The 144179-nt window shown below is 34.2% G+C and overlaps 5 protein-coding genes across 9 annotated transcripts; 3 read left to right on the forward strand and 2 right to left on the reverse strand.

Annotated features, from left to right (window-relative positions):
* Positions 1-5409: 5409 nt before the first annotated feature.
* LOC104882505 (uncharacterized) lies at positions 5410-6066 on the forward strand. Its single transcript, XM_010666146.1, has one exon. The coding sequence runs from the start codon at positions 5410-5412 to the stop codon at positions 6064-6066; it is 657 nt and encodes a 218-aa protein (XP_010664448.1).
* A 7054-nt stretch (positions 6067-13120) lies between these two features.
* On the forward strand, positions 13121-14945 carry LOC100243705 (E3 ubiquitin-protein ligase Os04g0590900). Its single transcript, XM_002277860.5, has one exon. It carries the CDS (start codon positions 13580-13582, stop codon positions 14705-14707), a length of 1128 nt encoding a protein of 375 aa, XP_002277896.1. The 5' UTR covers positions 13121-13579; the 3' UTR covers positions 14708-14945.
* Positions 14946-18400: 3455 nt separating this feature from the next.
* LOC100248894 (transcription factor bHLH71) lies at positions 18401-21316 on the reverse strand. The gene is made up of 3 exons (XM_002278788.5): positions 20458-21316; positions 19161-19616; positions 18401-18873 (listed from the first exon to the last, which is right to left on the reverse strand). The coding sequence occupies exons 1-3, from the start codon at positions 20848-20850 to the stop codon at positions 18775-18777; spliced, it is 948 nt and encodes a 315-aa protein (XP_002278824.1). The 5' UTR covers positions 20851-21316; the 3' UTR covers positions 18401-18774.
* Positions 21317-23783: 2467 nt separating this feature from the next.
* Positions 23784-74281, reverse strand: LOC100253932 (uncharacterized protein At4g17910). The gene is made up of 16 exons (XM_010665123.3): positions 73727-74281; positions 73577-73640; positions 73436-73481; positions 68817-68950; positions 68390-68463; positions 68130-68208; positions 67933-68022; positions 59905-59978; positions 33197-33284; positions 31731-31857; positions 31533-31637; positions 28748-28877; positions 28582-28633; positions 28447-28491; positions 24220-24318; positions 23784-24115 (listed from the first exon to the last, which is right to left on the reverse strand). The coding sequence occupies exons 1-16, from the start codon at positions 73774-73776 to the stop codon at positions 23963-23965; spliced, it is 1410 nt and encodes a 469-aa protein (XP_010663425.1). The 5' UTR covers positions 73777-74281; the 3' UTR covers positions 23784-23962.
* A 7456-nt stretch (positions 74282-81737) lies between these two features.
* Positions 81738-91564, forward strand: LOC104882319 (replication factor C subunit 3). Of its 5 annotated transcripts, XM_059734367.1 has the most exons (17): positions 81738-82148; positions 82250-82282; positions 82381-82446; positions 82556-82718; positions 83687-83817; positions 84404-86490; positions 87229-87938; positions 88347-88457; positions 88547-88579; positions 88915-89095; positions 89196-89374; positions 89459-89595; positions 89803-89898; positions 90430-90499; positions 90584-90652; positions 90771-90837; positions 91108-91564. In XM_059734367.1, the coding sequence occupies exons 7-17, from the start codon at positions 87252-87254 to the stop codon at positions 91149-91151; spliced, it is 1674 nt and encodes a 557-aa protein (XP_059590350.1). In that variant the 5' UTR covers positions 81738-82148; positions 82250-82282; positions 82381-82446; positions 82556-82718; positions 83687-83817; positions 84404-86490; positions 87229-87251; the 3' UTR covers positions 91152-91564. The 5 variants fall into 5 exon arrangements, with proteins under 5 accessions (XP_059590350.1, XP_059590342.1, XP_059590347.1 ...); XM_059734359.1 differs by having other exon boundaries at positions 84452-87938; XM_059734364.1 differs by lacking the exon at positions 83687-83817 and having other exon boundaries at positions 84404-87938.
* Positions 91565-144179: the final 52615 nt, after the last annotated feature.

Genomic DNA, 144179 nt, shown 5'->3' on the forward strand with positions numbered 1-144179 from the left:
TAACTCAACTATGAAGTCGAATATATGGTAGTTTCAAAAGTTGTAAAGGAAGTCATTTGACTTAGAATGTTCTTTATAGAACCGAGGATAGCTTCCATGGTCATATCACCCATGATGTTGTATTGTGCCAATAGTGGAGCAGTAGCACAATCAAAAGAACCAAGAAACCACTTGAAAGGAGAATACACTGAAAGAAAATATCATTTGATTTGTGAGATAGTATAGTGAGGGGATGTCATAGTTAAGAAGATTGCATCTATAGATAACTTAGCGGATCTTTTAACCAAGACCTTCTCAGCTAGAGTATTTGATACTCAGAGAGATTGCAAAAGAGTGACACGTATTGTAAGTTTGTTTTAGGGCTAGTGGGAGATTGCTAGAGTTAGCCTTATAAAGCAAGGTTATTTTGAAGTATTTATCATTATTAATAAAGTATGATTTTTCTTTACACACTATTATTTGGATGTTTGCTTATTTTAAACATTGTCATTATGAGCATTCTACCCAATCAAGTTGCATTGTGCATGGTTTAAGTGTATGAGTGGTTACATAAAAGATACAAACCATGACTTCCTTATAACTTGATAAGTAGTTCACAACTATTCATGAATTTGGGCTATTTAATAGAAGCTATAGTATATCACCTTCTTAATAGGAGGAATGACTTGTCTTGGTTATAAGAATTGGATTTTGAAGTGGATGCGTGATATCCCACATCAGATAAGGAAAAAAGTTTCTAGTTCTATATATGTATGGACTCCTCTTAACCACGTAGACATGTTTTAAAGTCATGAGGGCCTTTTGGGCTCAAAGCAGATAATATTTACATGATTGTGAGTGGGTTATTGCAAATGGTATCAAAGCTAGTCTGTGCACCCAATGTGGGAGTTTGTTTGACCTCGTAAGGGGTGTTTGTATGTTATGCTCTACAATCTCATGGGACACAATGAGGGTGATGTGCCTTGTTATATTTGCATGAAAGGGGGCATGGGTTGATTGTATAGACTCTTCGTAACCATGTAAACACATTTTAAAGCCATGAGGGTCATGTGGGCCTAGAGCATACAATATCTACACAGTTGGGAGTGGGTTGTTTTATATTAAACAAGACCTATGAAGATTCATGTTATGGAAGTAATCAAAGGTGTATATATGTATATTTCAAGCTATTATGCTGTATGTATTCTTAATATTTAAAAGATGATGCACTGATATTTGAATTAATAATTGTTTTTATATAAGTTAGATCCTAAAGTGATTATATATTATTATCAATTTAGACGGTTATTAATTCAATGGTTGGTTATAGACATATTCAATATAAAACACTATGATATCTCTATATTGAGATGATTGTAACCTCTTAATTAATCCAAAGATTAATGATCATAGTTAATCCATGGATATAGAAATATAAAATGATAATAGAAAAAATGGATTTGTAACATAAGGAGTTAAGATGTAATCTAATAGGTTAATAACAATTTCCAATTTCGATTATGGATATTAGTTCATGGGGAACATTATATAATGGTTAGAATACTAAGGTGTAGTTAATCTTCTCTAGTGGAATGAAGATTAATAAAACTTTTTAAATTCTATGGGACACTTTATTCTATGGGTCACAATGGTCCTCACTTGAATTACCTTTTTATGTTTGCAATATGTAACTATAGCATTTTGGAAGACTAAGGTGCATTATAGGGGTGACCATGGTTGTCTTTTTGCCCTAACCTGGGCTTTTTTATAATCACCCTAGTGCTTCAATGTAAAGTGAAAATGTGAATCTCAATAATGGACTACACCTAGACGGGGGGGTTGAATAGGTGTTGTAGAACAATTTAAAAAATCTCCCAACAAAGATTACCTAACCTTAGACTATCTCAATGTCAAGAAACTTTTCTTCCAACAATTTTTCAACAAAGCATAACATCCACAAGTAAGAATGTATGCATCAACACTCTCCCAACAATTTATCAATGCAAAACACATGCAAATGCTTCAACACTCCTCAAAAATAAATCAAAAGAACAATCATCTCCTCAACTCATAACAATTGACTCCATGATATCATTAAACAAAGTGAACAGAAGAATTATTAAAGACATTCAATGGATCATCACACTTAAATCACTTCATATTTCTTCCATTCAACAAGTATGCCCAAGTAATTAATGATATAAAAAGCAGAAAATAAATCAAAGTGTAGAGTGAGAGAAAGAGACAATGAACATCGGATTTTTAACATGGAAAACCTCCGAAGAGATCAAAAACCACGGCCCTATCGGGAGATGAAGTACTAATAAGGATAGAAAATGGCTTTTAACCAAAAACCAAGGGGTGGAAGAAGATGGTTTGCTGTGGAGCCCAAATCTTTTGAACTTTTGATTGATGAAGTAGGAGGTAAGTTGAGAGGGTGCATTTGGGAGAGATGTAAAGGGATAACATCTTGGATCAGATTTGGGGATGCAAGCCTTAGTAGTTTGTTGGCTGGAGTTGAGTCTTGCTGTAGAGGTAGAGATGATAGAAGTTGGTCTCTCGTTTGGGACGAGGAGGGAAGGAAGTATAGGATGGAGCGTCGTTCAAATGAGGCGGGAAGATTTCTCCTTTGCTCTGTTTGCGATTTAGAGGCAAAAAGATTTTGCTTAATTTTTCCAGAGGAGAAGGGGTTATCTGGAGGGTGGAATATTTTGGCAGAGAAGCTGAGAGAGGTTGGCGTAGCTCCCTTTGGAGGATTAAAGGACCCTCTTTCCTTTGAGGTGCTAAAGAAGGAAAAGGACCTAGAACCAAGGACCTTTGTGGATGTAGCAAAATCGAAAATGGGTAGATTAGGGGATAAGGTTTGGTTGGAGGTGGGAAGGAGGGTGACGCCTGGAAGACTAGAGCAGTTGGGTCGCTATTTAGTGGGTAGATGGGAAAAGGTGGAGACCCATCCCCCTGAGTTGGATTATCTGAAAAATTGGGCTGGTCATGCCTAGCTCCTCAAAGGAAAGTTGGACATAGCTGTACTAGGAAGTGGGCTATTGCTCTTTGAGTTTGAATTGTTAAGTGAGGCCGAGCGCGTTCTTGCAAGAGGGAAGAGAAGGGTTTTAGGTAGTGTTTTATTTTTGGAAAAATGGCACTCGGAGGTAGGGTGTTTTTGCAATGGAGCCTTTTCTAACGAGGCTTGGGTGAGAGTGGTGGGTCTTCCTCTTCACTTATGGAACCGCGAGGTGTTTAAGTTGATAGGAGATGGGTGTGGTGGGTTCATTGTAGTGGATGATAAGATGGATTCAATGATAGAATTGCAATGGGCTAGATTGTTGGTGAAGATGGTTGGTAGGGACTTACCTACCTCCGTCCAGATTGTGGCTGGGTCGGGGTGCTTCTCATTCTAGCTGTGGTGGGAAACCCCGCCTTGGTTTTCTTAGGTGGTGTAGGCGGGAAGTCTTCTCGGGAAGGGGGCTATAGTGGACGAAGTGGAAACATGGAGTGGTTCACGTGCTGTGTGCAGAGGAAGTGTGTTGGAAAAGGATGTTCAGCCAAAGGAGCAGGTTGGAGTACAAGTTGAGCCGCCCTGTGGAAGCTTTTCAAAAGGGGCTACAGGCTTTTCCTCTGAGTCCGCTGAAAAGGGGCCTGGTGTGGAGGCGATTGATGGAGAAGATAGCCTAGGGAATAGAAGTCAAGACGCAGGGAAAGTAGTAAGAGAGGGAGGCCTTGGCTTTGGGCTTGAAGCTTTTGAATATGGGCATTAGCGTTGGGAGGCCCAGTTCAGTAGCGGGCTTGGGGAGGTTAGTCACAAGACTGCCTTTGAGAAAGCCCAGAAGCATGGGCCGATTAGTGAGCCAAGGCCCATCACGTTAAAAGGGTGGGTGTTGGGTTGCGAGGAGAGGCCTTTCTACATTAAGGGCTCGTTTGTGGGTTGTGAGGGTATGGCCGGAATGGGTTTCGAGCCTGGGCTTGGGGGGATAAAAGGAGTTAGGGCTCATTCCCATGCCGAGGTCAGGGAGATGGAAGTTAGGGCTACGAAGGAAGCTTCGCGTGTTCAAGTTAGGGAGGATGTGGGGGTCGCTTGCTTTCTCAGAGGGGATTGGAGGGATTCAGAGGCTTTCTCAGTGAAAGCTAGAGCGCTAATGACTGACGAAGCATTGACAGCCGAGGCATCCAGGTACGAGTTCTTTCTCGCTGTCTTTGGGGGGGGGGGGGGGGGGGTCAAGTCTTCTTCTCTTCTTCTCCTTCTTCTGGGTGTGATCGGGCTCTGGTGGTGGGGGGTGTTTCTAGAACGGAAGACACTGTTGAAGGAGTTGGATTTTAGGCTCCGCTGCGCGTTGTGCTGACTGATGGCAGTCTGTGGGTGACGGGTATAGAGGGGGAAAAGTATATGGGTAATAGGCTGTAGGTGAATGAGGATTTGCAGGAAAGGGAGGACCCGGGTAGCAGTTGGGATGAAAGTAGCTTGGCAAAGTTCAGTAAGTCTTTGGGGTTCACGACAGAAGGTGTTGAAGGGGAAATTCTTAAATTGCTTCTAAGATTGAAAACCAGAAGAGATCAAGGCAAGAAGAAGGGAATTCCAAGAATGTCTAGGTTTGATCGGGAAGTAAAAAAATTGGAATGTTCGATTAATTATGATGGAGAGAGTAGAAAGAAAGGTTCAGATAGAAGAAGTGGGGATAGAGCTTTGTGTTTTAAATGAAGATTAAGATTATCTTGGAATGTCCAGGGGGTAAATGATAGAAATAAGAGGAAATTAATTAAGGCCTTAATTAGTTCCCAAAAAGTGGACTTGGTCTGCTTGCAGGAGACTAAAATGACAGAGATGTCTTTAGGGGTGATGCGAAGCCTAGGAGTGGGGAGATTTTTAGAATGGGGAGCTCTGAATGCTAGGGGTGCAGTTGGAGGGGTGGTAGTTTTCTGGGATAACAGAGTGTTGGAGCTGGTAGGGATGGAGGTGGGTCTCTTCTCCATTTCCTGTCGGTTCAAGAATTGCGAAGATGGTTTCAGATGGATTTTCTCAGGAGTGTATGGCCCTACTATGAAAAAATATAGAGAACTGTTTTGGGAAGAGTTAGGGGCCATCCGTGGGCTTCGGAATGACTCATGGTGTATCGGCGGAGATTTCAATATGATCAGATTTTCGAATGAGAGTAGAAGAGGAGGGAGGGTGTCTCCTTCAATGAGAAGATTTTCGGAAGTGATTGATGACCTAGACTTGAGGGATCTCCCTTTACAAGGGGGTCCATTCACCTAGAGCGGAGGGTTGAACAGTCAAGCTATGTCCAGACTAGATCGCTTCTTGGTGTCGGAGGACTGGGAGGGCCACTTTAATGGGGTAGTGCAGTATACTTTTCCTAGGCGAGTGTCCGATCACTTTCCTATCCTATTGGATGGGGGAGGGGTTAGAAGGGGTCTGTCCCCTTCCGGTTTGAAAACATGTGGCTAAAGGAGAAGGGTTTTAGGGATCTGCTGAAGGGGTGGTGGCAAAGTCTAAGATTCAATGGATCCTTTAGTTTCATTCTTGTAGAGAAATTGAAGGCTTTGAAGGCTATCTTAAAGTCTTGGAACAAGGATGTTTTTGGAAAGGTGGGAGTGAATAAGAAATTGGCCTTGGACAAAGTGGCTTTTTGGGATGCTCAGGAGAAGTTGCGTCCATTATCAATGGAGGAACTAGAAGCTAGAAAGGAAGCAAAGAGGGATTTCGAGAAATGGGCTCTAATGGAGGAGGTTTCTTGGAGACAAAAATCAAGAGAAGTGTGGTTGAGGGAGGGTGACAGAAACACAGGCTTCTTTCATAAGATGGCCAATTCCCATAGAAGGAGAAACTGTTTGTCTAAGATTAAAATAAATGGAACTTGGTTAACTGAGGAGCAGGAAATTAAGGGGGGTGTGGTTGGAGCTTTTAAGGACCTTCTGACTGATCTGGGTGATTGGCACCCATCTATGGAAGGTTTGGACTTTAATAGGATTGATGTTGAGGAAGCAGCTAGACTGGAGGAGGTATTTTCAGAGGAAGAGGTTTTCTCTGCACTCTCAGATCTGAATGGGGACAAGGCTCTTGGTCCAGATGGTTTCCCCCTTAGTTTTTGGTAGTTTTGTTGGGATTTTGTCAAAGAAGAGGTTATGGGTTTTTTGAAAGAATTCCACGAGCATGGCAGATTTGTAAGGAGCCTGAATTCAATCTTCTTGGTCCTAATCCCAAAAAAAGCAGGCGCCGAGGACCTTAGAGACTTCAGACCGATCAGTTTGGTGGGAGGATTGTATAAATTGTTGGTAAAAGTGTTAACTAACAGACTTAAGAAGGTAGTGGGAAAGATGGTGTCTTCAGCTCAAAATGCCTTTGTTGAAGGAAGATAGATTCTCGATGCTGCCCTTATTGCCAATGAGGCAATAGATTCCTTGTTGAAACGAAATGAGAGTGGGGTGTTATGCAAGCTGGATTTAGAGAAGGCATACGATCATTTAAATTGGAATTTTTTACTATTTGTAATGCAAAGTATGGGTTTTGGGGAGAAGTGGACCGGGTGGATTTCCTGGTGCATCTTCACAGCATCGTTTTCTGTCTTGGTCAATGGCACTCCGGCAGGTTTCTTCAACAGTTCAAGGGGGCTGCGTCAGGGGAACCCCCTTTCTCCCTATCTTTTTGTGATCGAGATGGAGGCTCTTAGTAGGCTCATCCTTAGAGCAGTGAGGGGGGGGGGTTCCTTCAGGGTATAGAGTAAATGGAAGAAGTGGAGATGGGGCTTTGGTCTCTCATTTGCTGTTCGCCAACAATACCTTAGTGTTTTGTGAAGCTTCCGAAGATCAGATGGTTTACTTAAGCTAGTTGTTGATGTGGTTTGAAGCCATATCAGGTTTGAGAATCAATTTGGACAAAAGTGAAATTTTACCGGTTGGAAGAGTGGAGAATCTGGAGGCTTTGGCTCTCAAGGTTGGATGTAAAGTGGGAAGGCTGCCATCTTCTTACTTGGGGATCCCTTTGGGGGTGAATCATAAGTCCGTGGCCGTTTGGGATGGGGTGGAAGAGAGATTTCGGAAAAGGGTTGCCATGTGGAAAAGGCAATTTATATCCAAAGGAGGGAGAATCACTCTAATTCGTAGTACATTGTCAAGTATGCCCATATACTTGATGTCTTTACTTCGAATGCCAAGAGTGGTTAGTTTAAGGTTGGAAAAAATTCAAAGGGATTTTTTATGGGGAGGAGGAGCTTTGGAGAGGAAGCCTCATCTAGTTAATTGGGATATCGTTTGTTTGGACAAAAGGAAGGGTGGCTTGGGAGTTAGACGTCTGTCTACTCTCAATAGGGCCCTTTTATGTAAGTGGAACTGGCGCTTTGCGAATGAAAGGGAGAATCTTTGGAGGCATGTCATTAGTAGGAAGTTCGGGGAGGAAGAAGGGGGTTGGTATACTAGAGAAGTTAGGGAGGGTTTTGGAGTAGGCTTTTGGATGGAAATAAGGAAGGAAGGTGCTCTTTTGCAAAACAAAGTTGTTTTTTCTGTGGAGAATGGTAGAAGTGTGAAATTTTGGAAAGATAATTGGTGTGAGAACTTCGCCCTTTGTAATTCTTTTCCCTCCTTGTATGCTTTTGCTTCCTTTAAAGAGGCTTGGGTAGTGGAGTTATGGGATCCTTCAGGAGAGGAAAGGGTCTGGAGCCCTAGTTTCTCTAGGCCCTTCAACGATTGGGAGGTGGAGGAGGTGGAGAGATTACTTTTGACAATCCGGGGAAGGAGACTTAATCCTCTTTTGGAAGATAGAATGCTGTGGAAAGAGACTACGAATGGAATTTTCTCAGTTAAATCTCTTTATAATGTTCTAGCTTCAAGAAGAGTTGATCAATTCCCTAATAGTATGATCTGGAGTCCTTGTGTGCCTACTAAAGTGAGCTTTTTCGCTTGAGAGGCATCTTGGGGTGCTTACTCTGGATCAGCTTAAAAAGAGGGGCCAGATTCTTGCTAATAGATGCTTCCTTTGCTGTGAGGAAGAAGAGTCAATTGATCATATTCTTATTCATTGCACCAGGGCAAGAGTTATATGGGAGTTATTGTTTGCTCTTTTTGGAGTTACTTGGGTCCTTCCTTTTTCGGTTAGAGATACCCTTATTGGATGGTGTGGCTTTAACTTGGGCAAGAAGCGTAGAAAAGTGTGGAAGGCAGCCCCTTTGTGTCCTTTTTGGGCGGTTTGGAAGGAAAGAAATAGGATTGCTTTTGATTTGAAATTGTTTCAAGTTCCCTTCAACTGATGGTTTATTTTGTTAAACATGTTCTAATGTATATTTGATGAGTGGACATTATGATAAAGGCATTGATTATCCTAAAAAATGTAATATGTACAATATAAATTTAATATTTCACCTAATAAGATCAAATATGATTTAACCCAAGTTTGGGTTAAAACTCCTTGAACCTGAGACAGGCTTGGGTTGGGTTGTGGGCAACCTCTTCAACCCTGAGGCCTGTATTGGTTTTAACTTGATACAACTTTACTGAGTTTCTGTCTAGAAATTATAGAACTAGGATGAATAACATGGATGGTAACTTGTCTTGAGAATGTTATTTTTTGTAGCATAAATTCTGAAAGCCATCATGTGTCCATGATTGTATCCTTGAGGAAATACTTGGGGTAATCTCTACAGTATCAAAAGTTTTTGAAAAGCCACTTAACCTGGTCTCCAAACCTAGGTTATACTGCCTTATATACTTGTATTTTGATCATCGGTCCAATTACCAGCATCTGAAATGAGCTGAAAAGGTATTCATTATTATTATTTTTTTTTCCTTTTACCTTTCTCTCTCTCTCTCTCTCTCTCTCTTTTTTAATCTGGTTGTTACTGTAATGCCCTCATTGTTAAGATGCTATCAAACTTCATGCTAGAGTGGAGGAGCTCGATAATAAAAGTCCTAAAAGCTCATGAGTACATTGTTTAACATGGTCAGACCACAACAAGTATCAGCTCTCTCATCTTTTGTCCCATTGTTTACCATATCTTTTCTCAACTATTTGACAAAGGTGATGTACATCATGTGGTTCAATTCATTCATTAGGTACTATTTCGCCACTGATGATGGAAAGCATATTAAATCTACTCTGGTTTTTCTCTGTGATGAAAATTGCCATTCAACAGTATTGTCTTTGCTTTTTCTGCTCAATGTCTTTCCTTATGTGTTATTATTGACAAACACTTTGGTGGTTGCTGAAGGTTACTTCTCAACTGCAACATTAATGATGCAGTTGGAAAGATATTGGTTTTTATTCATTTTCCGGATTCTAAGATGTGAACAAGATTTTTTTTTTTTTTGTCACCAAAAGATTCCCTTTCAATTGGACAAGCCTGTCTATCACCAGAATAGTCCATTTCCCTTAATTAGATCAGTGATTGGGAACCAACCTTTTCATAGCTGTATTTGATCTCATCCCAATTATACAAATTGATGGATGGATGGTGGAGATTAATCATTCATTTTGTGGAATGTGGATGTCCATATAGAGTGAAATTTCCTCAATTGTTTTCTTGTTCTTATTCTTTCTTTTTTTCTTGGGTAGAATCATTTAATTGGATTTTGCACTGCACTAGTTTCCCTAGCATTTCTACTTCTTTTAAGATCAATCTTTGGGCAAATGATTATTGTTTTTGGGAATGACTGAATCTTTCTTTCACATCCAATTGATTTAAGGGGTGGATTGTGCACCAAGAAACCCTGTAAACCCAAATACACAAAAAGGACACATGTTGATGGGGACGTCCAGACATCTCTTAGTCCAATGGGTGAGTGTCCCTCCTCTGTATTTGTTTCTTTAGTAGATGATAATTTTTCTGTTGTACAAAATCGAGTAAAAACTACTAGGGGTTTTAGAAGTAATCATCTATAGTGGTCACTAATAGAGATGGTACTAGAAAGGGGTGGCAAAGTTGGGGTGCAGAAGCTGGAGGAATAAACTTCCAAAATAGGACAACCCAGAATAGGAGGAGCTGAGTTGGATTAGTGTGATATCATATAAATATGTTTGTCAATAATGAGACTTGCTCATCTTACTTTTCTGATTTGGCCGTAGTAGGAAGGGAATGTTTTCCATCCTATCCTATTATGAGCTGTAAAATGAAGAAAACCTTCTACTTTGTAAGTTAACTCAACAGTATCCTCATTGGACTCTGTTACTTGTCTGCTCAGTAAAATGGGTGGAAGCTTTCCACTTTTATATATCTCCTTTTTGTGTCGTAAACAGTGAAAGAATCAAGAAGTGCAAGTTTCAAATCCCTCGTAATGGCTCATTATTTAATAAACTTCTGCTTTCTCCTTGAATAGAAAAGTGGCACCGGCACACTCTTGGGCCAATTCTCTTTTCTCTGTCTTTCTTTTTGTCCCTCTCTCAGGTGCAGATATTTGAAACTGTAACAACTCCAGCTGGTATTTAAAAATAATATGGTATTCAGAAAGCTAAATAACATGATAGTTTAATTGATAGGTTGGCATATTTCCTTTTAATATCTCTCAATGTTGGGATTTTGGTATCTCTTTGTTGTCAGGTATACTTGAGTTTGATGCTTTTCAAGTGTGGCTTAGTGACGGTGTTCTGTGAAAATGAACTAGAAGTCCCTGAGTTAGAACCTCCCCTGTTTTTGAGGGGTCTAAAGCAAAGGGGTGAGCTCATGTCATACCCGACTTTACTTGCTTTTACTTTAAGCAAATTCTCCTTTCTATGTCAAGTTTAGATATTAGGGTTATGGAAAATGGATTACCCAAGTTCCTCCTCATCTTAATTTGGCAGATATTTTGCAGTCATCATGGGGTTGTCTTTATTTGCATATAAGATATGATATGTAATTTTGTAGCATATAATCATGTATTGAAATACAGAAACTACAAGGATGAATAATTATTGAGTCCCACTTCATCATGCACAATGATGATAATCATGATTTTAATCATGGTGATGATCATATGTATCATGATAATGATGAAATTTTCCCTACTGTTGGAATCTTTTGGCAATCTTGTTCTGGCCGTGTATACCTACCATTTAAACTCTTGACACACCCATATAATGGGATTATGGGGGACCCTTTTCAATATTCTATTAGTGAAAAGCTGGTGAAAAATGTAGTGGATCAAATAATTTCTCATATGGGATGAGGGAAAATGTGATGGAAACTGCTATAGATTATCTTTTAAAGCAGATATATTTTGTTGAAAACATATGTATAAAGAATCTCCTGGAAAGCCCATTGTGAGTTATATGCTTTAGAGATTTGAAAAATATGTTGGTGTTTTAAGTTTTGCCATTGTAGTCTGAAGGTTAAACCCTCTTCTTCTTCTTGTTTTTTTTTCTTTCTTTTTTTTGCCTTTTTTTTTCTTTTTCATCATTGTCGGCTTCTCAACTGTCATGTGTGGGTGCATGCGAGGCTACCCTGTACCAAAGATTCTGATCAACTAAAGATAAAAGCTAAAACCTAACAAGCTACCAAGCAACTTTTATATAATGTATATCTGCCATAACACATTTCTATGCTTTTCCCTCTTTTTGACACCCTTGTCTATGTGCTGTCTTTTCCATATTTACCTTAGGTCGGATTGATATTTCTCAATTTAATTATACTTACAACAGCTCCAACTTACCACAAATCTGACCCAAAACCACCCTGCTTTCCATCTCTAATCTCACCCAGTTAGCAGATATCTTGTCTAGGGTAGGGGAGTTGGATACTATGGGTGTTTGAGCAATTCTTTTGGAATCATAGGTTCTGAAAGAGGACTAGTCATCTTCATGTTATTAGACAAAGCACATGAAAAGGGGCAAAAGAAAATGGCTCACATCCCACTGCTCTAGTGACCAAACCGTCCCATATGCATTTCCAAATTACTGAACTGTCTTACAGATTTTCACAATTAGCAGGGGAGATCGCTTCTGATTCCAGTCTGTACAGGGGCATCATGGGAAGATCATACAAGGGCATTATGGGAATTCAAACACAAAACTGCAAGGTTGGTGTGGGAAATTAAGAATTTATCATTATATCAAACTATATTTTATGATTGGCGTGGCTTTGGCGATGGGGAGACCAACGAGAAAGTGAAAATGAAAAGCAAAGAAAAGCAAAGCCATAAGTTTCAAGGTGGGTGTTGAGAAAAAGAGAGAAAGATTTCTTGCTTGTAACACTTATGATTCAAGAAAGCTACATCATTGACCCAAGTCGCCCCAATTCAGTGTCTTATCATTTGGTTTTTTTTACCTCAATTCAAGTCTGTCAAAAGTGCTTTGATGATGCCATGGACTCAGGCTGGAGAAATAGTTGGGTGTCATTAGTTGAAAAAGAGCCTATATCTTCTGGCTCTCCTTGAATCCTGGCACCATGATTGTATACTTCTCATTCCAGAGGTGCATAGAGCTGAGTGTAATCAACCTTGAGTCCTCTCGGCATTAGGTAAACGTCTAGTTCTGCAATGTCTAAAGAGGGTGTGGAAATGATGTTGAATCATGGGAGCATAGATGCCCCTCAAGTGGCATCTACATGACATTTACCGTAGGCCCACTGACAGTACTTTTGATGCACTTGGGGAGTAAAAACAGTTGAGCATTACATTTCCATGAATAATTAATTGTCTGAGTGTTCCCACATATATTCTTCCCTTTTCATTTGTCATTTTGTTTGTTAAACATATCATTTGTTCTCTCTTTATCTTCTATATGTGCCATACAAATATTCCTCCTCTTGTTACATGCACTCAATTGAATTTTGTAAAAGGTTGTAGGATCAAGGCTATATGAAGAGGCTAGAAAAGAGGGGCGAACATAAAAAAAACCTAGCAAAAATGCCTTTGAAGATTGGTACACCTAGGTTGGATTTAGTGAACTTATATTTGGAGGGTTAGATAAGTCAACTTAACCACCCTATTTAAAAAGAGACAGTATCCCATGCAGTATACTTACTTCACCTGCAACTGGCTTCAACAATAATAAAAGCATTTATTACTTTGATGAATTCCCAACCAACCTGTCCACCTTAGTCAACAAACCATTATCTCCTAGAAAGAAAGCTAAAGAAAAGAAAAAGATAAACCAAGAAAAGAAAAGAAAGGAAAGAATGTCGATCAACACCCTATCCTTCTTGTCTTTGCTTGGCTTTCCATCTAAGCCCCCTCTGCCTCCTTTTCCGCCCCAACTTGTCCCTTCAAGAAACCTCTCTCTCCATCACCACAACCCTCTCCTGCCCTTGCTCTTCTTGCCTTCCAAGTTCTCATTTCATCCAATATCCATCTACTTATACATAATTCTGGTTCTTAGATGCTTCTAATTATCGTTAAGAGAAAAACCTCCATGCCATCCAATCCAAATACAGTTCTCAGGTGAAGTTTTTGTTCAGACCCTTTTGTTGTCACAGTTGTATAGCATCATCTTTGCACAACTCTTATATATACATTTTTTTTCTCTTTTGGAGCTTCTGGTTTAGTTATTTGAAACTCTAATGCAGATGATCTTGATTGTTTGTTCCACCTTGCCAAGTTTTCATTTCTGTTCACTGACAATCTTCTTTCTTGGTGGGAAGAAAGAAAGAAATATCATGTTATAAAGTTTTAAGTAGGATTAGTCCCATAGTCTCTTAAATTTGCCATGGGGTCTCTTGGCAGCCCAAAAATTTGGGTGCCATATATTAGCACCAAGGACTGTTCTCAGGGTTTCTGTAGCTTATACTGCCCACAGTGGTGCTACATCCCCGCCCCTCCTCCACCTTATTTTGAATTTCCTGACGAAAATTCAGGTCCAAATTTCTCCCCTCTTGTTATCGCGATCATCGGCATTTTGGCAAGTGCTTTTCTTCTTGTTAGTTACTATACCATAATTTCTAAATATTGTGGGAACATGGAGAGGGAGAGAAGAGAAAATCAGGACATAAACGAGGAATTGGAGGACAATCACAATCCGGCACTCCATGAGCCATGGCATGTTGCTACCACTGGCTTGGACGAGGCTCTGATCAAGTCCATCACTCTCTGTAAGTACAAGAAGGGAGATGGGTTGGTTGAAGGGACAGATTGCTCGGTTTGTCTCAGTGAGTTTGAAGAAGAAGAGAGCTTAAGGCTCTTGCCCAAGTGCAGTCATGCTTTCCATGTCCAGTGCATTGATACATGGCTTAAATCTCACTCCAATTGCCCTCTGTGTCGAGCTAATATTGTTCCTACTACTGTTTCACCGACTCAACTCCCTCCACCAGTGATGGAAAGTCCACTAAATAATGAACCTTCGCAGCAAAGCCAACTTGAGCATGAAAATGTAGCTGTAGGAGAAGATTTGGAAAGGGTTGCGGAAGAAGAGGAAATAATGCGCAATGAGGTAATCCCAAAGACCCCATCACGGGTTTTTAGCGATTTGGGGAATTCAGAGGAGAGAGATACCATAATTGAGATTAGAGATGAAGGAGAGCAACAGATACGGAGATCAATTTCCTTGGATTATTCATGTCAGACCCGTCTTTCAGTAGCCGACATTTTGCTCATGAACGAAGATGAAGATCCTCAGATGGGTGATTGCGATTGCCAGTTTCCAGGTCATGTTGGATCATCAAAAGTAGCAGTAGGAGAAATCAGCAAGTACAGCCATAGAAACAGGGTGTTGCACTGTGTGATGAGTCCTGTCTCAATGAAGAGATCATTCTCAAGCGGGAGATTGTTGTTCACTAGGCATGCCAGAGGACGGGATGGGATAATTCCCACATTCGAGAGAAGATTAGATTACTCATGAACCAAAAAAACAAGAGGGAGGGGTCTTGGTGTGAAGACTTGTACTGTTTTACTACTAATCTTATTTAGATGTTAGTGTGAGAATTCTCTTCCACAAAATGATGAAGAAAATTTCTCCCTGTTTTCCATGACTCGTGTTTTGCTTCCATCTTGGTTTCTCTGCCTACATTGTTTGTGGTTCAGTAAAGATCATATGCTTTGGCTTCAATTTCTTATATAAGAAGTTCCCAATTCTTAAATCTCTTTTTTCCATTCTAGTTTGTTTTCCTTTTCCTCTTCTTGTTTCTCTGAGTTTTCTCTGATTTGAGTGACTGTGCTTGCAATTATACTAGCACCTCTGTTTTGGTGCCTGTGCTTTCCCTATGCAGTACTCCTAGTGCCCCTGCCACCACCATATGGTGACATGTTGACAGAGACAAAGGAAAGAGTGGGATAGAAATTCTCTTGCTTTCAGCATGGTGACCCTGCAAATGGGCTAAATAAGTAATAATAGCTCCAGTGGTCATAATTGCGTCGAGCCCAGGCAGCGTGGGTACAATTTCTTTCCACTGTAATGGATCTATCCACAATGTCCTGTGCCCATTCAAGGACACATCTGTCTGGCTTCTAAAAGCAAGAGAGAAAGACATGGTTAATGAAAAATACCACAAAGATCTTCTTGTTGGCATTTCAGCCAGAAGTATCAATACGAATAATTATGTCGACTACAATTTTGATATTTGAATGCACCTCTGTGAAATAGAGCCATTTGAGGGTCCAATAATTGGGTGATGGCTCCATAACCTGTCCTGGTTGGAAGTTGCAGCAGGGTTCTTCCAGCCTCATGGTATTATGATGAATATGAATACTCCAAAAAGAGATCAATCGATGTGTAAAAGCATTGATATTCTCAAATGGGATTTGAAAATGAAATTGCCTTGGTCCGGATTCATTGCATGGACAATATTCAAATGGGTGTGTTCAGAATTTAGCACAAAATTTTGGCCCCTGACCAGTCCTTGGGCTGGCTGAAACTGAAGAGGAAAAAGGGACATGTAAAAATGGATGGAATTCCAATACAAGCACCACAGCCCATCACTGTAGGCTGCTATCTAAACAAAATCAGGTTGAAACATATGGTTGTGTTTCGGAACTGGTCTCAATAACAGTTTTTTTTTGGTTTTGAGAATAGAAAAGATGAAAACATGTTTCATTATCAGTTGCTCCTAAAACAGATTTTTGAAAATTATTATGAAAACAAGGTGTTTTTTGAAAACGTATTTTAATTATTTTCTAGGATATTTTTTTTAAATAATTATGAAGCCTACAGTGTTCTCATACAAACTTTTGTTCTAAAACATATGAAGGAACTGTTTTGAAAAACTGTTTTAAAAAACGTTTCCAAACAGTACATTCAAACAATGCATAAATTCTACTTCATGTTATGGGCAAACAAACATTTCCATTCAGGGCTGTCTATAGGTGTAGCCCAGTTGTTCTTTATGCCTGGGCTGGGGTATGGGCCAAGAGCCTGGGCTGAGAATAGCAGTCGTGAAGCTGACTCCTTGGGCGTTTAGGCTGTAGGCGTGATCTGTGGAATTCTGGGCAAAGCTAAACCGCATGGTGACTCCTAATCATCTTTATGCAATGTTAAATCTTAGTAATCAACTTTGATCTATTACAGAAACTGATGAATTCACCAATTTTAACCAAACCAAATGTGGGTTTGAGAAAGTTACTTAGTCTTGCGCACTCACCGATCCCAGCATGTTTGGTTAAAATCAAGCTTGATCAGGCTAGTTGATTAGTCTATTCAGACATTCATATGCTGATTAGAGGCTTTTCAATGATGCTTCCTCTTTTTGAGGCCTAGAAACAACTTGCAATACAATCATAATCCAGCTGGGCCTTGAGCTCTTTCTGTTCTTTAGTTACCTACCATCACACTACACTAGAAAACAAGGACACGCACATCATTGATTAACAAAGTGCAGCAACTGAGTCACTAGATTATGGTTGCCTAAACAGAACCACATGATATGATTAGTCGCATTGGAGGAGATTAGATGTCAACACCGACAAATCAACGCTGATTAGTCGCATGTAATTGAGCCTAAATTGATTCTCCATCTGACCAAGATTGGATACAACTCAGTATTAGCTAATTAAGTTGATATATATACTATGAATGGTAAAGAAGGAAAATAAAAATAAAGTGTGAAAGGATGGGAGTAGAGTAGCGCCTAACAATGATTGAGTTAAAGACACAAAAGAACAAGAAAAACACAAGGAGGTCCACATAATATGATAAGAAAACTGAATGGTGGCAGTGGTAACACTAGAATTTTCTTTGAGGGGTGGTCAACTCCTCACGCAGAAAAGGCTCATACAAAGAAAATGGAAATAGAAGTGAATTATTTTTAAGTACACATGAAAAGAAAAAAAAAAAAAAAAGGATGATTATGGAGAGGAGAAGGACATTTATAAATGCAGAAATTGGCATGACTCAAAGGCACAATAGGGAAGGGGTCCTGGATGTCCCTGTCTGGTGTGCACAAGAGGACAGAGGGCCTTAAATGAGGATACAGAGAAACCCACACAAGAAACAAAAGTGAAGGCAGATAGAAATACATCGATCCCACAAAAGCCTTCAGCAACAGCCTTTTCTTAAAAACTACAAAATATACATTGTGTTCCCTTGAACTCACGGCACCTTCATGTCGGTGATACCAACAAATGTCATCCCTTCCTTCTTTCCAATTTTATCACCAACCATCAACCCCGTGTACCTCATCTACACTGTCGTCCCGGTCTCCCCAACTTTAGAGTCCGCTCTCGTGATTTTCCTATTTATTTTTCTGGTTTTTCAACTCCATTGCTACCATATACAATAGACTAGGGAATGGAACAAGATTTCGGGGAAAATAAAAAAAATAAAAAATAAAAAATAAAAAGAAGAAGAAGGAGAAGAAGAAGAACCCTTGGATAATCTAACATGTAATATATTTGTGGAAGATTAATTAAGATAATATATAAAAATTAAATTAATTTATTTTCACATATGTGTATAAAAGCATACTTTTCCCTTTTCTTTGGTATCATAAGGTGTATGACTAAACTATACAAAAGTGTAAAAAATATGACTTTGAGTATGAAAAAGTGAGAACATTGTTAAGAAAAAAAAAATGATATCTATATATGTATAGATATGATTTTGATTGGTTGTGGGTTTTGGTGTTACTTAACTTTCAGGTACCACATGATCAAAATTTAGAAAAAAACAAGGAAAATTAAATAAAGGGTGACATATTGATGGCTTTCGTTTAAGGTATAATTTTGTACTACTTTTCCTTATGGGAACATTGATTAAGTCACTAAAGTGACAAGAATGATTAATTTAGTAATTAGTTTTGGTTAAGCAAATTGAATAGAAAGTATACAAATCATACTTTGATTCCTACGGTGGAATTAGTGTTTTAAGTCAAACACATCATCAAACTGTGAAATTTAAATTTTAATATTAAGAAGTAAGAGAAGCCCACATGATTTAAAATGGGCCGACCAGAAACAACCTGTCGCACTCACACAAAATAAATCCAAATCTATCTTTTCCCATCCACAGAGGTGTAGATTGATGTGAGAAGAATCTTGGAGCACAAGTTTGATGAGTTAAAGCAAGTTTTGGCCCTCTGTCTACCAAATTTACATTAGGTTGTTTTCTCCAAGCTTGAGACCTGCCATTCAAAATAAGAATAATGTGAACCCATGTGTCTACATTCCACTCTCCCAAACAACCCTCAAACAAAAGGTAGCTCAAGCACAACCTGTAACTCATCAATTACAGAGCCACGCTCTTGAGAAGAGCATAAGTGGTAGTACCATATATCAAGGCTTGTTTGGAAAGTTCCTAGTTCACTACACTAAAAAGTTGAGGCTAAAGAGAAACCCAAAGACAGCTATGAGAATCTAATTGCTAGACAGAAGTAGAAAGAGAGTTTTTGAAGGATGAAATGTAAAAGAGGTAGCTAGTTGGGGGTGGCAATGCAGTGATAGCACCCTCAGCTCCAAGGGTAGTTTTGGGCATGGAGATCAACATAAGACAGCAGCTTCCTCCTCAATTATTCTAAGCATGTGGTGAACTGCCCCTGCTATGTCATCTACTGATGTGAGCTGGCATCCTTCCTCGACCTGCAATAAGAATATTCAATTTTTAACTCAAAATTCTTTGCATTCCTATAATTGAAACCATAGACATTCATCCCTTTACTTAGAAACCATCCCATATGTTGGAAAACAACACCCCTTTCCCTTGCCCATTTCTCACTTTTGTGGCAAGAGATTGAATATCATCATCACTAGAAAAATGGCTAAAGCACACCCCCATTAAATATTTATTTTATTCCAAATATATATGTACATTGTGATTCTTATTATCTTATATAAACAAATGAATGAGCAATGATACATATACATACCTTGGCACTAATGGAGTAGAGGACTAGTGGGTCCACGGTGGTGACATTGAGATGAAGAATGGTGAGGTAAAGAGTCTGAAAACCGGTGACCATCTTGGAGAGCAGTCTAGGGCTTTTATGAGAGAGAATTCGAAGATTTGCATGGGTTTCAATCAAAGTGACCTCAATATCTGCTACTGCTGCCTTACTCTTGGAAGTATACTTGTTAGGCATTTGAGACCAGGTGTACTGAGGGTACACGAAAAATTGCGAGAAAGGAGGTGGCATGAATTTGTTGGCGGTGATGCCGGTGCCGGTGCCGGTGCCGGTGCTGCTACTGCTGCTGCTGCTGCTGTCATCAACGTTTTCTCTTACTCCTTGCACCATTTTGTGCTTTCGAGCTTCAAGGGACTGCAATAGGTGCTCAAGTTCTTTCACAAATTCTATGGCACCACCTACTATAGAGGCCTGGTCACCCTACACAAATAATTTCTTTTGCATTAAAGTTTGTTCTATTGTTATTATTTATAGGCATTACAAGCAAGAGAAGTAAAATGATGTTAAGACTTCAAAAGAAAATGATATCAAAGGTTTGATTATGATGAGGATGATGGGAAATTTCCCTAAAGTGTTTCTATCTAAATAAGTTAATTAGAACCGGGGAGAAGTACCAAACCTTTCAGTGTTCTTGCAGAACACTTGTTTTGCGGTTTGAGCTAGACCCCTTTATCTTCAGTTGCCATTCCCACATGATAAATGAGAAACAACAGTACTCAAAGTGAACAAAAAGATGTAAGAGTGAAAGACTGGTTTTAGCCAAAATTAGGGGAACTTCAACCATGGAGGTTTATGACCTACTTTTTTCTGAATCACTCAAGTTAAGACTAAAATTTGGAAAGAATATATGCTTTTCGAATTTATCCTATTCCCCCAAATGTTTGCCTTCTACACAAACTACTTTTTCCCAAAAAATATGATTCTTAATATGCATATTAGGTATTATGATAGTGGATTACTTGAAAAATCATCTGTTAGTTGAACCACAGGAAAGCCAATAGTATGAGTACCCATATCCCTAACCACTGAGGCTCCTTCAAGTAAAGTCAAGTTTCCCTTCATTGCAATGGCTCTACAGGGAAAATAGTATTCTCTTTCCCTATGAGAGGTACCCAATTCCTCAAAGGTAAGGTGTTCTCTGGGTTTCACCATGGAAGCTCAGTTTCTTTTCTGTTATTTAAATCACAGATGGCAAGAGCATAGAAGACAAAAGGAAATGATACAACCTACAATATGAAGGAAGAAGTGATAGAAGACAGACCCTTTGGACGTAAGATTCCGGCATGAGGGAGCGTAAGATGGCGAGATGCTCATTCATCTGTCTCCGGCGATTCCTCTCAACAGCAATGTGTGTCATTCTTTGTGTTTCAGCTTCTTCTTTGTTCTTACAAACCCTTGCCCTTCTCCTCCTCTTTTTTCGCCCTTGCACCGCCAAATTTTGTTTCCTGTTGGAAGTTTCCGGTCCCATGGAGCATCGCGGGTCCATCACTGTAGAAGGCGTATCCAGAGCACCACCAAGATCTTGAGGCTTCAAAGGGTTTTCCAATGAGAAACCAGCCTCTAGGGGGGCATGGCAGGTATATGGGGTTGCTGAGATAGTCTCATAGATGATGAAGTTCAAGAGATCATTAGAAGAAAGAGCTTCGAGTGCCATTTCTCCACTGTTAGTAAGGTATATTGACTTACAAAAATGAGACTCCAATCAACCAATACTGTTAAGTGCTTGTTCCAAACCAGAGAGAGAGAGAGAGAGAGGTAGAAGTAGAGGAGTTTTTGTGTGTGTGTTGAAAGAAAAGGGAGTTAAAGGGTAATGGAATGAAGGATATGGTGCACGTGAGAGGGCAGTAAAAGGAGTTGTGCTTTTCTGCTCCAGAAAGTGATGGGGGGAGAGAGAGAGGCTCTTCCTCACACCCTTTGTTTCGTTTTCCTTCCCAGCTCCTTCTCACACCCTTTGTTTCGTTTTCTTTCCCAGTTTCATAGATGCTGTCAACACTGAAACAATTTCTGAAATGAAGAGAGTGGGGGACCCAAATCTATATAGAAATATGCATAAAAACAACAGAACAACCTGTGCAAAAGCTACTCCTCACATTCAAATTTGAGTTGGGTTTTGCAAGAAATGACTGGCTGCCTCCTGTACCCTAGATTCTTATATATACACTCATTTTGCATCAAAAGTATATATGGACTAGTCACATGTGCCTTGATGACAACCCATTGTGATTATACTCATCAAAGTCCATCAATGCCTTTCATGCATGCATGCTGCGTCATTATGAACCACTCATCAATCCAACAATGTATGTGAATGATTGTATGAGGACAAGTCACACATCATGGCTCCACCATTCCATGAAATCCCATCATCCCTTCCCTTCCCTTGTGCTTGCATTTAACATATTAATTTAATTAGTCTGTGTTTTTGTTTAGCACTTCCATGTTCAGAAGCAAAAACACACAGTAAGACTCCATGTGATGTCCACTGTCAGCCCTGTTTGTGAAAATGAGAAATCATGGAAAATGGGAAGACTGAAACTTATTCAGATTAACAATAAGATTTCACTACTATTCAAAAGATATATAATACAGTATTGAGAGACATAGTCAATAAGACACAGGCATGGGCAACCTTAGATGATGCCCCATTGCTTCTTTTTCTGGGTATAGCTTTCTAGACATGAAAACACTTGTTTTGAACAAGTGTGTCTACCAAAACAAACCCCTTATGGTGATTTGATTTGGGTCATTTAGTATATGCTTATCTGCCTCTTCCCCAATTGCAAGGTACTTGTATTAATTGTATGTAGGGTTAAGATCAGGATACACTATCCGTCCAAATATCATTGCTTGACTATTTGGAAGAGTATTTAAGATGAGGAGACAGCATAGAACAATCGCCTTATGTCATCAAAGGCATAGCGGAATTAACAATAATATTGTCTTCTTTTGAGTACAAAATGGATCTTGTTTATCAAATGCAGTATAATAGTTACAGTGAAAACTAATAATCATAAGAAAGGTGTAGCAGTGAAAATAATTAGGGATGACAATTCATATTGATGAGTCGTATTCATATCATGTCAAAACCTAGGTATTTTATCACATAGTTCAACCCAAACCCAACATAAATAATAATTGTGTTAAAAATATAAATTCAAATATTATTTAATTATTAAATAGGTAACACGTAGTGTAACCTAATTAAACCATTTAATAATCAGGTTAAATCATATTTTGTATATATTAAACATATTTATAATTCAATTGACATATTTATTTAAAAATAAATTTAAAATGAATTAAATAATTTAAAAATATAATTAGATTTACAGCGAGAGTATTAAATGGATCCATTCGAAACCATGACAGGAGCAATTCTATGAAAGAAAAACGTGAAAAGGAAATAAAATAATAGCATTATAGATGGAGCAAAGGATGAGGAAAGAAGATATTAAAATACAATATGGAGCACTGCATGCTGACATGTTAAAATAGAACATTCACTTGATATACCATACACGTAAGCATATCCGAAGCCGGTTTATTTTTCTATAAGAAGTTTTAGTATGTTTGCTTTTTAAATTAAATTTTATTTTTAAATGTTTTATTTAATTTGGATATACTTTTTTTTGGTTAATTTGAAATAATTTAATTGATTTTAAGAATGGTACGCATTCTTCCCTTGGAGGGAGAAATGAGATTTGTGGGCTAAGAGCTAGAAGGAAAAAAAGAAAAAAAGAAAAAAAAGAAAAAGAGGATGGATAAACAGTAACGCAGCAGTGGGAACATCACAGAGCCGCACTAATGAATGGCCGAAAATGGTGGGGTAATGTAAAAATTTCAACGCATATGCGACAATCCAACAGTGCACAGCCTTGTTTCATATGGTTGGGATTCGATGCTTCAAATTATACATGACACGTCACTCATCAAATATAGGTAAATCACACCGCCATCAAGCAGAAAGGCTATCCTTTCCAAGCAATTAAAAAAAGGAGGAAAAGAAATTATATATATACGATGCACACACATTGACGCATACAAGTGATTGCAAACACTGGAAACTGTTGCCTTATCTGGTGATGAAGACGGATGAAGGGTGGGAAGGTGGTAGACCTTGGACCATGGTCCAAGCTGTCAGAGGCTCTGAGGGGATTCCATGTGACCAGTGACCTCTAGCTTCCCCTCGAAAAGTACATTTGGGCAATCATCCACAGTCAAATCGCAGCTCCATTTTCTACCTTTTTCCCCAAATACCATTTGGGCAATAGCTTTAAGCTTTCTTTTTCATCCGCTACTGTTGTTTTCTACAGTTGCAAGCCACCCTATCTATGCCTTCTATGCACGAAAACGATCGCACATGGGCTTTGTTCACTTTCAAAGTATGACAATTTGCAATGCTTTTCAGAATTTCATTGGGCATGTGGGAGTGGGACTAAGTTACTAATCAGTATATAAAATGCATATCAATGTCAATGGTTGGTTTTGATGCTTTCCATGACCAAGAAGCTTCAGGATCAAACCGTGATCTTAATGGATTGTATCATTTGCCAGGAATATCTTATTGCACCATATACAAAATCTAGGTAATCCAAAGAACCGCTCATAGTAATATATCAATTCTGTTTAGGTGCCTTAGAGTTCTGGGCTGCCAATTTCCAAAAACACTGCTGCTGATTCCATGAATACAAAAATCAGCAATTGAGTTTGATTTGTCAGTAAAAATAATAGATTATGGTTGTATACAGTGAAGCAGGGCCCAGTCTCTACCAAAACTTCAACCTAATGCCATACAAATCCATGAGTCCAGTGACAGCAGATAAAGTGAATGAATAGATCACCAAGATAACTAGAGCTCTGGCTGATGAGGCAAACAGGGTATCCGCATACAAGTTTACCAGCCCAGTGAGGATGTTTGCCTACATCAATAAAACAACAAAACGAAAATGTTTTATTAAGTTGAGCTCAATAGGGGGGAGAAGGATCTTAATAAGTGAATGAATCTAAAAAATATGTTATTCACCAGAAGAAATGACCCCAGTAAATTTCGATCAAATGCTTTTTCAAGTACTGAAGTTTCACTTGCGGGGATGTAATCGGAGAGCATTAATATTCCCAAGACCTGCAAACATGTGAAATTTAGCTGGGAAGTCGACTAGAAGTTCAAAATCGTAAATTAAACTCCATCGTGATTATAGTAGAATAGTTGCTACACTAGAAAACACATGGAGCATACACGCTGCGACAATTTCCAATAATTTTTTTTAAAAAAAAAATGATCAACGACAAGCAACCTCTACAGTAATCAATCAACAATTTGTGAATATTTTCCAGTAATGAATGTTATAAAATATATGAGATGACAATATCTGTTTCCCAACCACCTTGCTAAGAAAATAAAAGAGAAACATCCATTACCTTCTCAATTGGAAAGAATAGGAGAGTTCTTATATCTTATAAAATATATGAGATGACAATATATGTTTCCCAACCACCTTGCTAAGAAAATAAAAGAGAAACATCCATTACCTTCTCAATTGGAAAGAATAGGAGCTCTTAAGCATTTTACTTTTCCTTTTGAAGCTGTAAGATAATGGATTTTACGAATGGTCAAGGAGAGGCAAATACCATACAATCAGGGTCAAGATGTTAAAGTCTTTCTTGCAGCTAATTTGAAGCATGTCTCAAGTAAAGCCACAGTATTCTAAACATCCAAGGCACTTTTGGCTGCACTTTTTGGCAGCCATTTTACCAATCTGATAACATAATAAATGAGTCAGAAATACCTTTGGACCTAGATGAATGGGATCTCCAAGCACTAAGTCACTACTAGTCACTGTCTTAAATTTGGAGGTCTTTAATAATGGTACAACAGAAGCACTCTAGTGCATGGGGCCAAAACCCACCAGTAACTTAAGCCAGATTAAGAGAAACTTCACTTTCGCATGTGAAAAATAACCCCTCAATATTATCACGTTTCCAAACATTTCCCACACCCAAATTCTTGGTTCATTTGTTTCAAATTTTCTTAATTTGTCCTTACCATTGGCTTCAATTCATTTTCATATGTCCCTTGTATACCCAATCCCTACATAGTCTGGGTGACAAATAATTCATATATACCGAGTGGTCATGATGCTGATGGGATAGATGCGATTGGGACCATGTTGATGCTGGTATCTCAATCCATCTCTACAAATTGCATTGATACCTTTATCCAAAATCCCAATGTTTTGTCACTAATTTCTTACCTTTTTTCTGAAATTAATAATAACATCCATTGATGTCTTCAGACTTTCAGAATCTTGATATGATGGTTGGTATCAATATTTTGTTCCTTCAACGTGAAAAAAGTGCTTCAGGAACTTCAAACAAGTAGTGGACTGTGTCAAACCAAGTAACCAAATGACAAATGTAGCTCATTTCATTAACTAAAGCTTCCTAATAACCTATAGTATTCTGGTCCTATTCAAAGTTCCATAATTTGTCTTAGATGTACATTGTGGGGCTACACACAGAAGAGATTCGTAAATACATACTGCTCTTAAGGTAAAAGGCATAATAAATGTCTGATACATAATTACGGGCAGAATCTATTGGCCATGCATGCCTGCTTGTATATATGTAGATATATGCTTTAACTGAATGTCTCATCCTCACTTCAGATTAATACATATTTAACATAGACAAGCTGAACTTACAAACAGAGGTTCAAAACCTAAAAAACACTTAACACCAGCATAAAAGCAAACAAATTTAATCCTCCGAAAAATTTAATGATAAAAATCCCTCAAAACCATTTACCAGTGAATTGCAATGTACCACATTATGTGTGCAACAACCTCCTTAAGAGCCCAAAAAGTGAACTCAGACCATCCTACAAAGGTTAGTACACTTCTTATGCAATACGTCACCCTGGAGTAACTGCAGAAGGAAGCACCTAACTTCTCTTCTTGCTTGGAACTACTGTCTTACCAGAAGTGTTTATTCTGGAATCTCAATGACAATGAAGCTCTCTTTTGGAACAGCATGAGAATCAGCATCCCAGTTCTTTTAATAACTTTTACATCCCTCAACTAAATCACCTTATTTTCTGTCCATTAAAAAGCATCCTGAAGTTTTGAACATGCTTTTGAGACTCTTGAATGGTTTTAAACTGAACACCTAACGTAGTAGGTTTTCTTCCCTGACAACTGGTCTGGACCAAGGCTCATTATAAAGCCTTCTGCTGACACGGACTAGCTTCCTAGTAATTTGGCATCCAACCATAGAAGTTTGATATGAGGTTGAGAGCCAATCATAGAATAATCTCAAACTTCAATTCACCAGACCAACGTCACATATTTGAGACAAACCATACTAGTCTTGATTCTTACTAGTGTGCGTTTGTGTGTGTGTGTGTGTTACACAAAGTCTTTGATTTTCAATTATTAGGTTTTGATCCTTTAAATTTGACTTGATATTTCCTTACCGAGTCTCAAATCCACTACAAAAGAAGGAAATAAGTAGTTTCCAGTTTGCATAAATCAAGTGGGAACAAAAGTGCCCAACCCATGTCAGAGCACTAGACCACTATTCAAATTTGTCAAAAATAATCTTCAACAAATTTAAAACGTCAAAAATACTTTCTAAAAATATTTAAACATATTGTGAAAAAAAAAAGGCCAGAGTCTTATTCAAGCTCATGGAACCAGAGAGCAACCGAAACCCATCTTAACCAAATCAGTTAGCAGGTTCTGCTTGGATTGTTCTTTTTGTAAAAAATAAATAAAAATAAAAATCTTTCTTTTTTTTTTTTCAATTAAAAAAAATGGCTTGGGTACGAATTCAGATTTTAATTCTTGAACACATAGGCAATTTTTTTAGGGGCCTAAATTCAACTTCCCTTAAAATATTTGGATGACTTTGCTTAGAACTCTAACAATTTTATTCAAATTAATGGGACACATTGACCCAAACATCAAGGATTCCATATGATCCAACACTCAACTTGGGTACCTATCTGGACCAGGTCTAGCCTACAAATTGCATGGATTATATAGCACATCATACATGAATCCTAATCGGGATCTGAATCTGGACTGCTGTATCACAATCTAATGCACATCTAGTATAATCATGGATCCTTATACTGTTAAAGTCTCTTTATAGGCTTTTCTTGCAGTAGAAAAGAATAAATATATTTAAATTCACTACCTTGCTGTTAATTTCTGAATCATGAGTTTTGATGTTACCTTCTTTGAGGGTGCATCCTTTTTCTCCTCACAAGCAATCTAGACTTTTGAGGAGAGGACAAAACACATGGAAGTGAATTCTCATTTTATAAGATGGAAATTGTAATAATCACATCCTACCTCTAGTCTAGAAACCAAAGCAGCCCTCATCAAATTTTATTTTGAAGGTCACTAATCATTACAAGTTAACCATAATGTTTTAGATAAATCAACCAAAAAAATATACTGATAGCTCACATATGAATTATTAGTAATTATATACATATACAGAGTATACTTTCCACTGATATATCCCTGAAGTATCCATGTCCTACTTCTTTAGGATTTTCCAAGTGGGTGTCCCTGTATTAAGTCATGTCTCTGTCTTGTGTCCAGGTCTATGTTATGTAGTTTTTCTTTTGGTTGGTTTCATAAGTAGAATAGCAAACTTGAATGACATCATCATCTCTTGTACAAGTCAAGCTCACATCAAATATATCCTGACAAGCACCCAACTTCTGCCTAGTGGTGAATAACCATGTCAATATAACAGAAATTAATCCTTCACGATACCATTGGACATAAATTGTTCCTACAAATTGCAATTTTATTAACATCTTCATCAAAGTTCCATTTTAGACTTCTCTTAATTAAAGTTTACTTTTTGAACCCTCAATTGTTAGGTATTTAGGGTTTAGGGTTTAGGGTTTAGGGTTTAGGGTTTAAGGTCTAACTCCTATGATTCTATGTTGCATTTACTACCCTCCAGAGTTTTCTTAATTTATGATATGCTGTTAGAAACCAAGTTACACCATCTGCCTTCTCTTCTGTACTGAGATGGATAAGCCAACCATTCTACAGCCAGCCCCACTCCGCCCTCCAACTCACTCCACACCAAAAAGATAAACAACTAACCCATCCCTAGCATTGCTGCTCAAATTCAAAATAGCAATTACTCACTTCCATCATTATTGGCATGAAAAGAATATATGGATGATTAAATGCATGCAACTTTGTTTCTGAAAAATGAGACTAACCTGTAGGTTTTGTGCCAACACCAAAGTAACATAAGCCAAGTTGCACTGCAGAAAAAGTAGTTGATTATCTTTTTCAGATTACAGTTACTAGAACACTTCCGAGAATTAGATAATGCGCAGGCCAAGATGTCATACCATTCTACGGGAAACTCTTTCAACATGCCTGTCAAGAAACACAGTCAATAACCTGCAACAGGCATTAAAAGAGAGTTAAAAAATCACTTCCATAACAACCAAATCAATCAAAACAGATGGGAGGAAATATTGAGATGACAAATTGCATTGCAGTAAGAAAGGGTACCAGAATAGAAGAGAAAGAATCCAGACTCTAGTCCTTGCCCATTTGTTGCTTCTCCACATAGTAGTGGAATGATTTCCAAAGAAAAGATAGTTTCCCAATTGGACTCCAGTCAGATATATACCCCAATATCCTGGGAAGAAAAACAATCCATTAACAAAAATTTTGTACCCAGAGCAGTAAAAAGTAAGAACTGATGACACAAGCTTATCTATTTGAATGACAAGAGTAACATGTATTATATATATTTATTTTTCATATTAGAAAGCCAAAATCAGACATAGTAGTTGATACGATACAAGGACCCTCCAACCTTATGCAGCTTTGAATAATCAAGGCAACCACCCATACAGCAAACTTTTGAATTGTCTTAAATTAAGTATCCATACATTTAGCCACTTCATGTTTTCAATGTATCTAATTACATACTCTCAACAGTCCATCAGGGCCATCAGTACTGCAACTGATACTGATGCTTTAATAGATACATATTTAATTTTAAAAACTAAAATCCATTCTCAAGACTCCTAAATTCTAATCCAAAGAATCTTAAGACCCCCCGATTTCTTGAAGGATGCCATGAGTACAAGGGAAAAAAATGTAACTATGGTATACTTTAGAAGTACAAAAATATAAGAACAAAATGTTCCCCAAGATTAAGTAAGATATTTTGTCTAGGTCATGATTAAATTGGATGAAGTGCACTGAATAATAGAATCAAATCATATTGCAAATTAACCCCCTTGTGAGGGATGTGATCCAGCTACACCTTCAAGTTTAGCACATGGCTAGCACATGAATTAAAAATAAATATGCCAAATTAAAAATCTATCTACTTAGACTAGACATAACGAAGCAAAGAACAGAAAAGAAACAAGCAAAGAACACAAAATGGGCCACAAAGGCATTCTTTCCCACCTTTCTGTAGCTAGCCTTATGCAGCCCATCTTGGCTATAAAATCAACTATAATCAGTGTTGAAAATGTCGAGATATGTTGGTGATTCTGCACAGAAAAATCGCATATCGAAGGCTGCCAAAACAACAAAGCATGGAGATATCTCGGAAGACTGATCTTTCCAAATAATTGGCAAGTTTTCACTGATAAATCAGCATTATACCAACATCTGAGGAAATTTTGGAAAGAAACCCATTAGTTCTGCCATTATTTCACAACATATTGGCAATTTTTTGCTGATAATTTTGCTCTACCAGCAGATAAAACAGGTGCTGCTCCCCCATTTTCCATTTCAAAATTCAAATACTTCACCTTTTGCTTGAAATAGGAGCATTCGTTCATTAAATACCTCAATCATTCTTCCTCCATTTTCCATTTCAAAATTCAAAGATAATTATATTGTTAAACTACCAATTTTCCAACATGTAGTGATAAGGTTCAAACACTTGACCTCCCACCAAATGAGGCTCAATTATCATATTAGCAACCAATTGTCCTTAAAGTTTAAGCTTAAAAGATTTGAACTCACAATGTATATCATGCACTCTAACACTCCCTCACGTGTAATCTCTATTTTTTGGGCTTACACATAGGCTTAATAAATTGGGTGAATATATATATATATATATATGTGTGTGTGTGTGTGTGTGTGTGTGTGTTGTATTATGTCTTATCTATAATAATTAAATATAAGACTATAAGTTATAAAAAAAAAAGCATCAACATTTTTAAATCAAAATAATACTTAACATATATCATCATTTTTTTATTCCTTAAATACATCCAAACTAAATACATTATTTTAGTATTAATGTACTTTCAAATTCCACATGTTACTACTGAATGTCACACATTATATCATATATTGATTTTTTCAATAAAACAACTTTAATATGTGTATTATTGCTTCTTTTATCATTTTTTTTTATGAGTGTTCACTAATATTTCTTAGTTTTGATCAATTTTTGTCTTACCGATATTCTTTGTTTAAATTTTTATCATTTTTTTTTTATATTTTCATAAAATCAGTATATCCATTAAATCCTACATTTTTATCCTTGACTATAATTAGTCTTGTACCAGGAGGTTATTGAGGATGGAGCAAGGAAGAAAAGGTTCAATGGTATAGGACTAAATAAAAACTCTTAAGAATGTCTTAATGCCTAATGCTCACCCATCAATATTTTAATTTTAGGTAGCTGGTATCCAACACCTACAAGCTTTTTTGCTCTTGCCACCAATGATGATTGAAGTTTTTATACCTTTGAATAATATTAGAATTATGAGAAAACTCTCAAATCAAATCTTGAAATAACTTGAATAGGTTCTATAAATTGTAGTCTACTATTTTTCCACACAGAGACACATACACATTAGTGTTTTATGTCCATCCTCTTGGTTCACACATTTGTTGTCCCAATTATCATTGGTTTTATACCCTTGTTGGCAACCAATTTTAGCTTGTAGTCTCACTCATTCCAAATTGCCCTTTCTTTAAAAAAATATTCTTTTCTCATGGAAGTTACAATGCCTATCTTGTTCTCTTCCAACCCTCTCTTTTCATTATATCTTTCATCTATTTTATTCATATAGCTTCCATTTGAATTCCTATTTTTCTCTTCTATCCCCTCTTCTCTTATCATCGAATTCTTTTCTTTTTAAATTTTCACAAAAGAAGAAAAAAGAGAATTTCTTTTCCTCATCATGTACAACAATTCCACCAAAGAGAATTCGACAAAAGAAAACAAAGTAATCGATGGTTCCTATCAGAGAAATTAAAAATAAAATTAAAAAATAAAGAGTTTAAATCAACAAGCCATCAAATATATTACCAAATATGCTAAAAAATCCCTCCTTATTTTGGCTAATGAAGTCCAATCCCCTTTTGTCTGAAAGTAGATACATGTTTAATCCATTCATCAAGCAACTCTGGTGTCCTGAATGAAGCAAAATTTTCTTAAGGAAAATCATACAATCTTTCCAAAGGCATAATATGCAGGTAAAAATTAAAGAATCAATTGAAAGCATACCTATTAGAATTAAGGATCCTAGAATTCCACAATATTGTGGGGGAAGATTAACTATGGGTGTTAGAATTGACACAGCAGCAAGTGTGAAAAAGAAATTCCATTGCACTCCATATTCCCCCACATGAACCTACAAGTAAAATAGAAAAGACTAGCGTAATGTATAAGCAGCCCAGTAAGGTATAAGTTAAACCATTAAGCCCTAACAAAGACATGAATACAACATGAAACTTCAAATTTACAACATAATGGCTGAGGAGAATAATTATGAAGTAATCTCATTACTCATGCCCTACCAGAAGGTTACTTTTCAAAAAGTGATAGAACTCACAAAAGCACAATATGCTGCTTTTGCACCAACAATGACGAGAATTGACTAAATCTGTACAACATATAAACACATTTATAGGGGAATGCTACATTTTCTGCTTTGCTTTGATTAAAATGATTAGAATTGAAGTATGGAAATCTCACTAAGTTTTTATATCACATTCGAATGAAATGGTCAAATTTGTACAGTATATAGCAGTTTGTTTATCATACTGGTATGTTTGCACCTAATACCCCCAATCTCCTCTAAAGGAATTCCTTACACTCAGCAGGTTCTTTATCTTAGTACTATTGGCCCATATCATACCGAAAAAATAAAATAAAAAACAAAACCCAATCTACACTAAAAAACTGTCTGATTTACTATCTAATCAAGTGGTCACTGTTGGGTTCCTCATGCCCAAACCAAAGAAAAACCCTTCAAATTTCTCATTTTTCAAAAAGCCACAACCAACCAATTACCAATTTCACACCCAATCCCCCATATCGTAGGAAGGTCACTTGAAAGACACTAACACTAGAAAGATAACTATCACAAAAATCAGTCTTAAAGATCTGATATGGTCCCAAAGAGTCTAGTTATGGTCAATAGATAGGAAAGGAAAAAAGGATCGTATCCTCTACAAAAATTCCAAATTTCATCCTCACATTCATTACTCGTTTTTACAAGCAAAGAAAGAATTAATTGAAAAGCGACTAGGAAAACATGGGGGCACACCCCAAGTACAATGGGGGTTTACAAAGGGCCCCAATAGGCTGAGAGAAGAGAAAAAGAAAAGAAAAAAAAAACCCAACAACTACTCCAACTGACAGCCATCCACTATTTAGTATTTACAACCAACAATCTACAAAATCTAGAGCAGAAAAATGACATATTCAAGAGGCAGATAAGACAAATGGAGAAGAGTGCAAATAGAGAAACAAGACAATCAGGTTGGCAGGTCCAAGCACAATACCAAACCTACTCATCTATAAATGGGTAGATTTACTCAAAGCCGACAAGTTCAGCAGAACACCCAATCGAAATAGTTTATTCTATCAGCGGAGGTTGGTGTGTTCAGATTTTGTTAGTTCAAAGTCAAAGAGCCATCAGAAAAATATATAATTAGACGGAGGAAAACTGAAGAAATATACTCTACCTGATAGTCCACACCTGCGGTAAAAACCAGACGACCAAACCCCAGAAGGATTAGTGGACTAGTAGACTTAAGTGCAGTCTTCCATTTCCTGAGGGAGCATGGACAAGCAAACAAGAAAGCCACTAACATCAATATTGATGCACAACTAAAGGAGTTAAACCTCAATCTGCTTATGTATTTCAATGACTTCAACATCAAATCAAGTGTATCCAAATGCATTAATTATGATTCTGGAATACTGTAAAAAAATAAATTAATTAATTAAGCAAAACACCCACAATTACACAATTAATTGCAACTGCCAGGTGAAAATACAAATATAACATTTTGGAGTTAAATAGCAAAGAACAATATGTACCTCAGAAACAAGCGAATGAACTATATTAATTCATTTGACAGGAAAATAATAATATAGGAACAGGTGCCTAATATAAGGGATGCAACCCAAGTACGTATAGCACCTAACAAGCAAACTACAAAAGAGAGGAAGAAAAAAGGGAAAAGTATATTTCCATACACTCATGTGAAAAAAAACTACAAAATAGGAACCCATGTTAATAAAATACAAATTTCAAGCAGTTATTTAAAAATAATTAGCATTTCATACACTTTTTAATCAAAGGTACTACCTTTGATCAGTGAGTGCATGAAACTTGAATTATTTTTAAAGAATTCCTATTTTATGATTATTTTGTATGAGTGCATGGAAACTCACTTTTGCCAAGGAAAAAAGGGAAACCACACAAGCCTTCAACACAACCCAAGAAATCAATGAAATCAGGAAAAGATAACTTCCAATTCGGCATTCCCTAGATATCTTCCTAACCACACAAACAGGAAGTATAGAATACTTTTCAGCTACATGTCATGGACTTAGTCGTTTACTAAGCTCGTGCGGCACTTAAAGAAGTCAAGATGCTTGATCTTGCTAAGTCAGCCTTACTTCCAATGCTTAGCTTGCTAGGCTAAGACGCTCACGACTCGGAAGTTGTAGAAGGCATAGTAGGCAACTCTTAAAGAATAGAAGCTCTTATTACTCAAGGAAGGCTTTACAAGTGCTTTGAGGACTCACTTGCTTGGTTAGGAAGTGATTTGGGTAGTGTCTTGGCCAAATGAGGCCCTCACCTATTTATAGGCACCAATAGAACTCTCTGGAACCTTGGAGGGTTCCTTACAAATCAAGAAGATTCTAGAATACCCTACACAATTCTATATACAACCCTATGTACAAGAGATCTCTAGAATTCTCTAGAAAGCCTTGGACTCCTCTCATGCCTTCCACCATAGTGTAGAGATGTGCGAACATCTCTAGGCATCTCTAGAACTTTCCACACTCTTCCCTCCAATGGCTTAGTGTAGATGGCTCCAGGAGTCTCCAAAAGCTTCCTAGGCTCTATATAAACCCATGAGGATGCTCATTTGAAGCATCCTATGACATACAGCCCCAAATGCTCCAAACCATAGAAGATTCCTCAATTTCTTTTCTTCCATAAATAACAAAATAAGCAAAGAAAGGCCAAAGTCTACACTTTCCTCTTACCATTTCAAATAAGCTTTCCATGTCAATTAGCCTACGTGTCATTAACTGGCAAGGGCAGCACCCAGGAAACATCAAAGGAAATCAGTCATACTGTCTCCACATCTCTAAAACCACTTTTAGAAATTCCATAGCCAACAATAATACTCATGATCAACCTCCACATTTGTGAAGCTGCTTCCAGAAATGCGATAAAAGATAGAATGGAATAGCTCCACATAATAGCATTATATGTATAGATTAATTAGTTTAAGACAAAATTAAGGAATCCTGAAATGAAGAGAGATGATGCAAGAGAGTGTAAACAGAATAGGAAATGAATATATTTTTTGTATTTTTATTCTATATTCAAAACTGTATACACAGCTTCCTCTTTATAGAGGATTTTGTCAACACTAAAATAGAAAACAACTTAACAACCTAACAATATACATTTGTCTAATAGATTACAAAAGAATAAATCTCCTAATATCTTGCTAATTATCTCTGAGCGAAAGACATATAGAGAAAAAGAGGCAAATGTCGAAGCGTAGCGGAGCGACAGCATTTGGCATTCAAGCTTGCATTTTTATAGTTGTAGGCAAACAACAGGTTGGGGGGTGCGGGGGGCAATGCCCCCTGTGGTATGGTTCAGGAGTATTTTTGGAATTTCATTATCCAAAAGGTTAATATAAATACCCTTTTATATAACCCTAATTTTAACATAGCGAAAACCCTCTTCCCTGTTCCCGTGGACGTAGGCAATTAGCCGGACCACATTAAATTCGTCTTCTTTCTCGTTTTCTCCTTTTTCGCCATTAATCATTGCACGGATAACAACAGTGCAGTAACCAAAGGTTGACACCTATCTACTACACTCCCAACCCAATTTGCATCTATAAATGCTTCAAACTATAGGTGCCCACGACCTTTAAACAGTAAACCCCTTCCAAGTGACCCTTTTAGATATCTAAAGATTCTATAAACAACATTAAAGTGTTGTTGTCCAGGTGCATGCATGAACTAGCTCACCATGCTTACTGCAAAAGCAATATCTGGACGCGTATGTGACAAGTAAATCAGCCTCCTAACTAGCCTTTGATATTGCTCTTTATCCTTCACTTCATCATCTTTGGAGGGCAGCAATTTTATGTTGGGTTCAATAGGTGTTTCGGCTAGTTTACAACCTAGTTGTCTGTTTCACCAAGTAAATCAAGGACATATTTACGTTGGTTTACAAATATACCTTCTTTGGATCTAGCAAACTCCATATCAAGGAAGTACTTTAAGGCTCCCAAATCCTTGATTTCAAATTCCATTGCAAGTCTTCTTTTCAATCTCTCCAACTCTTCTTTATCACTGCCAATCAAAACTATATCATCCACATAAACAATCAGAATAGCAATCTTACCATCTTTATTGTCTTTGTAGAACATAGTATGGTCAGCTTGGCTCTGATAGCAGCTACAATTCTTTATAGCTTTTCCAAATCTCTCAAACCAAACTCTAGGAGATTGTTTGAGACCATATAGGGATTTTTTTAATTTGCAAACTTTGATCGAAGCTTCTCCTCGAATCCAAGTGGTAGGTTCATAAATACTTCCTCCTCCAGATTTCCATTTAGGAAGGCATTTTTTATGTCTAACTGGTGTAAAAGCCAGTTGAAATTTACAGCCAAAGATAACAAAATTCTGGTTGAGTTTATCTTGGCTACAGGAGCGAAAGTTTCCTGATAATTAATACCATAGGTTTGAATAAATCCTTTTGCTAATAGTCTCACTTTGTATCATTCTATGCTCCCATCAACTTTACATTTCACAATAAAGACTCACTTACAACCTACAGTTCTTTTCTCCTTATGTAAATCCACTAACACCCAAGTACTACTTCTTTTAAGAGCATTCATCTCCTCCATCACTGCTACTTTCCAATTTGGATCATCAAGGGCTTCCTGAATGTTTCTTGGAACAATCATGTGTGAGATTTTTTAGGTAAAGGCTTTACAAGTTTTAAAAAGTTTTTTATAGGATAGATATTTGGCAATGGGATATTTAGTGCAAGTTCGTGTACCTTTTCTAAGGGCTATAGGAATATCAAGGTCTAAAGAAGAAATGACAGGAATTGAAGGTAGGTTAGGAGTAGGACTACCTGTGATATCAGGAGCTTTAGTTCCCAAAGGTCGAGATTGGTCATTACCAAGAGGAATATGTTGACTTTGACTCTTTTGATGAGTCTTTCTCCGAGTATAAACCAGACGCTCAATATTTGATTGTACTGATTCTCCCCTGTTTCAAATACAGTAATGTTTGGCACTATATGACTAGAATTTTTGTCAGACTTATCACATTGGTCCTCAAGGTTGTTAGTCTTATCACATTGTTCCTCAGGATTATAAATAAGAGATGGAGTGGTTAAAATTGTATTTGGTAATGGAGCAAGAGATAAATCCCAAAAAATTTCTTCCATTACATCATTTTCCTCCTGAAGAGAATTTTTGTCAAAAAAAGATTTATCTTCAATGAAAGAGACAAGAAAAATTTTGTCAAAAAGAGATTTATCTTCAATGAAAGAGACATCCATACTCACATATATTTTTCTGGTTTGGGGACTATAGCATTTATACCCTTTTTTATTAGAGGCATACCTAATGAAAACACATTTTTCTACCCTTAGATCAAGGTTAGACCGATTATGATTAGGTAGGTGAACAAAAACAATGCAGCCAAAAACTTTTAGTAAGTCAGAGTACATTCTAGATAAAGGAAAGACTTTTTGAAAACATTCTAGTGGTGTGCTATACTTGAGAATTCTGGTGGGCAGTCGGTTAATGAGATAGGAGGCTGTCAAAACAGCTTCCCCCCAATAGTATCTTGGAACATTCATGGAAAGCATAATTTTTTTTATAGGAAATGACAAAGAGATATATTGAAAGAAATGAGAAGTACTAGAGAAGGATGAGGAATCCTCCCACCAAAGAAAAACTAAACAATAAGAATACAAAAACAATCAAACTCTCTAGGCTAGTCCATCCTGTTGGAGCTACACACTGCTAGCCAATCTAGTTGTGACACATTAAGGGGAATGCCCTTAAAAACCATGGAGCAGAAAGTCCAAAGAGAAGTAAGGAAGTGAATGGAATTCCATAGATTCTCTGAATTCCTTGCTTTATCCTCAAATATCTTCACATTTCTATCCCGTCACACAACCCAAATTAAAGCAATGCACGTGATTTGCCACAAAACTAACCCTCTCTTGGATAATCCAAAACCTTTATAATTGATTGACATCATGTCGGAGATGTTTCTCAGGGGAACCCAATCCATCTTAGCTAACTAAAATAATCTGTGTCACAACCCCATTGTCAACGAACAATGTAGGAAAAGGCGATCTGTTGATTCTCCATGCTTCATACACAACTTACAAATGTCTGGACTAAGAGCTTTATAGGGTGTTCTTAATTGTAGCAAGTCATTAGTATTTACCTTCTTGTGTGCCTCTAACCAGACGAAGGACTTGACATTAAAAGGGACTTGAGAATTCCATACAAACTTAGTAGGGAAAACTGGAGATGAATCGAAAAGGTGGGACAAGGCTAGAAAGAAAGACTTGACTGTAAATAGCCTTGAAGAAGATAAAGATCAGGATCTTACATCTAAAACCGATGGGGATAAATGCAAACAATCAAGTGACCGCATGAGACTTTCTAAATCTTCTATCTCAAAATCGGAAAGGTTACAACGGAAATTAAAGTTCCAAGAGAAGGGACGAGTAGAACCGAGAATTGAAGATATAGGAATATTTTTATCCGTGACTAATCTAAATAATCTTGGATATTGGAATCCCAAGGTTGGTCCCCCCACCACAAGTATTCTCAAAAGCGAATTCTTTCCCCATCTCCTACCACAAACCGAGTATACTTGGAAAAATCTTGAAAGACTTGTGCAATAGTCTTCCAAGGACAACGATGTGACCATCTGACTACAGTGTTGGCATCCCAACCATTCGAATCTGTCTCATAAATGCTTAAAATGACCTGATGTCACAGAGCTGAACTCTCCCTAGAATACCTCCACAACCATTTCCCTAAAAGAGCGAGATTCCTTAGAGAAATCTTCCCAAATCCCAATCCCCCTTTTACTTTCGGTTTACACATTACAACCCAACTAACAAGATGATCTCTTTTACCTTCCCCAACCCCTGACCATAGGAAGTCCCTTTGCAATCTCTCAATTTTTGCAGCCACTGAAGCGGGAATCTTAAACAAGGAGGGAAAGTAGTTGGGAATGTGGGAAAGGCATGAATGGATAAGAGTTATCCTACCTCCAAAAGATGAGTGAGCCTTTTGTCACCTATCTAATCTCTGTGAGATTCTCTCAATCACTAGATCCTAAAAGCCACAAGCCTTTGAATTCCCTCCCAAAGGAAGACCCAAGTAAAGTATAGGCCAATCAGAAGCCTTGCAATCAAGCATCAAGGCCAACCTAGAAAGATGATTCTGATCAAGGTTGATGCCAAAAAGATTACTCTTGTCAAGATTGACCTTAAGCCCAGAAATTTGCCCAAACACTAACAATAAACTCTTGAGAGTTTGCAAATCTTCCGCACAAGTGTTAAAAAGAAAATGGTATCATCTGCAAACTGCAGATGGGACACCCTTGTTCTATTCCTACCTACCCTGAAACCCTCCAACAAACTTCTTTCTTCTACTCTCAACAACATCCTACTCAACACATCTGCGACAATAGTAAACAAAAAAGGGGATAGAGGGTCACCTTGTCTTAATCCTCTAGTTGCCTTGACCCACCCTTTAGCGTTTCCACTCACTAGAACTGCATAAGAGACCATAGACAAATAGCATCTCTCCAGGTCCTCCATCTAGGACTAAACCCCTTCATCTCCAACTCATGATCCAAAAAATCCCAACTCACATGGTCGTAAGCCTTTTCAAAGTCAATTCTGAAAACAACTCCTTCCTCCCCTGATCGTCTTTTCTCATCCACTATCTCATTGGCTATAAGAACTGTGAAAAGAGAGAAAAGGGAGAATCCCTAATTATTGTTATTGAAAAAACTGTAAATAATACACATTGGACTTGGGTATATATATACATGTTAGTGGGACCCACAATACAATGAGGAAAGAAAAGGAAAAAGAAAAGTAAATAACCTAAATAACTGTACACTATCTAACACTCCCCCTCGAGCTGGAACATATATGTTATATGCACCAAGCTTGTTACAAATGTATTTAATTCTAGGATCTTTGAGAGATTTAGTAAAAATATCTGCTAGTTGATCATTTGAATTGATAAAACTAGTCGCCACACATCCTGATGCGATCTTCTCTCTAATGAAGTGACAGCTAACTTCAACGTGTTTGGTCCTTTCATGGAAGACTGGATTGGATGCAATATGCAAAGTGGTTTGGTTGTCACAGATGAGCTTCATCTATTCATCCTTTCCAAATCTCAACTCCCGAATAAGATGTTTCAGCCATATGAGTTCACATGTTGCCAGAGTCATAGCTCGATACTCGGCTTCAGCACTAGATCTAACCACTACATCTTGTTTCTTACTCTTCCAGGATATTAGGTTACCTCCAATAAAAACACAATACCCGTAAGTGGATCGTCTATCTGTGGGTGAGCCAGCCCAATCTGCATCTGCGTAACCAACAACCTGGGTATGACCTCTGTTCTCGTACAACACACCTTGGCCTGGTGTGCTTTTGATATATCGAAGAATGCGGATTACAGCATCCCAATGGCTATCACATGGTGACTATAGGAATTGACTAACAACACTTACAGGAAAAGAAATGTCCGGACGAGTAATGGTGAGGTAGTTCAGTTTACCTACAAGCCGCCGATATCTCCCAGGATCTCCTAAAGGCTCCCCCTGTCCTGGTATAAGTTTGACATTTGGATCCATAAGAGTGTCTACCGGTTTACAGTCTAACATACCAGTTTCTTCCAAGATGTCTAAAGCATACTTCCTTTGGGAAAGAACCACACCGGAACTGGATTGAGCTATCTCAATCCCTAAGAAATACTTGAGTTTTCCCAAGTCTTTAGTATGAAAGTAGGTGAAAAGGTGTTGCTTTAGTTTCTGAATACCATTTTGATCACTGCCTGTAATGACGATGTCGTCCATATAAACTACCAGATAAATACACTGCCCCGAAGAGTTATGATGATAGAAAATGGAATGGTCTGCTGTATTGCGGAACATGCCAAACTCCTGAACAACAGAACTAAAACGACTAAACAATGCTCAAGGAAATTGTTTCAAGCCATATCGAGAACGGCGTAACCTGCACACTAAACCAGACTCCCCCTGAGCAACAAAACCAGGTGGTTGCTCTATATAAACTTCCTCAGTAAGATCCCCATGAAGGAAAACATTTTTAATATCTAACTGATAAAGAGGTCAAGAACACATAGCAGCCATGGAGAGCAATAGACGAATAGAAGCTATCTTGGCAACAGGAGAGAAAGTGTCACTATAATCAGAACCATAAACCTGAGTATAGCCTTTAGCAACTAAGCGGGCCTTAAGGCGATCAACCTAACCATCAGGGCCAACTTTAACTGTGTAGACCCAACGACAACCAACTGTAGATTTACCAGAGGGTAAAACAACAAGATCCCAAGTGTCATTGGAGTGTAAAGCAGCCATTTCATCTACCATTGCCTGTCGCCAGCCTGGATGGGAAAGAGCCTCAGGGGTGCTCTTGGAAAGAGAAACAGAAGATATAGTAGAAACAAATGCAGAATAGGGTGAAGATAATCGATGGTAACTCAAAAATTGTAAATGGGATGAGGATTACGAGTAGATCAATTACCTTTCCGAAGAGCAATGGGTAAGTCAGCAGAAGAAGGCAAAGTCGGGGCAAGAGAAGCCGAAGGGATAGGAAGTGAGTCAGCAAGTACCTCGGCCAAAGAAGGAGGAACAGCGACACGATGACGGTGATGATAAACTTGAAGTAGGCGAGAAGGCACTGCATCAAGTGGGGAGATAATGGAAAGGGGTAAGACTTCATAAATAGGAAGAGACTCAGAGGTGGAGAAGAACGATGAGTCCTCAAAGAAAGTGACATCAACGGAGAGAAAGTAGCGATGAGTCTCAGAGGAATAACAACGATAACCCTTTTGAAGTGTGGAATATCCCAAGAAGATGCATTTTGTGGCTTTGGCAGAAAGTTTGTCCTGTCTAGGAGTGAGAATATGAACAAAGCAAGTACAACCAAAAACACGAGGAGGAAGGAAATAAAATGGTTGGTCAGGGAAAAGAAGGGAATGAGGAATATGATCGTGTAATACAGATGAAGGCATACGATTAATCAAATAACATGCTGTAAGAACAACGTCCCCCCAAAAACGAAAAGGAACATGATTATGGAGAAGGAGAGTACGAGCTGTCTCAACAAGATGTCGATTCTTACGTTCAGCTACCCCATTTTGTTGAGGAGTATGAGCACAAGAAGACTGATGAATGATCCCATGTTGGGACATAAATGAAGTAAATGGTGCAGAAAAATATTCCTTGGCATTGTCACTGCGCAACACACGAATTGAAATATTAAACTGGGTTTGAATTTCAGCATAAAATTTCTGGAAAATAGAGAATAACTCAGCTCAATTTTTCATTAAAAATAACCAAGTACATCGAGAATAGTCATCAATGAAAGTGACAAAATACTGAAATCCTAAAGTAGATGCGGTCCGACAAGGACCCCAAACATCAATGTGGACAAGTTCAAAAGGAGACTTTGCCCGATTATTCAAACGCTTTGGGAATGAGATACGAGTATGTTTCCCAAGCTGACAGGACTCACACGCAAGCGACGACAAAGATGAAAAACAAGGGACCATTTTCTGGAACTTGGATAGACTAGGGTGGCCCAGGCGACTGTGGATGAGGAGGGGAGCATCAGTGGAAATGCAAACTGCAGGAGTTGAAGGCGAGGTGAGGTGATAGAGGCCTTGAGACTCACGCCTTATGCCAATCATCTTCCCCGTAATCCGGTCCTACAAGGTCACAAATTTATCAGAGAAAGTGATAGAACAGTTAAGAGTGCGAGTTATTTTGCTGATGGAAATAAGATTAAAAGGACACTCAGGGGCATAAAGGACAGAATGGAGAGGTAGGAAAGGGAGAGGATGAGCGAAACCAAAACCTTTAGCCATAGTTTGGGAACCATTAGCTAAAGTAACAGTAGGTAAGGCAGAGGTAGTAGTAATAGAAAAGAAAAGATCCTTATTACCAGATATGTGATCAGAAGCGCCAGAATCTAGAATCCAAGGTCCAAGAGAAGATGTGTGGGTAAGACAAGCAGAATACCAGTCTAGGCAACAGAAGCTAACTTAGTGGCTTGATAGCGGAGATAGTCATCATACTCACTGTCAGTGAGGGAAATACCCTGAGATGTGGAGGAACTGGGAGGCTAAGGCGATTGAGGATCAGATGACTGGGCCACGTGGGCAATGCGGGGAGGCCGCTCATGTAACTGATAACACCGATCACGAGTGTGGCCAAGCTTATTGCAATAGGTGCAATGAAGACGTTGGCCTCTACCTCGGTTACCACTGCGTCCTCCTCGAGAGTTAGTTTGAGAAACTAACACAGAAGAATCTGAAGTGTTATCAAATGGCAAAGTCTGAGTGGAGGAGATACGGAGGAGGTGAGCAAACACATCATCCAAGGATGGAACGAAGGAACTGCCAAGAATCTGATCGCGGACGGTCTCAAGATCTGGACGGAGGCCAATAAGCGTAAGAACCATGAAGAACTTGTCAATCTATGTTCATTGATCCCCAACATCAGTAGTAAGAGGCATCACGGTCAAGAATTCCTCCTTAAGAGAGGCAATCTGGCCAATATAAGTAGATAAATCCATGTCTTGTTATCTGACATTAACAATAGAAAAAACCACCTTGTAAAGACGTTGGATATCATTCGTGCATAGCCCTTTCGCCTGATTCCAAAATTTAAAGCATGTTTTGTAGGCCCGAAGATGAAGCAAAATCTTAGGATCAACTGATTGTCATAACACACTACATAACTGTGCATCTATCTTCCTCCATTGTACTCTGTCGACCTCAGGGATATCCACCACCTGTGTAACAAGGTGATCCTCATAACCTTGACCCATAAATCAAAGCTCCACAGAGGCAGACCAAGACAAATAATTTTCATTGCCAACCAATTTCTCCTAAGTAATCATAGGAGATCCAGATATGACAGAGGAAAAAGTGGAACTTTTAGTAGTCATATCTACTTATCTGGAGAACGAAATATGTTTGGATCGAAGAGAGCCCTAATACGGCTTTAGATCGCGGCTGAAAGAAGAAAAAAATCGAGGATCTGCGGTTGTGAGAGACCAAATAGTAAAGAAAAACAAATGTGGCACCACTGGAAGGGTAGAAGAACACTTCCTAAGACACGTGCAGGGCTCGGGGTGGAGAGGAAGTCACCGAAGGTCGCCGGAAAGGCTGTTTAGAGGGCTGGTGGAGACAAAAAACCCCAAAAAATGCACTTTCAAGGCTCGGATGGCACAAGCACAGATGGAGGGTGGCTAGACGGCGTCAGGCGAGACTAGAGGTGGAAGCGCGTGGCCGGAAAGTGCTCCACGCGCCCTCACGCGTCGGCGCGTGAGATTCAAGCCACCGGAGAAGAAACGCGCGTGGCCGGCGCGTGGATGAGAATCTCCCTCCGGTGCTTTGAGAAAACTTGAAGATCTCCTCCTTGCGCACCTGATGGTATGGTCAGTGTCGGAAAAGGACTTCGCCGGAAAAAGGTCGCCGAAAAAGTCGCCGGCGATAAGGGTTTTCTGACGGCGATGAGAGTTTTCTGACGGCAATACAGTTGATTGAAAAGCTTTAGGAGATGGGAAAGGTGACCGGAATGAAACACGATAACTAAAAGATTTCCCAGAATGGATTCACAGATAAACCGGAAATAATTAGGGTTTTTTTTTCTCCCTAGGCTCTGATACTATGTAAAAAGAGAAAAAAGGGAGAATCCTTAATTATTGTTATTGAAAAAATTGTAAATAATACACATTGGACTTGGGTATATATATACATGTTAGTGAGACCCACAATACAATGAGGAAAGAAACGGAAAAGGAAAAGGAAAAATAAATAACCTAAATAACTGTACACTATCTAACAAGAACTGCATCCAAAATTTGTCTCCCTTGAACAAATGCACCTTAAGTAGAATGGATAATTTCATGTAGTACCCCTCTTAATCGCCCTGATAGAACTTTGGCTATTATCTTATAGAGACAAGTGTTCAAGCTAACAGGTCTATAGTTTGAGATTTTCTTTGTCTGGCTTTTTTTGGGCAAAAGAACAATAAAGGAGGCATTGGTGCTTTGATTGATAATCCCACTTCTGTGAAACTCTACGAACACCCTCACTAAGTCCTCCTTGATCACATCCCAACAATCTTGAAACACTACAATGATAAATCCATCAGGCCCCAACGCCTTATCCCGATCCAACTGAAAATTTCATGGAAAGCATAATTGCACGAGCCACTTCAAGTAAATGTTTATTTTTTCTTTCAGCAATTCCATTTTGTTGAGGGGTATTCACACAAGTGAATTGATGGTGGATACCTTTTTCTTTCAAAAAAAACTACCCAAAAATTCATTAAAATACTCAATTCCGTTATCAGTGTGAAAAATGTCAATTTTTACTTGGAACTAAGTTTCAATCATGTTATAAAAATTTTGGAAAAGTTTTCCAACTTCTGATTTTTCCTTCATCAAATAAACCCAACATAAACGTGTATGATCATCTATAAAGGTAACAAACCATTTTTTTCTAGAAGTAGTTGTAATTTTTTAAGGTCCCCACACATCACTATGTATTAAATAAAATGGTTTTGAGGGAACATAAGGTTTTGGATAATAAGTAGTACGATGACTCTTAGATAAATAGCAACTTTCACAATAAAAAGATGAACAATCCAATCCTTTAAACAAAGTGGGAAACAAATGTTTAAGATATAGAAAACTAGGGTGTCATAGTCTTAAGTGCCAAGCATTATTTTATTTATTTATTTATTTTTTATAAGAAGTGCCAAGCATTATTTGTTCATAAACAAAAAGAAAACTAACACTACTAAGGCCCTGAGCCCGTTTATTGGAGAAAACACCATCAAAGTAGTAAAGGCCATCTATCAACTTAGCACTGCCAATCTTCTTCCCCCGAGTTCTGGTCCTGAAATTCACAGTGAGAATTATAGAAAAAAACACGACAATTAGAGTTTTTGGTAAGTTTACTCACAAACAAAATATTACATGTTAATTTTGGAACATGGAGAACAGACTTAAGATCAATGTTCTCAGATAATTTTACCAAGCCTTTTCCGGCTATAGGTGAGAAACTACCATCAACAATCCTAATTTTTTCACTGCCAGAACATGGTGAATAAGTGTTGAACAGATTTGAAAAACTAGTCATATGGTTAGAAGCTCCAGAATTAATTATCGATGGAGTAGAATTGAAACAACATGAAAAGGCGTTAAGTGCACTACCTATTTGTGCTAGAGAAACACTAGGAATACCCGATGGAGAATTGGATTTTAGAAGTTTCAGAAGGTGATCCATCTGCTCCTTGCTAAAGGGACTTGACTTTGATTCATTGACAGTAACATTGGCCTTGGGATTTGAACGATTTCTTCTCTCTCCGGCTTGCTGCTTTCCCAATTTGTTGGTTTTCCATGGATTTTCCAACAGGTTTCTCGAGTTTGGCGTGGTTTGTTAAATAATCGCACCAAACTTGTGGCCTTTCTCCAAGCCTTGGCTAAAAACTGGCTGCTTTATTGGCAAAACCTTCAGCAACACTAAAAACAGAACTTTCAACACTTCCACTATTAGATTTCTTTCCCAACATTATGTATCGACGGCTTTCTTCCCTTTGAACTTCAGCAAAGACTTCGCTGATTTTAGGAAGAGGAACTCTGCCAATAATCTGTCCTCTAACCTCATCAAACTCTACATTGAGTCCAACAAGAAACTTATAAATCCTATGAGCTTCCACAGTCTGTTTGTAATGATTAGCATCATCAGTGGACTTCCATTCGTAGTCGTTGAATAGATCCAAATCCTGCCAAAAGAAGCTTCAATGAACTGAAGTACTTGGTGACAAATTCTTCTCCCTACCGAATCTCACCAAGTTTAAGGGTCAATTCATACATTTGCGATTGATTACACAAATCAGAGTACATCTGATTCGCATTGTCCCACAATTCTTTGGCTATGGAGTAGCACATATTATTGGAGCCAATCTCCTCATTCATGGAGTTCACGAGCCATGTCATCACCATTGAATTTTTTGCACCCTAGGTTGTGGACAGAGGATCCTCCGACGTTGGTGCCACCTTATCTCCAATCAAGTACCCGATCTTCCCTCTACCTCTAAGATACATGAGAACTTATTTGAGACCATTTTAAAATATTGTCACCATTGAGGTGAATAGTGGTAATCTGAACAGGATGGGATTCGGTATTATGGGTTTGGGTTGCAAGTTTAGTTGTTGGACTGGAAGGGGAAACAAGTGGGTTTGATTCAGAAGAAACATCAGACATGGCTACTGGTTACGAAAAGAAATATGCAAAAAGAAAAAAATCGTAAGGGTTTTTTTGGGTGAATTAGGACAACTCTGATACCATGTAAACAGAATAGGAAAAGAACATATTTTTTGTATTTTTATTCTATATTCAAAACTGTATACACGACTTCCTCTTTATAGAGGATTTTCTCAACACTAAAATAGGAAACAACTTAACAACCTAACAATATACAGTTGTCTAACAAATTACAAAAGAATAAATCTCCTAATATCTTGTACATTTAAATCTCCTAATATGCTAATTATTTCACCGATCCTATCTTTTTCAACAGAGAGTAACCTCCATATTTGTGTGATGCACCATGCAGTAGTTAATACTTAATAGCTAACTAAGAATTGGGCATCAAGGAGTCAACACATCTACATGCCACCTTTTGGCATACTAGATTGGGACTATTTTGTTGAGGAAAAGAGATATTTCCTTCTAAAGAACTAACATAATCATTGCATCATGAAGCCAAAAGTCCTGAATAAATTTCCCTAGATTTATCAAATTCTACCACAAAATTTAAAATCTTCAGCATTATCAACTCCTGGTTGACTTCTCCAACCAGCTCTTTGATGTGAATAACAAAATATTAAATCCATCTCTTTCAAATCATTGACGATTTCCGCTTCATACGACATAATCTATTAAATAATTAGTAAAACATTATAATACAACACTAAGTCTTTTGCATAACATTTTTAATGTTTTTAGTCTCAGACACTTGTCTAAGGTTTTCTAACAACCAACATCCCATAGTCCTGACTACTTGAGTTTTTTCTTTTTGATAGGCAAAAGGAAGAATATATCAAAGGTGCCTGAAAAGGACTCCAGACCACTTCAGTTATGACCAAGGAGGAAAATATTAGCACCCAAGGTTATATCAAGGTTTAGAAAATGGAAATATCTAGTAAACATCCATTTCAATGTGAAAACAAAAAGGGTGACAATTAGTAGCACACTTGAAACTTCTAAAAGAAACCTATTGAAACACTAATGGAGTCAATGATGAACAAGTTAGGGAAAAAAAAATAGAAAATAGCACATAACAATATTTGGAGCATGGAGTAATCTAAATACCCAGCAAGAAGGTTGAGGATTTGCCTTTAACGGACACAAATAAAAGTGGGGAATTTAAATTTTATTAGTTGTTTGTCAGACAGTATATCAGAATGTCAAACATCTTTAATTGAACTAATTAAGGGATATATGTGCAAAGAAAAATTAAATATCCTTCAAATAAAATGATAAGACAATATGATAAGACAAAGATCCAACAAGTCAACAAAGCAGGCAAATCTGAAAAACTAAAAGAAGATAAAGAAAAGAGAAGGACGACTAGACCAAAGAAATAAATTTCGCCAACCTATCAACCTCATGAATTGAGAAAATGATGTCCTTCAACAAAGAATGGATACTCCTGAGCCAGTAAGAAGGACTCCAATGACCCCTCAAAGAAGCCAGAAGTAACTAATGCATCATCCCCTTCCACAAGAGGATTCCTAATGCCCAAGCTGGAAGCTAAAATCAAACCATCTAAGAGTGCTAAGAACACTGCTTTAATAACCATCCCAGTTCTAGAAGGTTTACAAAAATTAGGTACCAACTCATTCTTGTAATCTTTGATGACACCCCTAAAGCCTATTGAACAAGGAAAAGTATTAAAATATCATATATTGCAAGAATATTGGTGGTTGGATTTTATGGAAATATCAGGAAATTTAAAAAAATTTAGGTGGAAATTTGGACAAAAAATATTGATGGGATGGAAATTAATCAAAACTCATAAAAATGTTGGGAAAAACTCCAAGAAATGATTAAAAAAAAGTAATAATATAGAAATTGAAATTGTTTTGTTGAAAAAAACAATAACAAAATTTGTGATTTCCAGGAATAATATCTTATGTACACTGGTAAGAAATATAAATTTTCAATGCATATGCTCAATATGACATTTAAATACTACATTTAATACTAAAATATCGACATATTTAAGTTGTTTAAAAAAAAAACAACGTTTGTATGAAGAAATTTTTCATGTTGACCAAAAAGACGCATACCTAAAAACACATTTAATACAAAATAATAATTTATCTAGTTTCAATGTATGTAAGAATATAAAAAACATGATGATATATGTATGATTATTTTTTATTTAAAAATATTGAAAAAGTATTTATAAGTTTATATTTCTCCTATAATTATATACTTTATAAAAGTTGTAAATAAAGACTCATTAAAAAGATTATCATGATGATTTTTATATTTTCAATAATCATTCTAATGGAATTTTAAAATAAGATAATTAAAATTTATTTGTTTATGAAACTTTATTTCTAATATTTGTTTTTTCTATGAATATAATATTTTTTAGGTTTAGAATAGAAATAAACTACATATAATATATATATATATATCCTGTAGGAATAGAAATATCTTACAATGGTAGGGATAGGAAAGCTTTGAAGAAAGCTTTGAGCTTGAAGGCTTACATGATGAGAGAGAAAGAAGAGAGAAGGGAGAGCTTAAGACGGGAAGAAAAGTGAAAAATGAATTGTTTTTACAACTGACGATCAGGCCTCCTTAAATAGCTAAAAAAGGAATCATAAAAAGTATAAAGTGGACGACAAGTCACTGTGTAACATTTGACTCCAACTGCAAATAGTATCCATCCGTGAATAAATAGTAAAATTGACTTTTTACTGTAGCAATCTTGACTTGTTGGCAGACGAATCTTGCTTTCGACGGAGGAAGGCTGGAGTACCAGGCTGGTTAAGAATTGTAGAGTCACACGCTTGTTAGACAAAATTGCTTTCGGAGCTAACTGCTTAAAGCTTGTCAGTGGAGAATATTTTTGTCAGTGGAGAGCTTTAAGAAGAGTTGTATGCTTAAAGAGCTTATTTTGATTTCCTAATGGGAGGAAGGATACCATCACAGTCATCTTCATTATCCGGAAGGTAGTTTGATGTAGAATCATCTAATCAGCATAAGAGTCTTCTTGGGAAAAGCTTGAGCTACTTTTGTCAAGAATTTTCTGAAATTCTTGAGGGGTTTTTGCTGCTGCTAGCATGGCTTGGAGTTGTTGTTTCTTAAGAAGAAACTATGACATATCATCAGTGGCTGAAGCTTGTGTAGGATGCTTAAGAAATATTGTTTCACGGCTTGTAATGAGGCATCATTTTTCAGAGCATCCCACCATTTAGTCTTAAAGGTCCTTCCCAGGGCTGGAAAAGTTGTTGATTCGTCTGTAATAATGGTATAGTCCCACTGAACTATCCAGGCAAGGCCAAATTCACTGAAGAAGAATAATAAACGAGGAAACGCTGAAAGTTCTCTAAGGATAACAAAAGAGCTATTGAATAACTCAAATCCATCCAAGATGGGTTTTGGAAGAATCTTAATAGTCAGACCAAAATAAATCCACCAATTGTGGAACCAAAATAAGAAAGAAGGAATTTGATGTTTAGATGGGAAATAGAACATCTATGAATGATGGAAGTCCTTATTCTGGATTAGAAAAGTATTGAACAATGCTCTCTGATAGTCCCAATAGTTAAAAAATCTTGGTTTTGAAGGCTTAGAGAATTCTCTTGAAAAAATGGGATTTCCACCCCATTGCTTAACTGTAAGAATTTTATAAATATGGTAAGTAGAAAATGCTAAATCCAAGTTGTTGTATTTATCAGCATTGTACTTGATTTTAACATAGCCAGTTTCCACAAGGATTGCTTCATAAAATTCTCTTGTTTTTAAAAGATCACTAAAGGGATAATGAAAATTTTCATGAAAAGCTTTTGCTGCAATCTCTCTAGGGTTTTCAGAGAAAAATTCTCTTTCAATAACTAAAAGAGGTTGATTAAAATCTTTTTGCCAATATCTTGATTTTGCTGAAAGAGGTGTGGGGTTGGCAGCCACCACAATTTGTTTATTTGAAAAAGATGAGTTTGATGCTAATTCCTTTTGGGAGGTAAAATAATTGGATACTGAGTAGCCTTGACTAGTTTAGAAGGATCCGAAGGATCATAGTACAAGGACAATATCTTATTAGGCATATGGTTAGAAGAATGAAACCTTGTTTCTTCTCCTAGCTCAACTTGTTGGCTCCAAAGCATTTTATGGGGGGAAGGAGCTTGATTGGTTTTAGGAGATTGAGATTCTGGTGGTTTAGGAGCTTAGGTATTCTTTTTAAGAGCCATGATTTCATGAATCCTGCAACCATTAAGGATCTTCAAGAAGAAGTTAGACAGATGAACAAAGAATTGTTAAGTTATTTGTGAGAAGGAGATCCAGGATCTTCTTAACAAGAAGTTGATAAGGAAGTCTAAGTCCCCTTGGAGTTGTTCAGCCTTCTATGTTCAGAAACAAGCTAAGTTAGAAAGAGGAACACCTAGCCTAGTCATCAACTATAAGCCTCTTAAATCCTTAATTTCCTTCTTATACTGTCTAACTTCTCCTTGAAGATCCTTAATGGTTACGTCTTTGGTAGACTGCTGGTTAAATCTTGTTAAGATTTCATTCAAGTTATAAGGATTTACTGTCTTCTTAACCTTTTGCTTACCGACAGATTTCTTAAAAACTTCATAAAGATCTTGCTTAGTTTTTTCATCTTCAATTTTTCTTAAAACATCTAGGACAAGTTCTTGATCCTGGCTTATGACATTTATAGTCTTAGGTTGGCAATCACAATTACCCTTAATGCATTCTTCTTGGTCACTAGAAGTTTGGCTTGAGATCTCACCACTACTATCTAGTTGATTAATATCAACTTCATTATCAGAATCAGTCCTTGATTTAGATTCTGAGGTGTTTAGCATTACTTCATAAAGCATATTTTTAAGTCTTCTGAGACATTCAAGTTATTAATTTTATTTCTAACCCTACAATCTTTCTTATAGTGGCCTACTTTGCCACACTTAAAGCAAACAATTGGCTTAGATTGTGAAGGGGCTTCTATATCTTTTTATGGGCTTCTTTGTTCATCCTTCTTTGGATATGCCTTGATCGCTTGGTTTCATTCATTCTATAGTTTACATGAGTACCTCTCTTACTGTGATAGAACTTTTCTTTACTAGGTTTTCTGCTTACTTGTTTCTTACATTGCTTAGAGGGGGGTTTGGTTTCTTTTTGGTTGAATCCAAATTGGCTATAGAATGAGCCAGATTCATTCTTGTAGATCCTCTGTTCATTTTTCATTTGTTGCTTAAGCTTAAAGTCATTGCACAGTTTAATTCCTTCTTCTGTGACAATGCTTATGATTTCTCCATAAGTAAGCTTATCATAAGGGATTTGTCCATTAAACTGTTCCCTTATCTTAATCCTAATTCTCTCAGAGAAAAGTCTAGGTAGTCTTGAGATGAATTTTTCTTTCCAAAAAGACTGATTACAGTCTGATCTTAGCATGACTTTGGTTAAGAAAACTTCTCTATACCACCTAAAGTCATGAAGCTTGGGACACTTAAGGTTGGTTAAGAGATTTGCAGTCTTATCCTTAATCTTTGCAAGATCTCCAATGAAGTGTTTTGAAATTGAATAGATTAGAGTAGCTACTACATCCTCTATATCATGTCCTTCATCCTTAACCACTTCATTTTCCTCATTAATCCTATAGGCTTTTAAGATGTCATTTCTATCTTCAAAAGTGAGATAGTTATCCCACCAACCCTTAAGCTGACCTGTAAACCCAGCAACAATTGTTTGAGCTACAACATGGTCTGACAATCTATTGTTTAACTTGTAGGTTGTACTAACCATGGTCATTTCTTGAAGCTTAATAAGTATATTATACTCAGTCATACCATCTCTGTTCCATTCATAGATAGTACCACTAGTGTAGGATGCTTGAGTATACTGGTTTCTTTCCTCATACTGCATATCAGGAAAGGTTGGTCTAAGGTAATAATTCCTAGTTCTAGGGGCTTCTTGGTTGTGGATAATCCTCATAACTGTCTGGTTAGGAGGTTCCTTAAAGATTTTATTTAATTCATCAGCCTCTGCTTCAGAACTAATTTCTCCCTTAACCATATTGATTCTCCTGTGAGAAGGTTGAGGTGTCCCAAGGACAACAAGGCTATCCTTAACCTCTTGGCTTATTCTATCAATAAAAGCTTGATCAATATGGGGATTTTCCTAGAATTTCTTAGAGAATTCCAAAGGCTTGAATAAAGGCTTATTATCTTTCTTAACAAACGAAGTCTTAATGTGATCTTGGGTTTCAATGATCTCCTCAACCCTGTTGAGTTGATCACCTAGAGTCTTTAGAAACATGTTAGTGTAGTTGTTTTGTTCCATGATTCTTCTAACGTCTACAGCACTAGTAGTTCCTTTATCCTCTGGCTTAGTCTTAAAAGGTGAAGCTTTGACTATGGTTCCATTAATGTTCTTTTCTATCTTAGCTTTTAGAGGGTGGATGGATTCTATGACAGTCTCGTCACTAGTTTTCCATATCTTAGTTTTTGTTGATGTGTTATTGACACGCTTACCAGGGTAATTTGGGTATTCCTCTTGTTTGAAGAGTTCAAACCAGATCCAATACTTAATGTTTCTTTTTTCTTGTCTTAAGAATGTGTAGAATTCTTCTTGGTAGAGGGTTCTAATGTCCTAAGGGACCTTGCTAAAGAACCAATCTCTCCTTTCCTTATTGACTTCAGAATAGAAGTCTTTCCTTAAGAGATCCTTGTTGATCTCAAAGTCTTCCTCATCTAAGCTTACAGTGTTAATCATCTAAGAATAAGTAGGAGACATATCAGGAGATTCATCCTGATGAGATTCTTGAGTAGACTCCTCCTCCGTGTAAAAGGGTCTAGCCAAATTGGCGTGACTTTTAACACCAGTTAGCTTAATATTCTTAGGATTTGTTGAAGTAGAACCTTCTTCTATCCTAGTGGTTCTTACTGGGATAGATGAACTTGAAGCTTTAGAGGGCTCATAATCTGAAATTCTAGGGTTGCTAGAATGACGAAAAGAGTTGGAGAAAATCAAATCTCCTCCTCCATCAAGATATTGAACAATCTGTTCAATACTTTCAAATTTTTGCTCTATGGTTGGAACAGCATTAGCAAAATGCCAAGTTTCAAGAAACTCAACCTCATTCCACATAATCTTTTTGGGGATTATGAAATTTGACTTGTTTAGCATATCCGAGTGGAAGAGAGTAGTCTCACCCTTAGGACTGGTGCACAGTGCTCCAGATCCAACACTTGTAGTCATACTCTTATAGGCAAATCTGGTGATGATGGAAATAGGACTGTTTCCTTCCTTAAACTTAAATCCATGGATCTTAACACGCAGGACAACCGAATCTAAGATGTCGGCAACTCTTAATCTAATTGTGAAATTAGGGTAACACTGGAAATAAACATGACCATCATTTAATCCTACTTGGACTGCTCCAATAATAGAATCTCAATAATCAAGATGTCTATTATCCCTTAAACACATGACAATAGAGGTGTTTAGACCTATTCTTGTCAAAGGCTTAGCTGTAACTTGAATCATATCAAAGTGTATGAAGTTGTAGTCACGCTTATGTCTCTCTATGGATTTACTCTCCAATAGTCTTATCACTTGATCGTCTTGTTCTAAGCTTACTGACTGTTCCAGAGTCCTAATGGTGTAGTTTGTAAAGACCTTAAAGGTTCCTTTCTTATAAATTTCTTGATTAGACACCTTGGGTAACTTCCAATCATCTAAATCATTTTGGATCTTAGGATAATTGATCTCTTCACTGTTTACTACAGCATCTTAAGAATCTGTAGATTTCCTAGACATGGTTCGGAAAATATAACTCATTTTAAGGTTTTAATCTAGAGCCTAATAGCAGATTAACAAACCTAATGAGTAATCACCCCAACCCTTTTACAGCCCTAACAAACGCCTATCTTCGGCTAACAACGGGCTCAACCGGGCAGGGATCGCACTCAGGCAAATTGCTACCTTTCCTAGGATAGATCAAAAATTTGCAATGAAAACCCGACTTCCCTTCCTGTGGCTCTGATACCATAGTTAAGGATCTTAAGGAGAAAGCTCTCCTTGGAGTCCCCTTTTTAAGCTCTATTTATCCTATGTGAGTAGATGACCAAGGTATAAGAACTAAGCTCTTAGACAAGGAAATTCTTTTTTAATTTGCCAACCCACCTGATAAGAAAAGTATAAACACCTTAAGGGATCAGGTGATTAAAGCTAAGGAAAGCCACGTTAATCTCTTAAAGCAAGAGATTAATCTTGTTAGAATAGAAGAACAATTGAAAGTTAAGAAAACCCAAGGTACGATAGAAAAATTTAAGGAAAAAATTGTTGGAGAAGTTTGCTCTAACATTCCTAATGCATTTTGGCATAGGAAACAGCACGAGGTAGAATTACCTTATGAACCAGACTTTAGTGAGAAGAATATTCCCACTAAAGCCAGACCCATCCAGATGAACAAAGAATAGTTAAGCTATTGTGAGAAGGAGATCCAGGATCTTCTTAACAAGAAGTTGGTAAGGAAGTCTAAGGCCCCTTGGAGTTGTTCAGCCTTCTATGTTCAGAAACAAGTTGAGTTAGAAAGAGGAACACCTAGCCTAGTCATCAACTACAAGCCTCTTAATGATGCATTAAGGTGGATTAGGTATCATATTCCTAATAAGAAAGACCTCCTTCAAAGGTTAATATTGCCCTTTGATTTTAAGGATAAAATCTTTAATCAGTTTTCAGATTTCATTGTCTTCACAATTGATGTTGTGATGAACTTTTTTGTCAAAATAGTCAAGTTCATTGTCAAGGCCCTATCTTGTTTAGCCTTTAAGTTTTTTAAGTCTGTTGCCTCAAACATAGGTTATGAAGGGATTCTTAAGCAAAGTTATGGTAACCTTGAGTTGTTGGCTGGGTATACTTTAGGAACCTGGAATACTACCCAACTTATTCATAACAACATTAAAAAAGAGATTTTAGGCATTGTTTTATGCATTTTAAAATAATCTTTCAAACTAAGAATTTTTATTAAGAGTTGATTGCAAATCTACAAAATCAGTTTTAAATAAGAATGTTAAGAGTATAGCTTCTAAGCATACTTTTGCTATATGGCAAGATATTTTAAGCAGTTTTGATTTTCAAATTAAGTATATTAGAGGAGAGAATAACTCAATCCCTAATTGCTTAACTCATGAATTTTGCAGGATTCACGAAATCATGACCCCTAAAAAGAATACTCAAGCTCCTAAACCACCAAAATCTCAATCTCCTAAAACCAATCAAGCTCCTTCCCCCCATAAAATGCTCTGGAGCCAACAAGTTGAGCTAGAAGAAGAAGCAAGGCTTCATTCTTCTAACCATATGCCTAATAAGATGTTGTCCTTGTACTATGATCCTTCGGATCCTTCAAAACCAATCAAGGCTACTCAGTATCCAATTATTTCAGGATCTCAGACCTTTAAGCATGTTACTAAAGCTAATACCTCCCAAAAGGAATTAGCATCAAGCTCATCTTTTTCAAATAAGCAAATTGTGGTGGTTGCCAACCCCACACCTCTTTCAGCAAAATCAAGCTATTGGCAAAGAGATTTTAATCAACCTCTTTTAGTTATTGAAAGAGAATTTTTCTCTGAAAAACCCTAAAGAGATTGCAACAAAAGCTTTTCATGAAAATTTTCATTATCCCTCTGGTGATCTTTTAAAAACAAGAGAATTTTATGAAGCAATCCTTGTGGAAACCGGCTATGTTAAAATCAAGCACAACGCTAATAAATACAGCAACTTGGATTTAGCATTTTCTACTTACCATATTTATAAAATTCTTACAGTTAAGCAGTGGGGTGGAAATCCCATTTTTTCAAGAGAATTCTCTAAGCCTTCAAAACCAAGATTTTTTAACTATTAGGACTATTAGAGAGCATGGTTCAATGCTTTTCTAATCCAGAATAAAGACTTCCATCATCCATGGATGTTCTATTTCCCATCTAAACATCAGATTCCTTCTTTCCCATTTTGGTTCCACAATTAGTGGACTTATTTTGGTCCGACTATTAAGATTCTTCCAAAACCCATCTTGGATGGATTTGAGCTATTCAATAGCTCTTTTGTTATCCCCAGAGAACTTTCAGCATTTCCTCATTTATTATTCTTCTTCAATGAATTTGGTATTGCCTGGATAGTCCAATGGGACTATACCATTATTAAAGACGAATCAGTAGCTTTTCCAGTCCTGAGATGGACCTTTAAGACTAAATGGTGGGATGCTCTGAAAAATGATGCCTCATTACAAGCCGTGAAACAATATTTTCTTTTTTTTTTTATAGGCAACCACACAAAAAGCATATATTAGAAAAGGGCACCTTGAGGCTGACCCAAAAGCATACAGGGAGTATACAAGAGGCGCCAAAGGGCACAAAAAGAAGAGGAAATACAAAACCAACCCTCAACTAACACCTAGCCAATCAAAAAACTAAGTAAAGGAAGAGGACTGTCATTTATAACCAACTTAGTGCACAACCAAAGGCAAAAGAATTTTTCAACCTATGAATCGAAAGTTCCTCATTATCAAAAGCAATCCTGAGAAACAATATTTTCTTAAGCATCCTACACAAGCTTCAGCCACTGATGATAAGTCACAGTTTCTTCTTAAGAAACAACAGCTCCAAGCCATGCTAGAAACAGCAAAAACCCCTCAAGAATTTCAGAAAATTCTTGACAAAAGCAGCTTAAGCTTTTCCCAAGAAGACTCTTATGCTGAATCAGATGATTCTACATCAAATTACCTTCCGGATAATGAAGATGACTGTGATAGTATCCTTCCTCCCATTAGGAAATCAAAATAAGCTCTTCAAGCATACAACTCTTCTTAGGGCTCTCCACTGACAAAAATATTCTCCACCGACAAACTTTAAGCAGTCAGCACCCAAAGCAATTTTGTCTAACAAGCATATGACTCTACAGTTCTTAACCAGCCTAGTACTCCAGCCTTCCTCCGTCGAAAGCAAGATTCGTCTGCCAACAAGTCAAGATTGCTACAGTAAAAAGTCAATTTTACTATTCATTCACGGATGGATACTATATGTTACACAGTGACCTGTCATCCACTTTGTACTTTTTATGATTCATTTTTCAGCTATTTAAGGAGGCCTAATCGTCAGTTGTAAAAACAATTCATTTTTCACTCTTCTTCCCTTCTTAAGCTCTCCCTTCTCTCTTCTTTCTCCCATATCATGTAAGCCTTCAAGCCCAAAGCTTTCTTCAAAGCTTTCCTATCCCTACCATTGTAAGATATTTCATTTCGTTTCCTTGTTTCTCCTAATATGTATATCATATGTATATACATATGCATAAAATATTAACAATGATAGATTTTGCCCAATGGAACGTGCTTTTCAATCCTAAATAAACTACATATAATATAAATATATATATATATATATATATATACATATGCATAGAATATTAACAATGACAGATTTTGCCCAATGGAACGTGTTTTTCAATCCTAAGCTAAAGGATGTGGATTTGGGCCCCTACATTCTCAATTTGATTTTTAGTTACGTGGCTACGTGCTGTGGCATGTGAGTGTGGCTGCTTGGATGTGTGGCTACATAAGGCGAGAAAATCACCAAAATATCCCAAAGTTTGGGAAAATCACTAAAATTAAGAAAAATTCACCAAAATATATATATATATATATATATATAGAGAGAGAGAGAGAGAGAGAGAGAGATAAATTCACGAATTATCGGTTGGTCGAATTTCTATCAAATATATATCATTACCATAATCACTAATAAGCAAAATAGTGATGACATTTTTGTGAAATATTGCGAAATTTTAATCCTTAAACCAAGATGCCCAAAGCACAACCATCAAGGTTATAGCTTAAAGCCACCTATGGCATTAACCTACAAACAATTGACATCATCTTTTCATTTTTATCCATATAAGATGCCTTCCAATGCAAACAAATGATGCTCAAAAGAATACAAAGAGATTCTTTTATAGTAGAAAAACCAAATATAGGATAGAAAGAAATGCTCATCCCACATATTATCTACACAGCCATTCTTATCCTTAAAGATCCTACGCTTCTTTGTCATCCATATCATTCATATTAAAGCAAGAAAAGTAGATTGAATTGACAATTTACTTTCCTCCATCTTCTCAAATCTCCTTGAAGGAAAAAACTGGAAAACTAAAATGTCCTTGGGGAGTATAGAACAAAAACCTACTAGAGAAAGTCGGTGCAACCACAACTAAAAACAGGGAAATGAAGAACCTTATTTGTTTTAATAGATGATTAGAAATTTGTAAAGAGAGCGCTAAAGGAGCCACAACAAATACACATATTAAGAATACAAAATAACATACATGCATGCATAGATACAATCAAGCACTAAAAAAAATTCAAACTTTACAAACCGAGGGCAGAAAAAAATTGTGGTGGGAAAAGAAGTCTTACTTCACTTCATAAAAGCATATGTTTTAAAGGGGTACATTAAACAAATAACTATTTCCTTACAAATTAGCCAAGCATTATATTTCTTTTATTTATATTGTTAGATCTACCAACATGTTGAGTGCAGTACACACAAAGTGACTCACATTGAAGCAATATTCCGTGCTTGGTGTGAAATTAATGCATTGCCCAGTACAAAAGAGCCAACTCCAAGATCCATCTACCATGGTAAAATAAGTTGGAATTTCATTAGTTCCAATAACAAAATTCAAAGCACCAGTTAGAAACTATAGATATTTTGCATATAATTATTCCAATAAAAAACAAACTTTTCAATATTCATCAAATAAATAATAAATTTGCTACAGAGGAGAACTAAGGAAAAACTGAGCAAGCTAATTCAAATCAAATATGGCAACACCATAACGGAAGTTGAAGTTCACCATTACCAAAATTCATGAATGACTTCTTCTTTTCCAACTTTTTTCAAGAACTCAGAATGCGATAGATTTACTAATTCATTATGGGAAAATAAAAATAACAGAACCATCATACATGAAAGAAATTTTCATCAAGAAAATTGAAGGAGCTCATAAGTGTATAATGCATGACATGGCAACTCAAAAGCACAAATACACACACAAAAAAGGGCAAAGTTATCCAGTTTCAACTGCAACTGTAAAATCACAATACATCATAACACCCAAAATTTCGAGACCTGATGAAGATTCATATAATGCAGTTGCAGGACCATGTAATTACGAACACAAAACAATCGACATTTGATGTCTCTAAAAGATCAGAGATCACTTAGAAAAGAACTATGTTTCCTTTCTTCACAAATAAAGAATTAAACAGCTTGGTGACAGAGATGATATCATACAGAGAAGTCAACACTCATCTGCTTGAATGTATCAGTGTGAATGCAGCATTCTAACACTTTTTTCCCCTTTGATCTGGCAGTTTATTAAGATTGTAGAAATATTGTTAGCAACTTAGCATCTAACTAAGCTCCTTTTATAGATACATCTATAAAAAATAAAAAATAAAAGGTTTAATTTACACAACATGCACTGAATGCATGAAAGAAAATGGGATCATGGCCTCTTTTTGGCAATGTTTAGAAAAACAGTCCTCAATTGTTTTGGGGAACAAAATTCTATTTGAGGACTCAAATATGAAAAACAATTTTATTGACTTATTCTCCATAAAGATACTTTACACTTGTGTATAATGCAAAAGTTTCCAAAGTGTTCTCCAATTTTTTTAAATCTTGCTCAGAAAACTATATAAAAAACAACTAATTACAATGTAAGTTTTCTACCCCATCAAAAAGCTCTGCTTTCAACCATCTAGTTATGCTTCCTAGCATTTCTGCTTGTTTTTACATGTTCAAGATAAATTTGTAAATGCTTGTTTGATTACTTATTTAATAACACTTAATTCCAGAGAGCTTCAAAAGACACATTAGTTCCATCAAAATTTTTGTTGTTTAAGTACAATGAGGAACTGCAAACCACCTTCTCATCAAATGTGGCAAGGATCAAATTCATGCTGTTCTCTTTTTTTGAGTGTTTGGGTCATGCAAGGTCAGTTAAACTTTGCCATGTTAGCATGGGAGATTTGTAGGATAAAGGCATTCTAACTTCTAAAATTTGGAGGATGACAACATTGTGCTTTCTGCCATGCATTTGGAAGGAGCACAACCATAGAACTTTTGAAGAGCTTGAAAGCTTAGATCAGTCACTAAAAGATTCTTTTCTAAAAGCATTATTCATTAGTCTAAAGATTGTGTGGGGTCTCGTAACACTTTCTTTTTTAATTTTATTGATTGTAAGGGTGAGGCTTGGTTGTGTGGGGTCTTTGTTTGCTTCACATTTTTTCTTCTTTCTTCTTGTTGCACTCTTTGAATACCTTTAGTGTACAAGGGACAATGACCCCTATTTTACCAGGTGTCATCTATATGTCATTCCAATACCTATCAAATAATAATTTTTTTTTTTTTTTTTTTTTTTGATAAGTAAAGGAAATTCATTCAAAAGGCAAGACGCCACAAAGTATACAGGGGGTATACAAGGCAACTAAGCCTCAAAAACAACGAAACAAAAACAGCTCCCATTAAGTGGAAGCCATCCACTCAAGAAACCCTATAAGGGAGAACGCCTCCTCACCTACATACAGTTTGGCCCAACTCCACAAGTTACAAACAAAAATATTCTTTAACTTCTGAACGTTCAACACCCCCTCCCTAAAAGCTATCCTATTCCTTTCCTTCCACACCGTCCAAAAAATACACAACGGAATGGCTTCCCAAATCTTTTTCCTTTTCTTTCCCACAAACGAACCCCTCCAACTAACTAAAACATCCTTTACAGTTTTTGGGAAAACCCAATTCACATCTACTAAACCAAACATTATATCCCATAAAACTCTAACCACTGTACAGTGTATGAGTATATGATTTACACTTTCTTCCTCACAACCACAAAGAAAGCAGCGATTTGGAAGTTGTAACCCTCTTCTTTATAGTCTATCCAAAGTCAGCACCCTCCCCCACGTCGCCTCCCATGCAAAAAAACAAACTTTAGTTGGCACCCTTGTCACCCAAATGCTTCTAGAAGGAAAGCCTGTATCCTCAAATCTCACCAGCAAATTATACGCTTCCTTTACCCTAAAATGCGCCCTTCCTCCTTTGCTCCACAGGACTGAGTCTTCTACCCCAGAGGGTTTGTGGCCCCTCAAAATCTGAAGAAAATCTCCAACCAACCCCAACTCCCAATCATTGAAGTCCCTCAAAAAATTTAGATTCCAGTTTCCGTTACCCGAATTTTGATCCCACATTTCCTCAACCGTTGCGTTCCTTTGAACCGCCATAGCAAAGAGATGAGGGAAACAATGGGACAACGCTGTCTCTGAACACCACACATCTGTCCAAAACCTGATTGTGTTGCCCTTCCCTACTTTGAAGAACATGTTATTCCAGCACCATTCTGATTCTTTCCAAATCTCCTTCCAAACCCCTACTCCCACCGCCCCCATAGTCTTCTTTGGCCTCCACCCGAAATCCTCCTGCCCGTACTTCACTTTGATCACTTGTTTCCAAAGATTATCTTTGTCACTAGCATACCTCCATATCCACTTGCCAAGTAATGCTTTGTTCAACAAGGCTAGCTTTTATTGCCTAGCCCACCTTTGATCTTATCTGTACATACCACCTCCCAATTAACCAAGTGAGTTTTCCCCTCCATCTGTCCTCCTCCCCACAAAAAGTCCCTTTGCAATTTCTCCAGTCTTCTAGCCACCATCTTGGGCATCCTGAAGATTGACATTTGGTAGATTGGCATGCTAGCCAAAGTACTTTTTATTAAGGTAACTCTTCCCCCTTTAGATATATATTGCCTTTTCCAAAGAGCTAGTCTTCTCCTGACTCTCTCTTCCACCCCGTCCCACATATAAGGCGCTCTATTGCGTACCCCTAAGGGTAGACCCAAGTACTGAGAAGGTAAAGAGCCCACCTTGCACCCTAGTTCAACAGCCAACTCCTCCATCCCCCCCACCTCTCCCACTGGAATGATCTCACTTTTTGCAAGGTTAATCTTTAGACCTAAAGCCGCTTCAAACCAAAACAAAACCCAACTTAAATGAGTTAAGTGGTCCTTCCTAGCTTCACAGAATATGATGGTATCGTCCGCAAAGAACAAATGAGAGATATGCAATGGAGATTCACTACCACCCCTTATGTTGCACCCTGATAAGAAGCCCCCCTCCACAGCTCTCCTAATAAGAACATCCAACACTTCCATTCCCATGACAAAGAGATAAGGAGACAAGGGATCTCCTTGTCTAAGGCCTTTGGAGCTAGGAAAGAAACCTGCAGGCACTCCATTAACCATCACTGAAAATTTAGCTGAAGATAGACAACTCCACATCCACCCCACCCACTTAGACCCAAAGCCCATTTTCTGCAACACCTTCAATAGGAACTTCCAATTGATACTGTCATAAGCTTTCTCAATATCCAGTTTGCATATAAGACCCTTTTCTCTTCGTTTTTGCCATGAATCTATCACTTCATTTGCTATTAAAGAAGCGTCAAGAATCTGTCTTCCCCTCACAAAGGCATTCTGAGAATTTGAGACCACCTTACCAACCACTCTCTTCAATCTATTGGCCAGCACTTTAGCCAATAACTTGTAGAGACCCCCTAATAGACTGATAGGTCTAAAATCCCCAAGATCCTCAGCACCACATTTCTTGGGAATCAAAACCAAAAAAGTATTGTTAAGGCTTTTAAGGAAAGAGCTATGCTCAAAAAATTCCTTGAACATTTCTATAATCTCCTCTTTAGCAAACTCCCAACAGCTTTGCCAAAAAGCTAGAGTAAAGCCATCCGGACCAGGGGCTTTATCCCCATTCATCTCCATTAAAGCCCCCTGAATCTCCTCCTCTGTAAATGGCCTCTCCAACATTTCAGCCTCTTCTTGACTGATCTGATCTAGCTGAAGACTCCCAATATCCGCCTTCCACCCCATATCTTCTGAAAGAAGCTCTTTAAACGCATTAGCTATTCCTTCTCTAATTTCCTGCTCCTCTAGAAACCACTCCCCATTAATCTTAACTCTCTCCATACAATTATTTCTACGGTGAGCACTTGTCATACGATGAAAGAAGCCCGTGTTTCTATCCCCCTCTTTCAGCCATATCTCTCTAGAAAGTTGTCTCCAATGAGTTTCCTCCATAATCACCCATTTTTTGTAATTTTCCTTTGCCTCTTTCTTCAGTTCTACTTCCTCCATAGTCAGAATTCTGTCATTTTCCTCCCTATCCCAAAATTCCACCTGTTGCAAAGCTGCAGATTTATTACTCTCCAGCTTACCAAATACTTCCCTATTCCACACTTTCAACTTCTGTTTGATTTCCTTCATTTTAGTGGCCAACTTGTAGCTAGCACTACCCCTAACATCGATACCTTGCCACCAGCTGCGTACAAGCTCTTTAAATCCCTCAACCTTAAGCCACATATTTTCAAATCTGAATGGGGTCGGGCCTCGTCTTATCCCACCCCCCACTAGCATAATTGGGAAATGATCGGACACCGGTCGGGGCAGCCTGCACTAGTTGATCCCACTGAATTGATCTATCCAACTAGGAGACACCATAAACCTGTCCAAACGAGCCCAAGTCTGATTATGAAGACCCCCATTCCAAGTAAAATCTCCCCCCTGCAGCGGCAGATCCACCAGCCCAAGGTCATCCACAATTTCAGCAAAGTTTCTCATAGCTGAACTAATCCTCCTCTGCCCACTCCTTTCCCTTGAGAACAAAGTAATGTTAAAATCCCCCCCTATGCACCAAGGATCCTCCCACAGCCCTCTGATCGCCCCAAACTCTTCCCATAAAGCATTCCTCTCTGCCTTAGTAAAAGGGCCATACACTCCCGTAAAAACCCATACATTTCCATCTTCTATATTACGAAATCTGCAAGACAAGGTAAACTGACCCTCCTCCCAATCTAGCATGTCCAGGGCCCTTCTATCCCAGCATATAAAAATACCACCTGATGCTCCCTCCGCATTCACTGCTCTCCAGCCTAGGAATCTCCCTGCTCCTATACTTCTCGCAATGCTATCCATCATACACTGCACTTTTGTCTCCTGAATGCACATTAAGTCCACCCTCTGATTTCTAATAAATGTCTTAATTACTTTTCTTTTGGAGCTGTCATTTGCCCCCCTCACATTCCAGCTCAAAATTTTCACCTTCATTGGACAACTACAATTTGGCGCCCTTTGCCCTGTACCGAGCCTTTCTGTTTCATCCCTCCCTCATAGTTTATGGAGCATTCTAAGCGTTTTAACTCCCTTTCAAATTTAGACTTTTCCAATAACTCTTTGCTATGTATTTTCTCCCTTCTTTTCCTGATCTTTGTCAAAAAATTCAAGATTTCCTTCTCCAATCCCTCCGTAGGGAAGCCCAGAAACTTGCCGAATCTTGCCAAACCACTCTCTTCCCAGTTACCCTCCATCTCACTTCTCACAATTTGAGCATCCTCTATAACACCTGCCCCTTCCATCTCCCTACCTTTGTCACTGTTGCAGTGTATGCCTCCCACTTCCTTACACTCCTTAATCCTTTCATTGCATGCCTTATACACTGTTAGCCACAGTGATTTATCAGCCCGACCCTCCTCATCCAAATCCCCAGAGTGATCGAAAGACTCCCCCCCCAGAGTCCGATCAAGAAAAAAAGAATTAAGATGAGAATTCCCCTTATCCCTTTTCCCCCAGGAACCAACCCCCTTTTCATACCTCATTGATTCCTCCTTAAGCGCCCTATCCGTCTCTGTCAGCCTCACCCCTCCTTGTAGCTTCCTTTTATTCTCATCCTCCCTCGCAGCAAAGAACTCTGCTTCTGGGAACTGACTGTGCGCAGGATCCGTTACCTCTTGGACTGCTAATGCCTTAGAGCCCTTTTTTGTTGTGCAGGCCTTTAAACCAAGCAGGCCGTTAGCTGTCATCTGGGCTAGAGGCAGAGCTGAACCTTTAGAATAGCAGCCCACAGCTTCCGATGGGCCCTCGTCTGGGCCAACATCACTTACAGCCTCCCCTTTGTTCTTAGAGTCCATGGACCCAAACAAAACGTTAGGCCCGCCCTCCCTTCTGGTTTGCCTTGGGCCCGCGATTGGGCTTGAAGTCTTTATCTCATCAGTTGGGACCCAATTGCAGTTTGCCGGGCTTGGCACTGGGCTGGTCTCCATCCGACCCGACCCGCCCCCCTGCAGCAACGTCCCATCATCTGACGAGTGCAGCATCTCGAGCCTCCCGCTCCCCCAACCCTTCATCACTCGCTGCCCCGCGCGTGGATCCTCCTCACCCCTAACCTCCCTGCTTTGCCGATCCGCTTCATCCCTGCATTTCCTCCTCAACACCGGCCAACATTCCCACCATAGGGACACAACATAACTTTCATCCTCCCCTTCAATTTCCAACACGTTGGGTCTGGCTTCCCCTTCCCATTTCACTAGGAGTCTAGCCCATTGGAGATCTCTCATCGATCTTGTATTTTCATCGGCGGTGATAAAACCACCACATGCATCCCCTACTCTCCTCAAAATTTCTGGGCTCCATAACGAAATTGGGAGCCCCACAATCCTTACCCATACGTCCCTTCTCTCTTCCCCCTCTGCCCAACATCCGCTCCTAGGGCTCCAATGTTCCAACCTTACCGGGGTTCCTTCCCACGCGCAGCTCCCAGAGGAAACGACTCGTCGGGCCTCCTCCAAATCTTCAAATTCCAGCAACGCTTTCCTCTTATTCAACTTAGCCAGCCCTAGGTTACCTTTGAGATCCCAAGACTTTGCCCAGAATTTCCCCCATTTCTCGATATCATCTTCCCCCCCTGATCCTTCTCTCCAGCTCGCCACAACACAATTTTGCAATTTCCTTTTTATCACTTCTGACTCCTCTTTTGTCACCTTTATTGCAGCAGCATTTAGGTTACCCGTCGTCGACTTTCTCACCATCGTTGCATACGACCCTCCCATCGCAATTTTCTCCACAACCTTTCCCTTGTATTTTTCCGGATTTTTACCAAAAAACCCTAACACCTGTTTGAGTTTCTCCGCCATTATCGTCCACCCCTTCTTATCCCTACGACCTCTTGGGACAAAGACGCAGAACCTTTTCCCCTCCACATCAGAGACCCCTAGGCGAATGAACCCCCCCGCTCTGTTTGTCCCCCGAATCATCGAATACACTCGCCCCTGCTCCTTCCAATCCCTTCCCCATGTGGTTTCTTTCTCACCGTTGATACAGAGGTTCAGCCCTTCCAAGAAGAACGTTAAGCTCTCCGCTCCCAGCCGAACCCATGACGAGACCCCTCCCTTCTTCTCCACAATGCATCCTTGGATCTTTCCTCTTCTCTCTTCCACTGCGATCTCAAACTCCTTAGACTCCACTGCAAACCTACTCTCCTTCCGTCTGACTTGCGACGCCGATCTCTCCTCCTCCTCCTCTCCATCGCAGTCGCCGTCGCCCTCTCTCGCACCCTCTCTCACTCTCTCTCTCATGTTTTTTCTCTCTCACTCTATTCCTTTTAATGATTACACCACCAACAACAATAACAATAATAATAACAATAAACAAGGATAAATTTGATAAATCTTGAGATCTTACCAAACTAGTACCATAAGTCTCAGTCTTAGCATATCTTCTAGGAAATATTTGAAAGTCAACAGCCAAGATGCACAAGCAAGTTACGATCATCTGCAGCAATAATCCCCATAAGACAAAGGGAAAAAGTAGAAGGAAAACTTGTTGAATCCAAAATATGATAAATGACACACTGCCTAAATTTAAATAAGACTGTGTACCATAGAAACCCTGTATGATGAAATATTTGTCCTAAGGGAATTGGTCCCTCCCCCCAGAGAATAATGAGAAGAAATAAATCTGTAGTGGAAAGTATATAACTTTGAGTTAGAATGTAAAATAGAAGTCATGTTGATGCTTGGCTGCTCATGTAATATCCTGGAGCATTTTTGCATTCATCTAAAGAACTTCTCCAAGAAAAGATAAAATTAAACACAATTAAATACACACACAAAAACATGTAGACAACAGAAAATCTTACCTTTTAGCTGCAATAGAGAAGAGCAGCACCAACATCAACAAAATTGCACATATTTGTGTCCATTCTGCTAGGACCTGTCATAAGAAGTTATTTCTGATGAGAAAGACCAAGTCACTTATTACAGTGGAATATAAAACTCATTGAAGAAGGGGAAAAAAAAACCATGAAAACAATGACATGAGAGCTGCTTAAGCACTTAAGCTAGATTGCAGATGATTAGAACCATATGAGAAACTTTTCCTAGGGCCGAGGTACAACCAAAAGAACTTACTATAAGAAGTTAACATGCTCAAAACATCATAGCCAATGTGGAAACAAGATATATAAACCTCAATAAGAGAATACTAAGAAAAATAAACAATGCACTACTCAGGCGCTCATTGCTTCACTGAGAACAATAGTTTTGGTGCTACTGGAGAAAACTTACAGTTAAAAATAAAAGGATTGGAAGAACAATGACAAGAAAATCCACTGTCATTGTAGCCATGTAAGCCCAAGAATTCTTAGAAACAACAGTTGCATTGTCACTTTTCTTCAATGAGGTCTCAGTAGCCCAGGGATCTGAAGAAACAAAACAGCATTCAATTAACAAACACATACTCTGCATCATGTATCATAAAAACTTACTCAAATAACAGAGTGAAATAGCCTATAATGACTTGCCATCAAGAAAATGGACTTACAAATTGCCAAAAGGTCTCTCAATTTTGGAGGACCAAATGGTGAAATTGAAAAGGAATGTAGTAAGCTAGAGGCATAATGAGCTAACATTGAGTTGAAATAACAGAGATGTGAAGAACTCTAGTTTCTAACATTTCAAGAATTCAACCTATGGAGTCACCAACTTTCCTAGAAGCTTAAGTAGATAGGTAGTAACCTAACAAAGTATATTAAGCTCTCTTTGTTTCTTGGGTGTTCCTTGGGTGCTATCTACTCTATGGTCAGAGAAACTCTTTTAAGGTGGCATGGATCCTTTGTGGAAAGAAGCCATAAGAAGGTTTGTAGAGCTGCTCCTTTGCTCATTTTTTTGACAATTTGGAAAGAAAATAATCAAAGGCCATTACAAGAGGCAATCTAACCATGCTTTGAAAAGCTCTTTCCTTAGTAATCTCTTCATGTAGATAAACTTCTAAAAAAAGGAAGACCCAATGCTTTCGATCGATTTTGTTGACTGGTTAGCTTCTTGCTAAGAACACAGTACTTCCTGCTTCCGAAGCGAACTCACCAGTTGCTCTAGGCACTTCCAGCAACTAGGAGCATATATGTGTGCTTGGTCTACCTCTCATTTATTGATGAGTTCATTAAGTAGTGGTTTTAAATGTCATCATAACAAAAACAGGAGAAATTTTTCCCTTACATGTACTACAGATCCAGTAGCGCACATCGACAATAAACCAATCCTAAGTGTTGTCAAATCATTCTTTAAAGATAAAAAAATTGCTCTTTGATCAACAAATCAATTAGAAAATGAATTAGAAAATACAAAAGAAGAATGAGGTATCTTTCCAAGAGATACAAGAACCAATCAAAAAAAGAAGAAGTACATCTAGGAAGCTCCAGGTCCAAACCAAAATAGGGACTAGAGCAACAAAAAGAAAGAGGGTATGTCTGAAGAAGGGGTACAAAAATGAAGAGGAGAAAACCTACGATTTCCAAATAACAAAGGCATTTGAATGTTCCTGAACAAAACTCTCCAATAAGAGGACTACCATCAGCCAAAATGCCTTCAAGGACTAGAAAAGGATATAAATGTCTAACTTATTTAAGGATAACTGAGATAAACCGTACAACTCACTTTTCTTCCTTAGTCCATTTTGTAACTCTAAAGACACACCCAAACAATGATTTTTTGAATTCCAGTTCTCTTAGATTCCCTAACCACCAGAAAAGCTCCTACTTCCACCAGCAGCACACCCAGTGAAGGGCCAAATAAGATCAGGTGGACTGAGTCAAGGGACATCATCATATCTAAGGTATTGCTTGTCTGACTGTGGCAGAGAAGATTTAAACAGGAAACAACACCCCATGCAACAGCTACTTGCAAGAAGGCATGGGCCATGAGATCAGCCAAATCTGAAAGGAAGGCTAGAACCAATGTTTTAACAGGTTAAAGACAGTCTTGAGGCGTTTTACCTAAATGAGGTGAGACGTTAGCCTCGAGGCAGAATGAGGCAGAAACCTCAACTTAAACAAACAAATAATAAAAAATAAAAATAAAAATACTCACAAAGTCACAAGAAAATTAAACAATAAAAAAGATAAATTTTATAATGATAAAATTAATTATTTTTCATTATTAATAATTTCAGCTCCCTCTCGTGATTTTACCAAATAGTTTTCAGCATTACTATTACTATCACTAATAGGATCCTCCAAGGAATATAATCATATCCATTGTTGTATTATCCTCCCCAGTGGTGTAAATATCCACTCATCCTTTTGCTTCTTTGTCCACCAATTATAGTGGTATCTGTTTTTATCTATCAATAAAATAATTATATATGAGATCAACCACTAGGATAGCCACCAATTCCCTTATTCTTCTCAATCTCTCTTTTTTATTTCCATTTTAAAAGGTTAAGTGGAAGTTAATTAAGCCCTTATTTTGTAAAAAGTTTAACCAAGTAGGGACCAATAAAAAAACTCATGAAATCCATTTCAAAAGTCCATAAAAGCATAGATGATAGAACCCATTAAAACTCATTGACCATTAAGACTTAAGCCTCTTATAAAATGTATACCAAAAACCCAAAAAGGCTAAGACCCTTTCGATATTTGAGGCTTAGGCCTCAACATCCTTAAGATATAGCCTCAAAGCTATAAGCCTCCATAAGGTGAGGCTTAAGCCTCAATCACCCTAGTTGAGGCAAGCTTCGAGGTGTAAGCCTCAATGGTCTTTTAAAACACTGGCTAGAACTCCAAATTTTCTTTTTAAATGCAATTAACATGAAGAGGAAGTTGATAACAGATAAAAAATAATAAAAAGAGGCAACCACCAACACATAAAAGACATGCATCCCTTGTTTGCATTGGAGTTTAAGAAGGTGGATGTAACCATTTTTTTACTCTTTCTTTTCTTATATTTCATTCATTAGAACTCAACATCTTATCATGCTAGACTAAAGAAAGTAGCAATTTTTCACTAAATAGTAATAAATCAATATTACAGAATTTTAGGAACGCTTATTTTGAAATATGGGCCGTATTTCTTTCATTGGGATCTTGCCTCATATGGAATGGCCAAACACCACATCTTATAGGTGTTTGGGCTTCCACCTTATATTTTTATGTGGTTAAATGCACATATCTTTCCTTGAAGAAAGTAGTCTTATAATCTTGTGTGCCTCTATACGCATTCAAGAAAGGGCTTTTCCAACTTAGGGTTTTTGTTGGGTTGAAGAAAATGATGGTAAAAGCAACACCGACCATTTTTCCTCCATTCTTTCTACTCTATAGAGATTATCAATGCTTTTCAATCCAATTTAACTAATGTTGGTTTAACGGTAACTTTGAATTGATTCCTAGTTTCACACTGACCTACAAAAATCTGTCATATCTATTCTAAAATATATGGTCAAGGTTTGATCCCTAAAAGCAATGTCATTTGTAAGCTCCCTTATTCAAGAGTTATGGATAAGGTACAAAATATCATCCCATCTTCATGTGATTCCTACAGCATTTGCCTAGTTCCTTTTCTATGCTAGAATATGGTTGCAAATGTCTATCTCCTCAGTCAATGCCTATCCTCTGTGTATACACTAGTTGTCGCATATGCTAGGGAAAGTTCTCTTACCCATCTCAAAATGGAAGCATTCACCCCGTAAGGTGAATGAAGGAGCAAACCAAAACATGCTAAGGTGATCATGGCAAGTCACTTCCTCACTTTCACTTGTTAGCTTTACTAGCTCCTTCACAACTCTCATCAAAAGGGTTCCTGCAATGGCTGTCCCATGCCCCTCCAAAAGGGGTTTAGGTAAGCATTATTCATATTGTGCCAAAGCATATTTGACACTTCCCTTAGACGTGCCCAATGTAGCACCCAAATGCTTCATGTTATCCACATTGGGAGCATACTTCAAAGAGCACCACCAAGTGCTTGGTACAAATTAGTCGTGCACTCTTGGCTTGCCCCAGCATCAAGTAGAAACTATTCAAAGGTCTTATTTGGTGTATAGGGTTAGACAATCAATGAAATGAGAACAGCTCAATGCTGGTGAACCCATTTCTACTGGATTGCAAAGAAGGGGAGACCACTTTACAGAACATCTGTTGTTGTCACCACATTTTTGTACCAAGAGAGCTAACTAATTGTACATATGGTGCTACTTGCTAGTTGAAATCGCTTGACAGCATGTTCAGCATGGTTGACTCATAAAAGGAAAAACCCTATAAATAGGTTCAAGAGGTAAATAGTTCAATCATTTTGGGCTTTTTTCAGATTTGGACCTTTCCACTTTAAACATGCATTATCTAAGCACTTCACAATTCAAGAGAATAGAGGCAATATCTCCAACCACTTGAGCCTTTGACGGCCGGATCAAGTGGTAAAAGAATGGGGAGGGTTTGTGGGAGGTTCTAGGTTAAGTCTCAATGGGGACAAAAATTTATATATCTCCAACCACTTGAACCAGACATTTCACCATTCATGTAATCAATCACCTCTGAGAATAACTTCCTCTAAACACTTTGTATTCTCTCTATCTTCATTGTTGCTATTCACTAAGTTGGACTTAAAAAGACCTATTTACAATTAATTATTAATTTTAATATATTTATTCCCTGGTGCCCATCATTTTTCACGTTATTACAAGGGTTTTTAAGCAGAGTTCTAGTATTATAATTGATTGCCTTGTCCCTTTGATTCCTGTGTTCATTAATTATTATCATATGTGGTTTGTTGTCCAAAAAAATTGATAACTTGTACGAGATGGAAAGGTCCTTTCTCCCCCAACCACTGGTATTCATTCAATTCCAATTAAAAGAAACAGAAAATATTTATATATGAATAGACCGCAAATAGCAATTCAAAAGATGAAAAAACTTTACCAAATAGGCGATGGAAGGCAATCAAATGTCGCAGAACAATCAGACTCTGATAACATAAAACATCAAAGAATGTGGTTGTTAAAAAAAAAAAAATTAAAACATATTTAACTAGAAAAACTACAAACAATCACAGAAACTTACAGGGACTACGGTCGAAAGTGCAACAATTTCAAGAATGGACGATCCTGTCAAGTTGCTCACAAATCTGACACCAAAACAAACCAAATGTGAGGAAGCATAATAAGAATATACAAAAGGATAGAGAGATCTAGAGAAAGAGGGAATGGTAACTGCTCTTTTAAATGTTTGTTTGGATTGAAGGATTTTGCGAGAGGATCCATGGATGAAGAGAAGGCAAACTGAGAGAGTTCACAGAGATGTAACCGGTGATGAACTGGAAAGGATTCGAATTTCAAGGTATATTTTCAAGTCGACTGTGATTCTCATGGAAAGAGAAAAGTGTGCTGCAACTAAAGGACCCGAATAGAAACCAGAAAAAGAAGTCGGATTCAGAGAAAGGAAAGAAAGGCTAATCCCCGAAGAGAAAGAAGTCGAGCCATGAGCGGCACCGACGGCATGACATCGCTGGCCGGCAGTGAGTAGCAGCAGGAGTTGGAGGAAAGGAAAAATGGGTATGGTGGAATGGATGGAGAGAGAAAGAAGAGAAATAGGGAAAGAAGGATAGAAGGGAGGGGAGAAAACGGGTGCCGCCAGCTGAAGAAAGGGGGGACGGAGTGGCCGACGGCGACGTCGCCGGCGACGGGTGTGCGGATGGAAGAAGAAGGAAGAAATGATTTTTTGTCTGGGTCAGACGCCATTTTCACCCAAAATTCCCGAAAATGCCTGTTCGTTCCTCTGTTTTTTTGTTTTTTTTTTTATCAAAACAAAATAAAATAAAATAAATAAAAGACATTTCAAAAATTAAGTTATCACTTCCTTTTTAATCAAATAACCCTTTATTTTACTTTAGTTCTTAAACAACTATCATTAATTATAAAATATTAATTAATAAGAAACAAGAGGAAAAAATAAAAATTAAATATATAATTTAAATAAATAAATAAATTCATTTTCTATTTTTCCTTTCCAAAACTACTGGTAATTTTATTAAATTCATTTAAAGGCAAACAAAACTCATTAACCTAGAAATAAATAAATGTCGGTAGTGATTGTTTTTTGGCTAAATAGAAAAAATCAAAATATTTTTTTTTTTCTATTCAGCTACTTTTAGTCTGTTTTTTGGTTGAATAGAAAAAGTCAAAATATTTTGTTTTTTCTATTCAGCTAATATTTTGACTTTTTCTATTCAGCTACTTTTAGCTGAATAGAAAAAACAAAATATTTTGACTTTTTCTATTCAGTCAAAAAACAAACACCACTCTGTATTACACTCTAACCAATTCTGACCTTTTAATATTGATGCTAATGGATAAACACGATTGGAAATGGAAATTGCTCTTTATTACAAATATTGAAAAATGTAAAAAATGATATTGACAACATTCATATTTAGAAAATTTTAAAAATGTGTAAAATATTGGCTTTACAAGGCCATTCAAATTGGTCTACTACTCCGTTATTTCAACAAAAATTTGAAAAATTAGGAAATTTTGACGACATATCTAAAGGCAAAAATTCGTCAGTGGGAGAAAATTCGTCCTAAAAATCGATGGCATGCGAAGATTTAAATTAAAAAAAAAATCATCTATTTTTTAGGTGATTTTTTTTTTCAAAAAACCCTTTTTTAAGAAAAAAAAACTATCTATTTTTTTAATTATTTTTTCTTATTTATCTTTTATTTTAATTATTACACCCTTTTATTTTATATTATCTTATTTTAAAAATTTTCTATCACTTCACTTTAATTTTTTTATATTTATCCTTCTAATTTTAATTAATTTTAAATGTTTTTATTTTAAAATATTAAAAATATAAATTTATTAAAAATTACTAAAATATAAAAAAAAATTAATGAAATTCTAATATTTTATAAATTAAAATTAATTTGATAAAATAAATTATTAATATAATTTTTAATAATTTTAATTATTTAAATAAATTAATTTTAATAACAAAAGAAATTGTCACCACAAATTTGTAACAAAATTTTAGAAATTAAATCTCAAATAAAATATTTTATGTAAATGGATTTAATTTTTTTATTTAAAATGTAATAAAATATATTTTAATAAAAGTAGTTTTTAATTTTTAAAATAAATAAATATAAAATAACTTGAAAGAATTTAAGTTAATTTAAAAAAAAATGATAAGCATTATCTTTGATCATAGTAAATTACACATACAAAATAACTTTAATATGTGTATTCTTACTTATTGAAGCTTTTTAAAACATTTTTAATAATTTATATTTCATTGATATTTTTATTAAAATATTTATCGTTATTTTAGATATCCCTAAAATCCAAGTACCGATATATTCATATTTATTGATATTTTAAACCTTGATTTCAACTCTTTTTCGATAGTCATGAGCAATCCACAATTCAATTAAAATAAATTTTTCCTTGTTCCCCAAATTTCAATCAACTATCCTTTATCAATCTATAGAATCACATCAACTAGAATTCGCAAAAGTCATTCCCGAAACAATTAGAATCAAGTGTTAATCTTCACATAAAGCCTTAGGAATGAATTTTGATCACCAAAATCTTAAGAAAATAGTTCACCGTCCACATGAATAGGCACATCTAAGACAACTTTGCAAGTGCTTCTACGCGGATCAATCATCTACATGATTAGTTAGAATGATTAAGCAAAAATAGAAAAAAGGGTTTTAATCTTCTTCCTCAATAATGATTGATCATTCAACTCTTATGTACAATGATTAATTGTTTAGCTTTTGGGAATAAACTATTGATCTTTCATTAGAACAAATGATCATTATCTTCAATATCGTTGCTTCAACTTTTCTATAAAATCAACTCGACCCCTATCATGATTAATCATTCTTGTAAGACAATCGATTGTTTTACTAACAAGCAAAAATGATTGATCACTATTCTAGGAACACTGATTGTTTCGTTGTTAATATCAAACCTTCAATCCTTCAACAAGGCAACGTACTCTCAATTATAATTAATCATTTTGGTAGAATTATTGATCATTTTTTATAAGATCATCCTTCCAATCAATTAGGGTTGGCAATAGAGCAAGTTTGGGACGGGGCACCCTTATCCTATTCTCGTCCCAATCAAATAATTTTCTCCCATCCCGATTTAACAAAAAACTTGTAATCCTATCCCTGCCTTGTTAATGCAAATCCAAAATGTTGTTAATGCAAACCCAAATTCTAAATGTATCATGGATTTGGACTTGTCTCAAGATAAATCCTCACATCAAGACCTTGTCAAATCCTATGCTTCAACTTCTTTAATTTCAAGGCTTTTGCATTCATCCCAAATTGTGCCTTTGGTTAAAGACTTTTATTTATTCTACAATTTTAAAATCTAATGAAGAAAATCACAATGGTGTTGTGGGAATGCTCTAGATGATCAAGTTTGCTACACGTGTTTGAGGTAGGGAGATGTAATATCTTAAATAAGCTAATGACATATAAGATTGGGGTCGTGGATGAGAATGATGAGGTCTAAGACTGATTTGATGTGGTTGCGAAGGAGTTTCAATGGCTGAGATTGAAACAAAAAGAATGGGTTTTAGTTGATAAATGGAAGGAAAAAGAAATAGTTGAAGAAGTGGGATCATATCCAAGGGGTTAGTGGTTGAGACTAGAAAAAAGAAGAAGTTAGAATTAATGTGTGAAAAGAAGAAGGAATGAGGTAGGAAGTGGAGGGAGGGGTTGTTTGCCCTCTGCATTTGAATATGAGAAATGGGTTTCAATTGTTCAACACGTTCAATCTAATTCTAAAATAAATGTTTAAGAATATATTTGAATAGAGTTTTTTTTTTTTTTCACATTTGGGGTGGGGTGGGGTAGGGCGGGACGAGTTAGTATAAAACCCATACCCGCCCAAACCTGATTCGAGTTTTTGAAAATATCCCCAAACCCACTCCATCCTCGATTGTAATATTTTCATTCACGTCGCAATAGGGTTGGGATGGGCCAAATGACCCGAATATCTCGTGAAGTTACCATCCCTGCAATCAATTAGTTAAGTAGCATACTTAATCACAATTAATCATTCAACAAAGACAATTTATCATTATGCATATCACTCATTTCCAACAAAGTAATAGACCTAATTCATGATAAATTGTTCTAACATAATGATTAATTGTTTTGTTAATGGTCAATGACTTTCCCTTCCTTAGACTACCTTAAATCACACAATGATTGATTGTTTCATGAAAAATTGTTTGAAAAAGTAGGCTAATTCAATCTAAGGTAATCACTAGAATGGGGTGAAGAGGGTAATGATCTCTTTTTGCAAATTGAAATTGTATGAATGCAAGAGATAATTATATGCAAATATATAATAAACCAATATAAAAACAATTGCATATAAAGTAAAAGAGTAAGAAAGAGAGAATGCAAACACAATATTTTTATAGTGGTTTGACGCAACCTAACCTACATCCACTCTCCTCTAGCTTCCATCCCAAACTTGAGGTTCCACTAATTTAGACTTCCAAACCAAGTCTTTAAGCAATACAATTATATTATGGTTCCAATCTATCCTCTTGGACTTTTGGCTCCAAGCACCCTTTACAAACCTCAAGAGATACCTCACTCTTTAATAACTCCTCAAGTGATACCCCACACTTGAGAATCCCTAAGTGATATCTCACACTTAGATTCTTTTTCTCAAAGATTTACAAATGAAGATAATAAAGGATGTCACAATATCTTAGTACAAAACTTTAAGGCTCAAATGATACAAGAAAACTAGGATAGAATGATATACTAATGATATGCAAGTTTTAGAACAATGGTGCACTAAAAAAATACTCTCACAAGGCTCAAATATATTCAAGAAAGGTTTATAAAGTTTAAACTCTTGAAATAATGAAGATTGGAGCCATTTTATAGAAGAAAAAGACCAAACTAGTCATTAGGGGTTCGACCGGTTGAGCTGCGGGTTGACCAATTGACTAGTTGTTAGCATTTAATGCTTGACATGTGACCGTTGGACCTTGATCGCCCTTTAACTGGACCTCAATCGGTTGAGGTGGGGGGTCAACCGGTTGAGGTTCAACCTTGACCAATTGAACAACCGTTTTGGAAGAAAGAAAATGTTTTTTTTTGCATCCCTCGATCGGTTGAGCTAGGGGTCGATCGGTTCAACCGATTGAGCTGTTTTTGGTTCACCAACCAACTTTTTCAACTTAAAACCTTTTAAACAAGTTTGAAAAACATTTGATACACGGTTTTAGTTGAAAGCATGAAATTATCAATTTAAAATGATTTAAAATGAAAAAAAACTATTGGATGATTTTGGTACATAAGTAAATAATGTAATGCATAAAAATTTTAGTGCACCAACAACCTTACAAAAAAATCTTATGAAGCTTGGGTCTTGAAAAACATTTCTCTTTGAGGTCTTCTTCTTCTTCATGATTTCTCTTTAGCTTGATTTGTCTTTATGATTACCACTTTGGAAATTGTCTTGCCTAATCATATTTGAAATATAATCATTAGTTTTAAACCTTGTTTTTTTATCATCAAAACCGAGATTAACAAAACTTTGGTTTCACAAAAATGAATGATCATTTTCCTTTATAGATTTTTCAACCTGTTTTTTTTTACTTATTTGAAGCTTTCTATTCACCTCATTCATTCAATGTTTCAAGCCATTATCTTCTAATTCTCATCTATTATTACCACTAAATGGATCCCAATACATGTTAAGCTTTATTTATACTTTATACTTTTTTGTCATTCTAAATACTGACATGACAAGCATAACTAAAATTACACTAAAAATACTATATATATATATATATATATATATATATGTATATATGTATATAAATACAAGATTAGCAACAAACTATAGGGAACTTCGGATTACTCCGTTCCTTGGCCTTAGATCATATAGGATCCATGTTATCTACCCTAGGCTTCTATATATCTAATGTAGCAAAAAAAATGGTATCAAAACCCAATACAAGAAGCAAATTAAGAGAATATAGCGAACATTTATACCTTTGATTTGGATGTTCCTAAATCGTTTCCAAGTTGATGAAGACGTCGAAGAAGATTCTAAAACCGTAGAAACTCCATGGAACTTGTTTACTTAATGTTTTTCCATCTGATCACACCTCACGTAGATTTAGGTAGGAAAAAGTATGGGTTTTTCTTTCTAAGGATAACTAGGGTTTCTTTTTCTAGAGACTCTCTAGAATATGATAAACAAAAAGTCTAGAACCCCAACCCTCAAGGGGATATTTACAGGGCTCCATGTGGGCTTAGGTCATCTACTTTAACCCACCTAGGTCATAATCAATTAATTAATCCTATTAGGCTCCGATTAATTAACCTTATTAGGCTCTAATTAATTAATTAGTCTAGTTCAAAGAGACAATTTATAAGATTTAATGCAACCTTGCGCTTTTACTAAAACACCCTTATGCACACTTATGAACTTAAAACCTAGATCCCTCAAAACAACACATGCCACTATGAACTAGGAGCTCGAGTGGGGACCATCCAAACCCATAGAAAAATACTAACTCCCTTATAATCTAATTTTGAAGTTGATTCAAAATTTCACTAAAAAGAATAAACTACCCTCCAATATCCTATGAAATTACAATGAGCTAAAGCTTAGGTTTGTGCACTTTAGACCCCCCATAAACTGATGTTCATAATTTAACAAGTTAGTACTATCAACTTATCAAAATTCCATCTCTAATTCTTGAGTTACGGATTTACCTATTATGTGATCAAATAACATACTCTAACTCTAAGAAACATATGTCAAATTCTAATGAAGGAATTGCTATGACCATAGTCTTCTTGATCATATGTTCTTTGGATCACCCAAGGGGATACACTGTTTCAATCTCATGAGATATCATAATACCTTTATTGAGAATACTTGTTGTCATCAACCTCTATCAACAATGACTCGATTTATAAGGATATATTACCGCATTAAGGTTTCACTCATAGATCTCACCCATAAGGCTAATTAATTAATTATGACCCAGGTGGATTGAATTAGGTGACTCAAATCTAATTGGGCTTAAGTCACTTAAACTCACTAGAAGCCCTATACATACCCCTTAGGGTTAGGGTTTCCTATACCCCCTTTTATTATTTTATGCTAAAGAGACTTTAGAAAGTGGACTCTAGTTTTCCTATAAGAGAGAAAAGTTCACTCTTTTCTTGTGTCTAGAGCCTTGTAGGCAGAAAAGTCCACTCCAATAGAGAAAAAGTCACTATCTAAAAAGATTCATAAGCCATAAAATAAAATAAAACAAATTTGCCAACATACAACGTAAACTCATTATCCTAACAAATGAAAATTGATAAAAAAAAAAAATCATATAAATGCTTAAAAAACTCAAAAAAAAGAAAAGTAATAATACATTTTTTGAAGTTGTAATTTGTAATCTCCAAGAACAATATGCAGAACTTGAAAACATATTTAATACTAAAATGATGATTTATTTAGTTTGGATATATTTAAGGATATAAAAGAAATGATGATATAAATATGATATTTTTATTTAGAAATATTTTTTTATTTTATTTACAAATATACAATACTTATTAAGAAAATTATTATAGTTTTTATTTCTACTATCGGTTAAATAGAATTTGAAAATAATATAACTAAGGTTATATTTGGATATACTTTCCATTTTTATTTTTTAAAATAAAAAATTCTATACAAAATATAAAAACTTTTAGTAAAAATTTACCATGTATTCTTAAAAACCCTTTTCAATATTTTAAAATTTTAGGAATTAGAATTTTTTTACTTTTTAATTTTTGTTTTTTTAAATGTCTTCAAGTATCATATCTACCTACTTAATTTTTTGTATAACAGTGTCTATATTTCTTATCGGACTTCTTTATTTAATGAACTATCATTTTAGTATTTCATTTTTTGAATACACATTAAAAAAGCTTAAGAGACATAATGACATACAATATATTATGGGCAAATGTATGACTAAGGACAACAATGCCTAGGTGGTCCTTGGCCACCACTTTTAAACAACATGCTCGGGTTTGAGCTGGCCCTACTACATACAAGACCTTTTTAAAGCCAACTATCTTTTGCTTACATGGAGGCATGACATGGCATAAAATGCCGATAAAGTAGGGACATGGTGTGATCTAATGCCAACAAAGTAATAGAAAAATCAGGAAAATTGTGAGAGAATCATGAAAAGCTGTCGATTCTGCTTGATCAAACATCTCTTCCATATATCATGTTGGGCCTATCGACAACGGAAATTTCTATGATCCAAGGAGATATTTTAATTCTTGGGTTCCGTATTGGTTTTTGGCGGTTTTTCTGACCTGGAATAATGTATGTAGTAGTGCTGGGAAGGGAACATTGTTCCTAACTTGTTGAAGCTAGAGATCAAAAGGCCAAGCCCAGGTAGGAAGCTGGGTGAACTTGTCAAGAAGCCCAAAAACTAACATTAAATCTCGCCACGCTCCTCAGTCCTCACGCACGCTAGTTCCCTCTCTTCGCCTAAATCTCTTCTGAGTTCTCCAAAGATGCTCGCTCGTCTCGCCACCGAGGCTCGCCAGATTTTCCGTCAAAATCCTCAGGTTTTCTTCTTAGCTACTCTCATTTTCTCTCTGTCAAGTCACCTTCTGATTTTCTTAATTGACCTTGGTTTTTCTTTTCTGCTTTTTGTGTTCTCCGCCAGACTTCTCGATCCTTCTCCACTGCCCTAAACTACGTGAGTTCGATACATTGATTCTATTGATCGCATTTGATTTTCGATTATTATTTCTGGTGTTTATTAATAAGTGTTTTTGGTGAAATTGGTATTTTCAGCATCTAGATTCTCTGGATAACAACCCTAGCATTCCTTGGGAGTTCAATGATGCGAACAAGGAAAAAGTGAGAAATGCTCAGATTTTTGAATCTCTAAATAATTGTGATTAATGTTACGGTATTAGATAATTGTATTGAAGTGATCTTTGATATTTACATATACTTTTGCTGATAGTTTGGGAAATGGAACATTACAAAAATGAAGGATAAACCAATATTCAAGCAATAGCAAGTATGATGAATTGGAGAAGTCTTTGTTTGAAATAGAGCGAGCTAGAGCTATTTTTGAGCTTGCAATTGCTCAACCTGCATTGTATATGCCAGAGTTATTGTGGAAGGTACTTGTATAAGGATTCTTCATTTTGGTTAAATCTCAAATACAAGTATTTTTCCGTTCAGAGTTTTTTGATTTAGTAAATTGAAGGATTTGATCCTTGTCCTTAAGTTCGTAGTCACTCTTTCTTCTGTCATCATACAATGCTATTGCAACTGACCATGGTATGGTTGTTAAATATCTTATTGCTTTATCTGAATAAGCATAATTGTAAGGTGCCGAACTGCTGTTTGTTATTATGTTTCTCGATTCTTACAACTGGAGAACGATAATGTAGACTGCTTTCAGGTAAGAAACATAGCCAATAAGAGGAAATCGTTGAAATTCTCTTGTAGGACAAAAATCTGTTTCCTCTAAAGCTTGTGAGTCTTGGAGAGAAAGTAGTGAAGTAAAAGTCTAAAACAAAGAAGGTGGATGAAAATACTAATGGTGTTAATGTGAACCCTTTTACGAGTTTCCACAGGAAATACCTGATATGACTTACAAGACAACTTAAGAGTGAGCATATAATCTATTTCTCTTAACACAACATTTTCTCTTCGTAACCATGTTTTCTCCTCAAAAGAGGAAAATTTTAAATCTTCTCTTTGTTTTTGTTTTTGTTCTTTCTTTTTCTTTGTCATACTCATTAGGGGCAAGAAGGGGAAAATTTTGGGTAATATGCTGTGTCTCACCTCAGCTGGGTTCAGAATTGTGACAGATTCAGGCTGCAATTCCCAAAACAAATTGTGGGTTAGGTTGAGCTGTAGGGTACATATTTAACTGCTGATAATAGATTAAACTAAATTGAAGGTTCTGGACTTCATGTCTTACAGTGACATCATCCTGTCCCTAATTTTACTGGAATCTAGAGGCTGTTGCCTTCTCTTCAAGAGGAATTTTTTTTTTTGGTAGAACCATGCTCTAGTTTTAGACAGCATCTTGTCCATTTTCTGCAATTCAATAACATTTTTGTTTTTCTATCATTAATAGATAGAGTAGAGATCATGTATTAAGCAGAGGGTAATGGATTCTGCAAGATCAATTTTCCATCCTGAGTTCATGAACCGATAGTTTTCCAGCCTCTGGACTGTGATCAGATAAGCAATATTGTCAAGTTACAGGTAAGTTGCTCAACACTGTTGTTTGATTGCTTAAAAATGAAATTTTCGTGAATATACCCTTTTTTTTTTTTTTTTTTTTTGCGTTTAAAATTGTTTTTCTGATGGAATGGGGATCAAGATTTATCCTAATTAGTGGTATATCACAATGACCTTAATGATGTAGAAACTTCATATTTTCCCATGCCAAATTAAGTCCCCACACTGGTAGAGTTCTTAAAGGTGCAGCTTGGGTTCTGACTGGACAACCCAACCTTGGATTGGTTTCATGTTTTCTTGCTCAGAAGATGGTTGGCCTGTGAACAGTAGATGTTTTGTGTGAATGACTAGGGTATATTTTATTGTGTGTTGAAAGACTGGATCTTTTACAACCTTCCAAAAATGTCTGCATAACATTGATCAATTCTTTGGGTAGATGTAGAAGATAACCTTCATCTTTCTCTTCCTGAAGACTCCAGTATAATTAGCTTCAATGCTTTCAATTTGATCATACTTTCTATTTTTCTTTCCGTGGAATTTGCTGCTTAGTAGTATTATTCTCCTTTAGATGCAAACTCAGCACTGTTTATAATTTGCATGTGTTTTCTAGTTGGAACGGGTACAATTGAGAATAGCAGACCAGAAGATGAAACCCCAGGTGACCAAAACAGAGATTCAGCTCCTATGAAGTCTTGGGTATGACCCCAATTATGGTGCTAGGCCTGTCAAGAGCAGGTGATCCAGCAAAATGTTGAAAATGAACTTGCCAACGGCATCTTGAGAGAAGAATTTAAGGATGAGGATACAGTGTTGATTGACACAGAGGTCACGACATTTTCCAAAGGCCAACTTCCCCAGCAAAAGCTAATCTTGAGAAAACTGGAGCCTGATTCCGATACACCAGCTGCAGAAGGCCAAGAAGCTTTTTCACAAACCATGTGAACGTCTTTTTTGTAGTTGTATGGTCACTTCTAGTTTTAACTCCTTCAAAAATCTATAAAAATATAGTTTATATAGAAATGAGCATCATCTCACCTTGCATACTCAATCCGAGTGTAATAGATATCTCTTTTCTCATTTGGCTTAAACACTATTCACTTTTCCCCCAGATTGCCTTGGTCTTATTAACACAAAGCAGTATCAGAAGAGACGCAGGACATCTCTTTTCTCATGGTAAATATGTGATTTTTTACCATGATTGTTTTTATGAAAAAATAATGTGGCCACAAATTTTATTTTGTAGTAAAAAGTGACATGTTGTCACAAATTTATTTTGTGGTAAAAAATGATATGTTGTTGCAAATTTATTCTGCTGTGAAAAGTGATATATTGTCATAAATTTTATTTTATAGAAAAATTATTTATTTTGTTATAAAATATAAATTTTATGGTTAAAATAATTGCCCATGGACTTATAATAACAAACTCATTACAAATAATTATGTGGTAAAAAATCTTTTATTACAAAATACTCATTTTTAATCATAAATTAATTTATGGCAAAAACTCGGAATTGTTGTAGTGGTTGTGCATTTTTTTGGATGAGATCATCGTTTCTTTTGTTGAGCTCTTCCATGCATAGTAGCATTTCCTCTTGTTTTCATGGTTGACAAGCGGCTTTTCTTTCATCCCATAAGTGGCTTTGTTTCATCCTTTTGGCTCAAAGCTATCCAAAATTGATCCCATATGGAGACCTGAAAAGAAGATGCATGGTTAGGATAAGGAGTGGGCTAGTTAGGTTGACCATCCTCTGAGGATCAAGTCAACCATGGTTTGTTATTAGAAAACTAACCGATAGAAGTGTGTGTATTCATTTACACAGGGATGAACAATTCTGCTTATAGTTTTATAGGAAGAGAATTGTGTCATATTTGGTGTCATCCTTAACAATGGAATTATAATGTTATATATTAATGATCGTCTGTTTTACCTATGTTATAAATTAATATTTTTGGCCATATATTTAATTATTAATGATGGGTTTTTTTGTTTAAGAATGGTAGGAGTACGTGTTGCTCTCTCCATTTTGAGTGTTAGATTTTGGTGACCTAAATTCTATTTGGTTTGACCCGAAAAATTCATGGTGTGATATATGTGGTGAAGAAAAATTATGAGAATTTTTAGGGTTATAATGTTTATGCTTATGCAATAATCGCTTGATTTTCCCTATTTTTATAACAATTTTTGACGGATTTTTCTTTTCTTTTACCCATGGTTTTTTCCATCTAGGATTTTCAATATAAAACCGTATGTTCTTATTTTGTTGTTGCCTATTCTCATTTTTCCTGTAATACGTACTGAGAGTGGTCTCTCATCATCCTCGTGATGAATTAATGCCTAATGATGAGGGTTGGCCTTGCTAGGGATACGTGGACTTTGAACATTCTGGGTCTCTTTTGAATGTCGAAATCTGCCTCTACACCATGCTTCTTTCATGGTGATGACATGCCTGTGCATCAGTCACATGGCAAACAATCCATTTTTTGATTCCTGCCCTAAGCATGCATATTGCGGTTGACTACCAGTTTGTGCTTAGTTTGTTGCAGGATGTTCAAATCAGGTTGTCAATACTTCTGGCAAATAGATACAACTATTAAACTTTGTGACATTGAATCCAAATTGGTGGTACTGAATTAAGGATCATCCCAGGATCCCAAAACCGATATTTCTACTAACCATGTCATTTGATTGTGAGAGGTATTAGTATTGATTCAGCATCTCAAGATTCCATTATCATGTCAAATTTTAGCTGAACGTATTACTGTCATAGGAAGGATTTTTTTAATTAATTTGTTGGCAACAGACATGCTATATCCTTATTGAGCAGAGTCTGTATCATATCCTACAGCAGTTTCTTGTGTCAATTGCATGAATCTTGATTCGCTATCTCCATAAAATCTTCTACTATTGTCTACTCAAATTCTAATAATAGTTCACATATTGTACCTTGTCATGTTGAAGTGATTAATATGCTATTTGGCTTCTGGGATACAAACAGTATGTCTTAACAAAGAATATGGTGTTTGATTGAAACCCAATGATAGAATAGTTCAAAAGCGTTAATCTCTTGGCAACAATGCTGCCAAACATATTGTTGACTCCAAGATTATTCACGACAATAATCCATTTGAATCACATGGAAGCAACCCAACTAAGTGCCTGGTTTAAGGTTACCATTGATCATCTCACCTAGTTATAGTCGGGTGTTTCTTGGGATGATCTATCCTTAAAGCCATTGCACATCCCCATTCTCTAACCAGTCCTCGAATACTTCACCAGTCTTAATTCTCAACAGAGGAGATAACCAAGCAAAGCTTCCTAAATAACAAAAGCTTATTCATAGTTTGGTCAGCACAAATTGTTAGGACTGATCCTATTTATAAACATCGAAATCATCTAATGAATCTGTTCTCATTTTTTCCACTCAAGCATCAGCAAGCAACAGCAGTCTGAATGCAATGCCCAAACTTGATCCTTATCCGGCCTCGCCATGGAATTCTGAGTCTCAATATGGAGGAAACAATCACTGCCACTCGCCATCAAACGCCACACCTTCTACATGTTGGGGGAAGACTGTAGGGCCATTCAGAAACCGTAAGAGCTATGATATTAGCACTCAAGAAAGCATACATCAGTTGACTCAAAAAGCAGAGGCTACATACTACGATGAGCGTTCTGATTCATACTACCGTGGAATATTGGAGTTGGAGTCTGTGATTAATCTTAGACGCAAATCCACAGGGTGTAGTAGTCCCGGAAGGGATAGCCATTACACAGCTACAACTGCAACTTCTGGGGCAACTAGTCTCTTCCTTAGAATATGGGGCCATTCTTGCTTCCACAGTAGAGAAAGTTTATTTCCTTCCTCAATTGGTCAGAAGCCCTTACGAAGGAGAGAATCAGCAGAACCATCATTAACAAATGAGAAGAAGAAGAAGCTGGATGTCGATTTGATGAAAGATGATACGTCCCCAAACGAGAAGTCACTGAAAGAGAAAGCACCAGCTGTAGTTGAACAGATACCAACTATGATGATTTTTAAGGAAAAAGTGGGGCAAAAATTCAAATGGGCGGATAGATATCAACCAAGGACTCTGACCGACTTTATCTGCCATCGGGACAAAGCCCACATGCTTCGTTGTTTGGTAAGACAAACATTACTTAATTTCCATACTACAAAATATAGATAATTTCTCTAGGTAACTTCATATTGGTACATACAGAGCGCTCTCAATGGATCAAGAACTTAAATCTAGACAGTGCTCTGATGTTTTATGGCTGCAAACCAACTAAACAGTAAAATTGGAAAAGGGAATTAATAATTGCTTTAAATCAACCAGGCTCAAAAAGAAAAAGGATACATTGACCTTCAAGAACACACTGGGAACCTCAACTTCATGATTAGTACTTGGCACAACTGGTCCTTTTCCCTGCAATTTTCTTCCCACTACAGTCTAGTCTGGATCCTGGGAAATTATAAAATATCCTTAGACAAACAGGTAGGGAAAACTGGCTTTTTTAACTGCTTATTTAGGTTTTTGGTGAATCCTCAGGTGAGAAGCGGACAATCTGATCACTTCATATTTGAAGGAGCTCCAGGAGTAGGAAAGAGAACCATGGCCAGGGCATTGCTTGGAGAAGTGTTTGGAACTCACAGACTAGAAGTAAGCTGCAAATTCCAGTTGGAATGCTAGTGGTATTGTTTTTCTTTGTTTTCTGGATTTAATAATGGTCACTTAATTACGTTTTTCAGACAACGGAGGCACTCAAGGATTTCAACTTGGAGGTTAAGTACCAATGAACCAATTGGTTAACTAGTTAACTGGAAGCAACTTGTAGAGAATAGACTCCTTATATCCTCTTGAAATTTCTAAATGCCCAATTTTAACTGCCGTCTTTGTACTTAAACCCAAGAATACAGTCTCAACTTCCATATACAATAATATCCCATTTTCAACTTCTTTCCAAAGGTGTTGCTGGTCCTTCACTAGTTTATAATGTCATTTTTCCACAAAACTTCTTACCCGAATTTTGTTGTTGGTATTGGTTCACTTTGAGACTCATCATTTTCTAAGTACATATATAAAGGTTATACATATTCATAGCTAGAATGTATAACAGGAAGGTCCAAGTTCCAGCATCCAAATAAATGTGAAAATATCGGCACACCACATAGAGGTCAATCTATCAGAATTACAAGAACTCGATGCAGCACATGTTGTCATGGAACTGATTAAGGAGTCATCTGCAATCGCATTGAACCAAAAGCAGTCGCAGTGTGACAACACAAGTAGCAATCGAGGTATACATGTCTTATTCTTTAATCCTTCATCACATGGTAATTTAAGAGGTCATGGAAATTTAATTTAAAATGTTTTAATTTTTCTTGTTACACTTTGCAGCAATTATTCTCTGTGGGGCTGAGAAACTGTCTGAGGGTGATCAACTCCTTATCAGAGACCATCTACAGACTTATAGAGGCCATTTCAAGGTCTACTTCTGCTATTCTGGGACTTCAATGCTTCAACATCTCAAGTCCCTTTGCACTGTTATTCAAATTCCAACACCATCCAAGGAGGAGGTCATTAGTTGCCATTGCTCATTGTTGAGGGTCGACTGATTCAGTGCACTAGGTTCTGATGTGATGCCTTTTTCTATTCTTCAGATAGTTGAAGTGTTGGAGTTCATTGCTAAACATGAAGCAATAGAGTTGCCTCCCAGATTGGCTGAGAATATGGCAGAGAAGGCCAAGCATAGCGTTCGACAAGCTATACGCTCCTTTGAGGCCACTTGGAAACTGAAGTAAGAAAATCAAGTGGCAAATACGAATTTAAATATCGGTTTCTTCATTTTTAAAAGTTCTTTCTATTGAAATCCTTTTTAGTCACTCTATTCTGGCTTCTCAAGCTGTAAACGCAACAAGGTATACAGTTCCTTTCCCTAAATTTAATATTAAGACAAGGAAAATGTTAGATTATGCATTTCAATTGGTCATTGCTATACTTGCAGTTACCCCTTCAAGGAAGATCAGGAGCCTATAACTGGCTGGGAAGAAGAATTTGCAGAGATTGCTAAAAAAGTCATTGCGGAGCAAAGTGCAAAACAGTATGCAGTTTCTGATCATTTGATATCACTTAATCATTGAAGCTAGCACCACAAGACTTTTGAACATCCTTCAACATCCAATTCTCATAGTCAATGCTGATTAATGATACTAAAAATCATTTCAATTTGCTTTGTAGAACAAAGTATTGAGAGAAGCATTGTTCAAATACATAAAAAGTTTTGAGTGTTCCACACTGATTTAAAACCAAGTAGCTAGCTGTTGCCCTAAAGAGTTACGTAACCTTCAAGAAAAGCAGCAATTTCCAACTAAGTTCCAGATTTAAAACCAAATTGTGGGACCTTAATTGTGAACATAAGTTTATTGATACTCATCATATTGATATATTTTCTGCAATGTATTTAAAATATTTGCGCTCTCGCTGAATTAAGACAGTATACTATATCCTTAAGTTTAGATTATTTCATTGAGTTGTTGGCTTAGACCAAATTCATGCTCTGCATTCATGAGAGTTGCTTAATCCCATAATTACTTCACCAAGTTCACACTCCATTTATGATTTCTTTACACAGATGGTACAATATTAAAGAAAAGATTAAAAACTTGATAGCTCACAATGTCCCGTCTGAGATCATTTTCAAGGTAAAGGCTTTCCACCCCAAATTCAGCTGTCTTTTTGGTTAAATTATTCTGCAATCATTAGTAAGCATGCTTGCTGTTCTGCAGAATTTGGTTGGAGAATTGAAGAAGCTTTTGGATGATAAACTGCCATCGACAATCAGTGATTTGTGTAAGGTACAGGGAGTAATGGGTCTATGGAGCTCATTATGTTGTAGTCCACTTTTGAATTTTAACTATGCATGAAGTCCAGTATAATCTAACACTTAGACGAGGCTGTTGCATTCAAAATCAGGATGCAGGTTACTATGATGGCCAGAACTTGAGCAATGGAAATGCCATATCAGGAGGAAGGATTGAAGGTACTTAGATCTTCTTCTTGTGATAAATCAATACTTGAAGCGTGCCTATTTAAAGGCGAGCATGAAGTACACTCATGTCCATATACATATATTGACACACATGCTCTCTCTCTCTCTCTCTCTGTCTCAGTCATTCACTCAAACACACACACACACATACAAACACAAGTATATAGTATCTCATTTTCAATCAAATGTGGTTCATAAGAGTGTCTTTGCATGTTCTTTCTTAATAGTCTCTTAACATTTCTTAAAGTACTTGATTGGCAGAATTTGTAGCGAAGTTCATGAGTGCCTACCAGAAGCAAATTTGAGGGCTGGATATTTATTGAGGATGTGTTGATCAAACTAGACCAAGACAACAAAATTCTTTGGTGCCCTTAATTTGAATGATTTATGACAAATATTGTTGAGCAAAATGCCTTAGTAGCTACAAACATGCTGGAAGACGTGTGAAAGTTATTTTTGAATTGAGGAAGCTTAGGAATCTGTTAAGAAGGCTGCTGAGGTGTAAAGAGATGCTGAAATTGAGGCTGCAACCATAAACAACTTAGTCAATGAAGCTGATAGAGTTTCATGGAGCTGTTATGCTGCTATTGTTATTTTATAGGAAATAGCTGTTAGTTCCAGCTATTTTTGCTGCTTTTCTATTGTTTTTTTGTTGCAAACTTGTGTATAAATGTTGCATTGATCATTCAATAAAAGTAGACATTTTCGTTGTCTCATATACAACTTTTGGTTGTTGCTTCCAGCATTTCTAGTGTAACGCCCAAGTTTTTTTTTTAGGGGCAATTTAGGAAAATATTAATAATAATTAATTAATTATTTTAATAAAATGGAAGAAGGGTGAAAAGGTAATTTTAGGAATAATACCCTAGGTATAAATTAGAATTTTGTTCTTTCTGTTCTTTTCTAAATCGCGTTCTTGTTCGTAAAGAGTTTATGAGAACGTAAGATTGGAGTCATATTTTAGGGTTTGAAGAACAGATCTCTATAAGTAAGATTATAACCCTTAGATTAATATTTTAAATTCATTAGTTAATTTCAAACACATTAGATATTTTTTGGAAAATCCAAATCTAGGTTAGGGTTTGTTTATTTAACTTTTAGATCAAAATGTTTGAAAATTTGCAAGTATAGGTTGATTTATTGATGAAAATAGGAAAATTTCAAAAATTTCAATGGAATAGAAAAATAAATAAATAAATTTAAAATGAAAAAAAAATCAAAGGAAGAAAATAAATTTTAGATTTATATAATAAATAAATAAATCGTTTGTGGAGGCGTTAGATTGAAAGGAAAATAAATAAATAAAAGGAAGAATTACATGATTTCTGGATTTTGGAGGGTTGATATAGATACTTGTATTTGTTGTATTGAGACATTGTAGTTGTGTGCACGTTGTTGGAAAAAAAAATAAAATGTGTCAGGGTTAAAAAAGAAAGAAAAAAAAGAGGCAGTGTGCATTGGATGGAAGGAAGGCCTTGGAAAAAGAAAAGGGAAGTACTTGCTTTGCTTTATTGGTTTTGTGTGTATCGAGACAAGTGGGGAATGGTTTGGGTGGCTATTGAATTTGATAATTAATAAAATAATAGTATTTAGTTTTAAATTAATAAATAAGATAATAGTAATAATGGTTTATTGTAATAAATAGAATGAGAGATTTAGTAAAAAAAAAAAAAAAAAATTATATAGAATTTTTATAATGAAATAAAATTGCAATTTAATTAAATTAGTAATGTGTTATTAGAAACAAATTGGGAATTTGTTAATTTTATTTAAATAATGAATAAATTAGTTAAATTAAAGATAAATAGTAATAGTTATTTCTCTTATGTTATATTAGGTGAAGAGTAGATTTTCCAGAATTATTTTTCTCCTAAGTTTTCGAGGACTTCTTTTGAGGTAAGGGAAATTAATGCAATTTTTTTTTTTTTTAGAAACAAATTTTTATATACATCTTTTGGAAATATTTTGAATTAATATTTGTTTTATGCATGAATCAAATATGTTTTGTATGAAGAGTATGTTAGAACTTTATATTTTGTTTACAACAGAGAAATGTGGAGATATTACGTTTTGCAAATTTGAAAAATTGAAATAAGTGTTTGACTCTAGTTTGTTTGGCCCTTGTCAACGGGATATAATAGTTGATCTTTACATTTCTTGGAAGGGAATGTAATTGATTTGGACCCCAACCTCTAGGGGTTTGGTTAGAAGTTACTAGTACTAGTAGTGTTTGGTTCCGTTCACCTTAAAGGAACAATTTAAGGCTAGCCACCTATTTGAAAAGTCCCACCTAATTGGGCACTATTTGATGTTTGATGACCAAAGTAAATAAATGATTTGAATGTTATGATCGAATTTGATATGAAAATGTTTGAATCAGAAATGAAAGTGTACAATTAAAAGTTTTGAATGTATTGGCAAAACTAGCTCAAAGGTTTATGAAAATAATTAGTTATGATATCTCCTATTTTACAAGTGAACTTGAAATATTTGATCCATGGACTGCATTAATGTTCCTTATTGGGTTGTGAGCTCATTCCTATTTGTTGACTACTTTTCAGGTACCCTTAGTTTGGGTGAGGAGTGATGGCTAGGCTAAGGAATGGTCATCATTAGGATTTGACTTAGGATTTTATGTTGGATTTTGTTTAACTATTAGTTACGTTCATTTGGATCTTTTGGTATTTGGAAGCTATTTGGATATTGATCCTTTAAATTTTATGTTAGTTCAAAGTTGAGTTTTGGAGATTTTGAAATTTGTTTTAGGACTTGAATTGTTTAAGTTCGCAAACATTTGGACAATGGATGTTTTAGTTTTGAAATTGAATTTTGAGGATTTTAGATTTTGTTTTGATACTCTGAACAGGTATTTGGTAATTGGTAACTTTCGATTACAAGATAATTGTTTGGGTCAGGTTACACTGTAAGCCTTCGGGTTTGAAGTGTGAAATGACCGTCATGCCCTTGGAATGGGTCTTGGGGCGTGACAGAGTGGTATTAGAGCACTAGGTTGTGATCTTGATGGGAACTTGTTTAGTTTACCTTTGGGAATAGATGAGTGACACATTAGTTTAAGTTTCAACTTCATCTAGTCTGATTCCTTTTATTCCTTACAATTCTGATTTGCTTATTTGACTTCTTAGCGACTAATTTAGTTATACCTGTTGCTTTATAGGACACCATGCCACCAAGGAGACCTGCATCTTCCCAAAACAATCAGGTTAATGATGATATACCTCCTCCACCTAAGGCTTTGCCCCCTATGAGTACTAAAGGGCTTTATAGATATTTAGGGACTTTGGATGGCTTGGTTGAGCGTCAGGCTAGAGCTACTGGAAGTAATGGTCAAGGACAATCCTCATCTACTAGGGGTAGCTCCTTTGACGACTTTAAGAAGTTGGGTCCCCTTTACTTTTCTGGTACTTCAGATCCAACAGAGGCAGAGGCTTGGATTATGAAGATAGAGAAATTCTGTAATATCATTGATTGTTCTGAGGAGCAAAAAACCTCATATGCAGCATTTATGCTAGACAAAGAGGTAGACCATTGGTGGCGCATGACTAAGAGGCTTTTGGAGGATCAGGGGCATATTGTTTGGAGTCAGTTTAGGGAGGCTTTTTATAAGAAGTACTTTCCTGACAGTGTTCGATGACAAAAGGTGGGAGAGTTTGTCCGTTTGAAATAGGGGAATTTGACTGTGGCCCAGTATGAGGCTAAGTTTACCGAACTATCACATTTTGCCCCACAATTGATTGCTACAGAGGAGGAAAAAACAGTAAACTTTCAGGATGGACTGAAGCCTTATCTGAAGAATAAGATTTCAATTCTGAAGCTTAGTGTTTATTTAGAGGTGGTAGATAAAGCCCTTATTGCAGAGAAGGATAATGAAGAGCTTCACCAATATAGGGAACAACAAAGGAAGAGGAATAGAAATGATGGTGCTCATGATAACCAAGCACAAAAAAAGTCTGCTCCAAGTAGAAATCAAAATAAAGGAAATGCAACACAAAATTCGGATGGGATTTGTCTTACTTGTGGTAGGAAGCATGGGGGCAGGCCATGCTATAGAGAGATTGGAGCTTGCTTTGGTTGTGGAAAGCAGGGTCATATGGTGCGGGATTTTCCAGAGAATAAGAAGTTTGTTTTTAGGAAGCCTAAGAAGGAGAATAAAGATGATAGACATCAGCCCAGGGCTCAAGGGCAGGTACTTGCTATGACTCATGGAGATGCTCAGATTACTTCTGATGTGGTGATAGGTACTCTTTGAATCCAAACCTTATTTGCTAGAGCCTTAATTGATCCTGGTTCAACACACTCTTTTGTTTCCGTATCTTTTGCTGATTTGTTGGGTATGCTGATTGATAACATGGAATTTGATTTATTTGTTGCTACTCCTTTGGGAGATTTTGTTGTGGTTAATAAAATAATTAGAGATTGTTGTGCGATGATTGGGTATAAAGAGATGACAATTGACTTAGTACTTCTTGAGCTCCAGGATTTTGATGTGATTTTGGGGATGGATTGGTTAGCTTCATACCATGCATCTGTTGATTGTTTTGGGAAAAGAGTGACTTTTAGCATTCCTGGTCAGCATAATTTTAGTTTTGAGGGGAAGCATGTGGACAAACCACTGCGTGTGATCTCAGCCTTGCGAGCTAGTTATTTGCTTAGGAAAGGCTATCAAGGCTTTTTAGCTTATGTTGTGAATGAGGAAAATGATTCAAAGTTGGAAGACATGCCCATTGTAAGGGACTATTTTGATGTCTTTCCAAAAGGATCTACCTGGCTTGCCACCAGAATAATGCAAATGGAGTTTGCTGTAACAATCTGGGAGTATCTGAAAAATGAGTACCAGGGGAATGAAAAGGTGTAGAATATGCAGGTAATGAATTTAATCCGAGAATTTGAAATGAGCATAATGAAAGAGTCTCAAACTATCAAAGATTATGCTGAACAACTGCTTAGCATAGCAAACAAGGTAAGATTGTCTAGAAAGGAATTTTTTTGATGAAAGAATCGTTCAGAAAATCTTAGTAACTCTGCCTGAAAAATATGAAGCCACAATCTTTTCCTTGGAAAACTCTAAAGATCTGTCAAGTATATCTTTGGCAGAAATTGTTAATGCTTTGCAGGCCTTGGAACAAACGAGAATGATGAGACAAGAAGGATCTGTTGAGGGAGCATTCCAAGCCAAATCATAAAACAATGATTCCAGAAAAGACAGAAAGAAAAACAAGAAGAACAACAAGTCAAGCAATAATAAAAAGAATCAGAAAGGAGCCCGTCTAACTTGCCCTCATTGCAAAAAAACAAATCATCATCCACAAAAGTACTGGTGGAGGCCAGATGTTAAGTGCAACAATTGTGGTCAATTAGGCCATATGGAAAAGGTATGCAAAACACAATAAGAAAGAGAGATCAAGGCTGCAATTGCGGATCAATATCACAAAGAACAGTTGTTTGTTGCCACCTGTTTTTCCAGCAAAAACACTTCTGAAAGTTGGCTCATAGACAGTGGTTACACAAACCACATGACTTATGATCAGGGGCTTTTTAGGGAACTCGACAAAACAGCCGTTTCCAAAGTAAGAATTGGAAATGGGGAATACATCTCAGCAAAGGGCAAAGAGACTGTTTCCATTGAAAGTTTCTCAGGTCTGAAACTTATCCTTGATGTTTTATTTGTTCCTAATATTGATCAAAATCTCTTGAGTGTTGGGCAACTACTTAAGAAAGGTTTCAAGGTGCTATTTGAGGACAAGTTTTGTATGATCAAGGATGCAAATGGAAAAGATGTGTTCAAGATCAAGATGAGAGGCAAAAGTGTTGCCTTGAATCTGCTTAAGGAAGAACAAGCTACTGTTTCTCAAGAAAATAATGTCACAACTTTATTGCATAAGAGATTGGGGCACTTTCATCATAATGGAGTGCTCTACATGAAGAAGAATCAACTTGCAGTAGTAGGTCTACCTGACTTGAAGCAAAATCTTCCTACTTGCATAGCCTGTTAGTATGGAAAACAATCCAAACTTCCTTTTGCACAGAAATCTACATGGAGATCATCACACAAGCTGCAACTTGTACACACTGATGTTGGAGGACCTTAGAGAACACCATATCTGAAGGGTAGTAAGTACTACATTGCCTTTATAGATGATTATACCAGATATTGTTGGATTTTTTTTCTAAATTTTAAATCTAAGGTTGCTGATGTATTTTGGAAGTACAAGGCCCTAGTAGAAAACCAAAGTGGTGCCGTCATACAGGTTATAAAGACAGATAATGGCACTGAATATACTTCTGAAAGATTCAACAATTTATGTGAAGAAGCAGGCATAGAGCACCAATTGACTGCACCTTACACACCACAGCAGAATGGAGTGGTGGAGAGGAAGAATAGGACTATAATGGAGATGTCAAGATGCCTTTTACATGAGAAAGGACTACCAAAAAAGTTCTAGGCTGAAGCCGCAAACACTGCAGTGTTTTTATTGAACAGACTCCCAACCAAAGCTTTGCAAAAAAAGACTTCTTTCGAGGCTTGGTTTGGATATAAATCTCTGTTGTTAAACTTAAAAATATTTGGTTGCCTTTGTTTTTGTTATGTGCCTCAGGTGAAACGGGACAAGTTGGATAAAAAGACAGAAGCTGGGATCTTTGTAGGATACAATAGCCAATCAAAGACTTATAGAGTCTATATGCCTCGTGCTGACAAAATCATTGTTAGCAGAGATGTCAAATTCATGGAGGATGATAAATGGAGTTGGGATGCTAAAAAAAATCAGAATTTTGAGTTCCTTGATGAAAATATTGATGACATTCCTGTAAAAGGCACTAAATCACTTTATAATATTTATCAAAGGTGTAATGTGGCTGTGTTTGAGCCTGTAGGGTTTAATGAAGCTGTCGAGGATAAAAAATGGAGGGTTGCAATGTAGGAGGAGCTCAGCATGATAGAAAAAAACAACACTTAGGAGCTAGTTGACAGACCAACACACAAAAAGGCCATTGGTGTCAAGTGGGTTTATAGAACCAAACTCAATTCTGATGGTTCTGTAAACAAACATAAAGCCAGGTTGGTTGTCAAAGGTTATGCTCAAATGTTCGGTGTGGATTTTTCAGAACCTTTGCACTTATAGCTAGGTTGGATACAATAAGGATGTTGCTAGCTGTGGCTGCTCAAAAGGGTTGGAAAATCTATCAGCTAGATGTAAAATCAACTTTTCTAAATGGCTACCTTGAGGAGGAAATCTTTGTGGAGCAACCTGAAGGATTTGTAGTAAAAGGCAAAGAAGACAAGGTTTATCAACTAAAGAAAGCCTTGTATGGCTTGAAGCAAGCCCCCAAAGCTTGGTACAATAGGATTAATGCACATCTGCTTAGTTTGGGGTTTAAAAAAAGTCAGAGTGAATCCACACTTTATATTAGAAAAATTAATGCTGACATTCTTATTATTTCATTATACGTTGATGATTTTCTTGTAACAGGAATCAATCAATGTTTAATGGATAAATTTAAAGCTGAAATGGAGGAGGTCTTTGAGATGACATATCTTGGAGACATGTCTTATTTCCTGGGAATGGAAGTGCATCAGATTAGCACGAGATATTCATTTGTCAGCAGAAGTATGCAAAGGAAATTCTAAAAAAGTTCAAGATGGAGGAATGCAAGCCCACAACCACACCTATGAATCAAAAAGAAAAGTTTTGCAAAGAAGATGGTGCTGAAAAAGTAAATGAAGAGTTATATAGAAACATGGTTGGATGTTTGATGTATTTGACTGCAACAAGGCCAGATATAGTACATGTTGTAAGTCTACTCTCAAGATACATGCATTGTGCTAGTGAAATTCATTTGCAGGCAGTAAAACATATTGTGAGATATATAAAAGGCACTATTGACTTTGGCATCAAGTTCAAGCAGGTGCAGAATTTTCATCTTCATGGATTTTATGATAGTGATTGGGCTGGCTGCGTTGATGATATGAGAAGCATATTAGGTTATTGTTTTAGTTTTGGTTCAGTTGTTATCTCTTGGTGCTCTAAAAACAGGATATCGTGGCACAATCCACAGCTGAAGCAGAGTACATTGCTGCTGCGGCTGCTGCAAATCAAACACTTTGGATAAGAAAGCTACTAACAGACTTAAACATGGAGCAAATTGGGAGCATACAAGTCTTTGTTGATAGTCAAGTTGCAATTTCAATTGCAAGTAATCTAGTATTCCATGGTAGGACAAAACACTTAAAAATCAAGTTTTATTTCTTAAGGGAAATACAACATGATGGAAAAGTAACTTTGGTACATTGTAAAACAAAAGTACAAAATGCTGATGTTCTAACAAAAGCTCTACCAAGAGCTAGGTTTGAATTTCTCAGAAAAAGACTTGGAGTTTGTAGCTCCCAAGTCAAGGAAGAGTGTTGAGCAAAATGCCTTAGTAGTTACAAACATGCTAGAAGACGTGTGAAAGTTGTTTTTGAATCGAGGAAGCTTAGGAATCTGTTAAGAAGGTTGCTGAGGTGTAAAGAGATGCTGAAATTGAGGCTGCAACCATTAAACAACTTAGTCAATGACACTGATAGAGTTTCATGGAGCTGTTATGCTGCTATTGCTATTTTATAGGAAATAACTATTAGTTCCAACTATTTTTGCTGCTTTTCTATTGTTTTTTGTTGCAAACTTGTGTATAAATGTTGCATTGATCATTCAATAAAAGTAGACATTTTCTTTGTCTCATATACAACTTTTGGTTGTTGCTTCCAGCATTTCTAGATTCTAAAACCTACAAATATACTATGGTATATGATGTTGGTTGATGCAGAAAACCAAGAATTCCCTCATTAGGTTTTAGTCAATAGTTTCTGAAAGGAAAATGATAATGAAAATGATGTAATACAATATAAACGGGAAAACCCTAAAAGGGGTTGCCAGCATGGGAAACGACACAATTGGAAACACTTATAGCAAGGAGAAAGCAAAAAAGAATTGAAAGAGAACTATTTCAATAGTTGCAATGTTATTAAGCTCAGACCAATAATGTATATCTGGTGGAGAAGAAACTATGAAGTTTCCAGGGTATTGAAGTTAAAGAATTTCAAGTTTTTGGTGTGACAACCATGATCTGTTTGTAATTCTTGTGCATGCATGAAGAGGTATGCAACATAACCACCCCCAATTCTTAGTAATAAACTAATAATCTCATGAACTTAAAAGAGTCCTTTTTTCTTATTAGTTACAGAAACGGTGTGGGATTAATTCATTCTCTCAGATTCTCTAAGTTCATCCATCAATATACTATTATACTAAGTTGGGAAGACCTCCTCTGTAGTGATTCAAACAATGTCTCTCAGGGTTAGTATGTTTGATTGATCAAAATGTTAGGTATAGGCTCAAGATCTCTTCCTAAAACATAGAGCAATACTAATTAGGTTGATTAGGCAAACTATATAGGAAGTTACAATATCCAGTTATAGTGTCAAAATATGTTATCTCAAGCTCTATCATATTCAGGGAGAGCTATGCATCAATATGAAAAGTGGTCATCAATTGAATGAACTAAATTAATGTCCTATTATAATCCTGCATTTCTCTACCATATAATTTCTAAATGAAGCAGATAATTGATAAGTTGAAATTCAACATGTCCTAACTCATATGACATTAGTAAAATTTTGAAACATAACTGCAAATAATTGAGATGCAAAGTCTTCATAAAGAATTTGATAATTTGGTTGGAAGTAATAAATTTTATTGTTTCTTTTAAGTTTACACTAGAATGCAATGTGAATTATAGAAGAAAGAAATAATAAATATCCTAAAATTAAGAAAAGTAAAATTATTTCCTCAATTAAGAGAATCAATTAAGATTTGATTTCTCTTTATTATTTAAAATAAATGTTATTTCCTGAATTATGAGAATAACATATTTTAATATTTGATTATTTTTTATTTATGGACATATTAATTGGAGTGGATTCTTATCATCCTCGTCCTGTCATTCTATGTCTCTTTTATTTTTTCCCTTAATATGCCCTCTCAAGCTAGAATGGGAATTGAAAGGAAAGAAAGGAATCCTTCTGTGGTAGAAATTGCTTCAACTCAAAGAAAGTAACTTAAAGCATTGAGATCTTTCAATGAGAATCGATCGGCTAAGGTAGTGACAAACTGATCAATGAAGCCATGAGAGGTACCTATAAGAATTATATCATCCACATATACCAACAACAAAAGAGTTAAGTTGCCATGATGAAATATGAAGAGTGATGTATCCATGTGAGCATTAATGAACCCAAAATCAAGTAAGAACTCGTGCAACTCATTATACCATGCCTGAGAAGCTTGACATAAACCATAGATTGCTTTTCTCAATTTACATGCATAGGAAGGATTTTGAGGGTCAATAAAACCATGTGGTTGCTCTATGAAGACCTCATCTTCAATTGTATCTTGAAGGAAGACATTATTAATGTCAAGTTGATGTAAGTGCCACCCTTTTGAGACAACAACGGTGAGAATCACATGAATGGTTATGGGTTTCACAACTGGGTTGAATGTGTCATGAAAATTGACACTTGGGCATTGATTGAAACCTTTGGTAGCTAATTGTGCCTTATATCGAGCAATTGAACCATCAAGATTTCTCTTTACTCGAAATATCCATTTACATCCAATGATGTTCTGTGTGGGTTGAGGAAGTACAAGGGTCCAAGTGGAATTTCTCAAAAGCACATCAAATTCTTCATTCATAGCTTTATGCCATTGAGGAATATTTTTTTGCTTCTGAGAATGATCTTGGTTTAGAGGTATTAGGTGTTTGTGAGATGGTTGCATGGTAGGTGTAAAAATCATCCATGTTTTTTGGCTTAAAAATATTGATATGAGAATGGGTAATAATGCGAGTAGGACTATTGAACTCTAGTAGAAGAGAAGGTGGAGATGATAGTGGTTTTGATGAAAATTGGAATTGTCTATTCATGTATGACTTGTATGTAATATATATAGATTACAGGGGAGTGGAGTAAGACATTCTACACTAATTACGGGTGATTACATGTTATGACTTTGTAGCTGAATATATTCCAAAAATATACAAGGAATTACAATAAGTAAGGAGGCAAATTCGCTTGTTGAATATATGCTTGCTGAATGTGTTAATTTGGAAAGGTGTTGACTGGAAGGATTCCTTTATTTTATTTCAAGAATGAATATGGATGTCAACTTATTTGGAAGGTGTTGACTGGAAAGATTCCTTTATTTTCTTTCAAGAATGAATATGGATGTTAACTTATCTCGAACATGGGGAAAACATCATTTGACAAGGACTTGATAAAAACATAAAAGTATTCTTCATTTTTTTTAGAATTGTAACACATAGAAAGTATGAAACATCTTCACCTCAAATTCTACCTTCTCAACCATTCCGATCATGACTATGTTGTCCAAATAAAAATTTATGCATGTTCTAAGAACATTTTCTTTCCTCTTTTTTGGTAGTAAGTAATTACTTATGTCCTTGAAGAGCTACTGTGAATTGGTTAGAAAAGCATAGTAGGTGAAAAAAAAGAAGAAAAAAATTCATACCTTTATCTTAAATCATGAGCAAATTGACAAACTTTGCTTTGGTCTAAAATTGGATTTTAATTGAAGTGAGATTGTCACACACACACACACACACACACACACACACACATATATATATATATATATATTTGAAGTCTCTTAAATAACCTCCAAGAGATAATTTTTTTTTTCAAATGTAATGGGAAGCAATTACTCTTTAAGAAAAGTTCAAACCTTATATACCATATTAACACCAAAGATCATGCTTAGAATGTGTTCTTTCATGGTTTTAAGAACTCATAAGTGATAGATCTATAATTCTTGGTCAATAACTGGTATTGTAGGATAAAATTTTTGCTTTCCTCATCATCTTTAATTTCTTTAACGGGTTTTTCTCCATCTAAGAGATGTTGGAGAAGACTAATGCCACAAACTAAGAGGATGATTTGATTTTGTCACAATAGGAAATTTGTGATGTTTAACTTGTTTGAAATCAAACTAGAAATAACATTGATGAAATGGTAGAATATCGATGAAAGGTTAGAACATCGAAGCCATGAGGATGATTTGATTTCACCATAGTAGAAAATTTGTGGCATGTAGATTGATTGAAATTAAACTAATAAGATGGAGGGCTAGAACATTAAGGATTTTTTCATTTTTGAAAGAGGAAAACATGGTTTGTGCGGATAGGGCGAGGCTTTTAGGGCATTCTACCACCTTTAAAGAAAACCTAAGTTCAAGCCTAGTCCTTTAATTGTATGTGATGCTATGAAGAGTTTGATAATTTGGCAATGGAAGCAATAAATTTTATGGTTTTTTTTTTCCAGAAATTTATACAAAAATGCATTATGAATTATAGAAAGAAAGAAATAATAAATATTAGGAAATAAATATTGTTTCCTAAATTAAGAGAATAAAATATAATCAAGATTGTTCTTGATTTATTTAAAATAAATATTATTTCCTAAATTAGGATAATAAAATATTTTAATATTTGATTATTTTTTATTTATGGAAATATTACCTGAAGTTAATTCTTATCATTCTACGTCTTGCCATTCTGCATCTTACCATTTTACTTCCTATCATTCTATGTCCTATCATTTTGTGTTATGCTATTGTGTCCTACCATTCTATATCCCCTTTCATTCTTCTCCTGAATATGTCCCCCTCAAGGTGGAGTGAGAATGAATATGAACGCCTAACTTGTCTTCAAAGATGGTGAAAACATTAGGGATGACAATTGGACATATATACTCATCCCACCTCACCCTTAATGGAAATGTTTTAAGATAAAGATAAACAAATTTAGGGCAAGTTTGTGAAGTTTTTTAAAAACCTGAGACAAACTCGTGGTCGGTTTGGGTATGAGTTTGTCCCACTTTACCCTGCCTCGATTATATATAATTTTAAATAAAATATGATTTTAATTGATTTGTTTTTTAAGTTTTCAACTTTTTAAATATAAACAAAATATTACTTTTTATAAAAATAAATTATACATATTTATAACATTTTTTATTTCTAAATTATATTTGCTTTTAATAAAATTTAAAATTCTACATAAAAATTGAAAAAAATTTTGAAAATTGTTGAAAAAATTTAAACGGGGTGAGGTGGGGGCAGGTATGAGAATTTTCTATACTTGCCCAAAACATTGTTTTCATTTATGAAAAAATTTTGTGACAAAATATTACCACTAGGTACAAAAATATTCACAGGAAAAAGATTATTTTTAGGCATATGAAAAAAATTTCATCGCAAAATATTCCCTTTAACCACAAACACAAGCTCATGGAAAAAAAATAATTTTTAGGTATGAAAAAAATTTAATTATTTTTAAGCAAAAAAATAAAAAATGCAAAAGATTATTTTTAGACATGAAAAATTTTCATGATAAAATATTACTTGTACAAAAAAAGAAAGAAAGAAACTTTTTAGTAGTATATATATGCATGAATCCATTATTTTTGTAATTTTATATTTTGTATGTTGTATTTTTTACTTGATTTCACAGTACTTGTAGTCTCTCTCCAACAAGGGTGGTGTATCCTTGGTAAGCACCACCTTGGTAGCATGGCCCAAAAGCTCCTCTCAACTTTGTCTATGGTAAGCCCCATACCATCACTAATTATAGTTCCAATAAGCCTATTAAAATAAAATGTCAGCAACATGAAAATAAGAACAAAATAATATGAGACCATTAAATACCAACACAAATAAGACTACTAGTCCATTATTAAAAGGGAAATAAACTTTTGACAATATAATATAATAGATAAATGTAAATAAAAAAATTAAGGTGAAAATATAATAATGACACAGAATATTAGACTAGGACTCCTTGTGATAGAAACAAAGAAAAATAAAATTTAAAAGAAGGAAAAAATTTGGTTTGGGATATTTACTATAGATAATCTTAGAGTCAAGGATAGAAGGTAGAACAATATAAATCGAAAGTGCTATAACTTGGGTAGGTTGATTGGGTTGATGATTAACCCGAGTTCAACTTGAATTAAGAAACAATCAACCTGAGTTCAACACAACCCAATGTCTAACTCGAGGTACCCAACACAATCTCATTTCTCTAAACTACAATTGAATTTGGGTTAGACTTGTGTTAGTTGGATTCGATTGGATTGTATAATTCGAAATCAATCTATAATTATTTTTTTTCCATGTATTTATATGAAAATTCAAATAGTAAATAAAATAAAATTTCAAGTAGCAACATAAAAGTAAAAATAAATTTATTTATCTTTCTAAAAAATGAAAAAGTATACAATATAATATAATTTGATACTTTTTTCTTCATGATATAAAAAAATGAATATTGTTATATAAGATAATATAAATTATAAATATTTTAAAAATAATAAATCAAATTCAGGTTGTCTAAACATTGACCCGACTTGAAAAAACCTAACCCAATCTCATCCCTAGTATTGAAAATGGTTGCCTAAGCTTGCTTGTCGAGGTGGATTGGGATTGGGACAGACCAACTCGACCAAGTTGTACCTTTATGAATGGATGGAAAAAAAAAAGAGCATTGTGCTTCATGAAGACCAATAGGTGATAATGGGACTAAAGTTAATAAAAGGTGTAAAATTAAACACAAAGGTAAGGAAAGTTATATAATAGAGTTGAAGGAAATGACTAACACAAAAAAGATCCTCGTAAGTTATGGTGCAAAGCCATTCCTAAGAGCATGAAGTTAGATAAAAGGTTATGTGAATAGTGACTCATGGGTGAATGAAAATTTCTGCTATGTGATTAGGTTGTATCATCTATGGTACACCTTACTTATTTTATATATGTTTTTTCCTTTTATTTTTTTAAAATATTTATTAAAAGCTCATAAAAAGGAGAAAGTAGTCTCACATGCAAACTAAAATCGTAATTTGAAATGTATGTTTCAATATACAACTTTAAATTGTTTCCTAAAACAAGATTTTAAATCAAAAATTTAAAATTGGTTTTAAATAATTTCAATATTCTTTTTATTTCATATAATAAGAGTATATATCATATGAAAAATTATAAAATATATGCAAAAATTCTAAAAATTAGTTAAGCTTCCTTTCAAACATATGAAAATTGTATTTTAAAAATGCTATTATTGATATTAATTTTCAATGAAAGTTTCATTGGTTACTTTTAAGAATATTACTAACAATGAAATATTATATTAATAATAATAAACTTAAATAGGAAAATGAAAACAAAACTAAAAATAAATTTAAATTATAGAAAATGTGGCTTTTTTTTTTTTTCTAAAAATCCAAAAATTTCAATTATAAAATATAAAAAATTTAATTAAATTAGAAAAGTAAAAATAAATAAAAAATAGAACTAAAAGTCTATTATCATGTCAATATGTTCCTTTTGTTTGTTTTTATGTATAATTTTTTTTCTTATTTATATTTTATATTAGATTTTTATGATTTTTTTAAAATAAAAATGTAATATTAATAAAAGGAGTTACATCTAAAATTCAATAAAATTGTTATTTTAATTAGTAATATATATATATATATATATATATTTTTTTTTTTTATCATTTTTTTTCTTTTAGATGCAATCTAGAAATTATTTTTTCTATTTAATTTTTCTCAAGTTATACTACTTTAAATTGCATAGGTCTTGTCTAATCAATAAAATTACTTTGTATAATTAGTATAAATATCATATACATACAGTGCAAATGTGAAGAAAATGATTATGATTTGGTTGGAAGTGTGTAAACATTGTTTTCCTATGGTTAGTAAGTAATTAATTCAAATAACCTCCATGGAGAAAACAAGTATATACACAACAGGGGGCTTTATACATCATTTGTACATTTAGTTCAAATTTCTTACATAATTAGTTCAAATGCCTTATATGGTTTGTGCAAGAGCCTTATACAATTGTAAAAATGCTCTTAATTCCTATTAGATGTGTGTACACAGGTATGCTTGTTATATTTGACATGGTTTGGAAGAAGGAAGAAAGAGACAAGTTGGTTCGGTAGAGAATAAGTTAAACACAGTCATATAGGTATTAAAATTGTTTAGTGAGTTCGTTTAGATGTGAAATCAAATGAGGGTGTGATGTGTCAATATATAAGAAAACTTTTTCCAGTACATGAGTGAGGGAAACAAGCAAAGGAATTGTTAAGAAGCACTTACTTCTTCACAATTTGTACATCTCTTTTATTAGTTAGTTCAATTGCCTTGAGCGGTTAGTGCAAGTATCTTGTACTATTGTGAAAATGAGATTAATTTATATAGGATGTGTGTGTACAATATTTAGAGTGGTTTGGTGGGAGTGAAAAAGCAAATTCATTTAATAGAGGATATGACAAATATAGTTAGTGGCATAGGTATTAAAATTGCCTAGTATGTGTACTCAAACATGAATTGAATGAGTGGGCTTGATGTGTCAATATGTAAGAGCATTGTTTCCAATCATTAGGCAAGGGAAACAAGAAAGAGGGTTGTTGAGAAACTCTCAAATTCTTTTATAATGAGTTGCCTTGTATTCTTCTTATACAATTAGTTTAATTGTCTTATATAGTTAGTGCAAGTGCACTACAATATAGACTTTTAGGGATGAAATATTTTGTCACTGAAAATATGAATTTCGTCTGCAAAAACATTTCTTAACAAAAAATATTTCGTATCATGTTTTTCGCCTTATCCTTGTCACTAAAAGTATCCCAATGAAAAATTCTCATTTCATAGCCTAATGTTTTCTCCGAGAAAACCAAAATTTTGTCACTCAAGCTTTTTGCTAATGAAATATTTCATTAGTAAAAGTAAATAGTTTTATTATTGAAAATAAACATAATTTGTCTCAAAAGTCTTTAACAATTAATTGTAACAAATTCATTTCATTTGCAAAATATAATATCCAAATTTTGTAAAATAAAATTAACATTGAAAACTATTCTTAATCCATAAAATAAAAATTCATATTCAATCTTAAATACGCCCAAATAAAGCTTAATCAATCCATAGAAAATCAAACATTACCTAGGTTGTAAGCCAAGGTACCAACCAAACAAATTTAATTAAATTACAAAGTCTTTTCATTAAAACTAATATATCAAAATCCCAATACATCCATGTCTAACTACAGAATAATCATCTAAAAAACTAAAATATACAAACCTAATTGCATTCAAATCTATTTACACCATAATGAGCCACAAAGTGAGACGGAGAAGATGCAGTGGCCGACGTCGGGACTATGGCATCATGAGATTGGAGATTTACTTTAGTGATGGTGACACCAAGAGGAAGCCAATGTTGAGGTTGGGGTTGTGGTCTCACAAGATTAGAACACAACTTCAATGATCACAATGCTGAAAGAATGTCAAACTCGGGTTTGTGGCATTGTGAGATCTGAGCATTCGTGGAGTGTGGTTGTCGGTTGTGCTATGTATGGAGTCATAGCCATGGTGTTGGATTGGTTTATGACGGGGATGAGCATCCATGGCGACTATCATGGGGTGGATCTATGTGTTAGAAATGTTGAGATTAAGAAAAGGGGATACAAGGATGTGGGAAGAAAAGAGAATGTAAAATAGGGAGGAAAACAATGAGAGAGTTGTTTGGGAGTTGAGAAAATGAGAGAAAATAAAGAGATATGGGTGCATGATAAGTGCAAGTGCCTTATATAGTTGTAGAAATGACAATAATGCCTAGCATAAGCCTGTTCACAATGTTTGGAAAGAGAAATGAAGAGATAAGTTGATTTGGTGAAGGATAAGTTGAACATAGTTAGTGGGATAAGCATTAGAATTGCCTAGTATGTGGGTTCAAATGTGAATCGGACGATGGTATGATGTGCCAATGTGTAGGAATATTGTTCCTAGTCCTTAGGTGAGGGAAGCAAGTAAGAAAGTTGTTCAAAAACACTCAAATTACTTCATAATGAGTTATTTGTTTACCTCTTATATAGTTAATTTAAATGTCTTGTATAATTAGTGCAAGTGCTTTATATGGTCATGAAAATGACAATAACTCTTATAAGATAAGTGTCCATAGGTGTCTTTACAATGTTATCATGTTTTAGCCTTTTAAAACCATATACGTTGATGTCATTATTGTCTGAAATAAAAGAGTTTGCATTGCAAGTAAACTTGACAGAAAAAACCCCACATAGATGATAAATTTCAATAGAGAAAGACTGTTATTTGATATCCATAAATAATAGTATGGTATATAAGTACTTGAAAACTATATTGTTATATTAAAATTCACAATATAAGTTTGTATTTAAACATTCAAAAAGACTAGATTTCCTCATCTCAACCTTTAATTACAATATGTTCATTTTCCTAATTTTAGATTCTCCCATAAAATTCTAAAATTGAATATCCCTTTTTTATTCAACTTGAAATTTCTCTTCAATATTAATTTACTTATGAAATTGTAAAAGAAGAATGTGAGAAATATATGAAGAATAACTCATGTATTAAAAGTATGGTTGATATATGAAAAAATTATTATAATTACAAATAGTATTATCGATTACAAAATTTTAAATGTATTTTTTATTTGATATTTTTTGTAGTACGTAAAATTTTCTTAATTTAAGATACAATTTGATTAAAAGAAATGAATAAGAAAAACATTTTAAACATATAACAACATTCAAAATTTCTCATAATTTAAATATGGAATAAAATTAAATTTTCTACAATTTAAATTATCACTATTTCATTTTCCTACAAATAATTTTCATTATTTCAACAATAATATATATCTAAAATAATCATCCTAAATTTAATTTCATCTTACAAAGAAAATTCAAATAATTTCAATATTTTACACATATATCCTTCTTTAATTTATATAAACTATGTTATCAAGTGCTAATTACTACATTTTCTTCTAACATTATTTTTACTAAATAAAAAAAATCATATATTCCCCCCCCAAAAATTGAAAGAATAATTATACATATAAAATCATTTGCAAAATATCACTACAATATATAAATCTAGCCATAATTTTTGGAACAAACCACCCTATCAAAATCCAAAAATCGAATCATTGGAACCAACTTTATAGCCATGTTCATCTCAATGAATTGAACACCTTCTCAAAATTTCATATAGATCAAAGCATGTTTGGTGGCTTAAAATGAATACTTTTATTATGGAGAACCCATGATCTCTTGCATTGCATCTCTCTCACTTCTCTAATTTTTTTTGTTCTTTTTTTTTCTTTTTCCCTTGGTATTAGATCCTTCTCACACAATTCTTTCATTTTCAACGTTATTTGTGTCCATGCAAAACTCTAGGTGCCACATAAATATGGTCTTAGGATAAGTCTCTATTTTGTTATCCTCTATATTTATTAATGCATTTTTTTTTGCATTACCTTAGTTTGGATTTTCCAATCTTATCTCATGCAATGATTAAGGGTTCTATCTTTCTTAAAGGTGCACATTGAAATCAAGTTGATTAAATTCACTACTGACATTATCCCTTAGGCTATTATCATTTTCCCTTTAGCCAGATCCATGTTTTCTCCTTAATGTACTAACAAGATCATTCTGTGGATAAAATTTCTCATTCATCCTCTCAGAGTTTATTTATTTCCTTTTGTTTTCCATGCATTCTATAGACCCATAATTCATTAATATCATATATCTTAAAACTTAAAATACACTAATGTTTTTTTATTTTTATTTTTTATTCATTTTTATTTTTTTGCTTAAAATATTTTCATTTATGAAGTCTCAAATGTCCCAATAATAATAATGTAATTTATTTTATTTTCCTATTAAAATTCCTCAATATAAATGTCTTACATATCTTCAATACCTTCAATCACTTAAATTCCCTAAGTTACCTTTAACATTTTTTTTTTTTTTGTAAAATATCTTTCTTACCATCCACCAACATACCATATCTACCATTAAAATGCATATAACACGAGCAATCATACTATATTGTCAATTAAAATCAATAAGGGAGATGTGATAAATAAGATATAACAAAAACAAGGTCTCCTAGTTGGCAAACTAATTGTCTTGCTAGTTGACCATTTAAGGGTCTAAAAAAAATTATTTAACTTTATTTTAAATCTAATCACATCTCTTTTCAACCCAAATAACTCTTCATGGTAAATAAAAATCTGTTCTATGAAATTTATATAACATGCATGCATAAAATTCGCACTCACCAACCAACAATTAAATATACATTATTAAAAGGAATATGTGGTTAAAAGAGGCAAAATAATCTCTCATTTGTAAAAATAGCCTTTCATTATATTTCCTTTGATGCATTACCCTTTTGTACCAAATTACCCCTTAAACCAAATAAAAAAGAAACCCTAAGAAAACCCTCTAAATTTATACCGCTTTCTTCCTCTTCCTCTCTTCATTGTCCATTTTTTATACCTATCTCCTTCACTATGTCTATGATCTCTTAAAGGATGAAGATCAAATGCAAAAGTTCTTTCATCTTTCTTTCTTTTTCAAGATTATTATATTCTCCATCTTTTTCTTTATTTTTTACAGTTATTTTTTGTTACAATTTTTTGTTATTATTTTTATTTTGGTTTTTTGTCATTGCTTTTTATAAGAGTTTTTTGCTATATTTTTTTTGTTGGGGATTTTTATAGTTATTTTTAGGTGAGATTTTTTGTATTTATTTTTTTGTTAGGGTTTGTAATTGTTTCTATTAGGGTTTGTTTCTATTAGGGTTTGGGGGGTATTGTTTGTTTTTAGGGTATTTTGAGGTTTTTTTTTTGTTTTGTCTTGCATTTTCATTTAAACTTATTTGAAATTTTTTGTTAGAGTTTTGTTCAAGATTTTTGTTTTTGCTTTTTATTATAGATTTTTGTTTTTTATTTTTTGTTGAGATTTTGGTTGGAGATTTTTGTGATTATTTTTGGTAGGGTTTCTTGTAGTTGGGGTTTTATTGAGTTTTGAAGGTGAGATCAAATAGATGGACATTCTAATTAAGATTTCAAAATAAAACAGAAACGTAATCTCATTTAAGTTCTTTTTAAATGAAGCTTAACCATGGTGCAATTTAGGCCATTATAATTAAGTTCTCTATAGATCAAAGGAAAACTTAACCTTAATTAAGCTCTTTCTCAATGAAACTTAGCTATAGTATAGCTCAAACTATCATTATGATTGAAAACTTAATCTTATTTAGATTTTTTGTAAACCAAACTTAACTCCCATACAACTTAAGTGAACACTATTAATGAGAAATTAATCTTAGTGAAAAAAAGTGAATTGAAAAGATAAATGTATTATAAAGAAATAGTGAAATTAATATAATTAAAGAACAAAAAGGTAGGAAGGTAATGTTCATATAGTGAAAGGGGCCATATTGGGATCAAAATTGGGGTGGGAAAGGAAAAAATGAAAAGAAAAAAAGAAAAAAAAGAAAAAAAACAAATTAAGTGAGAAAATTGATGTTTTTGGAGGGAAATAAAATGAAAAGAATAAAAGTGTCCAAAATAGGTAATCTTTCACTAAAATTAAAGAGGAAGGTAATTTTTGCAATTTTATAGTTTATTTTAGCCTATTTATCCAAAAAATCCTTATTAAAATGTAATGTCGTAATATACAATGTCGTAACATCTTAAATTTTTAAGCACACAAAAATATCTTCATAAACAATTCCAATATTAGAATTCATCTTTGCAAAACCTCACACATACAAATATAGAGAAATGCAATTTCATATTTGTTTCATTTTCCATCACCATCTAGTGGTATGCCACTTGAGCTTGATATGCAAAACATCCTAATCTCATACCTAAATTTTGGGCAACCTAGAACTTGACTTGTGACCCTAGGTTAAAGGTTTGACCTTAAAGGTTACGTTATCCAAGCTAATAGTCACTCTGATTTTTCTACAATAAATTAAAATATAATTTCAAATAATTTTGTTAAACTAGAATTTACTACATAATTTTTTTTGTCTAAAACGAATCATCACATGTTCACAAGAATAATAACTCTACTAATCATTGTACCATCCAAGGAAATTATATGAATTTTTATAACAATTCATGTGATAAAATATTCTCAAAGATTCTTTACGAAATCACAAAATATATATTATGTTATAGTAATCTATATAACTCATATCAATACATGTTAGAAAAAGTAAGATAAATTGAAAACAATCATTTAGGTTGTTCCTTCATTCCTTGGAACTTTCTAGAACTCTCCTTAATCTTCCTATGGTTCTATAAACTGTACATGTGTTTAAAAATGTTAGATAAATAGGGATGAACATTTTCACATTGCTCAATAAGGTGTTTTGCACTCAAAGGAGTTAAAACTTCTATATTAATACAACAATTGCATGTCAAATTATAATATTCCATTTACATTATTATATTAAATGAAATTTCAACCATATAAAATTAAAACAATCTAGATTGTCACTTTTCTTATTTCAATTATATATATCATATAAAATATTTCTAATTATCTTATACAAAATAAATAAATCATGTTATTGTCTAATAATATATACAAACATACAATTGATGTCATTCTATTAATTGATATAAATCCTTCTTCCAAATGCAAATATGATGCAAATGCTTACATGCAATTAAGTAATGCATTATCATTCTTAGACTTTTACTGAAGGATATATACACGTCTATATCTAAACACCTTCCTCATTCATAGTCTTTTTGAGACAAACTTTTATATCTTTTATACTACGAATCTCACTCCTTTCTTACTTTGCTCTCTTTAGGTTATTTCATTTATCCTTTTTTCTTTTCTTTTCTTTCCTTTTTATTTTTTATTTTCCCTTTTTGGGGTCATTTCATTCTCATTTCAATTCATACAATCATTTTTTTTTTCATACATACAACCATGGATGTATAATGAATGTGATGTGCTATAATTGTCCAATATCAACTCAAATAATAATGTCATATAATATAAAAACAAATATTTTAACTATATAACAACACCCAAAATTTCTCATAATTTAGATATGGAATAAACTTGAAATTTCTACACTTTAAATTATCACTATTTCATTTTCCCACAAATAATTTTCATTATTTCAACATTGATATATCTATCTAAAAAATCATCCTAAAATTTAATTTCATCTTGTGGAGACAATTCCAATATTTATCACAAATATCCCTCTTTAATTCATACAAACCATGTTATCAACTACTAATGACTACATTTTCTCTAATATTTCCACAAAAAAAATAAAAAACAAAAAACATAATCATACATATAAAATCACTTGCAAAATACCACTATAATAAGTAGATCTAACTTTCAGAAATAACGACAACAAAATTTTCTACTAAAATGAATTAAACGAAGTTTTAGGGACAAATTGCCCTACCAAATCCTAAAAATCCAATCATTGGATTTGAAACCCGAATCTATAGAAATGTTCATCTCAACAAATTGAGCATCCTCTCATAATCTTATATAGATCAAAACATGTTTGATCAAATTGAGCATCCTCTCATAATCTTATATAGATCAAAACATGTTTGATGGCTTAAAATGAAGACTTCTGTCATGGAGAATTCACGACCTTTTAAACTACATTTTTTTCCTATCTCCCCTAGTCAACTATGATTGTGACATTACTTTGTATCTTGTTGACCTTCCATTTTGTCCACTTAGCACTTGTGACACTAGGTGTCTGTTTGTACTTCTCTCTTGATTTGTTGTCATCCATTGGTTGCCTTTCAAGCTAAGTTTAGGTCTCATTAAGATATTTTTTGAGGATAGGTTCCATTTGGATGCTTCTATATGCCTAATTCACTTGGGTTAGTTTTTCAATTTGATTACTTGACTTTAAGTGTAAGTGAGCTTGGGTTTGATTTTAGATCTTTGATTGATTGAGATAAATTTTCGATCTTCGATTTGTATGAGTTTGATATTTTTTTATTTTATTTTAATTTTAATTTTTATTATTGTCTATTAAGTTCGTTTAACATCTTAATTCATAGGATTGCAAACATGATATTTATATTTGTGTTTTATTTATTTATTTATATATTTTTATTTATTTATTTTATTCATTTATTGTATTTTCATTATTATTATTATTATTATTTTTGCAAGAGATTCACACTTTGATTTCTTTTACATGTGTGATTAAATATTATTTAAATATACATGCAATTGACATATTAATTTTTATATAATTTTGATATTTAATTTTCAAATTGCGTTATTCCTATTTTCATCCTCATTTTATTTTGCATCGGACTTGAGTACAAGTTGCTAGTATGATAGAGGTCAAAGTGCAACACTGTAACTATTGGAACTGCACCTCGGCTACGACTCACCAATCACCAAAGTTTTTCGGGTCCCACCTTTGCATGGCCATGCATGGTCATTTAGGTGCATGTCATCCTCTTTATGTGCATGCAGTCAACTAGGCACGATCCACCATAATTTGAAAGGTGAGGAAAGAGAAAAAAAGGGAAATGATTGGAAAAGAAGAGTGAGAGGATTTCCGAAGGGTTGTTGCATAGGAATTGGGGGAGGCTAGATTTCGAAAGGGTTTCTGCATAGGGAAAAGATGAGATTTTGAAGAAAAAAAAACAGAGGAGGGGTTATTTTTAAGAAAAATATTTTGATATAAAAAAAAATGGAAAAAGGGATATTTGGGGATTTTTAGAGAGGTTGATTGGTGCTGGAAGGGGGTGGTTATGATTTTTTAGGAAAAAAAGAGGGAAGAAAGAAAAAGGATTTTGGAAGAGAGCAGGGTGAGAGACTGAAAGGAAGAGGAAGGATAACAACGTGGGAGTAGAGGAAAAAAGGGTGTAAGACTCATTGGTTTCGTGGGTTTTTGGAAGAGGACACAAGACACTTGAATCCCAGTAAAACCTTGTTGGAGAGGAGTTCTTTTAGTTTTGTTGTTGAGTTCCCAGTTCTCTGGGACAAAATAGAACTAGAGGAGAAAGAACAGAGAAAAAAAAGAAGAAAGAAAGAAGAAGCAGAAGACTCTCCAAGTAAGGTTCATGTAATCTCTCTGTCTCTCAGTTTTCTTTACACTATTTTACTCTTATTTTTAGTCAATTTTTTGAGCATTATTTGTTGTTTGAATGTGATTACAAGAGATTGTATGTTGTCTTGCTAATCTTGGATTGATTGCAGATTGCATGCTATTTTGTTTTCTTATTTCTTCTAATTTAAATCTAATGATGAATTTGAACCCAAATTTACATTTGATGCTCGAAGCTTAAAGGTTTTTGGTTAATCTCAGCATGAGATGGGGGATTTGGTTAATAGTTCTCTAGTTGGTTTTATCCTTTGTTTATGTTTTCCTTTTCTTTGTTTATTGCTATGTTTATGGTGAATAGTGGTGATGTAATTAATGTACAAATTTTTGGGACCGAAGAAGTGAGGTTGTGAAAGAAAATGAACTCAATGGAGGGTTCCTTTGGTTGTGTCTGTGCTCCAATATATTGGTTCGAAATGTTTGCCATAGAACTGCACGGGAGTTTTGTATTGAGGTTGCAAGAGAAGCTCAAGACAAGCTAATGAAGCAGAACACATTTCCGGGGGAGCTTTTGGGAGGAAACACACGCTAGTGATTTGGAAGGAGCGTTAGGGAATTTTTTGGAGGAAAAGATCGAGCTTAGGGGATGCAGGCTGTGGAGAGGAGGTTAGGTCCACATTTTGGAGGGGAATCAACTTGCTGGAGAGAAAAATGAACGTCTTTGGAAAAAGTGGGGGAAATCATCAGAATTGGGAGAAGGACCTCACCATATTTTGGGAAATAGCATACACGACTGCATTAGGGACAATAAAGATTCCCGGGGTTTTTCTTGGAGTCATAGTGCACACATAGCAATGCACCACAAGGCTCCACCGTACACTTGCATCTTGTCCAAGAGAGATGTGCATCATTGACGTTCCGCGTTCCGCACCGACTCAAGATCATATGACCTCTACTTGTGCATCATCTCCATGATTTTCTAAAAGGCTTTTGCAAACAGCAACACTAGATTGGTTTCCTAACATCATGCTACCTGATCGATCTGCACATAACCATCAGAATACATCATAAAGGTAAGTTTTAATTGCCTTGTTTTTTTATTTGAATAAAAAATTCATGAATGAGCCATGTAAATGTGATAATGCTAATGGCTTATGTTTTTTTAATATTAATATTCAAAGTAGACGAAATCAATGTAGCCTGTTATATAATGTTGATGGTTTGCCTTTCTTTCTTTTTTTTTTTTTAATATGTAAAGTAGATAGAAATTTGATGTGGCCATTTTTGCTACTATTAATGGTTTGTTTTTTTTATTTATTTTAATGTTCAAAGTGAGTGGAAATTTAATGTGATCGGTTTTGAATATGTTTGTGAAGTTTTGGGATGTGTATGGTTGTTAATGAATATTAATATTAGTGACTTTGCTGATAAAAAAATAAAAAGTAAATAAAAAGAAATTAATGTATGTGAATATAATATATGCACCTTTCATGTGAGAGAATTAATCGCCTAACAGTTTGAATTTTTAAAATTTAATTTTGATGCATAAATATTTAATTGAGTTTTTTTTAGAGTTTTAGTTAATTAATTTAGTCAATTAAGTCACTGTTTTCGTGTTTCAAGTTCATTATTTTTGAATTTTGATCCATCATTATTTAATTTGAGCTTTTTTGATTTTTAGTTAATTAGTTTAGTCAATTACCTGTTATTGTTTTGGTGTTTTTCAAGTTTCGTTAATTTTAATTTTGATCCATAAAATATGTAGTTGAATTTTTAGAGTTTAAATTAATTAATTTAGTCAATTGCATGTTATTATGCCTGTGTTTCATGTATGACAATTTTAATTTTGATCCATAAATGTTCAATTTGAGTGTTTTAGAGTTTTAGTTTCTTAGCCTAATTAATTCCATGTCATTATATTTGTGTTTTCAAGTTGATAACTTTATTTCTTTATTTATTTTTATTAGTCTCATTTAGTTCTTGAGTGTTTAGAATTCTAGTTTCTTAGTTAAATTAATTCCATGTTATCATATTCTAGTCATTTTAGCTTATTAGTTAACCAATCCTATATGATCAAATTCTTTCTTCTAGGTTTTTTTCATTTGATTAAATTCTATCTTAGTTTAATTGCCTTGGGAAATTTTAGTCAGAGGTTCCATGATATGTAATTTATATGTTGAGCTCACTATTTTGTCTTCGATTAAACCCTATCATAGTTTAATTGTTTTCAAAATTTTGGTTATTGTTTTGTTTGACTCCATAATATTTAATATATAGTTTGAGTTATTTATTTTTAGGGTCATTTGACTTATCTTGGCTTAGTTTTGGTTTTAGTATTGTATATTAGACACTATGAATATGTTAGATAATTTATCCTTGTCCTAACCACTCAAGCATTTTTGGAGGAATCTTATGAATCATGCATGCTATTCAGGCACGCTTTCTATCACTTACTTTTCGAAATTTTATGAACATGCATGTTGTTGTGAACCATATCTATATTTGATTCCATCTTTGGGTGTCTAGATGTCTGTTTAATTTGCTCTGATAAGATGCATGTCGTGCGTGTGCTATATTTCTGTGATAACTTTGATGTCTTTTGATAGCGCTTAAGGAGTGGTCTAGGTACGCATCCTAACTCTCCTTTATGAGCATGATTGGTTTTTCTTGTTGGCATGTTAGTTTTGAAATCACCTTAGCCTACCTAGGTACCCTCAATTAATCAATTGATTGCCACATTTCCCCCAACTTAGTCAGTAGAGACCTTTGTAGGGCTTAGAAGGGTGATACCTCTTAGAGGTACCTTCCAAATAAGTAAACTGATCCCTGGACATAGACTTGAGTTTTTCAAAGACATACTTTTTCAAAAATTATGGAGTCATTTTTTATGGTTTTATTTTCCTTTTAAAATAAAATAAAATAAGTGGTGACTTCGACTTTTCCAAAAATATAATTTTTCACAAATAAAAGCGAGTCTTACCGATCGAGTGGGAGCACACGTGAAAAACACAGGTCCGCAAAATGTTTATTTTATACCTAATGTTTTGGGATTTATTGATTCACATGGTTCCTTTTGCTTTCCTAAAATCATTTCAAAGGAATTCAAATCATTTTAATTTTTTTTTAAAGAAATCCATTCTAGGTTTTTTGGGCAAAGATCTCATTTTAATTTCTTTTAAAAAATATGCAACTTAATTTTATCAAAGTTACATTTTTTTCCTTATTTTTCTAAACTTTGTTTTTTATTCACATAGGTTTGAACTTGTATTCCCAAGTTAATAGGAATACATAGGTTAAACTTATGAATATTGAATGGGGACTTGATGGAACCCTAACATGAAAAATTGTTTTCAAAACTTATCCTTGTTGCTAATTTCAACTCAACAACTGACCTTTTAGTTTTAAAAATTCGTTTTGATAATTTTATAATGTTTTAAAAAAATTTCCAAATATTGTACAATGTTCCTTACTTCTTGAACTTGATTTTGGAATGTTATTTGAGTCACAAAGCTTTTCTTAAAGTTGAATTATGATAATCTCTTTTAACATGTTTTATTTATGCCTACTTCTATACACTTGAGAGAACTTTGAAAAATTAAATTACTTTTGATATTATCAATCACTACCCAAATTCCGGGTGACCCAGAGTTTGGCCCATGACCCTAGGTCGAAGGTTGACCCTAAGAGTTTCTCTTAATCCACATTGGTAGTCAACCAAAACGCTCTGATTTTTTTTTTCTAAACATAAATCACACTAGAGCTCCCTCCAACTAACAATCCAATTTATCAATATACCAACCATTACTCAAGAGCAACAAGATATAATAATTATCATTAAAGTATAGAAATAAGAGTTCACAGTTGAACAAATTAATCAGAAAAAAGTCATATTACAAAAATATAGTTTCAAAGTTTGTTAATACAAATTCCAAAATAAACCAACATAACAAATACACTACAACCCACTAGGCTGCTCCAAAATATCCTGGGGCATCTTGAAGCCCTCCTTGCCCCATCTGTGGATCCTTAGAAGTTACATCTGCATCTAAAAAGATATAAGAAGGAAGGGGTGAGCATTCCACATTGCTTAGTATGTTGTCTTACACCCAAGGGGGTTAATTGAGATTACTAAGTTTCAAGTGAACACAAAAGAAACATTCCATTAGAATTGATCAACCCACATATTTTAATTTCTATAATTATAACAATTTAAATTTTTTTAACAATTAAATAAAATGCATGTAGATATGTGACACACAGTCATATAATGCACTGACATGCTCGGGCTTTCACCGAAGGATACGCGTCCGTACCCAAATACACTTCCCATTCGGAGTTTTCCTAGGGTAGATTTTTGGGTCTTTCACCCTAGGGATCTCATTCCCTTCTTAATTTGCCTCACACGAGCCTTTACTTTTCATTACTATTTTATTTTTTTTCTTTCTTTTTTCATTTCATGCACTTTTCACAATTTTTATTTTTATTTTTCACACAACCATGATATAAATGAAATGCAATGAGGTTAATTATCTTCATTCACAAATATCACAATATCAAATAAAAGTCCAACTAGTCCAAAGATCATTGAAATTACAATCATACCAAAATTCCATAATTTTCCAACAACCCCAATAATTTTAATAATCAAATATAATTATTTTTTCCACAGTAAAATTACCAAAAACAACCAAATAAATTTCCAATAATTCAAATCTCAATTGAACATAATATATACCAAAATTCCATAATTTTTCCACAACCCCAATAATTCCAATAATCAAATATAATAATTTTCTCTACAATAAAATTACCAAAAACAACCAAATAAATTTTCAATAATTCAAACATCACTTAAGCATAATTTCCACCAACATTCCATTATTTCTCAACAATCCTAATAATTCCAACAATCAAACACAATTATTTTCCATAATTAAATACTTTCATTATCATACAAAAATCGCAAGGAAAATTCCTAAATCACCCAATAAACTTTCTCACATCATAAATATTACTTATTTACCTTCCAACAATGAGATTTATAATTTTTATTTATTTATAGAAAGGTGCATTAAATAAAAGTTTTAGGGTTAAGTTTCCCTACCACAAATCTAACAATCTGACTATTGAAAATGAAATCAACCATTGTAGGGATGTTCCTCGCGTCGAGTAGAACTTTCCCTTAAAATTTCATGTGAAAAGGACGACATTCGGTCATCCAAACGGTCGGCCAAAGGCGACGACATTGTCACTCTCCCCCTACACCCTGAGAGCAATTGCAAAACCTTTTCTTTTTATTCTCCTTTTCCTTTTTCATTTCTTACCCTACAACCACCAAGTGGCCCACGACCCAACACCATTAAAAAAGCCTTAAGACTATTTTGATTTCTTTAGTTTTTTCTTTTTCAATTCATTTCACTTTCTTTTCTTAATTCGTTTTTCATTTTCATTTTTTTAAACAACACAAAAATTTTAATTTTCTCAAATTTATTATTAAGTAATTTAATTTAATTTTTACTTAATTGGTTCTAGTTAATTTTAATTAATTCGTTTTTCATTTTTTTCGTTTTCGCTTTTCGTTTTTGGAAATTTTCAATTTCTATGATCCTAAGAAATTTTCTACCATAAAGCTGATGTGGCGCAAAAATTCTAACTCACTTAATTGACCAATAAATATTTTGAATTCCTCTAATCCAAAATTAACACATGTTTTCCAATCACCTTTTTTTTTTTTTTTACTTTTCAACCACCATTCAATAGAAGACTTTTCAAACTAGAAATTCTATCGTGGCCTAAAATACCCGGTCATTACATTATCAATGTAAATTAATATTTTTCCAAATTATTGACTTCTTAAAATTGAATTTTGACACATAAAATATTAAAAAAAATATGTTTTCTTGAGGGAAATATGATTTTTCAAAGTCATGCTTACTGCACATGATTGAATTTGGACAATTGATCAATTATAGTGTTCTAAAAATTCTCTTGAATGGTTTCCGACCTTGGATTAATTTTTTGTACAATCTAGACATCTTAATTGACTTGTGTAATTTTTTTTTTGTATGAATTTAGAAGGTTTTTAGGCATTTTTTAAAAATTCAGTGTACACTAGTTACTTTTTTTGCCTAGTTTTGGACCTTTTGGAACTTTTGAATTTTTTTTTGCTTAAATATGTTATTTGAATGAATGTTTGCATTTTTGTAAGTTGTTCTAGACATTTAAGAGATGTTTCCTGAAAATTTTGTTATTAAATTCCACTTCAAGATATTTTTTTAGGATTTATTTCGTGATGCTCCCCATTCTGACTATATGTTGATGATTTTGTACTTTGCTTGACTTTGTTATTTATTTTGGAGATATTTGAGTTATCTTGGCTCAACTTTGGCTATGGTATTGTATATTAAACATAATAAGGGTATTGTATAATTCATTCCATGATCAAATAATGCTTCTAGGTATTTAATTAAAACTTTCTTGTAAATGCTATTATTTTGCCCCTTTGTTGCATTTGTAAAGGCTTGTTTTGTTGATTGCATGAGATGTACATCTTCAAATTTATTTGTTTCTTGTCATTCGATCTTGCTAAGTTCTTGCTACTTCATTTGAATTATGTATATACAATATGTGTTAAGATTCACCATCATTATTTTGTCATTATATTTGTTCTAACCCATTCTAGCATTTTTGGAAGCACCCCCTAAATTATGCATGCTATCCAGGTGTTCCTCTCACCCTTTTATCATTATCCTCATGCTTGATTGTGTTTTGGTTTGCTTTGACTAGTGCCTAGTCTTTTGAATAGAATAGAATGCATGTTGTATGTTATATATCTTGTTGTTTGAAACTTTGGTGTTTGTGATAGTATGTATGTTACAAATCTAGGTACATATATTATCATTTCTTTATGATTGTGGTTTGAATCCTTGCTTGGTTTGTTAGAATTAGCAGACTTTCGAAATCATCTTAACGCATCTACCTATCTATAATCAATTGACTAATTGTCATGTTCCCCTCAACTTAGCTAGTAGAGACCTCGTTAGGGCTTAAAGGGGTGATACCTCTTTGGAGGTACCTTTTTGATAGGTAACCTGATCTTAGGACCCAGAATCGGGTTTTTTTGTAGATAGGCTTTTCCCAAGTTTAAGGAGTCATTTTTTCTTAAGGTTTTAGTTTCTTATTTTATTTTTCCTATAAAAAAATATAAAAATAAGTGGAAATGCACATGAAAAATGCGGGTCCACATATCACTCCTTAATTTACCCTCACTCCTGTTTTAATTTGCCTTCTTTGGGTCATTTCATTTCTCATTTTCTTTTCTATTATTTTCTTTTCATTTTTGCCTTCCTTAGGTATTTTCATTCTCATTCTAATTTAAACAATTATTTCTTTATTTTTCATACATATAACACTATATGCAAAATGAATGCAATATACTATTACTGTCTAATCTCAACTCAAATAATAATAATATCTAATAATATAAAATAAATAATTTAAACATATAACAAAACTCAAAAATTTTCATAATTTAGATATGAAATAAACCTAAAATTTCTACAATTTAAATTATCATTATTTCATTTTCCCACAAATAATTTTCATTATTTCAACACTAATATATAATCATCCTAAAATTTAATTTACTCTTATAGAGATAGATCCAAATAATTCCAATATTTCACACAAGTATCCCTCTTTAATTCATATAAACTATGTCATCAACTACTAATTATTATGTTTTTCTCAAATTATTTCCACTCAAAAACAATAAAAAAATTTCATATATTCACCAAAAAAAAAAAAAGAATAATCATACATGAAACCACTTGTTAAATATTGCGATAATAAATAAATTTAACTTTTAGAAATAATGATAACAAAATTTTCTACTAAAATATATTAAACGAAAGTTTTGGGGACAAACTACTCTATGAAAATTCGAAATCTAACCATTAGATTTGAAATCTGACTTTATAGTGATGTTTATCTCAATGAATTGAGCACCCTCTCAAAATTTCATATAAATCAAAACATGTTTGGTGGCTCAAAATGAAAACTTTTATCATGGAGAACCCATAGCCTCTTGCATTGCATATCCCTCCTTTGTCTGTTTTGTTTTGTTTTGTTTTTCTTATCCTTTTTCTTCATAGGCAGCTATGGCTTTCACACCACTTTGTGTCCTCTCTCCATCCATAATTCACCCTCACTCACTTCTTAATTCAACCTCTCTAGGTCATTTCATTTCCCAATTTATTTTTTTCATTTTTACTCTTTTCAAGGTCTCTTCATTCTCATTCCAATTCATACAACTATTTTTAATTTTTTTTTTGTGTATATATATAACTATAGATGCAAAATGAATGTGATATACTATTATTATTCAATTTTAACTCAAATAATAATAATATCCAATAATATAAAACAAATATTTTAAACATATAACAACACCCAAAAATTCTCACAATTTAGATATAAAATAAACTTGAAATTTCTTCAATTTAAATTATCACTATTTCATTTTCCACAATTACAAAGACAATATCCAAATAATTCCAATATTTCACATAAATATGCCTCTTTAATTTATATATACTATGTTATCAACTATTACTTACTACATTTTCCTTTAACATTATTTCCACTAAAAGCAATAAAAAAAATCTTATATTCATAAAAAATTAAAAGAATAATCATATATATAACCACTTCTAAAATATTAGCGTAATAAGTATATCTAACTTTAAAAAACAATAACAACAATATTTTCAACTAAAATGAATTAAAAAAAAGTTTTGGGGACAAACCACCCTACTAAAATCCAAAAATCTAACCGTTGTATTTTAAATAAGATGTCATAGCAATGTTCATCTTGGCGAATTGAACACCCTCTCAAAATTTCAAATAGATCAAAATATGTTTGGTGGCTCAAAACCTTCAGTCTCTTGCATTCCATAATTTTTTTTTTATATCCCTTTTCCCTCTAGTTAAGTGCGGCTTTCACATCACTTTTTATCATTTTCACCAGTCATTTTATTATTATTTTTTTTATGTCCACCTTTTTTTTTCTTTCATCACTTTCATTTTATTTTTTTGTTATTATTATTTTTAAATAAAGACTCCCCACCATTAATTTACATTAAATCCTAATCATGTCAACTATATAATTTATTTTATCATATTTTCACTTTTAAAAAATCTACATATATAATCTAATAATTTCATTTAGTTAAATTTCATTTATTTTTTCCACTTATCAACCAAATCTAATTTTTAAATTAAAAAAAAAAAAGAGAATTACCAAAATAGGGTGGGTTATTACTGATAATGACTTAAAAGGATCATAAACTTTGATAAGCCTTCAAAATATAAAACTCAAATATACCCTTAATACTTTCTACTTTAAAGTCAAACATATTCCTACTTTATCTTTTCTCTATTTTTTCTTTCTTCATTTTATTTTTTTATTTTCTAATTATTATTAACCTATCATATTAAAAATAATATTAATACTAATACATATAAATAATATAATAATTAATTATAAATTATTGTTTCATTAATTATTATTTTAAAAATATTATAAAATAACATATCCATAATAATAATAATACTAATAATAATAATAATAATAATAATAATAATAATAATAATAATAATAATAATAATAATAATAATAATAATAATAATAATGTGTAACATAATCATTTTACAAATTATTGTTTCATTTTTATAACTAAAAATATAAAGTTATTATATTTTTTATTATATAGATTTCATAAAATTTTGAAATGTTTAATTTTGCAATATAACTATTAAGAGAATATTACAATAAAAACATTTGTTTTTATATTTTTTATTACATAGATTCCATAAATTTTGTTACTTGTTTTACTATATAACTATTAAGAAATATTATAATTAAATAGAATTTAGAAATTTTGAATTTTTTAACTTGGCTATATAATTATTAAGAAAATATTATAATAATTTTTTTTATAATTGTTAAAAAAAAAATTAAAACATGTCATAATATATTATACTTTTAATATACTGATGTTGTAAGTTCAATATATAAGTATTGTACCAACAATTTGCCTTTTTTTTTTTCTAATTATTATTATTAACCTATTAAATAAGAATAATATTAATATTAATGCATATAAATAATTTAATAATTAATCATAAATTATTGTTTCTTTAATTATTATTTTAAAGATATTATAAGAAACTTATCCAAAATAATAATAATAATAATATATAATATAATAATTTTACAAATTATCGTTTCATTTTGATAATTTAAAGTATAAATTATTATATTTTTTTATTATATAAATTTCATAAATTTGAAATGTTTAATTTTGTAATATAACTATCAATAGCAATAATTTTTATAACAAAAATCATAAACTTAAAAAAAATGACTTCTAAGATTAATTTATAGTAAAGAGAATTTTAAGGAGTATGTAGCAACTATTCACATGTGTTTGTTTTAAAAAAATTTAAAATTAAATTATGTCTTAATATATTATATATTTGAAATATTAATATTGTTAGATCGATGTTTTTTTTTTCATACCCATAACTTGGATATAATATTAGCTCTATTAATAATATTAATAATAAAATTAATGATATAAAACTAATATCATAGATAATCATAACAATAAGGTGTTAATAATAATAACAATAATACTTTAATTAGTCTTAATGTAGCATATAAAGCATAAAAAGAAAAAAATGAAAAAGGATAATTTTTAAATAAATCTTACAAGCCTTAAGAATTAAAAAAAATATAAATTATCTTCTAGGATTTTTTTTGTAGTAATAATAAATATATAATAATATTATTTTTAATATAATATTAAAAATATGAATAATAAGGTCAATAATAATTATAAAAATAATAAGAATGGTATTACTAATAACATGAATAATTCAAAATACTAATATCATAAATAATAATATTAATAGTTAATAATAATAATATTTAAAAGAATGCAAAAGAAAAGCAATAAAAAGGTAAAGTTAGATAAGAATAAGAGGAGAAGACAAAAAGAAAAAAAGTATAATAGGAATTTTGAAATAGTCAACTTTTCAAATCTTGAGGAGTTGGTAGGAATTTGTAAACATAGTAATCCTTTAAAACCATTATCACCTGTAACCCACCTTCTATGATGATTCTCCCATAAAAAAAATATTGTCTTATATACCTATAATTTTACTAAGTTAATTAAATCCCACGTTATAACAAAAATACAAAGTCTATCATACTCCTAATTTAATCTTGTATTAAAGTCACCCTTTAGAATTAAATCTAATAAAAAAAATAATGTTTGCATTTAATCAATTTACATTTTTATATAAATTCCTAAATTCAAATAACATAATTTAATCTTAATTTAATTGTAGTTCAATTATGTTTGATGTTCTATAATTCTATAAAGTTCAATTCCAAATATAACTAGTACATAAAATTTAATTTCATGAACATAAATTTAGATTAAATAAATGAAATAATGGAATAAGAACTTGAATTTGATATGCATGTCTTTAAGGAAATCAACAAGCACATTGTATGTGATAGAAAGTTGTAATATATATTATGCAAATGAGTTAAAAATTAATGCTTGGATCTACTAAAAATAATGGAGACCTATTTCTTAATTATTTTCATTCTTATTTTAAGAGGCTATGAAATTGAAGTATGTGCTAAAAAGTAATTGAATAAAAAATTAACAAAATTATAGCCTGTTGGCATGCTCCATTATTCAACTTAAAAGGGTGAAATTAGAACTTAAAACTAAGAACTATACCTCTTTGGCCAAGTTACACCATCATTAACAATTTTTGCATTCTTGCTCTCTAGGACAACATTCTTGCATTTTGGACTAAGAGTAATTCCCACTAGATCAACAAGTGATTTACTCCGATCAACAAAAGGAAATTAAAAGATGTTAAAATTTAAGAGATAATGTTAGAAAGTACAATGCATATGAACCAACAAAAAGTTCAAAACATCCACTCTAGTTAAGAAAAGAAGATATGAACCAGTGATCTTCCCTTAATCTTAGGATGGTGGATGAGTTTGAAGATTTGAATCTACGATAGCAAATTAACCTAGTATATATATATATATATATCCTCAAATGCTAAGAAAATTAAGGAACACAAACAATAAGAAAACATCTATAAAAAAAAAAAAAAAGATATTAAGATATGGAGCTTTACTTGAAGACAAAAGGCTAAATCACGACAATAATTTCCTAAGAAAGCTTGGGAAAATGAATGAAAACTTTGGAATCTTAAAGAAGGCCGGGAACTATCAAAAGACTATGAGGTTCCAACTTTTATCTCATTTCCCTCCGCTTTCTCAATAACCAAACGAAGTGGAAAGGAAAATGATAGGAATGAATCTAAAGATTTTGTCTATTAATGGTGTAGTTTTTGTAGGACATCATCTTATCTATTTATTTGTCCACATGAGGGTAGCAAGAAAGTTGAGTGGTTCTGTTAATCCAAATAGATCTTTGTTTCTCCCTCTATCCCTTAACTCTCTTTTAGCACTATAATGCATCTATAACTTCTTTGTTTTGTCTTAATAACAAAATCTCTATGTACAAACCTTTTTGGCCTTATTTGTGGATGAGACTACCCCAAGTTTGTAGGGCTCTCCACTTGTGTCTCGTGACACTCGATTTCCTACAGGTGAGGTTTTTTTAGGACTTTGGAGCCTACCCCTTCATTTTCTAAGTGAGTGTTTGATAAAACTTAATGACTTAATTTGGCTTTTAGTTAAATTATTCTTTAGTTATTAACTTAAAACCTATTACTTATTTTTTTACTTTAAGTATTAAGATTATTTGGTAAAATTATGTTAATATTTTAAAATATCAAATGACATATTTACCATCATTAGATGTAATTAATGTTTATCATTATTAATTTTAACTAATATTTATTTTCTTTGATGTTAAGCAATAAATTTGTTTATTAAACATCCATATTTAAAGTATTTTAGATATATAAGATAAATTTTAAATATTTACTATAAAAAATGAGTCATGGATTTAGAGTCATGATTGTTAAATACATTATTGTTAGATATGGACAAATGAGAAAAAAAAAATTTGAAATTAAAAATAAGTTAACTATTTTGACTTAATACTTAAAGACATTTCTAACTTTAAATTGTGATATTAAATTATTTTACCAAACATGCTTAATTTACTTAGTAATTTAATTTAAATTATTAAGTCATTTTAATTCATTAAGTTGATTTATCACATACCCTCTAAGAGTTGGCCTGAATTTAATATATATATATATATATATATATATATATATTTTCATGTTTTGCATATACTAGATGTGTGAAATAAATTGATGTCTTTCATTTCTCCAACAAATAAAATCAATATACCTTTGCCTTTTACTAAAATTTTAAATGTATCTCCAAAAGTCACATGACTGCTTTTTAATTCAACAAGCTCTATGAAAATATTTTTGAATTTATGCATCCGCTTACTTCGGTGTCAAGATATATGTATTTTTCTCTACACTTCTTCAATTTATATGCCAATAATAAATTGAGTTCTTCTTAATCTTTCTTTTCAATGTAATCAACTTTTATGTCCACATTATTAATTAGTAGCACTTCTATATTTATAAGTATAATAATAAATTTTTTTACAATTACAATATTGATCAATTTCAAATTTATCATAACTTCTCTTTCAAATTTTTTCATGAATTGAACTTTCTTTTACACCCTCTTGAAGAATATGAATTTTGGCTTGTTTCTTCATTGTAAACCACCTATTTCTCTATTTCCTTGGTCATGATTATTTTAACTTCTTTTATGACTACTAAGATTTTCTTTCTTATCCTTTAATGATAACTTTTGTTTCGAAGAATTTTTTTTATCATTTTTCTTAGTTGTTCCTATTTAATCTCTTTATGGGTTCTCAATAATCTCATATAGGTCATTAATGGTTATAGGATTAAAATCTTTAGACCATTCAATAATTACAATAATACAATCAAACTTTGAATCTAAAGATTCAAATACCTTTTAAATCGTGTGATATTATTTAAACTTATACAATTTCTTTTTAATTGATTCACAAATATTAACAATCTTGAAATATAATTAGAAATTGATTCTAATTAATTCTTTCATAATTAAACATTCCAATTCTCCTCTAAGGATTTTGAAGATGAACTTCTTACTTTATTACTTCTTTTATGTGTTTTGTAATATCTATTATGTTTTCTTGTTAATGATTACACTTGAAATATTCTCAAAGGTGTCTTTATCTATCCATTGATAGATAAGGATAAAACCTTTGTTGTCTTATTTCCTTGTGGCTCCTTGTAACATTTCTCTACAATCTATCATGCACTTTGTGAATCAAATAAAACTTAGTTTCATCTTGATACTCCAATTGTTGAAATGATCTTTATTAGGTACTAAGATGGTTATATTCTACTTATCATCTTTCTCTTATTGCTCTAATACCAATTTATTAGAGTATAACTATTACATAGAAGAAAACTAATGAAGAAAAATGATTTTGTCATCAATCAGCGTTGTAATTCAACTATTACCCAACCTTATACTTATAAATAGTCATAACTAACAAATTAAAATTTCTCAATAACAAAAATATAGAAAGAATTTATGAGTCAATTATTGACAGAGAAACTAAAATCTATCAATCAATAAGCTAAAAAAAATATTTTAGTTGATATTTAAAAAATAAATCAAATCTAAGCTTTTAGGGCATGTTTGGTACATGAGAATAGGGAGTGAGAATGGGTATCTCATTCCTCTTTTCATCCATTCTCATGTTTGGATAATTCGAGTGAAGATGGAAATAGAATAAAAAATGATTCTAAAGGAAATGAAATTCCACTTATAAGTAGGATTTCGATTGATCTCTTAATAGGAGGTATTTTGATTCACTAATACAACTTATTTTTAAAAGCGCTTTTAAAAAATTTAAAAATCAAAATATTTTTTGGATAAATTATTTTTATTTAGATTTTGTAAAAAAATAAAAATAAATTGTAAATTCTATTTATATAATATAAACTAACTTTAATTCAAGTTTTATTAAAAATAAAAATAGTTTTGTAATTATAAATAAATTTAAAATAAATATTTTTAATATAATATGAATATTAATATTATAATAAAATCATAAATTATATTTTTATAAATATTATAAAAATATGGATATTAATATCTTATGAAAGCTTAATTGATTTATTTTGATAAAAATAAATAATAATGATGTAAAATTAATAATTGTTAATACTATTTTATTTTAAATGAATTTAAAAACAAACAAAGTTTAATTTTTTAAGGTATAAATAAGTCAAAATTTTCATTACATGCATACTTTTAATACTCAACTATGGGCATGATATTCTAAATTTTTTTATTTAATCGTTGGAAATTTTTATTTAATCTATAATTAATTAATCAGTTTTTGAATTTCAAATTATTCTTAGAAATTAGAAGGTTTATTAAAGAATTTAAAAAATTAATTATGTGTATTAATTTGTATATGCATTATATATATTTTTGGGTTTCAAATTATTTTTAAAAATTATTAAACTTCTTATTTTATTTTGAAAAATTATTTCTCAAGAACAACAATCAACCGCGACATAAATTTTTAAAACAAGTATGTTTTTAAATCACACACCAAAATAGTTTTTTTTTTTAATTTTTTTTATATTGAAAACTATGCATAGTGAGAGAGTTTTTTTTTTAAATGAAAATAAATAATTTAACATTGAAATAAAAACAAATAATCATTTCAACCTTACATTTCTAAATAAATCTAAATGCGAGAGTTGCAATCATCAAATATATTCCTATTCAAAGAGAAATGGAAATAAAAACAAATATTCATTTCTATTCCTAGTTAGTACGTACCAAACACACCTTTAAAACTTTTTGAACTTAAGTTTACTTTCTAATCATAACAATTTCTAATTAAACATGATTGATCAATCAAATTTGTTCATTGCTTTCTGTCAACGTTTCTTGTGTGAAGAAGCTAACGCAGATACCAACCTGAATGTGTCTACTAGTACAGATGGATAAGAAGCCTAGAAGGTAAAGAGCAGATGGAGATGAAGTTTTAAATTAATGTACAGGAAATTAAGGGAGAAACTAATGTTAAAATTTCTTATTTTTATAATTAAAGACTAAGGTTGTGTAGACACCAAAGGAATCTTTTATGGAACTGCGCATTTTTTTTGACATATCCCAAATCAAAGTCTGAACAGACAAAAAAAAAAAAAAAGTCCAAATCAAGAGACATGCGTTGCTTGATCACTAGTCCCTTCTGTTAGAAACTCCTTCCATTTCAATAAAATATTGTACATCGTATCTAATAAAAAAATAACATTAATAATTTGATCGAGTTGAGCCAAACTGCTCCCACCTAGGTTGCATCGGAGTTGTCTCGTGATTATCTAACGTCCTAACTATAGAAATTCATTGAATTCTGTATTCCTCCCCGGACCGTATTTGTCATTACTGTTGCCCAATTAACAATGCATAGATTAGATATGTTGGTGATCTGTTTAATTTTTAAAGGTAATCGACTAGTGAATCTTCTCGCACATTTTCTCCTGAATCACCAGCTAGCAAAACCATTAGAATGCCGAAGCTTGATCCTTACCCATTCTCCTCGAGGAGTTTTTCCTCCGAATCAAGTACGTCTGGAGTTCCTTCAATGTGGTGTTGCAAGGCCGGAAGGAAAACTCGAAACATCTATCTCAGCGAGTTGACCCAAACAACTGAAGCTGCGTATGATGTTCAGTGCACTGATCCCCACAACAGAGGACAATGGGACTCCACCGTATCTGATCTTAGAGGGCGTAACATTAATCCAGGAATAGAAAACCATTACACTGCAGCTACTTCAGCTTCTATGGGGTCTACTTTCCTTGGATTCCAGAAATGGAGTTCTTGCTTCCAAGGTGGAGGAGGTCCATATAGTTCATCAACTGAGAATTCCTTGAGAACTAGAGAATTAGCAGATAAGTCCGCAACAAGTGAGATGAAAAAGAAAAAGAAGAAGGGAGTTGATGTCAATTTGATGAATGATGGGGCTTTTCCAAACAAGAAGCCCTTGTCAGAGAGAGCATCAGAAGTAGCTCAACCGATGCCTATTGTGTTGGTTTGTAATGCGGAAAAGCCTAAGGATGATGGGAAATTCAACTGGGCAGCTAAATATCGACCCAACGTTTTGAGTGACTTCATCTGCCATCAAGAAGTAGCTGAAAGGCTCCGTCTTTTGGTATGCTAAACATTATTATTTTGCACCTAGTCAAATTTCCTTCGTATTCTCCATGAAATCCAAGTCTTAAACCTAGATATGGATAGAAATATTACATAAGAATTAGTAGTATTCCTAACAATTTTCCCTAGACTAAAACATATGAGGACAGTATTAAGTTCGCTATAACACGGAAAATAAGACTTCAATTACATTTTTTTTTTTTGCTTGTGGTGATTCCTCAGGTAAGCAGTGGACTATCTAGACATTGCATATTTCAAGGACCTCCAGGGGTCGGGAAGAGAACCATGGCCCTGGCATTGCTTAGAGAAGATTTTGGAACTCATGGAATAGAGGTAATTAGCTGCAAATTCCAGTTACAATGTGCGCTATGATAGTAATTTTTTTCTTTCTTAGCCATTTTCTTTCTTTTCTTCTTTGCCTGTTTTCTGGATTTATTAATGGTTATTTGATTATTACTTTTTATTTTTATTTTTATTTTTATCAGACAAGGGAGGAAGTTAAGGAATTCAAAGTAGAGGTAACTTGCTCTTACAAACTTATTTCTATGTTGTTTCTGGGTTTGCATGGAAAAGGGTTTGTTTGGATGCATACATTGGGATGAAAGTTCACGAGGGAATGGCTTTTATCAGTATCCACTGGAAATGTCCGATGCCCAGTTCAAATACCATCTTTGTACCTAATTCAGCAACAGAATACATCTCACCCTTCACCATGTCCCCATTTTTAACTTCACCATAATGACAACCGATTCTTTTCTAGTTTGTGACATAATTTTATTAGTCAAAGTTCTTTTCTGAAACTTACTTTTAGATCAATGCACTCCTGAGATCCATCTTTCATGATCTTAGCTATACTATCTGACAGGAAGGACCGGTTTCAAGCATCCAAATAAGTGTCCAAGTATCCTCAAAACATATAGAGGTCGATATATCAGAACTAAAAAGTCATGCAGCTCATGTTGTTGTGGAACTGATCAAAGAAACACACACATTATTCAACCATGAGGATACAAGCAACCAAGGTATATATACATACCTTATTGTGTAACCAATGATCATAGGGTAAAATGGTAATGGTCTTAAATTTTCAAAAATGTATAACCATTCTAGATACATGTTTTGGCAGCAATAATTCTATATGGGGCTGGAATGCTATCCATGAATGATCAACTCCAAATTCAGAGTTGTTTAGAGACCTACAAAGGCCATTACAAAGTCTACTTTTGCTCTTCTGGGGCTTCCAAGCTTCAACATATCGAGTCCCTTTGCACAGTTATTCAAATTTTATCACCATCGAAGGTGCAGGTGATTGATTGCCACAAATTTCCATTGTCGAGATGCTAATTCAGTTAATGGTAATTAGGTTCTGCGCCATTTTTCTAACTGATCTCTCTTTTTTATTCTTTAGATCATTGAAGTGTTGGAGTTCATTGCTAAATGCGAAGGCATAGAACTACCTCCCAGATTGGCTGAGAATATAGCAGAGAAGTCTAAGCATAGCATTCAACAAGCTATTCGTTCCTTTGAGGCCACTTGGCAATTGAAGTAAGCAAATTAAATAACTTCGCAAATGCTACTTTAAACCTCAGTTTCTTTCAATGCAAGAGTTGGGAGAAAATTTTAGAATTTACCTTTTGTTTATAAATCCGGGCATCCACGATATAGGCCTTCCATCAGTTCCAAACCCAAATTATTTCATTAATTTCCACGATCTTTCACTCTTTCAAGCATTGGAGTGGTGACTATAACTATACAGCTCTATATTTTATCCTTGGAATCAAATTTGATGGCACGTGACACCGAGATATTAACTTAAATCCCTACCCCGTTAGGCCATGGCAGTGCTGTGTCAGTTTAATGAAGTAAGGCTGCATTAGTCCTTCACAGGAGGGGTATATATGTTCTTCCAAGTTTTTAATTGTTTGCCACTCTCATTATAGTGTCTTCTAATATTTTGATGGATTCGCCTGAGATAAATGTTACAAAAGAAGTTCGTTTGATCATATTCTTTCTCATTTATTTGACACTTTTATGTGAAAAATATAATGGAATTCCAAATTAATAAAACCATTTATTTCAAGCATTGTATTCTTTCTGTCTGTGTGCCTAAGCAATGGCCCCATGCAATGGTTGCAGCTATCCCTTCAAGGAAGATCAGATGATTCTGACTGGTTGGGAAGAAGAACTTGCAAATATTGCAAAAAATATCGTTGATAAGCAAGGCCCGAAACAGTAAGTAGTTGACGATCATCATTTAATTAAATATTGTTCATGTTGGAAAGTGTCTTAAATTCCTAATTAATATACATTTCTTTTTGTTAGGAATATTGTATAAAATATTTTTTAAGTTATATATTATTCTAATATTAGATTTTCTTATGAAAAAAAGGAAAGTTACTAGAAATGTCTTTATAAATATTTTAAGTCTGAGCAAAAAAAGATAAAGATGAGCTTATAAAGACTATATAAGATGGGTAGAGATGTGAGGAAGAATGGGAGACATCCAGTGGAGTAAAGGGGCTCATGGTTCAAGGTGTAGATACAAAGAGTGGGGAAACATGAAATGTTTCTGGAACCCAATAGTTGTATTTAGTTCTCTACGGTATAGTAGAAAGATTCTTTCTCATTCGTGGATGTAGGCATAATTGGTCGAATCACATTAAAACCTCGTGTACCTTTGTGTGTTTGTCTTATTTTTATGTTCTTGAATTAACATTATTTGCATTAAAGTATCTGTTGGCACCAACAAACTAGTGTTAGAGCCTAAGTTGAAGATTTCTAGAGGGCAAAAGATTACAAAGCACATGATGAAGACAAAAGGAATTTCAGTTGAAGGTAGAGTCAATTGCTCTCCCATTGGGATGTAATATAAAAAGAATCTATTATGGAGAGATGGAATATTGACTTAATGAAATTTGCTCCAAGGTGGAAATGGTAGGAACATGTCACAAATTCCTAATTAATATAGATTTTTTTTTTTGTATAGAATATTTCTTAAGTTGATATATTGTTGTAATATTAGATTTCTTTATAGAATAAGGAAAATTGTTAGGAATATCTCTATAAATATTTTATGTCATGAGGGGAAAAAGTTATGAGATGAAGATGAACTTATAGAAACTATATGAGGTGGATAGAGGCGTGAGGAAGAATGAGAGACATTCGGTATAGCGAGGAGGCTCATGATTCAAGGTGTGGATACAAGGAGTAAGGAAACATGAGATGTTTTGAGAACACAATAATTGTATCTGGTTTTGTCCTCTGTAATATTAATCTTTATAGTATAGTGGAAAGATTGTCTCTTATTCGTAGATGTAGGCATGGTTGGCTGAACTACATTAAAACCTCGTGTGCTTGTCCTATCTTTATGTTCTTAAACTAACATTATTTGCATTAAAGCTTACGCTAGCATAACAATTTAATCATCTAATATAGAAATTACAACAAATATTTTAAGGGCATCCTTGGATGACATTCTTTGTTCTCATAGCTAAATGATCTTAAAAGGAATAGTTTTGATTTGCTTTGTGAAACATACCTTTAATCAATAGAAGAGTTGTTGGAATTAGTTAAAAAAAAAAAAAAAAAACAAGTGTAGTGTGCCTATGGAAATATAGATATTGAGCACATAATGTTTGATGAAAACTAGAGATCTTTTTTTTTTTTGGTGATAGTTAAAGATAGGGTTGCAACTCAAGCAGGTTGATGGTAGTTAAAGATAGGACTTCAACTTAGTGGGTTCAGTTGATGGTAGTAATTAGATTCTATTTAATAATTGCTCAAAGAATTAAATGTATATTATATTACATACATTTAGATCTTTTGGGGTCCTTCCCAAGTTGCATCATTTGGAAGATATAGATTGACCTTTTGATGACTACTTTAGAAATGACTAGATGTATATTTTTAGGCATGAAAATGATGTCTTTGAGATATTTAAACAATGAAAAATTATGGTTAAGAAGTAGATAGGAAAATAGATCAAGCACTTTAGACCTAATAATGATATGGAGTTCTATGGGAAAGAGTTCAACAAGTTTAGCAAGAATAAATGTATTATGAAACATCACATAATTAAGCATTCTCCATAGCTATTGCAAAATAGATGAATAGAACTCTTTTTAAAAAAGTACAATTATTGTCACGACCCAAAACCTATTCTAAGGGCATGACGGTCATTTCACACCTCAAGCCTAAAGGGTCAAAGTGGAAACAACACAAACATTCATCTTGTAATCGGAAATTACCAATTACTAAATTCCTATTCAGAGTAGTAAAATAAATAAATTTTATAATTCCCAATTCTCAACTTTAAAAACTAACACATCAACCAAAGTGTTATTATTCAAATAACTCCAAACTCAAATAATTCAAATGAGAATTAAATTTTAACATCTAAACAATGTCCAAAATAAAGTTGCACCAAAATCCTATCGAAGAAAAAAATTCCTTGGCCTAGCCATCACTCCTCGCCAGAATTGAGAGTACCTAAAAAATTATCAACGAAGGAGAGTGAACTTAAAACTCAATAAGGAACATTAATACAGTTTCGTGGATCAAACATTTTCAATTACAATTACAAATCGGAGATATAACATATAATTATTTTCATAAAAACTTTTGAGTTCAAAATGCTAATATAATCAAACTTTTTAATAAAACTTTCTTATATCCATTCAAAAACAATTTCTCATCAAAACCAAATAAAATACATTCAAAATATCTTTACACTAGTTATCAAATAACAAATTATACCCAGTTAAGTGGAACTTTACAAATGAGTAACTAGTTTCAAATTTGTTCAATTTAAGGTGAACAAAACCAAAAGTCAACAATTATAACCCGTTAACTATAGTCATAAGGTCAACTATTATAACCCATTGACTAGGGCCATAAGGTCAACTATGGTAACCCGTTGACTAGGGCTATAGAAACTAGAGTCAAACACTTCATTTCATTAATTCAAACTTACAAAACAAAATATCATATCTCCACAATTTTCATTTTTCGTAAACCAAGAAAATACTCAAACATATTTTTCATACAAAATACTATATAAAAAAAAATTATTTCTTTTACAAAATTTGCATTAATTTCTTTTACCTTGAAGAAACACTCAAAATCTTGAAGAATTTACTCCTCACCTAACATAATATCATACATAACATTTATTATTGATTATTTATCTAAAGATATAAATTTAACAATCCTAACAATATTTTATATAGTTTTTTTAGTAATTCTAATTAATTTCATATGTTAACATTATTAGAGATAATATTATTTTCAACTTCATAAACAATAATAAATTAATTTAGCAAGTTTCCAAATTTTTATAAAATTCATATTCCTTCCTAATTTTACCCTAACTATTTATTTCTTCATATACTTAAATTAAATTAAAACTTGTACCAAAAACTATTATTATTATTATTATTCCTATCATCCAACTGTCACTTAATCACAATTCCATCATTTCACCCATTATATATATATATATATATATACACACACACATTTATTATTATTACTTTCAATCACCTACAACACCATTACTCCAAACCACTAACTACATCTATTATTATTATTATTTTAATTTATTCCACCCTCTAACTTACAAACCACCACTCTATCGCCTCTCACGATTTCCGTTTTTTTTTTCCACTCAATAATCTCACACCCCAAGTCTTCGTTCCTTTCTTTTTTTTTTTTTTCCAATTGCCGCCCAACATAGTTCATGAAATTCCAAAATCCAGAAACATGCAACTCTTCTTCTTTTTATTAATTTAATTTACGTTTTTTTTTCAATCTAAAGCCTCAACAAACGATTTATTTATTTATTTTCTAAATCTAAAATTTCCTATTTTCATCAATAAATTAATCTGCATTAATAAATTTCCAATCTTTTCATCTAAAAAATTAATTAAACAAACCCTAATTTAGATTGGGATTTCTAAAGTATTCAAATCTAATTAATGAATATAAAATACTAATTCAATGATTAAAATCTTACCTGAAAAATTGATCTTCAAACCCTAAACCTCAAAATCTTCATCACTTTGCTATCTGATCTCCGTGTAAAAGAGTTTTCTGAATAGAGAAGATAAGGAAAATCTAATTTATACCTAAGTCTTTTAAAAGTGAAAAGACTTTTCTACCCTTATTAATTTAATTTAATTAATTAATTATTTTCTAAATTAAGATTTTACTCCTAAATTGGGTTTGGGGTATTACAGTTATAAAATGCTTTCAATTTAGGGTTAAAGGAATTTTGGATGAAGTGCAATTAATTTATTATATTGTCTTGTAAATATATTTCACTTAATTTCTATTGATTGTAAGACTCTTAAAGAGTATGGTCTAGCTCCCCTACTAAGTACAAAAATTTGAGAGTTTTTTGCTATTATGCTTATTAGATTCAAATGATGTGAAAAGGTATAGATTGTGGTTATTAGATTCAAATCCTTTCAAATGAGCAGGGATGTGACCTTTGCATAAGTTAGATATGTTGAGTCTGTGGAAGGATAATTTGATGAAAAAAAAAAAACAATCCTTGATGAAAAGAAAGATGGACTTTAAGAATAAAGCTTCAAGAAACACACACACACAAGGTTTTCAAAGAAGTTGAATTATAAAAAGGTGCAATATCTCGGTGAGAAAGAAAATGCAACACAAGATCAACAATATATTTTGGCTAGATACAAAATGAGAAAATTGATTGAACCACCTCAAAAGTATGCTTATGTAGATTTGATTGCTTATGCACTTAATATGATAGAAAAAAATAGGGAATGAGGAACCTCATCTTTACCATGAGTTCATTAATAGTAGAAAGTTTGCACAATAGATTACTATTAGTGAATGAGGAGATCAAATCTCTTTAGAAGAACCATAGTTAGTCTCTAATTGAGAATTCTAGTAAATAAAAAATTGTTGGTTCCAAATGGGTTTTCAAAAAAGTGAATGAATTCTAGGAGTGGAGGCAATATGTTGAAAGTATGCATGGTGGAAAAAGGTTACACACAAAAGGAGAGTGTCAAATTCAATGCAATGTTTTCAACCATTGTGAAGCACAACTCAATCAAAATTTACGTTTTTTGGTTACTATATGTGATTTAAAGTGGAAAAATCTTGATGTCTTGTATGGTAAATTAGAAGAAACAATTTATTCATTAACTTGAGGAACTCATCATTCCAAGAAAAAAAGACCATATTTTCTTATTGAGGATAACTATTTATGGCTTGAAGAAATCTCTTACCCAATGATATAAAAGGTTTGATATTTTTATGACTTGTAGTAGCTATTATAGCAATGAATATGATTGATGGATTATCATGTGCTATTAATTACCTACAAGACTATGTTTGAAATCAACAAATTGAAAACTCAACCTATGGAAAGATTAAAATGAAAGACCTTGAACCTTTAAAGGAAATATTAGATATAAAGGTTCATCAAAATCAAGAAGTGGGCAAGTTTTACTAATAACATGAAAAGTACATTGAGAAAATGTAGGAATACTTTAGAATGCAAGGATCAAAGCTTATGGTTTCTCCATTGGCAGATTATCTCAAACTTTCAGGTATTTTATCACCAAAGACCAAGGAGAAGGGTAGAGCACATGTCAAGTGTTCTTTATGTTGGTATAGTTGGAAGAAATATGCATATTATGACTTATATTAGGATAGAGTCCTTAAAAGCATAACATGATGTAATAATAAATGGATTATTCTAGTTTTCCTTTCTCTATCCCATTTATGCATTATATATGTTGAGTAGTTTGTCACGACATCTCTTATGTTATACACAAATTGGATACATTATGAGTTTCACTAAAGATCCAAATCATGGGTTCCTTACATGTTGATGATTTGTTCATAGCCAGTTCGTGAAGTACTTAGGCAATCCATTTGAGACTGTAGTATATTACCTCCTAATAAGAGAAATGATCGATCTTGGGCATTGAGATGGGGTTCCCATGGTGAGTATACTATTGTGTATAGTTACACATTGGATAAGACCTATAGTGAGTCATAACATAAAGCTATCAAGTAATCATGATTTAACCTAAATGCTATGTGGTATTGTCTCTCTACCTTGAGAGAACACTTAGTTTGTGCCAAAGTTAGCAGTGGTTTTGACCTATTAGTGAGATCTTAAAGTGACCATATATTTACTATGGATTGGGTTACTATGGTATTCTCAACAGAGGTACCATAATATCTCTTGAACTTTGAGACAATGTGTTCCCTTGAGTGATCCTAAAGAGATGTGTTCATGTAAACTATGGTCATAATAATTCCTTAAATGGAACTTGACATAAGCTCTTTGTGAACTAAGACATATAAGTTGAACACATAATAGAAAGATTTGTAACTCAAGGATGATAGAGGCAATCATAAGAGGTTCATAGCTTTCATCTTGTTAGATTATGAACGCCAGTTCATGGGGAGATTGTACACAATGAATAATAGGTCACAAACCGAAGTTCTTATATCTTATTGTAATATACATAGGATACTAGAGTGCAATTGACTCCACCCTTTGTGAGGTCTTCACCATCTCCATATCAGGAATGAGGAGTCATCAGGCAAAAGATCTCTAGGTATTTAAGGTCATTTTCAACTCTTGGAACTTAAGGTTTGGGAACATCCAAACCTAAAGAAGGTTAGTATTTTAACCCTAAAGAATTAATATTTAAATTTGATATTGTTTATGTTGTGCATAGATCTAAGATGCCAACAAGTCATATATTTCACATGAAGTTAGTGTAGTAAATAGATATATGGATTGTTGGGGCAAGATCCACTAGCAAGTAACGAAATGGATCTTCAAATACTTGAAAGGCACATTATATATTGGCTTAGGATATGAGAGAAGTAATGACGTCTCTAAGAGAGTTCTTGGTCAAACTAATTCTAATTATGTTGGAGATTTGGATATAAGGTCTCTAACCATATGGAAGATTTGAGTTTGTGCAAAACTTAGAAATTTGAGTCAAGATAAAAATTATTAGAAACTTAGGACTTGTTTGGCAACTACTTTTGAGAACAGTTTTCTGTTTCCAGAACAAAAAATCAGGAAAACGCGTTTGGCAAACAAAAACTATTTTTTGAATGATTAAAAATAAAATACTAAACATAAAAATTATTTTTAAAATATTAAAAACAAGTAAAAAATATTTTAAGTTTCCAAATAGACTTTTGTTTTATAAAACATTAGAGAAAAGTTTTCAAAAACTGTTCTCAAAAATTATTTTTCAGAATTATTTTAAAAAACAATTATCAAATAGTCCCTTAAATTTCATTTTAAGATAATTTTTAACTCATTGATGTTTTCTTGTTCAGATATTCTTTGGTGACAAACTTTCCCATTATCATAAAGGAAGTATCCAAATATGAAATTTTCTTTTTAAAATAGTTCTTTTTTGGTTTTTTGTTTTTTATTTTTTTTTGTTTTTTATAATTATGCAATCAGTTTACAACATGCAATATTCTTATGTAAGAAAATGTAGAAAGAGATTATCTTTTTGGTGTAATTAGAGCTTTAAATTTTGAACATTTTAAGCCACTAATACCCTCCAACAGGAAAGTTCTTATTCATCTTTACCCATAGATATAGGCTCTAGACCAAACCATTTATGTATTCTTCATGTTCATCCTCTCATTTTCTTCCTCCTATTATTGTTTTTTGTTATGATTTTTTCACAACAAATGCATTGGACGACAGGTTGTACATCGTCAGAGAAAAGCTTAAAAATTTTATGGTCCACAATGTATCTCCTGAGATCATTTGTAAGGTAAAATCTGTCGACTCCAAATTTTTTTAAGCTGCTTTTTGGTGATAATTCTTCAATTATTGCAATGAGAAGTATCTCATACTCTGCAGAGCTTCGTGGAAGAATTAAACAAGCTTTTGAATTACCAATTCCAGGTGATAGTCACTCATTTATGGCAGGTATATCGTGTCAACCTAACTGAAATTAATACTTTATAATCCTGTTTCCACTATACTAGAAGTCTACTCACCTAACACTTGGACGTCGGTGTTGCACTGAAAATCAGGATGGAGGTTTTATTGGTCAGAACTTGAGTAGTGTTCAAAGTGAATTAGTAGCTGGTAAAAGAATTGAAGAACCAGGGAAAAGGAATGCTGTTCTATTTTTGAGGATAGAAGGTAATTGGATCTTCTTCTAGTAGTGGCGATTAATACTTGGCTCAGGTGTATATAATTATTTGAATGTTAGCACAGAGTGTATACACAAAGGGATTTCAAAGAAGGGTGTTATTGGATATCATTTCTTTCTCAAGTGTTCATTGACAGTTCTAACTACAGCCTGTGCTTTTCTTTGACAGAATCTATAGCGAAGTTCATGAGCCTCTACAAAATTATTTCCCGACAAAGAGGACAGCAGAATTCTCAAATTGAGTGTAAGGTTTAACCAGCTTTCATATATATAAGTGATGCAACCAAGTTGAATGGAATGGTGAAAGTGGCTTCTTCTTGGACTGATACTTGAAGGTATAATAACAAGTGTAAGGTAGTATGAGAAAGGAAAGGGAGATTGTAAGTCTTGACAAAAAATAAAAATAAAGGCATATAATTCTTTTAGATGTATCAGAGCAAGCAATGAAACTAGATGAAGCAAATCCATTGATGCTCGCAACCGGAATCATCCATCTATAATAATTGCAGTGAAACTTGGTTTGATGAAGGGAAAAAAAGGAAAAAAGCAAGCAGGAAGCTACTTATTTAGCAGAAATCTATATTATGTTTTATGATTTAATCTTGTCCTTATAACTATTTAAGTCCTGTACAATCAGAATAAACAATCCAAAATACGGTATTATGATGAAAAAACTTTGGTAAATCATCCTCATTTCTCACATTTTGGTTCTGATAAATGATTTCTAGCATTATTTTCTGAAACATGGGCTGGTTAATTTGTTCAATTTTCTTTTACAG

The sequence above is a fragment of the Vitis vinifera genome, chromosome 2 (assembly GCF_030704535.1).
Source record: "Vitis vinifera cultivar Pinot Noir 40024 chromosome 2, ASM3070453v1".
In the NCBI taxonomy this organism is placed as follows: Eukaryota; Viridiplantae; Streptophyta; class Magnoliopsida; order Vitales; family Vitaceae; genus Vitis; species Vitis vinifera.

Excerpts from the sequence above, each read along its gene's own strand:
- LOC100243705 (XM_002277860.5), top strand. The coding sequence starts at position 13,580 with ATGGGGTCTCTTGGCAGCCCAAAAATTTGGGTGCCATATATTAGCACC.
- LOC100248894 (XM_002278788.5), bottom strand. The coding sequence starts at position 20,850 with ATGGCACTCGAAGCTCTTTCTTCTAATGATCTCTTGAACTTCATCATC. Across the intron at positions 19,617-20,457 it reads CGGAATCTTACGTCCAAAGG|GGTGACCAGGCCTCTATAGT; the intron begins GTCTGTCTTCTA and ends TTATTTGTGTAG. Across the intron at positions 18,874-19,160 it reads TCTACTCCATTAGTGCCAAG|GTCGAGGAAGGATGCCAGCT; the intron begins GTATGTATATGT and ends TTCTTATTGCAG.
- LOC104882319 (XM_059734367.1), top strand. The coding sequence starts at position 87,252 with ATGCCCAAACTTGATCCTTATCCGGCCTCGCCATGGAATTCTGAGTCT. Across the intron at positions 88,458-88,546 it reads TTGGAACTCACAGACTAGAA|ACAACGGAGGCACTCAAGGA; the intron begins GTAAGCTGCAAA and ends TACGTTTTTCAG. Across the intron at positions 88,580-88,914 it reads TCAAGGATTTCAACTTGGAG|GAAGGTCCAAGTTCCAGCAT; the intron begins GTTAAGTACCAA and ends AATGTATAACAG.
- LOC104882505 (XM_010666146.1), top strand. The coding sequence starts at position 5,410 with ATGTGGCTAAAGGAGAAGGGTTTTAGGGATCTGCTGAAGGGGTGGTGG.
- LOC100253932 (XM_010665123.3), bottom strand. The coding sequence starts at position 73,776 with ATGGATCCTCTCGCAAAATCCTTCAATCCAAACAAACATTTAAAAGAG. Across the intron at positions 73,641-73,726 it reads AACAAACATTTAAAAGAGCA|ATTTGTGAGCAACTTGACAG; the intron begins GTTACCATTCCC and ends TTTTGGTGTCAG. Across the intron at positions 31,858-33,196 it reads CCGCAGGTGTGGACTATCAG|GTTCATGTGGGGGAATATGG; the intron begins GTAGAGTATATT and ends TTTTACTTGTAG.